At 34.2% G+C, this 144,179-nt stretch overlaps 7 protein-coding genes, 1 long non-coding RNA gene and 1 pseudogene across 9 annotated transcripts; 5 read left to right on the top strand and 4 right to left on the bottom strand.

Moving 5' to 3' along the window:
- Window positions 1–42,558: 42,558 nt before the first annotated feature.
- On the top strand, window positions 42,559–45,852 carry LOC145034380 (uncharacterized). The gene is made up of 7 exons (XM_078982774.1): window positions 42,559–42,698; window positions 43,728–44,087; window positions 44,666–44,798; window positions 44,910–45,046; window positions 45,213–45,275; window positions 45,372–45,440; window positions 45,528–45,852. The coding sequence occupies exons 2-7, from the start codon at window positions 43,896–43,898 to the stop codon at window positions 45,612–45,614; spliced, it is 681 nt and encodes a 226-aa protein (XP_078838900.1). The 5' UTR covers window positions 42,559–42,698; window positions 43,728–43,895; the 3' UTR covers window positions 45,615–45,852.
- Window positions 45,853–54,531: 8,679 nt separating this feature from the next.
- Window positions 54,532–58,210, bottom strand: ETR1 (Signal transduction histidine kinase, hybrid-type, ethylene sensor). Its single transcript, XM_078982775.1, has 7 exons — window positions 57,886–58,210; window positions 56,552–57,510; window positions 56,045–56,413; window positions 55,714–55,980; window positions 55,512–55,639; window positions 55,238–55,432; window positions 54,532–55,155 (listed from the first exon to the last, which is right to left on the bottom strand). The coding sequence occupies exons 2-7, from the start codon at window positions 57,455–57,457 to the stop codon at window positions 54,804–54,806; spliced, it is 2,217 nt and encodes a 738-aa protein (XP_078838901.1). The 5' UTR covers window positions 57,458–57,510; window positions 57,886–58,210; the 3' UTR covers window positions 54,532–54,803.
- Window positions 58,211–60,176: 1,966 nt separating this feature from the next.
- On the bottom strand, window positions 60,177–64,695 carry LOC145034382 (beta-adaptin-like protein C). The gene is made up of 14 exons (XM_078982776.1): window positions 64,501–64,695; window positions 63,798–63,995; window positions 63,591–63,704; window positions 63,227–63,477; window positions 63,009–63,144; window positions 62,751–62,930; window positions 62,562–62,654; window positions 62,272–62,483; window positions 62,134–62,197; window positions 61,863–62,042; window positions 61,685–61,777; window positions 61,148–61,542; window positions 60,688–61,081; window positions 60,177–60,622 (listed from the first exon to the last, which is right to left on the bottom strand). The coding sequence occupies exons 1-14, from the start codon at window positions 64,585–64,587 to the stop codon at window positions 60,323–60,325; spliced, it is 2,697 nt and encodes an 898-aa protein (XP_078838902.1). The 5' UTR covers window positions 64,588–64,695; the 3' UTR covers window positions 60,177–60,322.
- Window positions 60,798–62,121, top strand: LOC145034383 (uncharacterized). The gene is made up of 3 exons (XR_013678060.1): window positions 60,798–60,922; window positions 61,056–61,292; window positions 61,416–62,121. It is a non-coding gene; the product is annotated as an uncharacterized LOC145034383 (long non-coding RNA).
- A 10,870-nt stretch (window positions 64,696–75,565) lies between the features above and the next one.
- On the top strand, window positions 75,566–80,746 carry LOC145034384 (general transcription and DNA repair factor IIH helicase/translocase subunit XPB1). The gene is made up of 20 exons (XM_078982777.1): window positions 75,566–76,049; window positions 76,191–76,237; window positions 76,555–76,630; window positions 76,720–76,888; window positions 76,979–77,201; window positions 77,285–77,341; window positions 77,434–77,568; window positions 77,687–77,767; window positions 78,122–78,209; window positions 78,309–78,646; window positions 78,721–78,796; window positions 78,871–79,064; window positions 79,161–79,324; window positions 79,406–79,478; window positions 79,563–79,676; window positions 79,763–79,843; window positions 79,921–79,980; window positions 80,086–80,169; window positions 80,259–80,407; window positions 80,485–80,746. The coding sequence occupies exons 1-20, from the start codon at window positions 76,040–76,042 to the stop codon at window positions 80,567–80,569; spliced, it is 2,304 nt and encodes a 767-aa protein (XP_078838903.1). The 5' UTR covers window positions 75,566–76,039; the 3' UTR covers window positions 80,570–80,746.
- Window positions 80,747–81,322: 576 nt separating this feature from the next.
- On the bottom strand, window positions 81,323–83,755 carry LOC145034385 (Actin-like ATPase superfamily protein). Of its 2 annotated transcripts, none has more exons than XM_078982778.1 (5): window positions 83,588–83,755; window positions 82,364–82,785; window positions 82,162–82,296; window positions 81,926–82,081; window positions 81,323–81,857 (listed from the first exon to the last, which is right to left on the bottom strand). In XM_078982778.1, exons 2-5 carry the CDS (start codon window positions 82,781–82,783, stop codon window positions 81,516–81,518), a joined length of 1,053 nt encoding a protein of 350 aa, XP_078838904.1. In that variant the 5' UTR covers window positions 82,784–82,785; window positions 83,588–83,755; the 3' UTR covers window positions 81,323–81,515. The 2 variants fall into 2 exon arrangements, with proteins under 2 accessions (XP_078838904.1, XP_078838905.1); XM_078982779.1 differs by having other exon boundaries at window positions 82,364–82,795.
- Window positions 83,756–85,343: 1,588 nt separating this feature from the next.
- Window positions 85,344–88,069, top strand: LOC145033391 (uncharacterized). Its single transcript, XM_078982025.1, has 8 exons — window positions 85,344–85,622; window positions 85,734–85,755; window positions 86,646–86,702; window positions 86,800–86,881; window positions 86,997–87,092; window positions 87,208–87,332; window positions 87,423–87,441; window positions 87,516–88,069. Exons 1-8 carry the CDS (start codon window positions 85,520–85,522, stop codon window positions 87,888–87,890), a joined length of 879 nt encoding a protein of 292 aa, XP_078838151.1. The 5' UTR covers window positions 85,344–85,519; the 3' UTR covers window positions 87,891–88,069.
- A 22,634-nt stretch (window positions 88,070–110,703) lies between these two features.
- LOC145034386 (brassinosteroid-responsive RING protein 1 pseudogene) lies at window positions 110,704–111,647 on the bottom strand (annotated as a pseudogene).
- A 9,512-nt stretch (window positions 111,648–121,159) lies between these two features.
- LOC145035170 (uncharacterized) lies at window positions 121,160–121,747 on the top strand. Its single transcript, XM_078983760.1, has one exon. The coding sequence runs from the start codon at window positions 121,160–121,162 to the stop codon at window positions 121,745–121,747; it is 588 nt and encodes a 195-aa protein (XP_078839886.1).
- Window positions 121,748–144,179: the final 22,432 nt, after the last annotated feature.

Raw genomic sequence — 144,179 nt, forward strand, 5'->3', positions numbered from 1 at the left:
AATTGATGTGTTTATAGTGTGAAATGTGTAAAAATGGTTTATTTTATAGTTAAGGTGGTATGGTTTAAATTTAAAAAATAAATAAATTTTGTTAATATAAAAATGTATATTGAGCAACGGACATTTTTTTGACCGTTCGGAGGAAAGTCAATCACATGCCTCATAATCATATGTGAATCTATCAACTCCACAACACATTTACACCCTTATGGTGTGGGGTTCACACACGTGAACTCCTATGCCACATCAGCTCTTACGTATAGAAAAGTTCATCATAACGTCTAATCTAAGTTATTATGTTAAAAACCTAGGAGTCATAGTCCTAGCTCCTAAAGTGATTCTAAAGATACGGGTCCTTAAAAAATGTTCGAACTAAGCAAAACTCTCATCTATGCAAGATTTTCATGAACTACGTACAAAAGAAAAAGAAGAAATAATCAAATTTGAACTTTCCATTGAGGATTACTATGTGAGTCATAGAAAACATCAAAAGTGAAGTAATGGACTAATGGTATTCAAAAATCAAGTATAATTTCTAAGATCCTACATCGTTCAAACCTAGCCGCATGTGATCAATCTTTGTTGAATTTCTAATTGGAAATCTAATCGATGGGAATGAAGGAGGGTTTTGTGTAAAATCAACTATGGTGCTAAGCATATTCATAATGGTTTTGGTGATAACATGCCTAATCATTACAAGATGAATTGGGTAGGTTGACTTCACAACTCCTCTTAGCTATTACTTCTTTGTAATTCGTATTTTACTAGGTTATTACTAGTTGCTTAATATATTTATGACGTTCCAAAAAAAAAAAAAAAAAAAAAAACTGTATGAAAAATTTAAGTTCAATGGTGTTAAAAAAACAACAAATTTAAGTTTAATTGTGTTTTATTGAATGGTTACACCTACAAAAAAACCAGTTAAAGTAATATATTTTTAAAAGCAGATATAATTAAATGGTAATTTTGTATAAAAGATAACTAAATACGAACAAAAATGACAATTTATCGACTTATAAAGCCATTTCCCTTGTTTTTAATAACTACTATTCCACATGGGTGATGAAATATGCGTTTATCTCTTTTTTTTTATTTTTATTTATTTATTTTAATTTTTAATTTCCAAATAGCTCCTCCTACTTTGTGATTGCATTCTGGAGTTTGGCGCTATCGGATTTTGCCATTAATATTCATGCGCTTGACTATCTATGTGATCAAAAGATTAAAGATCTATGTGATAAGTGATTCCAATTGTTCAAACTGGAACAAAAACAGGGATTGTTTGACATCATAAACTTATCAAAATCTTGTTATATCAATTTTTAATATTAATTGCCTAAAGTACGTATTTTAAGTTTTTAACATAACTTAAATAATTATCCATTAAAGTTTATGTAGCAATTTTTAGATTATTCTTAACCTAGAATTGGCGCCAAAAGTATACATATTTGGAGGGAAAAGAAGAAAAAAAAAAAAAAAAAGAATAAAAATGGGACCAAGTCTTTTAATAGCAAGAGGAGTGAGAAATAGCAAAAGCAAGTGCCGAGTTCGGGAACGGGCCCCCAAAAAACCTCGAAAACAGGCCTTTTCTTTTCTTTTCTGTCTCTTCTAATGCCTCAACTTCCTTTAACTTGCTAATTTCAACTCTAACTTTCTAATTCATGCTTAATTAATCATTGCATTTCTACTTGTTCTTCTCCAAAAAAATATACTAGCTTTTCGTAGGAAAATCTGAAAGAATCATATCGTAAAAGATGGAATTGTAAGTGATTTTTATCGATACGTTATTTAGTTCATTAATGTAGATTTGAACTATGATAATTAGACTATTTAAAAAAAAATGATAATTACATTATATTAATAAAGCAGCAACTGACTGTGTAAGATGAAAATATATATTCTGAATGTTTTTCATCATATTTTAAATGCATTACATTGTTTACATAAGAAAATCGTTGAAATTTGCCCAAGCTTATATGTTCCATCGTTTGTTTGTGCTTGAACCTAGCATAATATATGGTTAATGGTTAGACCAAAGAGTTAAAGTAAACTAACCTAAGATGAGTCAACCAACAGACAAGTTTTAGATATAAACTCAACAAAAAATAATGAAAGGAAGAAAACTTAAGGGGTTAGAATTGACAAACAAGAAAAAAGAGGGCTAAAAGGAGAGTATGAGTAATAGTTTAGGGTATGTTGAGGCATACTATAAGACTGTGCGGTCCAGCTGCAGCGGATTCCAAATCAAATTTCAAAATTACGGAATTAAGTAAACAATATATCTGCCCCCACAGTACAAACAGTTCTTATAGAGAGAGAAACACAGAAGATGTATACGTCTAGAGAGAGAAAGTGACGGGTTATGTAAATTGCCCGGATAAGATCCGACAGCTGTGTCAATCACTACTATAACCGACACCTGTCCGTCGACTATGCTCACCCCCTTTTCCACGCTTTAAACCGGCTGCACTTGCTTGGCTCCGCTTGGCTTCGAATATATCGCTCCCACCAATTTTTATTGTGTACAATCAAAAAATTGTCCAAAATTTTTCAATGTGTTTGAAGTTATTAGTTTAGGGTTTTATTATGGGAAAATCATTTGTAAAGGTAATTATATTTTCGTTTTGTTAATATTTACGAAACTTTTTTTTTTATACATCTAATTATTTAACTTGTTAAATATGTTACAACTTATTATTATCATATGTTATAGCAGGTGACAATAATAATATCTGAACATATTTAAAAACTTAAAGGACCAAATATGTAAATACAATTTTATATATATATATATATATATATATATATATATATATATATATATATATATATATATATATATATATATATATATATATATATATATATGGGTAAAGTGAATATACCTAACAATCTTATATAAGCTTAGGTACCTAACTCCATAATACTACATTGGTTTGTATTATATTTACATTGTAATGACCTAAGATTTTTAAACTTCAACCCCATAACTTTATTACTTCCAAAATCTTTCGACTTTCACCAATATCTTTCTTTTACATCACGTCTTTCTATTGAATACCGTCTGATGGGCTTCATATCCTACTACTACAAATGAAATAATGTAGGAGAAATCTAATGGTGAATTTCCAAATTTTTTTGAAGTAAATCAAGTTTAGGGATGAAGTTTAAGAACCTTGGATGATTGCAATGAAAATTTAATGCAAAATGATGTAGTTTAATGAGGTTAGGTACATAAGCTTATATAAGGTTGTTAGGTATATTCACTTTACCCATATTATATATATATATATATATATATATATATATATATATATATATATATATATATATATATATATATATATATATCTTAAAATTTTTTATAATTTCTTACAACATTTTTATGATATTTTTTCCTATCGGTTTTCCTAATACAATGTTTTAAATTTATGTTTATAATTTTTTTTTAAACTTTTTTTTGTTCTATCATATAATTTTAATACAAGTGCTTTTAAACCAAATATTTTATAAATGTTTTAAAATTTTCTTACTAGTATTTAACATGTTTTTTTTTCATACAATTTTTTTATAACTTTCATACATTTATTTCTAAAATTTCTTTTACAATATTTTTAAAGTGTTTCAAATATTTTGTATGATAGTTTAATATTTTCTTATAACATTTTAAAATACTTTCATTAAATACTAGTTTAAAATGTTGTATTAAAAAAATTAAAAGTTTATAAACTTCTAACTAAAAAAGTATTAAAAAGTTGGAATAATTTTAAAATATTTATATTATATAGATTTTATTTGTTTTTTTATTTGCTAATTAATATTTTCTTTTTATTTTTTTAAAAGACCATCCATACTTGTTGTTACATATTTAATTTTGTTGTTGGATACTATTTACTTTAAACATATTGTATATGCTTAAAAACAAAAGAAAAAATTATAACATAATGTAACATCCATAAAACTCATGCCAAATTTAAACTTTTTAAAATAGTTCAAAAACCAATAATTATTATGAACATGTTTTCAAAATGGTTTAATGTTAGAGTTTCCCATAATCAAATCGTAAAAACATAAGGAGGTGCACAATCACGTCTTCGCCTTCACGCGATCATCAAAAGTATCTGAAACAATAATTAATAAATGTAAGCTCAAAGGCTTAGTGGGTTACCCCCAAAATACCAACGTCATACATATATAATCATTTCATCTAAACCAATACAACATGCATAATGAGCCATTAGTATGACTGGACCACCTCACAGCCCATCAATCTATCTAGACCACTCTCTGAGCCTTCGACACGTCTTACCCGCCTCTCATGGCCTTCAGCCTTTCCCGGATGGTAAAGGATCTCGCAATTGTAATCATTTACCACATCAAGCCACCGATGTTGCCTCATATTCATATTTGGCTGGTCCATGAGATACCTCAGGCTCTTGTGTCCGTGTAAATTGTACAACGAACCCCATAGAGGTAATGACACCAAATCTTAAGCGCGAACACAACAACCCCCAGCTCCAAATCATGTGTCGGGTAATTCGCCTCGTGAGGCTTCAACTGCCTTGAAGCGTAAGCAATGACATGCCCTCTCTACATCAATACTGTGCCCAAACCCGAGATGGATGCATCACAATACACGATGAAATCCTCCATGCCATCTGGCAGGGCTAAGATTGGCGCCTCGCACAATCTCTACCTCAATGTCTCAAATGCAGCCTGCTGATCAGGCCTCCAATGAAAGACTACGGCCTTCCTCGTTAGCCTGGTTAGGGGTACGACTATCTTGGAGAAATCCTGGATGAATCTCCGATAGTAGCCGACTAACCCTAGGAAACTCTGAATCTCAGATGGAGACCTCGGAACCTCCCATCTCATCACGACCTCCACTTTGGCCGGATCTACCGAAATCCCATTTGGGTTGACACGGTGCCCAAGAAACTGCACCTCGCGCAACCAGAACTCACACTTGGAGAACTTAGCATACAAGTTCTCCCTTCTCAAAGTCTCCAGAACCTCTTGCAGATGGTCCTTATGCTCCTCCTGCATCTTGGAATAGACCAATATGTCATCGATGAAAACTATTATAGACCGATCCAACATCGGTCTGCACACACGGTTCATGAGATCCATGAACGCGACGGGAGTATTGGTGATCCCGAAAGGCATCACCATGAATTCATAGTGGCCATAGCGTGTCCGGAACACCGTCTTCTGTACATCCTCTTCTCTGACCCTCATCTGATGATATCCTGAGCGCATATCAATCTTGGAGAACCAAGATGCTCCCTGTAACTGGTGAAAGAGGTCATCAATCCTCGGGATTGGGTAACAGCTATTCACCGTTACCTTATTCAGCTCCCGATAATCTATACACATCCGATGCGACCCGTCCTTCTTCTTCACAAACACAATCGGGGCTCCCCAGGGTCAACTGCTCGGTCTAATGAATCCCAAGTCTAATAGCTCATGCAACTGTGTAGACAACTCCTGCATCTCAGGAAGAGCCAACCGATACGGTGTCTTGGCTATCGGAGCCGCACTAGGGACCAGGTCGATTATAAATTCCACCTGCCTCTCTGGAGGTACCTCGGGAAACTCCTCGGCGAATACGTCCTCAAACTTCTGTACTACGGGCACATCGCCCACCGTTACCCTACCCGCCTCCTGGGTGTCCATAACACAGGCGACATAACCTACGCAACCCTGCTGAAGGTAGCGCCTAGCCCTTGTTGCTGAACATAAAGTTGGTCCTCGATGTGGCCTTTCGCCCTGAACCACCAGCTCTCCCCCACTAGGGGTCCTAATCCGTACTGACTGTTGTGCACAGTCGATCACTTCCCTATTGGGGCTCAGCCAGTCCATACCAATAATGCCCTTTTCCACCGCAAAGGTATGGGAACCAAGTCCACCAGATAACGTTCCTCAAACAGCCTCAAAACACAATCCCGGTAGACCTCCGACGCTCGTACCGACTGGTCGTCCGCAATCTCGACCTCTAGAGGTCAATCCAACATGCCTGAAGACTTCGGAAACTTCTTGCTAACTTACGTTTTAGTATGTTTGCTAAAATTACCGTCTATCAAGAGTTAGTTAAAATACTCTCTCAATCAATCAAATCAAAATACTTATATATGAACTGTGATGACTTGATGTATAATCAGGGTTAGTTATAATTAAAATATTATAGACTTAAAGTGAATAAATCCGTCTTAATTCCTGTTCCATGTCTAGTAGTGCGGTTAGGGTAGAGCCACTCACTCGACGGTTTTATCAGCACCAAATTACATACGACTTGCATATACTGATCGATCATAGAGAGATCTATTGGAGATCATGATATAAAGTATCATTACTAGCTATCAGAACACACTTACTACCAGTACTAGCTGTTGTGGTATGAATCATTTGCAGTAACAATAACATCGATCAAAATGGAACACACTAACAAGAAACACAGGATGCAATCACTCTAACGAATATATCATACAAATACAACTTAATACATGTGTCATCGAGAAAATCCGATGTCTTCATTCGATGTGGATTGGTTTGGGTCATCACCTTATCAATTACACATGTTACGAGAAGGCCCTCCACCCAACCAGCTGGATATCGAAACCCTCGTCTCTCATAACCCTAAATCTGACTCTGACCCTCAGTTCATCCTTCATTGGAAACCCCAAAGCACTTTCTGGAAGTGTGTTATACCTTCTGAAACCTTTTCAAAGTATTCCTAGTAGACCCTTTGAGAATATCACTCGTATAGCATATAAAGATCAAGCCTGGAGACGTGGGACGAATGCGGATAACCTATCACTACTATGTGTATATGTGAAGAGTTGTATATAATTAAGATTCCACAAACATTGGATGAATGTTCCCGCCTTATTTCTTGTTCCTTGTCTGGTTGTGGACTCGGGGCAGGGACACCCATCCAACTGTCTTACAAATCTTAATTCCATACGACCTGTATGCACGAGGAAATGACATATGGACCAAGTATGAGTCCTACCATGAACTATGAGACAAAGCTACCCAAGACTACAAACGAACATTCTACCATTCGAAAGAACCTAGTCATGCAAACCGAACTCATACACTCCCTATCGATCTAAGCACCAGATACAACGGTGAAAACCCGCTGGAGCGACAATCAGGGATATAATTCATTTAAAAGGAGAAACAAGGAACCGCGTTCCGAAAAAATAACACAGACCTTGTGTAAAGCTCCTATTTTATCCCTACCATATGAAACCGAAGACTTTGTGTCCTGCAGCGACGTATCAAACCAGGGCTTGGGATACGTGTTAATACAACGAGTAAAGGTCATCGTCTACGCCACGGGACAGTTAAGAACGTACGGGGTCAACTACGTCACTCATAACCTCGAATTAAGAGCAATAGTAGTCATCCTAGAGACCTGTATTGCACTATCTCTATGACACGAAATGTACAATCTTCACCGATCATAAGGACCTAGAAAGCAAGAAGGGCAGGGTCTGTTATCTTATGAACCAGATCTAGACGCCAAAGTTGGTAGACTCGGAGACACCATCACAAACGAAGGACACAAGAACTCGCTACTCCGTTCATCCAAGCTAAACAAGAGTGCGGTCTACCACCTACAAACCAACGGACAGAGGGAAATAGATGTTCAAACCTTGGAGACGTGCCAAGAACTTGTGTGATTGACTTCGGTAAAAGAGTGGGATACCTACTTACCATTCATTGAATTTTCATACAATGACAACTATCACCCTAACATTTAGGATGCTCCATTTGAAGCTCCTTACAGCCGTAAGTACAGATCCCCTCTATGTTGGGTCGAAGTAGGTGTCACGCTGTTAGCTAAGGGACAAGTCCCTAACAGCACACCCTACTAGTCCATGAATCATAAAGAAACTACATAGAAGATTGACCACATCCGAGAGCAACTGAAGGCTTCGAGAGACAGGCAAAGGAGTGATGCGGACAACCGACGAAAACCTTTGAAATCACAGGTCGGAGATCGAGTACTATTAGAAGTCTCACCCTGGAAAGGCTTGATACGTTTTAGTAAATGTAGGAAATTGAATCCAAGGTATATCGGGTCGTTCAGTATCCTCGATAGGGTAGGCCTGGTAGCATAACAAACTTCGAATACATCAGGAACTCAGAAATATACACCCTACATTCCATGTGTCAAACGAAAGAAGTAATTGTTCGACGAAAGTTTCCACTTTGTGGAAAAACTGATAGAAAATGAAAGTTGCATCCCTGTTGTGAAGGTCCACTAGAACGTAAAACGAGGGCCCAAGTTCGCCTTGGAATGCGAAGACCAAATGAAACAAAAATACCCGCATCTTTCCCCAACTCTAGACGTCCCGGTCAAAGTGCTAATTTCGGGACGAAATTCATTCTAACGGGGGGATGATGTGACAACCGTCAATTTCTTGTCAAGTCAAATTCAAATAAAGTCAACAAGTCAAATTGGTCAACTCAATTAACCCTTGTATATTAGGGTTTACATCGTGTTTACTAGTGTACAACACACTATCTTTATGCAAAGTATCACTTTGAGTCTTCACACGTTCAGAAAATCTAAACCCTAATCAGGGTAAGTGATGAAACTACTCGATAAAACGTTATTTTATACCCCTCGGGGGCGTATAACATTCATAATGAGGCTTAATGGGGTTTACAAACCTTGCGTTGCGGAGCTAAACATCTAAAAAGGTCACAAACGAAGTCTCTCTCAATCTCTCTTTATCAATCTCTCTCTCCCAAATCTCTCTCGTAGCCTCCCTTAAAGTCTTTATAATCATTTGGGACATCCCAACCCTTAACGGAGCCAAAATCCTCGCAAAACGGGAAGTTTATTGGTAAAACAGCTCTATAGAAGCGAAACCCTCTTAGAGGCGAGACCTTAAGAAGCAAAACCCTAAGAAGCCTCCTGGACCGAAACCTCTCTTGGACCAAAACCTCTTTTAGACCGAAAACTCTCATAGACCGAAACCTCTCAATGACCAAAACTGCTTGGACCAAAACAAATTGGACCGAACCTGCCCTAAGAACCAAACCTCCGGCATACCGAAGCTGGTCCGAGACCAAACCTGAAAGCCTTCGCTTCTCGCTACCTTCGCTTTCGGTTCCCTCTAACGTTTCGCCTGCGAGATTCCTCGGCCGAACTACCACTCGATTCTCATCAACAACCGAAAATCCCTACGGTTCTAAGCATCCAAGGACCGAACTTCGGTCCTCAACTCCGAATTTTCGCAGGTTTCGCATCTTTTCCCGGTTTTCGATCATTTTCGTGTTTTAAGCCCGTTTTTCATGATTTTAACGTGAGATTTTCACCCAAACTCATATTTTGGCATATAAGACCCTAAATATTCATAATTTAAACTCATTTTGAGGGAAATCTCTGACTAAGAATAATATCTATTCGGTAATATATTGAGGTGGAGTGTTGACTTTACCATAAAGTTATGATACAAGCTACCTCTCATACCCACTCCATGACATTCTTATGTCACTATTCACATCTTCTTTGTTTACTCATTGTACCCTTATTCTTCTTCAACAAACTTCCTTCACCCTCACCCACTCAAGGAGTCAATACATCTCACATCTCCTAGATCTCTTTCACTCCCACCATAAACTAACACACTTTTCTCTCTCCTTCATTCTCCAATAACTCGAAAATATCCAGGAAGTTTTTGAACTTCTCATCCACTATTGGTAAGTAACTTCATCATAAACTTGATTAGCTACACTTCTTCACTCAAGTCAGGGATTTCTCACACAGATATCGTCATATTTGTTACTAGATCTTCAAATCGTCAAGTATCTCCCAAGTGTTATTGACTTGGAAACTTCTTCTCTTCAACATCTATCCTAAGAAATCACTCAAGGTGAGTTCATACCCCCACATTTTCATGTTTTCTTCACTTTTTTTTTTTTTTTTTGGGGGGGGGGGGGGGGGGAATACAAGTTAAATTACCAAAAACTTAACAAAACTCAAACATAAACTTTCCACGGAAAAGTTGAGTTCCACTCACGGACTGTTTTGACCGACTTCAACTTAAAATCTTTTAAAACTGTTTAATATGAAATATTTCAGGTTTATATTTTTAAAATGACTACTTACACATATTCACACGATTTTTCTACAATTTATGGTGTTTTTTACAAAACTGTGTGTCATTGTAGTTACGAATTCGGACCCGTTTGTGAATATGAACATTTTCACACCATTTATATACTTCTAAAAACCATAATAAAATTTATGAACAAACTATAAACATTTTCTAAACTCTCAGAGTTTGCGGATTCAGTTTTCGACTTCGTGTGATTTTTTTGTGATTTTTCTAAAACAGTGCATAAAGGGTAAAAACAAATTTAACAATTTACAACTTTCATGACACTTTGTAACATGTTGAGCAAAGTGTTAATCGTTGATGGCTTCATATTTTGAATGTGTTTTCTGTTGTGACATAATTATATAACAGAGAGTGTTCACTGGATTGGAAGAGTCCTTTATTATTACGATTAATACAAGATGAGGCATAATAAACATAGTTATGTTCTTGCTATACATTCTACTTACACAGAAAAAGGTTTACTATACGTTACAAACATTTTGTTAAACTATAATAGGTATAGTTTATGTTTCATTTACATTTCGAACTTATTACAAAAGGTTTTTAGTTCATATAAACGGGGTGCGAATACAAGGTAACGGGTTTATACAAAAAGGGGTTTTCAGTTCAGTTCACGTAAATCTGTTAATGAATAAATTTGTGAGACATTCGCTTCATGTTACTTCTAAAGTAGCACATTAAAAGTCCTTGTAAGTGTAACTAGAGTCTCTTGTAGGGAGAGTGTGATAGTTGTGTATAGATCTATATTGGGTCTGACAAACCCGCACTCTAGCTGCTTGCAACAGCTCGGCTGGTAGATGAGGGATGACAAGTGTCATTTAACTTTGTGACGCCTGAAGAACGCCGTATACGAGGCCGACTAGGTCATAACATGGTTATAATAACTCACATGGGTTATTAACAAAACATAAGATTTACGGGTTTACTTTCAATTAAATGAGTTAATGTCGATTTAAACTTGAATAAATTACTTTAACTATGGAAAATACTTGTACATTTCAGTTTTGACTTTTAAGACTACAATACATTTTAAAAGGGAAATATTGGATTTTTATGGAACAAACATTACTTTTACAAGGAAAGAATTTCAAACACCGTATACATAAACTTATGAACTCACCAACTTAATTGTTGACACTTTTTCGAAACTACTTGTATTCTCAGGAAATCAGTGAACCAGATAAACAACAACTTTTGAGGATGGGATGCTCAGACGTCAAACATTTCATTTTGGCATCATAATGTAAACTGTATATATTTCAAAATTTAACATTCACAATGTGAAAAAGCTCCGATTAGTTCAAATTCACACTGTGAATCTGACTTATTATTATGCACACTGTGAATCTGAGGAGGTTCACAATGTGAATTTGTACAGGTTCACAATATGAATCCGAATAGGTTTACAATGTGAATCTGAACTGAAATATCGTTTTTTTTAACATGATTATGAATCTATGTTTAAAAAGTACAAAAAATATGAATTTTTATATATTTATTATATTTTTTTTTCTATAAAAAAATAGACCTTAATTTTTTCATCAAATAAAATGAAGTGGGTTTTTTTTCAAAAAAAAAGTTCGTTTTTTTATATGTCATCATGTATCTCTTTGAAAATATGATGAAAAAGTGTGAACAACAGTATATTTGTTTTTTTTTCCGATAAAAAACATGGCCTAAAAAAAATTTAAACGAAAAAAAGTGGTGGGTTTTTTTTTTGTAAAGGGTGTATTTTTTGGTATAATCCGGTGTGTGTGCGTCAAATGTAAAAGTGTACATCTGTTTCCTTGGCCGTTGATCATTATGATTTCCGACGCTCACGATTGATTCATTGGTTAGTTATGGTTATCTATTTAACATCACCCTCTCTCTCTCTCTCTCTATATATATATATATATATATATATATATATATATATATATATATATATATATATATCAATATAACTAGCGTGTTGTTTTGCATACCCCTGTTGATATGACATAAATCAAAATCTTCTTAAACCTTAGAATGCTTGTATCAAATATTCTTGAGGTGAACGTGTGTGTGTGTGTGTATATATATATATATATACACACACACACGTTCACCTCAAGAATATTTGATACAAGCATTCTAAGGTTTAAGAAGATTTTGATTTATGTCATATCAATAGGGGTATACACACACACACGTTCACCTCAAGAATATTTGATACAAGCATTCTAAGGTTTAAGAAGATTTTGATTTATGTCATATCAACAGGGGTATGCAAAACAACACGCTAGTTATATTGAGGGAATAAGACTAATTAAGGTAATTAACTTTTCTGTTTGTTCACATGTAGGTAACAATTTTTTTGGAACTCTTCACATATTTCCATTATGACCTGCTGTAGCAGGTTACATCCGGCTATAGTAGGTTATAATGGTTACACGTGAACACTTTCAACAAGTTCGTTACCTAGATGTGTACAAAAAAGTAGTTACCCAAATATGAACAAAACCAAAAGTAGGAGTAATTACACGAATGGTCCCTGTGGTTTGGAGGAAATTTGTACTTTTGGTTCCTAACTTATTATTTTTTTTTATTCGGATGGTCTCTACTATTTATTTTTGTTGCGTTTTGTCCCTGTCTTACCTAAAAAAAACTATTGTGCCCTTATTAATTTAATTTTTTTAATTATTTTTTTTAGTTATGTATTTTTTTATATGCTTAAAAAAACTAATAGACCTCATATATCTGTATCTCCTCATCATCCCATCTCTCATCATCCTCAACTTTTATTTCTTTTCCACCTTTAATGACATCGACGTCTTCACCATTCATTCTTTTTCGGTGTTTGTTCGCCAGAGTTGAAAGACCAAAAAAATGATGGTGAAGACTTCCATATCACTAAAGATGGAAATATAATAAAAGTTGAAGATAATGAGAGATGGGATGGTGACCGGTGCGATGCAAATTAAATTTCTTAAATGTGGTTTTAGGTTTACGGTGAGGAGTTACAGATATGTAGGGTCTATTAATTTTTGTAAACATATAAAAACAAATACATAAATAAGAAAATTAACTAAAAAAATAAATTAATAATGCCACGCTAGTCTTTTTAGGTAAGACAGAGACTAAGTGCGCAACAAAAATAAACAGTAGAAACCATCCGAATTAAAAGAATAAGTTAGGGACCAAACACACAAATTCTCCCAAACCATAGGGACCACTCGTGTACTTTACTTTTACTTTTGGTTTTGTTCATATTTGGGTAATTATTTTTTTTTTGTACACATCTAGGTAACGAATTTGTTGAAAGTGTTCACATATAACCATTATGATCTGTTGTAGCTGGATATAACCTGGTACAGCAGGTCATAATGATCATATGTGAACAATTTCAAAAAGTTTGTTACCTAGATGTGCATAAAATAAAAGATAGTTACCTATATGTGAACAACCCGAAAAATTAATTATCTTAATAAGTCATATTCCCTTATATTGAGATAACCTTATATTCCCTTATATTGAGATAACCTTTGAAAAATTTCAAAGTTTAAACTATATTTGTCTTTTTAGCAAACTAGCCTTTTATTTATAAGATGGTTTATAAAAAAAATGTATTATTTATAATTTTTTTAAAGTGATTTTAATAGTATCACCAAATACTATATTATAATAAATTTAAAAAATAAAATAGTTTATATACATTAAACATAGTCTACGTAAATAGTTAAACACACTCTACGTAAATAACATAATATCATTAAAGTTATCTTTTAAGCTACTAATTAAAGTATTTTATTTTTATTAGAAAATCCCAACAATATAAATAACATCACAAAGATACTTAAGCATGTCAAAATTTTGGTATTCGGCTTTTTCTCTAAGCGCTTGATTAGCAAAAGAATGTAGCATTTAAATTAGTTTGACTTATTTATAAAAGATGATGACATGCGGTTGAAAACTTGAAACTAGGACTAGTGGGTACCCCCCTCCCTTTAGACTATAGTTTGTAAACACACAACATCCATTTACACAATACCAAACTACTTTGCCTTTTTTGCACAAGTTTTATAATTTTTATTTAAAAGGTCAAATCCTTGGATCTCTTTTGGATTTTGTGAATAAGTTCCAAATGAAGATTAGATTTCTTTAATTATTACACGTCAAAATTAGTTTAAAGGAAACAAATTGTGCTAAATAACAACGAAATTTATATGTTTGTTTATTAAACTAATAATATATTTTTAGCTTCATCTGGTGTGTTATGGTTTATATATATATATATATATATATATATATATATATATATATATATATATATATATATATATATATATATATATATATATATATATATATATATATATATATATATATATATATATATATATATATATATATGGTGATGTTCAATCAAGGTTCTAAAAAACTCGCCATGGTTCCGCCATGACGTGCCACGACTCCGCATGGCGCGCCACGACTCCAATGCTTGCACTTGCCGTCAAGCTTTGCTAAAACGCCGCGTTAACTCATATATATATGTATAAAAATGAATAATAGTTGAAAATACATATAAAAATATTAATTATATAGAATATTGTCGCCTTAAGTCACGTCTTACAAACGCCATTATTCGCCAAGGCTCGGAAAAGCTTGAGGCTTGATATTGCCGCCAAGTCACGCCTTACGTTATTTAGAACCTTGGGTTCAATAGAGAAATACAATTAACCAAGAAACCAATCTTTTTTTCAACTTTTAAAACTTATTTTTTATCAAAAAAAAAAAAAAACTACAAATACAGAAATTCATAACTTTTTATCATTTTTCCAATGATATAAAATTCGATTTTTTTACGTCAAATTAACAATGTGAATCTTTGAAAATTCACAACGTGAATCCGAAAAATATTTTTCACATTCACAATGTTAATATATGAATTTAGATATTTTTAGATTTTTTTTCGATAAATAATAAGCTTTAGAAATTGAAATGAAGATTTGGTTCCTTGAATAACCAATAATTATGGTTCTCTATTGAATTTTTCCTTATATATATATATATATATATATATATATATATATATATATATATATATATATATATATATATATATATATATATATATATATATTGAGAGAGAGAAAAAAAAATTCAATTAAGAACAATTATTTATCAAGGAAACAATCCAAAACATCGAAATTTAAAGCGATCAACGACAAAATGAATGGTTGTAAACTTTTACAATTGACGTACATATAACAGATTATAATAAAACACATTTCTTTTTTTTTTTTTCGTTTAAAATTTTTTTAGGCCATGTTTTTTATCGAAAAAAACCTAATATACCGTTGTTCATGATTTTTCGTCATCTTTCCACAGAGATCAATGATGATATATAAAAAACAATTTTTTTTTGAAAAAAAGACACTTCATTTTCTTTGTTGAAAAGTTAAGATCTATTTTTATAGAAATAATGATAATAAAATATCAAGATTCATATTTTTTGGTACTTTTTAAACATAAGTTCATATTCATGTGAAAAAAAACAACGATCAGTTTAGATTCACATTGTGAACCTGTTTAGATTCATATTGTGAACCTGTTCAGATTCACGTTGGGAACATTCTTAGATTCACAATGTGCATAGTATTAAGTCGGATTCACAATGTGAATCTGAATTGATCGAACTTTTTTCACATTGCGAATGTTAAAATTTTAAATATTTACAGTTTAGATTCACAGTGTGAATCTACACTGATCGAGAGTTTTTTTTTAGTTGGTGTTGATGTTTATTAATAGACTACAAAAAATTAATATTTTTGGTATACTTAGTTTTTTTTATATAAAAATAAACTTAAATATTGAAAAAACTAACAAAATGAAGTAGGTTTTTTTTCGAAAAAAAAAAAGTTCGTTTTTTATATATCAACATTGATTTCTATGGAAAGAGGATGAAATATAGAAAACAATGGTATATTCGGTTTTTTTTTTCGATAAAAAATGTGGTCTAAAAAAAATTTTAACGAAAAAAATAGGTGAATTTTTTTGGTAAGGAGGTCGATTTTGTGGTATAATCCGGTGTGTGTGTCCAATGTACAAGTATACATCTATTTCCTTGACCATTGATCATTATGATTTTCGACGCTCACGATTGGTTCATTGATTTGTTGTTAATTATGATTATGTATTAAACCTCACCATATATATATATATATATATATATATATATATATATATATATATATATATATATATATATATATATATATATATAACCGTCTTAAGTCACGTTTCAACAAAGATCATGACTCGCCACGGTCCATAAAGCTTGAGCTTTAACATTGTTGTCTTCTAACACCTTACGTTATTTAGAACATTGGTTACGCTATTAAATGTTTCAAGAAATAACCTATTTATATAATATATAATCTAAAAAATTGACAATAAGGGTCTGTTTGATGGTTGTTGTATGGAAAAGTGTTGTCTATAAAAGTTTACTGACAGGGAAAGAAACCAATAACTGTGCTAAATGATGAAAAATGATCATATTACACTACTGTTCTATATTGTGATGGATGAAGTTGTTGGATAATTATAAAAACATACAAATTGTCATAGAGAATAAAATTACACAATAATCATTTAAAAATCCAAATACAAATTATCATACAAAATCAAAATTACACAATACTAATTAATTCCAAATTAATTCTTGACCAATACTAATTAAACAATATGATTTCTCAATTAATATATTATACTTATAATATATTAATAAATCATCAATAACCTTGTTCTCAAAAGTCCATCCTATAAAATTGCACTGGTGAAGGCAACTCAAAAGAACCATGCTACAATAGGGTCAAGTACATACGAAATATAGTTATGGGCTTAGATACCAAATCTATTAGTCTCCCACTTGGATAAGTCTAATAACTATAACTACCAATGTAACTTCAAGATTTGATTAGCAATCGTAGCTTCCAAAAGCCGCTGTCGAACTCTGACGCAGTCAGTGACTGTCCTTAGACAAGGGATCATATATTCCTCTATTCTTCAAGATATCAACAAACAAATACATGGAACATAGTCATACTTATTGTTCTACAATTAGTTTCTCGATTTCCGATGTGTTTGACATAGAACAAAATTGAACACGTCAATTTAGTTCTGATTGGGTCCGGCACACAAGTCTTAACAAATCATCGAGGGGCCCATATATCGCTTTTAATCCTTTTAGGATAAAAGGAACAGATAAACTTCAACATTATATGCTTGTACTAACTACTCGTCAAATTAGGCACAACAATACGTTTTATAACATCAAGTTACTGATGCGTTTTTGTACCATCAATGCACAACCAACTTATAGTCAACAACTCATATATCTTGGTTTGAATGCTATATGATATTATCATCTCACAATCACTCGTGATAAATTCCATGAAGTGATTCAGGTGAGTGCAGGTTGATCCAATACTCAAATCTTATTTCAGAAGTACTCATGAATGGTGTAGCAAACTTGTTGCTATGTCTAAATCCTTAGACAAATCTACAAGTCAACTCATGATAGTTTTCTTTCATACCTACTCCCAAAGTATGATCAATCGTGGCTAGTTTGAATAATCTTATTATTCTAGAAGCCAAAACATGCAAAGTGAAACGATAGTAAATAATTGACACAAGACAGTAACTTTACTTATAAATAAAAAAACACATTTTATTCAATCATCAAATGTCAATTACAATTTTGCTATTACAAGTTTCTAATTTATCTAATCACTAAAACTAGTATCGTCCTTTAGCCCAATGCCTCTTGCATTTTGCAAGTGCTTAACCCTAATCAGTACCTTTGTAAGGTGATCTGTTAGGTTATCCTGTGATGATATCCTTTTCACCATGAGGTGTCATTCTTCTACCCGATGTCTTATGAAGTGGTACTTTCTGTCGATATGCCTGGATCTCCCATGATCTCTCGGTTCTTTGGTTAAGGCAACTGCCCTTTCATTATCGAAGAAAACTTCTATAGGCTCCTTTATGGATTGCATAACACCAAGGTCTCCGATGAAGTTATTCAACCATATCGTCTCTTTCGATGCTTCGCTCGCTACAATGTACTCTGATTTACATGTTGAATCAGCCACTGTCTTCTGCTTGGAACTTTTACAAGTTATTGCTCCTCCATTAAGGGTAAAACCCCAGCCCGATTGAGAACGCATATTATCTTTGTTGGTATGAAACCTGGCTTCACAATACCCTGTCACTCTTAAATCATCACTCCCGCCGAGGGTAAGGATCCAATCCTTAGTCCTCCGCAGGTACTTAAGAATGTTCTTAACTGCATTCCAGTGAGATCTACCAGGATTCCTTTGATATCTACTAACCATGCTTAAAGCAAAAGCCACATCAGGGTGAGTACAAGTCATAACATACATGATTAAGCCAACTATAGAAGCATATGGTACTCGACTCATTTCTGCTATCTCAGCCTCTGTACTCAGACTCTGAGTCTTACTCTGTTTGGTATTGCTTTGGATAGGTAAGTCACCTTTCTTGGAGTTTTCCACGCTGAAACGCTTCAGCACCTTATCCAATTAGGTACTCTGACTAAGTCTTATTAGTCTCTTACTCGTGTCTCTTAATATCATTATCCCTAGGATATAGTCAGCTTATCCAAGATCCTTCACAGCAAAGCACTTCCCAAGCCAGGACTTAACCTCCTGCAAGGTTGGGATGTCATTTCCTATGAGTAGTATGTCATGCACATACAACACAAGAAAGCTAACCACACTCCCACTAGCCTTGACATAAAAACAGGACTCATCCTCGCTTCTCGAAAATCCAAACTCTGACTTTCTCATCGAAACAAAGATTCCAACTACGAGATGCTTGTTTCAATCCATAAATGGATCTCTCAAGCTTACACACTCGATTAGGGTACTTTGCATTAAAAAACCCTCTGGCTGACTCATGTAAACATCTTCAACCAACTTTCCGTTATAGAAAGCAGTTTTCACATCCATCTGCTATATTTCACAGTTATGAAATGCAGCTATGGCTAACATAACCCTTATAGATTTAATGTTCGCTACTGGTGAGAAGGTCTCATCATAGTCAACTCCTTGAGTTTGAGTAAAACCCTTCGCAACCAGTCGCGCCTTATATGTGTGTACTTTCCCATCCATGTTGGTCTTCTTCTTGAAGATCCATTTGCACCCGACTGTCTTTCGACCCGGAATGTTGTCAACCAAGTTCCAAAGATGATTGTCATACATGGACTGAATCTCACTATCCATAGCCTCTTTCCAGTTTGCAGACTTGGGGCCTACCAAGGCTTCCTTGTAGTTTTTAGGTTCATCCAGATTTATCAATGTACTATCACTAATAAATGTATCACCTTCAGCTGTTATATGAAAACCATATAACATAGGTGGAACACTAACTCTACCGGAACGTCTCAGAGGTATGGTCTCGTCAATTGGTTCCACATGAGTTTCCTCCTCAGGTTGATTGCTAGTGTTTGAGGTTCCTTCACCGCTTGAGTCTTAAAGCTCTTCAAGATCAATTTGCCACCTACTGTCGCATTAGCATATGAGTTCTCTCTCGCAAAAGACTCCTCTTCTCGCAACGAAGACAACATTGTCACTCAGTCTATAGAAGAGATATCCAAAGGACTTCTGTGGGTAGCCAATGAAAATACATCGCTCACTCCGAGGTTCGAGCTTGTCGTGAGTCTCGCATCTCACGAAAGCCTCACAACCCCAAACTTTGATGTGATCCAACGAGGGAACCTTCCCTGTCCACATCTCATGAGGTGTTTTGACAACCTTCTTAGTCGGGACTAGATTAAGGGCATGGGCGGTAGTCTCTAAGGCATACCCCCAAAATGAGATAGGTAACGAAGCGCGACTCATCATAGAATGAACCATGTCAAACAAGGTTCGATTACACCTTTCAGCCACACCATTCAGCTGTGGTGTCCTAGGAGGCGTCAATTGTGAAACAATTCCATATTCCTTAAGATAGTCGTGGAACTCAATACTAAGATACTCTCCTCCTCGATCGGATCACAATATCTTTATCTTCCTGCCCAATTGATTCTCCACTTCCACCTTAAACTATTTGAACTTTTCAAAGGTTTCTAACTTATGCTTGATTAAGTAGATATAGCCATACCTACTGTAATCATTAGTAAAAGTCACAAAGACGCGGTTAGCATTCCTTGTGGTAGATTTGAAGGGTCCACACACATCAATGTGTATGAGATCCAACAAACCCTCACCCCTCTCACACGTACCATTGAAGGGTGATTTGGTCATCTTTCCAAGTAAACAATATTCCCAAGTGTCATCCGATTTCAGGTCGAATGACTCCAAGACTCCAGTCTTCTGAAGTTGGCCTATGCGCTTCTTGTTGACATGTCCAAGACGACAATGCCACAAGAATGCCTTATCCAAATCATTGGATGAATCAATATGTAATACATTTTTTCCTAAGTTATCTACAACCATCACAGTTTCATATATACCATTGCAAGGTATTGCTTCAAAATATAAAACACTATTATAATAAGCATAAATACCACCATTCTCATTATTAAAAGAAAAGGTAAAACCTTGTTTATACAAATTGTGAAAGGAAATAATATTTCTCGCCATTTCAAACGAGTAACAATATTGATTCAATTCTAGTTCCAACCCACTACTAAGCAATAAAGAATAAACTCCAATCTTGGTCACAGACGACACTTTCCTATTTCCCATGATTAAGTTTATCGTCCCGTGCTCCACATCCCTACTTCTTTTTAGTCCCTTCAAATAAGAACAAATGTGAAATCCACAACCTGTATCAAGAATCCACGAATTAACATGTGATGAGTTATTAGATTGAATAGTATAAATACGTGCAAAGGAGGGCTTGATCTTCCGATCCTTTATGTCCTAAAAGTACTTGGGGCAGCTTCGCTTCCAGTGCCCCTTTTCATGGAAATGGAAGCACTCTACTTCATTTGGATTGGTAGAGGGTATAGTAGAACCAACTTTGGTTCCTCTAGAAGAAGATCCATCCCTAGAATTTCCCTTTGGAGGAGCCTTCCTTTACCCTTACCATGTCCAATTCCAGGACAGGGGCAGTAGCAGTTGGAGTATGGGTGGTAACAACAGATTTACCTTTTAAATTGATTTCAGCAGTTCCGAGGAGGCCTTGAAGCTTGCTAAGAGTGACATCTTCCTTATTCATATGATAAGTCATACGGAATTGATCATAACAAGGAGTAGAGAATGAATAATAATATCAAAGGCCAACTCTTCATCAAAGTTGACATTCAACTTTAGCAAGCGGTCCACATATCTCTGCATTTTCTGCAAGTGGCCCATGATGGGCTCTCCATCCTTCATTTAGTGGTAATCAGGGAGGCGATGATCTCATACCTCTCCTGTCGATAACTTTGATGGTATCTTTCCATCAAATGTTGGTGCATTTCATAGGGCCAGAAGTTCTCATAGGACTTTTGTAGCTCAGGAATCATGGTAGCTATCATAATATACGACACCTTTGTTGTGTCCCTTTCATGAACCCTGTACTCCTCAATTTCCTCGGGAATAGCAGTTTGTTCATCAATTTCTTTCAACTATTTATCTAGGACATATTATTTGTCCTCATATCGAAGGGCCATGTGATTGTTTCTGATCCAATCATTGAAATTGGATCCATTGAAGATGGTTCTCCCTACCAAGTTCATTAGGGAGAAAGAGCCTGAAGGGTTTGAGCCTGAAGCATTATTTGGGATAAAAATATGTAAAAGAAAAGGAACAAGGTTTAGATAAGATGAGAATCCTTAATATAACACCCAAAATGAATTATTAAGGCTAGGACCAAACACAATATTCTACAATTGCGACTAGGGATGTCGTAATCCAATTGTAAAATATTTAAAGGTAGGTAAATGATGATTTACCAATTTCCACCATGAAAAACGAAATTTCTTATTAGGTTTTAATTTGATTTGAAATTCCTAGATCCGTTGAGATTCATTGAACTTTTCAATGACATGTTTAAATCTCGATTGTGCCTATCAAGTTTGTAACCGGGATGCCGAGGATCACAAACAAGGTGTGAATAATCATGCAAATATACTTGGTAATCTTAATGTTACAAATCACTTAATCAATATGACGGTTAACCACACATGCTCCATTGATCTATGATTAACATTAAGCTACCCTTTTCCATTCTTATTAGTCCCAAATTAGCGTGTCGGTTTACCACACACGATCCACTAACGACTTAATAAAGTGCAAAGTGTAATTTCATGGATTAGCACATTTTTCACATTTTTCCTATAGTGACTAAGATTGAGAATTTAATAAAATGTTTAGTTACTTTATATTTCATTATACTTTTAACGAGAATTAATGTCCTATCCTACCCGTTCGGCTAACGACCCTCCACCAGTTAAGGAAGCGATGGCTGAGAATGGATACCCATTAAAATGGCATTTTGTAGGTAGTAACCTTATACCCCCTTTATAGACTGGCTTCTTGAATGAGACCTACTAACGGTAAGACTGACTTTTCTTATGCATACATACATACATATACATACATACATATATATATATATATATATATATATATATATATATATATATATATATATATATATAAGTATTAACATTTAATATTATAATAATATAAGGGTAGAATTTTAATCTTTTAAAACTCTAGGGTTTTGGAATTAAATGTCTCATTAGTGCGACTTTACAAATTCCAAAACTTGAGGGTAAGTTTTGAAACTTTTCAAGACTTCTCATATCCATAACTTATGGATATTTATGAGTTTTAAAGTTCATGAATGAGACCTTTCATATAACTCGAGGACGAGTTACAAAACTCATATCAAGACCACTCTTAGATCAATTATGATTAATAATAATTATCACACAATTTCCTATTGATGTAAACTAACTCATAGCAAGACAATTCATATCGAATACTACAAATAATTAATTTATTATCTAAACATTTGACAATTTCATTTAAATGGATGAAAACTATCATTATCAATTCAAAAAATACACTTTTTATGATTACAAAACAGTTTGTGGTAATGACTTTATCCATTTCTTTCCAAAAACTTGAAATTCTGCACATAAGGGCACCAACTAGTTGAGTGCATGAACTGGACTCGCTGAGTTGATGCTTTACTGAGTGGACTCGGCGAGTTCATCTGTCAGAGTGCAGAAAAATCAATTTTCCAGATTTGAAAACAAGTGAGCATCACATATAATAGAAAACAATCCTAGGCTCTGATACCACTGTTGGGTTTTAAGCACTATAATACTTTTGTGGTGCACATGCAACCCTAGATGCTTTGGAACTATGTTTTCTTTAATTGGACATGCATTTTTCAAATTTCCAAAGCATACCACTTAACTAGCATACTATTGAACATAACAACTAGTCAGATGTCTTACCTCTTATGTAGTTCTTGGCCTTGGAAGCTTTAGCACCTCAAATGTAATGCCTCTAATATGTTACAAACACCAAATGCAAAGGAGGCTTTTAGAGAATAGGTTTACTAAGCTTAAAATCGGCTCACACTCTTAGTATGATAGGGTTAACCGAATTTTGGCTCAAGGGGCTTCTTTATATAGTATTTCAAACTCTAGGGTGTCATCCATGTAACCCTAATGCACCATGACCTTCCATATCCCTTAGGATCCATAGGTTAAATCTCCATGGACTATCTATGGACTATTTAGCCCATCCTAATGGGTCATTGGTCCACACTATAAGAATGATTGATTTACACAATCAACCCTATATATTTAATTAGTTTCTTTTGACCACTAAATTAATTCCAAATTAATTCTTGATCAATACTAATTAAATAATATGATTTCTCAATTAATACATTATACTTATAATATATTAATAAATCATTAATAACCATATTCTCAAAAGTCCATCCTATCAAATTGCATTGGTGAAGGCAACCCAAAAGGACCATGCTACAATTGGATCAAGTACATACCAAATATAGTTATGTGCTTAGACACCAAATCCAACACCACCATCATACATTACAAATATCAACATACATTGTTTATTGAATTGTATTTGTTCACTTCTTTACACAAAAGTGACACTAAATATGATGTTCTAAAAATGTTTGAAGTATCCAAAATTCCACAGCCCGAGTACCTGCTCACTGAGACCTAGAGAATACAAGATGTTTTGAAAAGCTTCAACATAGAATGTTGGTGAATTCATAAGCATATTTGAGAGAAAACTTTGTAATATCTTTGTTCGTAGTAATTTGTAAAACTCTAGAAAATCCAATATTTTCTATAAAAGTAATTTGTGAGTGTTGTTCCAAATCGTGTATAAATTGCATGCATGTTCTTTATTTTTCCAAGTGTGTATTTGTATAGGGAGTGTCCCCAGCAAATCCTATATTTTCTGTTATACGAAAAGTTATAGTCTTAAAACCCTAAGACTGGAGTTAGTGTACCAAAGAGATGTAGCGTAGTTTGGAATTTTATGAAACATGTAGAGTGTGTATTCTTCATAAATTCAAAATAATATTGTTATTCCCTATGTGAGTTGTTATAACCATATTTGATGTGACCAAATGTTTGTCATGACGTTCTTCAGGTGTCAACCCCTACAGATCTATACACAATTACCCCATTCTCCCTCCAGGAGACTCTTGTTATAACTACAAGACTTACGGTTTACGCTAGGTAGGTACGTTGAAGGAGTGTCTCACAAGAGCCTTAACAAAATTTACGCGAATTTATCAAATATTGCATATGATGTTCTTAGTGTAAATTTATGACTGCAACTTCATGACATGCGTTTCCCAGCTTTATGACATGCGTTTCCCAGCTTTATGACATACAACTTAACACATGTATTATTAGTTTTATGATGGACAGGTTTTGACACGCGGACATTTCTGTCATATATTTCTGTTTTTGCACACCGTTTTCATTAAGTTATTTATAACGATATTTATATATAATTACTAATGGCTTGCTAATTTACAATATGTATTGTAAAAGTAACAAAATACTCTAGGTTTTAAAAGCTTTGAAATAGTACAACATTTTACGATTATTTTACTAATAAAAACTATATTTTAGTAAAATATTCACATATTATTGTGGTTTTTTTTTCACAAAATATTCTATTTTTGGTTGTGTCTAGAAAGTCACAATCTCCGTATGATCACATAAAGTCATTGAAATTCGTAATATTTCAATGTTTACAAAAATCATAGAATTATATATATATATATATATATATATATATATATATATATATATATATATATATATATATATATATATATATATCTAAGTCTAAAAATCTAACCACTTGGTGTGTAACTTTCAGGTTTCACCTTTTTTAGTGTAACTTCCATATTTTCACAAATTTTCAAACTTTTATAACCAAAAATGCTTTAACATTTTCTTTGACCTTACTTTTCATTTTTAACACACATTAAAAGAAACCATTTTCACTTAGCATCTTGTTTCATTTTCAACATGACACCAAAATATATGAAACTACATAAATATAACTTTGTTCCAACAACTTGAGACTTTGTAAAAATCTCGAGTTTAAGGAGTATTGGTACGAGGTTACAACATTTCAACACACATAAACAAGACTTGACTTGTATTCCCCCTAATAAGGATGAACACTTGAAAATAGTGGGGTATGAAGCTCACCTTGGGGATTTTCGAAATGTAGAAGAAAACAAAGAAGAATTTTCGAGCCTAACTTGTTCTTTTGGTGAGATTCTCAAAAGATGGGTGCTCTAGGGTTCATATTCACGAAAATGAGAGTTTAAGAGGGAAGATCTTAGTATAATTTGAAACAAAACAATGGAGTTTAACCGAGAACTTACCAAGTTTATGACCCCTTTGAAGAAGACTTATTTGAAGCTAACATATGCACACCCACAAATTTTTTGGAAAGAAGATGAGAGAAATGTTGGATGCTAATGAGTTTAGAGTGAAGTTTTAATGAAAGTGGTAGGAGGGGGGGGGGGTCGGCCGAGAGGTAGAAAGGGAGGGGGGAGAGAAAGGTTGACCTCCCTTAAAGGTGATGGGATACTTGCATGTTCATTTGGTGGACAAAACCTTGTTACATGTGGGTTAATATTGAGGTGGCATGCCCTTTATCCACCTTTAATCCCTTTAATCTTTTTTTTTATAAATAACCCAACCGACCCAAGAGGGGTCTCGGCTCAAGGTTGGCCCAAAAAAAAATTGTGGCCTTTGATTTAGCGTGGACCAATGAAGATTTTTTTTGGCCCATTGATTCTTAATATGGGTTTTTGGTTCAAGGAGCCCAAAAATGAGGGTTCTCAGCCCCATTAAGGCCCAAGTATGGGTTTTCGGCCCAAAGAAAAGGCCAACTAGAAGCTTTCAGCCCAAAAGGCCCATTAGAGGAGTTTTCGGCCCAATATAATATCCAATAGAAGTTTTCGACCCATTTTGGCCCAAAGAGGGGTTTTCAGACCAACAAGACCAAAAGGAGAAGTTATCGGCCCAAATATGGAAGCCTTGGTCAAATAAGGGTTTTGGGTCGAGAATTCTTGTGCTAAGGCCCAAAATTGATTGGATTTGGTTTATTGGATCGAGTTTTTGGCTTATACGAGGTTGTTTCGACTTGAATAACAATGTATGAAAGTATGAACTTAATAGCATCGTAGTTTGAATTTCACTAAATGGGTTATTATAAGCTTACATGGAGGAATTGTCTTGTAAAAGGATCAAAATCTAACCCTAATTTGCTAGTTGTGACATAAAGCCTCTCCCTCCTCAAAACTCCTAACAGCTCTCGAAGGTCCCCCTCATGCTATTCCTTGGTCTTGGAATAGACCAGGTTATCACCAATGTAAAAAATAACTAATCGATCGAGTATCGGTTTGTACACTCGATTCATCAGATCCATAAATGTCATAGGTGCATTGGTGAGCCCAACAACATCTCCACAAACTCGTAATGACCATAAAAAGTTTGAAACATTGTATTCTCCACATCCTCCTCTCTAACCCTCATCTGATGATACCTTAACTTCAAATCAATCTTGGAGAACCAAGATGCACCCTGAAACTGATCAAAGAGGTCAATAATCCATGGAAGTAGGTAACAGTTCTTCACCGTTAACTTGTTCAACTCCCGATAATCAATAAACATGTGGTGAGATCCACCCTTCTTCTTCACAAACAAGATCGGTGCTCCCCAAGATGAACCGATCGACCTGATAAACTGCTTGCCCAATAGCTCTTGAAGCTGAGAGGAAAACTGATGCATATCAGGTGGTGCTAATCGATATGACGCCTTCGAAATCGGGGCCGCACAGGGGCCTAATCAATCTTGAACTCAACCTGCTTCTCAGGAGGCACATCGGGTAATTCCTCTAAAAACACATATGAGAACTCTTTGACTACGGACACATATAAAAATTAAACCACCTTCTCGATCTGAGTATCAAACACATACGCGAGGTAACCCATATACCCATGTTGCAAATACTATCGAGCCCTGGAAGCAGAACAAAAGGCCGATCCAACCCTGGTACCCTTTCCATATATAATCAGCTCTCCCCCACTTGGTGTTCGAACTAGCATCCACTGACCCTCACAGTTATTGATCGCACCAAACTTGCTCAACCAGTCCATCTCTACTATCATGCACACATCCCCCATAGGGATAGGGATCAAATCAATCAGGTAAGACACTCTAAAAATCTCTAAGGTCCAATCCCAAAAAACGATTGATGTAGAAACCCTGTGTTCGTTGGTGATGGAAACCTGCAACAGACACTCTAGCTCTCCAAGAGTCATACCAAAACTCCTACTGAAGGATTGAGAAAAAAAAAAGGATCGACTCGCACACGAGTCAAAAAGCATAAGGGTAGGCAAGGAATTCACCAAGAAGGTGCATAGCAGAATCATAAACATAAGCATACCATAAAATAATTTTGATAGAATTATAAATGAAAACATACCGGTAACGACGTTCGGCACTGCCCTGGTCTCCTCTACTGTGAGCTGGAAAGCATGACCTCGAGCCTTAGGGGCTCCGCCCTACCATGATGTCAATATGTGATCCTCAAAGTAGCTAGGGACAAACACTGCATCGGCCTCAAGGGTTACGCCCTACCATGATGTCCATCTGGCCACTAACTACAGAACCAAATCCTCTAATGAACACCATATTGAAAATGAATCGAACATATATAAAAATACCAGAATTATGCTATTACAACTAACATAGAGAGGCTAAACCTCATAGTTTGTGACTTCCTTGCTACGCGTACGTGTCCTGTGCTTCCAGTAGTATGGGCCCATACTACCTTCCACACATACCCATATTTGTGTCAACGGATCATCATAAACTACCTTAAAACAAACCCATAAATAGGATACATATTAATTCTATACTCACTCTATCAAGAGTAGCTAATCTTTCTTCAAATGGCTTGTTGCACCCATACTCACTCATGAAACTTCCGCTAACCCTACAACCGCTCGTTCATGTTGATCATACATAACATTGGATTCTATAGACAGTCGAATAATTGATTCTACCTTAAGCCCACAACCAGACAAGGAACAGGAAATAAGGATAAACCAAAATTTCTTAGGCTATAAAATCTTAGTTATGTACAGTTATGATGCATATACCAAGCAACTACAATAATGATGTCAATTTCATATATCATACAAGAAGTTCCAACTGATCGTACACATCTCATCATTCCTTGGTTACTTTTGAAAACCATTTTAAAAACTATTATAGATCCTCAGTTTGAGTCGATATTCATATGAATGCTTATTTAATTCTCTCAAATCAGTGCCCTGATACCAACTTTCAACATCTCAAAAATCAAGGTAAATTTTTAATTTTTCAAAATCAAACCACAAACCATAAATGTTTACAAAACTTAGTTTCCAAAATTAAAAATCACAAATCAGAATATCCCAAAATCAAATCTCATAAAATTGAAGGGCATGCATGATCAAGCCTTCATCTTGTCCCGATCATCTGAAGTACCTGAAACATAAAACTTAAATTGTAAGCCAAAGCATTGTGAGTTCCCCCAAAGAACAACACACAACATAACATATAACAACATGCAAATATGAGCCTTCAGCTTGATAGGACCGCCTCATAGGGCCTACAACCTATTTGGACTGCCCTTTGGGCCTTCAGCTTGACTGGACCACCTCTAGGGACTTTAGCCTATCCGGACCACCCTGGGTATCCTGACCTTCAGCACAAAGCAGGCTCACCTCAACCCAATAACGATAACATGTCTACATATAAATTAATAATCAATAATCAGCAAGTACAAGTAATCATACATATCTACCAATCTAACACATACTCAGTGAAAACAATTAATCATTGATACATAGTTTATGTACTAAGTAATAAAACAACTAATCTAGACTAACTAGTTTATGGTTGGCCTTCACCACGTCATGGTCTACAAGTTTTAATACTTCTTTGACTTCAATCCAATTTCCCACTTCCATCTCTGTAATAATTTACTTTTAAGCCCGAGCATGTCTTCACTACTACAAAACATATTTTAAACAAATTAAGTACCTTTTGTTCTATAATGAGCATAAATGTATCAAAAACCATTAAAATAATGCATGAAATATATAACTAAATATGCACATATCAATATACCCCACACTTGATTTTTGCTTGTCTCAAGCAAAACTGATTTTATTACATCAAAACCCTAGCCACCAAAATCGCATTGAATAATCCATTTTGAGCCCATCCATTACATAAAAAAAATGCAATGCATGTATTTGTGTCAACTTACCTAATCCTAAATACTCACAATCCTCATGAACTTCCCCACTTCTTTTGTATAACATTCATTCTATGCATCCCTCTGAATATATCCTCATAAATCTTTTTAACCTTAAGGTAATTTTTGGTTAAGCCCCAAGCATACATATGGAAAAATAACCTAGAAAGAAAAATTACAATGAAATAACTTGGCAAATTGCCTTATTCTTGAGTCTTCAATTTTCAGTCTTCGATAATTTAGAACCTTTCTTCATGATATTTTTTTGATCTTCCTAACTTTGTAGACTCTTATTCTCTCAAAATTTTGCAACACCTATTTTTTCACTCAAAACTAAAATTCGTAGAAAAACATATGGTTAAGCAATGGAACTTAACTTCTACCCTTATTGGTTAGAGGTATTAGTCTAAGGTGCAATGACTACGTAAGCTCTCATGGATATATTTATGGTACACGATGCTAAACGTATTATGTCCCTCAAACTAAGCAAGGTCGTGTTTTTTTTCCGTGATTTCACTAGGACAGGGAAGCCACAAATATACTAGAGCATATGTTAGCTCAAATAAATAACAAGGCTCACATCGGATCGTACCATACAACACTAGCAAACTAGGTTTCAACACAACGTTACAACGATTTTTAACTAGATTTAGTTTTAGACCAGTGTTTCAAGTCTCTCTAATTTTTTTAATCCTAGTCATTTTTTCAATTTTTATTAGTAAACTTACATTCCTAAATTTGACCCCTACCCCACACGCAGTTCATGCAATGTCCCCATTGCATGATTAAGCAATTAAAAGACCATAAAATTAAAGAGGGGAAATTAGAACAAACTGCCCTATGGTAGTAGTAGTGAGGTTGAACTAGAATATTGTGTGGTTGACATCTCTTATGATAGATGGAAAATGGTACTTTGGACTGCTAATGGAATGGACTTGAATACACCAAGATATACAGACTTCAAATAGTGCGAAACAAGTAATAAAAAATGGTGAAGCTGAGTATCACCCCGACGTGGTAAAATAGGAACACTTCGTCATCTTTGAAAATCTGGACTATCATCATAAATTTCTTCAACACCATGACGTGGTAATTTATGACCACACCGTGGTTGCGTTGTTCCCAAACTTATATATCTTCTGTCCAACTCGATTTTTGGCTAAGAAAAGGTAATACCAAGGTGGTATACCCCTACATTCCACTGTAATTCTTCGTTTTCAACTAGTATAATTACCTAAACGTCATCTTCACTCAAAATCTTTTTCTTTCAAGTCGCGAGTTTCACCCCTGACTTATGCTTTTGTCTCGTTCTCTCAGAAATCATTCATCAAATCCTCTCATAAACTCACTATGCTTCTATGAAATCCAAAAACAAAACAAGTAATAAAAGGAAAACAATTAGAAAAACTAAAATTGCTCAAATCGTAACTTACTTAAAATCATAAATTACTTTAAATCCTACACAACCAAACATAAAAATAAATAAATTGTCTTCAAGCCACACCAAAACAGAAAATAAATTAAAAATGGGATAATCAATCCCCATTTCCAGCTCCACCTCCAGTGTCACCGACATCTCCTCGGCGTTCTGCCCACAACTCATCCTAAATTGGTATGTATGTGTATGAAGTGGGGTACCCGACCAGTCGATCAATAGCCATATGTTTCATCATTAGATCCATGTGTATCCCCATGTAGTTCACACCCAACCCAAATTATCATGATACCTCCTTATCGCAATATTGTAGGAATACATGGGCATCTTGTCCGCTTTGGGAATAACTGGTAGCTCTTCTTCCATAACAATGAAACTAAAGAACTACGTGGAAACAATAAATAATAAGTACTTCCATTGGATTACAAATCCCTCAAGATTCTATGTTTGATTTATTAGAAGTGCAATGTATTAATTAATTGATTACTGAATTGTAATACGAAAAGTTATCTTGAACGGATTTCCTAGTACTAATAATTAATGAACAACTAACAAAATGATCATGCAATTAGTGAACACATAAATAATTAAATATATTCGAACTATGAACAATATGATCTAGAGATTTCTTGTCAATGATCGTGACAATCAATATAATCATAACATGGATATCTAATGCTCTCTAACACAACCAAAGTCACTAATTAATATTATCTAACCATAGGCTTATGATCAAAGTACTATTCATACAAACCTAATGGTCATAAATTCATATGATTCAAGTTCATCAAGATAGAATGATCATCTAATCCTAATAATAATCAACAATAAACAATAATAATCATCACTTTAACATGAAAGGTAAAGTAATCAATCAAACACAAGTAAAAATCAAACTCAATCAATCCTACTAACAAAATCTAAGGATATCAACAAGGGTTCATCAATATCTAGTGAAAGCAAAGGTTTTTACACCATATTTAGTAAACTAAAACAGAACAACATCACCAAAAGAATGCAATACGCAATCATCAAGCAAAACCAAAGTGAAATCTTGATACAATAGCACTAGAATTTTCAATTGCTTCGATTGAATATCTAGCTTCAAAATCGACCCATGGAGCATTTTTCCTCGTGAATAATCATAGCTCTAAGGCCTCTACCTTCTTGAAATGACCTAATGTCTGAAATATACATACTTTCCAAATCTAGCTACCACAATGTGGTTAAGAGGCACTACATCATGGTTTTCATGGATATTCTGCATTCTCCAAGTCAGCTCAATGATCGCGAAGTTTCCATTTACCACATCGTGGTGGGGATCACCATAATGTGGGAGTTAGATTTCACATTTTCTCACAAACACGAAAGTCTTCTGAAATTTTGTCTAATTTTCAGATCATTTTGAATCGCCTTAATCGAAGTTACAAGTTATGAGATATGGCCAAAATACCGACAAGGGGTCATGCTGCCCAACAACATCGTTTATGTGTCCTTTTCAGCCCCATTCTCCTTTTTTGCATCACAACTCAAATTTTAATTGCAATTGAACATTTTCAAGCATATTAAGTATCATATATCTAAAAGTATACATTTTAATCAAATGTATTAAGATAACGACCTAAAATACATAGTTAAATAAGGCCATACCAAAATACCCCACACTTATCTTTTGCTTGTCCTCAAGCAAACTAGATTGTTATAATGCTATATCAAAACTTTGAGCACCAACATCACATTGAATAAACCAATTTGAATTCACAAATTATGTCTCGTCTAAATGCATATATTTGTGCCTAGACCCTAATTACTTCCCATGTCCTAAATACTCACAATTCTCATAAACGTTCTCCACTTATTTTAAACAACATTCATTTCTGCATCCCTATGAATACATCATCAGAAAACTTTCTCAACCTCAAGTTAATTTTTGTTTAGTTCCTAAGCATACATATGATAAAATAACTTAGAAATAAAAATTACAAATCAAATAATCCCTTGGGAATTTGTTTTATTCTTCATTTCTTCAAGGTCTACATACTTTGCAAACTTTTATTCAATCAACGACTTTTGACAAATTTTTTAGTTTTTAAATTTATTTTTTAAACTTTTTTCACTTTTTTTTCATATCTATTTTTTTCTCTTAAACTAAAACCTAAAAGAAAAACATATGCTTACACAATGGAAGTTAACCTCAACCATTATTGGTTAAAGGTATTTGTCTAAAGTGCAATAAATACATAAGCTTTCTTGGATACATTTCAAGTACATGATGCAAAACATATTATGTCCCTTAAACTACACAAGTCTGCGTTTTTGTCTCATGATTTCACTAAAACTGTGAAGCCATAAATATATACTATAACATATTGGCTCAACTAAACCTGTAATTAACATCAAATTATCCCACAAAATACTAGTGAACTTAGTTCTAACACAAGCAACAACTTTAAATTTACTATATTTTTCTAATTTAGACAATTTTTTCAAGTATATGTTTTGTCAGTTTTTTTAAATCTAGCATATATATATATATATATATATATATATATATATATATATATATATATATATATTTCAATGTAGCATGCTATTTTCATTTTTCAATTCCTACCCCAAACTCAAATTATACAATGCCCTCATTGTATAAAAACAATTAAAAACTTATAAATTCAAATATGGAGACAAGGAACAAACTGTAACGCCCGTAAATCCGGACTAGTCAATTTAGAGATAATAGGGGTCGAAAACAACTTTTATACAAAAGATTACTTAGAATAAATAATCTTAACCAAGTTTTATAATATGTCTCAAGGGTTCCGTACATATAAAGAACGCCGAAATCCGAGTTATAACGAAGAAGTTATGGCCCGTCGAAATTTTACGGCAAAACCTACACGGCACCGGGAGACGTAAACAGTGAATTTTTGATAAATGAATTTTTAGCCCTATCAATCCAAATAAAAATTATAGTATATTTTCAACCGAGAACATACAAAAAAAGAACGCCTAAATCTGACTTCGTATGAGGAAGTTATGAATTTTCTAAGATTTGGCATAGTAGTGCACGACCCGAAACTCGAATTTTAGTTCGAGCGGTTTTTTTTGCCTACGTGACCTAAATGAGAATTTAATATCTCATTAATAGGAACTCAACAGTAAAAAGACAGACGAAAACAGAGTCCGTATGTAGAAGTTATGAATTTTACGCGGACATTTAACAGTATAATCTCCTCGTACTGTTAAATTTAAGATCGGTCAAGAATTAGCCGACGGAGTAAAAATGAAAGTTGTAGATCTTATTTTTACCTACACGTAGATATAAATAACGTCAAAAACGGAGTTCGTATATGAAAGTTACGAATTTTAGAAGTCGGAGGTGTGTTGTGCGAAAATGGGTAATGTGACACAATCTTGGCCATTGCTTTCTCCCCAAGTCTTTCTACTAGATGGTGACATGTGGCACCAAGTTCAGCCATTTTCACCCTATATATAGAACCTCCCCCACCCACATTTTCTTCACACCTTTCTCATTCTTTCTTCTCTTTACTCTCTCTCTAGAACCTCTCTCTAGCCCCGAAACCCCCCGAAAAGCCTAGGGAACCTCCCTAGCACGAGGCGGAAGCCCCGGAGTGTTCGACAGCTCCGAGAAGAAGAGATTTTTGGCTTGGGAACGCTGCTCCAAGCAAAGCTTGGTTTTCTATAAAATCTATTGTAAGTGAGCTACATCTACGCTATTTTTAATATAGTTTTTATTTAATTATAGTAACGTTATTAGGAACTTATAATAAGTACTTGGGCTATTATTATGGGTTATATAAGTATTGTTTAACACTTATATAATAGTAATAATAGCTAGACTATTAATTAGTCTCGAAAAATAATAGACTAAACTCTAGTGGTAATAATATTAGGTTTCATCGAAGGAAATTATTTTTAAGATGCGAAGCGCTATCTGAGTTCGAAATCACCACCTTTTCAAGTGAGTGCATAGTCCCTTTCATGAACATGATTTTAATACAAGTATTAATTAAAGTATTAAATATACATTAAAGAGTTTATGTGTGAGCGCATAGTCCTTTCATGAACATGATTTTAATACAAATATCGATTGAAATATTAAATATATGTTTATGTGCGAATTATTTGATGTTGCCTGAGATACTTGTTAAAGAACATACCTGATTATATATGCTGATTTAGGATAAAGAGTAAACCTAAATTAATTACGAGGAATATTTGGTAGTGTTTTCTTACGAGAACGAGTGAATTATACTCAGAGAATAAAACCTTAGTATATGTCATTGATCCGAGAGCATAGATTAGACATAATCATTGCCCCTAGTCCGAGAGTATGGATTAGGCATAATCATTCATCATTAATCCGAGAGTATGGAGTAGTCATTCGTCCCTAGTCCGAGAGTATGGATTAGGTAAAGTCATTCATTTCTGATCCGGGAGTATGGATTAGGTAAAACGGCTAATCTTAGGTCCAAGAGTATGGATAATCTCGTTGTGAGGATCGACGGGATGGGACAAGAGTTGTTTATATATATATGGTGAAATTATATATTTTGTGAGTTTTAAACTATATATATGGTATAACATTGTGGGATTGAAATCCCTGTGTACTCACCAGGTTTCCCAACGTGACCCACTCAGTTTATTTCTATCACAGGTGTTGATATGAAGTCACATTACACCGAGAGATTAAGGAGATATAAATCACTAGTGATAATGAATGTAAGTTCTGTTTATGCTTATCTTTCTGTATTGACGATGACATCCTAAATGTTTTAAAATGTATAAAAATACTTTTCTTCGGAAGTGCTTTGATAACGTATTTATCATGTTTTACTGGGAACAAATTCCACAACATTTTTATTAAAAGAGGTACTCTGATTTTTATAAAGCAAAAACAAAATTGGTCTTTTCTGGCCGTGAAAATGGGGATGTCACACACACTCTCCCTGGGTATGTAGTCGCGAGATTGGATTGACTGTTGTGGGTTACTTGTTGATACTAGCTTGACTTTGTTTGCTGGAAAACTTTTGGAATTAAACTGACTTTTTGAGTTTTGTGGACTCGTGCCAACAAAATAAGAACCAGACAATTAAAGTTCACAACTCGAAAATCTAACTGGGGTGTTGCCACGTTGTGCCAAGTTGTTGGCCACAACATGGACCCTGTAGAAACTGGAACTCAATTGCGAGAAAATCATTGTTACAAACGCATAGTGAGAATTGGCACATCGCAGTCTTTGAATGTCAAGAAAGTAGTCTCGATGTAATAAAAAGTCGTGTCTCGAGAGAGCTAGGACTGCACCGCATCTTCATGAAAACTCTAAATTCTTAATCGTTGAATGGATTGACCAATCAGGAAGTAGCTATTTTCTCGACCGATCCCTCGTATAGGGTTTTTCCCATATGTAGCACTGAAATCTCAATAGACTCCTTGGTTTGCTCCATGTCAAATGTATACCCCACACGTATTTGTGTGTCACGCTTCTTGCATTCTTCTCGTAATACTCCATCCCACACTTGCATTTTTACCTATCATCAATTTATTAGCTAGAAATTTCTTGAAAAAAAAGTAAGAATCATCAAAATCACTTTTATTCAAAAATAAAATTAAAAAAAAATTAAAATGAAAAGAAAATGCAAACTAATTTAAAGTTGGGTTGTTGGCCGCTAAACGCTTCTTTTCGTGCGAGTCTTGAGCTAGACTCACAACTTAATAAAATTCTAATACAATTGTTGCAAATCCGTCCGTTGCATTTAATATTATTTTTGGACTGATTTGTAAGATTTGACTTTTTTGTTTTGAAAATCGACCAATTGAGCGAGCATCTATCGAATTCCAAAAAATTGACAATGGTGGGGACCGGTTGGACACTTGTCAGAAAAGGATTTTAAATTAGAACATTCTTCAAATATGGAATCGTCACCCCATGCTTTGAAACACAAACCGGAAAAAAACAGTGGTCCACGGCATGGTGATGATCATACCACAACGTGGTTCCTGCTTTCCAACTTGTTCATGTTCTTCGTCTGAGTCTTCAACTAACAACCTCTCCAGCTCATCCACATCTTTTTTTAGACCAAATAGATCATCAAGTGCCTGCAACTCATGCTCAAAAATAGCATCAAACATATTCATTTAAATAAATAAATAAACTAAACTATAAACAAAATTTAATCAGCAAATAAAAAATATGAACTAAACATGACCGTTCCCTAACAACGACGCCAAAAACTTGATAAATATTTTATGTACCAAGTAATAAACCAACTAATCTAGACTAAATAATACGTGATAGGCAGTGTACCTGATCGAATAGCATGATAATTCAGCTAAGCAGGGTATAAAACACATAGAATGTAAATAACAGTTAAAATACTACTAGATGTTACCTAATTTAAACAATTAAGTAAAGAGGGTTTTTTTTTTTCTAATTTTGCAAGTCTAGAAACTTAAAAACAATTATCACCAAAAACTATTAAACTAACAAGGAGAAAATCAACTAAGGATTAAAATAAGATATTAAAGATACTTCCGTTTCAATACGATTCACACTACTCTTATGACTGATTTATTGGAAAAGTGCAATGGATTGAGTTGTTTGTTGCTTACCGATTTTTTGATTAGACTCTATGATCAAATGAATAATCTTTTAGTAAAACTAATTCACTCATACACTGATCATGTGGATAAAAAGCTTAGAATACTAGTATTAAGTTCGAGTTATGCTAAACTTGAACTAATGATTGGCATTAATGGATAATAACATCAATTAAATACATGAATGATCATCACATATTAGCTTCCACATTAATTTACCTACTATTTTATTTAACCCTAGGTTTATGATCAAAACAATAGTCTTACAGCTTTGATGGTCACAAAATCATAAGATTCAAGTTTATCAAATAAGAATGATCATCTAATTCAGAAAAACTCAGAAATATACAAAAGAAGTAGTTGTCATTAACACAAAAGGGTCTTTAACAAGGTATCATAACAAATAAGCAACTATTAACAATCCAAGATCCAATAAATCAACACATAGTCATAGTGATCCTCTACTCTAAACAGAAGCTAGGGTTTTTAACCCATGAATACTGGAAACAAACTCATAAAAATGGAATCTACTTTGCTAAAAATGATCAAGATAAAGTAATTAAGTGATTAAAAATGATGTTGCCTTTAGATCTCTTCAAAACCAAGCCTTAGATCAATCTCTATGTTCCAGAACCTCCAAGGAATGTTTTTGGCCTCCAAAAGTCGATGATAGCTTCCAGCCTCTCTCCGGGATGAGAGAGGAATCGTTCTATTTATAGAACACGAATTTGGCCTACCATGTTGGGATCCACCGTCACCATGTCGTGGTCTTCATTAAAATGGTGTATCCACCAAGTCACTATTTAATCGGGAATTCTACATTCACCACAGTGTGGTTGGCGATCACCATGTCGTGGTCTTCAAGTTTCAAGACTTCTTTGACTTAAATCTAAATTCCCGCTTCCAGCTCCACAATAGCTTCCTTTTAATCCTGAGCATGTCTTCACTGCTACAAAACGGATTTTAAATAAATTAAGTACCTTTTGTTCTATGATGAGCATAAATGTAGCAAAATGTATTAAAATAATGCATGAACTATATAACTAAATATGCACATATTAATTATACAGATCTAACACTCTAATACATAACCGACATAATATCAATTCAATATACCATGATACATAATCCAGTGGGTCGGCATTGATGTCTTCGACTCATAAGTACAGTGAGTAAAACTCACCTTACAGTCTGAAAAGATAGGAGAAAAGAGCGTTGCTTCAAATGCCAACTCTATAGGTCACCTATACAACAACCAGTGACCTAAACCCAAACTACAACTCAAATACCCCAAAATGCCCCTAGGTCAAACTTGGTTAAATCACCGTCAAAGTCAAAAATTCAATCTATATTGAGTACGCCTTGCATACTCCCCTCTGTGTCTAGTGTACTCCCCTCTGTGCCTCTCAAATCCACGGGTTCGAAACCTGGTATGGGCAACGTACCTCTAAGTATGCCCAATGTACCAAGCAAAATCTCTAATTTTCCATTAAGTTCTTATTTCATTAAGCACAAAACCAAACTTCATATCTAGGTAAAAAGGGATATCTTAATGGATAAAGTATATGACTTTATCCATTTGCATGCATACTAGACGGTAAAAACTCAAACCCTTGGTCCAAAAGTTATCCAAAGTCCCAAAACACTTACATGGCTTAATGAGGATGTCAAAGCTCTTATTTTTATGAAATTATGAGCTTACAACTACATATAACTACATTTCAAGGACCTGGAGTAGCTCATACTCTACTAGACCAAACTATAGGACTAAAAGTGTACTCAAACTCCATACTAGAAAGATCTAAGCAAATAACTCATGAAGATCTGAACTTTATACCTCCAAAGGATGCTTGAGGGTGAGATACTAATGGATCTAAGTGGTCTTGAGCTTCCAAGATGATTTCCCCTCCTTCTTCTTACTTCAAGCACACAAAAAAGGCACTCTCTAGCTCAAAATGCTCACACAATGGATTAGGGTTTGTAAAGGGACTATTTGGGGGATGGAAGTTGATGAGGGAAAAGGTCTTGAGGATATAATGATGCTTAAATAGGGTACAAACTAGAAAAATTAGGCTTTGAACCTCAAACATGTACACCCTACGTATGTTGAGTACTTAACACAAACACGCGATTTCGTTAAGTGGATAATGGGACCAATTTTGCAACAAATTTCATACTAATGGTAGAAATGGAAAATACATGGATTAATGAGTTTTACAAATGGTTGTTAAACCCATCCGATAGACTAACACATATTCACCATTTAATTGATATTTTGGTAATCAAATATTAATTTGGATTTTTCCATGTCAAAACTATTGTTACCTATTGGAAACAATGTGGCACCTTGGGGATGAGGGGAGGTGCTTTCACGTTTTTTAATATATTATTTAAGTTTATAAATCAAGGTACCAAAGCTGCACTTGGATGATGCCAATGTGATGGTATATAGATGATAATAAAGTCAAGAATAATCCAAGAAGATCGTGCAATCCAAAAAAACACCTGCAAGAAAGGCATTGGAATAAGAAGTTATAAATGTAAGTTAGTAATGGATGTACCACACGATCACTTGGAGTCTACTTTATGAAAAAAAATCCGACGAGTCGGTTTAGATGTTTAATCCACCTAATAACTTGAACTTACATTTTAAAGAAAGCACGCCAAGTACATGGTTTATGTTACCAAATTGTTTATTTGAGGGTTTCATGTTTCAGAGGTTTTTATTGTAATTCTTGAGTCCCGATTATGCTTTTCCATACTTTTATTTGTGGTTTTATATTCCATAGGAAAGTAGAAGGATGGAGCAAAACATGAAGCCATTAATCGTATTTGCTAAAAACAAAAAAATTGTTGAAATGTAGTGAGGGTGTGGAGCGCCTCTTCAATGGCCCAGAGCGCCTCCAACCCAATGGGTTGAACATGTTTTTAGAGTTTTGGAGCTATTTTAGGTGCATTAACTCAAAGACACTTGTCATTTCTTAGCCTCCAGATACCCTATAATGTTCCTTGAGTGAAACCTTAGCATCCTTTGAGTATTGTAAGCTTATCCTCTCTCTTTGAACCATTTTTTGTGTTTATTTGGGTATTTTAGTGAAGTTTGAAGATCAAGAAGGTTTCTTTGGTTGCATAGATGGTGGTTTCAAGTGTAGATCCAACAATCTTACTTCATTTTTAGACATTTGTGAGTATAAAGCTTCAAACTTGCTCTTTGGTTTGGTAGATCTTACTAGTTGTATTTTTCAATTTTTGGTCCATTTTGTTTGTAATATTGGAGTCGAAGGAACTCTAGCACCTTTTGAGAACTTTGGAATGTCCCTTGGACCTTTTGGACTAAGAAAGTTGGGATCTCTTGTTTTCCCATTAAGTTATGCAAGTGATATGGTCCTTTAGGTCACTTTAAGTGTTAAAGTTTAGATCTTGCATGTTGGGGATGTCTTGATGGATAAAGTTGGAAACTTTATCCTTTAATACATCACTGGGAACCAGATCTGGAAAATTGAGTCGCGACTTAATGGATTAAATCTATTTACCCTTATGAAAAAGGTCGGTGCGCGGCATGTTGGGCTTGGGCGTGGTATGTTTTTGGGGTTTTTCTATATGCACTTTTGATTGTCTGAAAGCACGACTATTTTGTCTTCTTATTGGTACAGAGCACTTGTTGACTAGATAGTTGACTTTTCGACTTTGACTGTTGACTTTTGGGTTAAAGTTGAAGGTTTTGAGCTATAGACTGAGGTTTAGCTTACGTTTGGTTTAGACAATTCATATAATTGATTCTTTGGACTTCGAGTAGTTGGATCCAGTTCAATCTTTTCACTATATTGTAGGATATTAGGTGTCGTTATATGCTTTTGTCTTTGTTACTTTTGCATGAATGTTACATGAGCGAGATCCGTTTATTATTTAAGAGCATAATATGCTGTTATTTTGGAAAAACCCTGTAAATATTATAAAAGGTCAAAGTAATAAAAAAGGTTAAATCTTCTTATTCTAAGCTATGATTTTTTTTTTTTTGAATTTTTGAAAAAACCGTTATAAACAAGTGATGTTGCTGCAAATGCCTTGTTAGATAAATTGATAAAAAAAAAAAAAAAATTGTGTATACAAAGAAAAAAGGAAATGAAGGTCGGGTAAAGAAATATGAGTATGCTCCGTAGTCCATACTTATGCATTTCAAATTTCAAACAGAAGAAGACAAATAGTGGACCGAGACCGAGCCAAGCCGCGATTTAAAGATTAAACCGGACGCTAGAAAAACCGATAATAGCAGGTTAAACCGGTGACCCAAAAGCAAGATTGTGTGTGATTGACCGTACACAGTGTGCGTGTGTCTTATTCATTTGCAGGTCGTTTCCAATGGCAGTTGGTAAGCATTTAGTGTGTGTATACTCTCTCTCTCTCTCTCTCTCTCTCTCTCTCTCTCTCTCTCCTTGTGTTCTGTATATTCCAACAAGAGAGAATCTTGATTGATCAACAATTTTCCCCGCAAAATCTCTCTCGAACTTTGATACATTTCTCCTCTAGAGAGCCCCCAGGAAGAATTCCCAATTTTTATCACTCAAATCGGACCCCAAATTTGAATTATATATCCCGTCAAACCCTTGTGACCTCTGTTTCACACTCCCCACTTCTCGCCTTTTATGGCTCTGCTGAACTTCAGTGTTGTATGAGGTAATGACTACGATTAATCTTTGTATTCTCGTTTCATTGCATTTTAAATTAGTTCAGGCTTCATCGGTATCTAATAATCTAGTGTATAAAATTGAAAGATTTAATTGATACTAGCCTGTTTGTTCAAAAGGATTCTGTGTAGTGTCATGTTAATTGAAGATTCGATGTTTAATTCATAGAATTATTTCCGTGCATTTTACATCGCCCGTCAAGCTTAATCATCGGCCTTTTGAATAAATTTGGGATTCTAATCACAATATCGCATTTATAAATACGGGTGTTGTTGATTTTAGAGATATTCAGTTGAAATTCATATGATTGCATACATGGTTCGGAGTTTCATGCTTTATAATATCTGAACTGAGTGAAATTGATCGGGGATTTAATTCAGTTTGTTAACAATGAGTTGAAATGTTCGAAAATAGTATTAATAAATTGTTTTATGAATGGTGATTTTTTTTATTATTATTTTTTTTTATATTAATTTTTTTTTTTAAAACTCAAGTTGATGTTCTTGAAGACCCCAGTGGTAAAATTGAGTTTACAAATGCTATCGATGAATAAATTTATATATTATATGTGCATTCGTTCGATTCATTTATTGTTTTCAAACCGAATCCGTGAACGATAGGGAGATCCAATGACCTTGTGGGTCATTTTGCATTCAACATTCTCTTAAAAGTTTCGTGTCAGAATTTAAAGATTCAATCTTTTAAGCTCAAGCAGATAAGAACACACACTCTCTCTCTCTCTCTCTCTCTCTCTCTCTCTCTCTCTCTCTCATCATTTCAAAATTTTGATTAATTTAAAAAAAAATGGTTTAAATTCTTTCACCATTGGAGCTAAGTTGCTGTTTAATTCCGTTTTTCAATCAGATTATTCGCTATCGTTAACAAATTTCTATCGTTTTACACTTAGTTCACTCATGGTAAGAAGTGTAAAATTTAATAAAAAAGTAAGGAACTTGAGGTCGCAGTAATGGTCTTTTAGGGTTTCTAATCACAATTTCTGTTTTTTTGGTTCTTTCAGGAATTCGGAGTTGCTGGTGTTTATCTATCCAATTGTTCAAATCTATGCTGAATGTCAGAAAGACGAAGTGCATGCATGATAGCAAACCCCTGAATTTACTTTAGATCATTGTGTTGGGAGTTTTGAATAGGAAATATAAAAAAAAATTGTTAGAAAAAATTAATAGGAATGTTGGAACCAGAGCTGTTTTCTTCTCGAGTGTTCTCTCCTTTTCGTGAGGAAAGTGGGGATGAAGAGCTTTCTGTTCTTCCTAGGCATACAAAAGTAATCGTAACAGGAAACAACCGAACAAAATCTGTTTTGGTGGGTCTTCAAGGCGTTGTCAAGAAGGCTGTTGGCCTCGGTGGTTGGCATTGGCTGGTATTATTCCGTTTATTATTATTATTATTATTTTTTTTCTCTTGCTTTTAATTCAATTTCATGCACCCTTTGTTACTTTGAATCTTTTGGTCACACTAATTAAGGAGAAAAAAAAGGGGGGAAATAGCATGCCAAAATGATTGAAATTGTACATGAGATGGGACCATCAAAATTCGATTTTGTTCAAATAATGTTGTTAGTAGTAGTGGTGACATTAGATATAATCAAATGTGGTATCATGAAAGTAAAGTGTTTTTTTTTTTTTTTTTTTTGAGATCTTGGATTTTTTTTTATGTGTCTAACTTTTATGTGATAGATAGGGTGATCATGATAACTGCAACTTTCCCTTTTTTTTTGTTGCAAGCTAAAACAAATTTACCGATTGTCACCTATAAAATCAATTTTGGTCAACAAGATTCTTTTATTATGTCATCATTAAGAGCCTATAATTGAACAGGGAGTCATGAAAGTGAACGCTTTTTCTTGAACCCATTTTTTATATTCGTTATCTTTTATGGGTTTCATAAAAATTCCTTAACCCCTTTTTTTTTTTTAACCAAATTTTCGACTTTTACCAGGTTCTGAAAAATGGAGTTGAAGTGAAGCTGCAAAGGAATGCTTTGAGTGTTCTTGAACCCCCAACTGGTCATGAAGAAGATGATGAGTATGAATTTGATATTTCAAGCAGTGGTTCTGATGTCAATGAGTTTCGTAAGTTGTTGATACTTTTTTCAATATAATAAATCAATTCATGTGGGAGTGGGACCCATTATCAAATCAACATTAAGTTTTGTTTTTGTGTTGTTGAATTTTGATTGGCAGCAACCGCAACAGAGTTCAGCAAACTGAACAAACCTAGAGTTCGTTACACAAGACCGTGGGGTCCATCTCCATCAGTGAAGTCTGCTAATCGCAATGGTTGCAAAGAAACTCAATCCAATATGCACGCATGTTATCCTGTAAGTTGGAATCAAATTTAAATTTTTGTGGTCAAAGTATGCGTATTTCTTTCGCAACTGAAAATCTAATGTAACGAATTAAACTATTATGAATTTCTTTGTAAGGGTAAAATAGTCATTTTGTTTCTCGTTAAGACGGTTTTTATGCTTTTGTGTGAATGAGCAGAAAGTGAACTTCTCGAAGCTCGGAACCAACACACTATGGCGATATTACAGCACCTTCAACCTTGTAAGATTCATAAGCAACACAAATTCATTTCTTGTTTGTTAAATGTCATACATTATTTCAACATGTGATTTTTTTTTGTTTTGTTTAATATATTAGGGTAACATGCACTCTAATCCAACAAAGGAACAGCTGGTTAATGCGGTTCACAAACACTTTGCTTCCCAGGTCCTCAATTCTTGTGATCATTTAAGCTGTTTTAAACTTTGTGCACTTGTTAGCAAACTGCTGACCATTGTGTTTTCAATGATGTAGAAAGTAAGTGAAATGGAAGCAATAATGGAGTTCATCAATGCAGCCAAGAGGCGAAAATCTGGAAGAAGCCAAAAGGATCAAAATTGATAGAGAAAGAAAGAGAGGAGGATGTTGATGTTGTGTGTGCGCGTGCGTGTTGTTTGTGTATACATACTATTATCCTAACCGATTAGCGCCAACTCTTAATTGTAGACGACTTAACTGGAGATAGAAAAGCTTGTTTCTTGGCTTTATGATGATCTCTCCTTCATCTTTAATTAACCATGTAATATTGAGCCACCTTCTAGGCTTCGTTTATATCTAAATCGTATCTCATTGCAATCAATGCATAATTTTAGCATGTTTTTATGACTTTTCCGCAAGTATTCAATCTAAATATGATTTTCTTTTTCTTGTAAATACTCATCATCATCATTGATGGTGAAAAGTGTTCGGCTTTAGTTACCCGATCGACCAGTCGTACTTACCAACCTTGTAAAACTATCAACATGAGTTTTAAGACGGTTTTTTTGATACACCTTTTAGAAGATACACATCTTCAACACGATACAAACTGAATATTGTACGCAAGTTTTTTAATTACAAACTTCACATATATAATATTGAAAAGTTAATATTAAGTGAAATTTGTTAAATACATGTATATATAGATTAGTGTTATTTGTTACTTCTAAACTATAGTTTAAGGTCCTTTGGGTATCTTTTGTATTTATTTCTAGGAGTGAAAATGTAATACAAACACCTTAAGGTTTTCCACAATATCAAATATAGTATCAAACCTAGTCTGTATTGGTTTCTCACCACCACTGCCAACGATCATCTTCTTCCGCTGCCCATTTTTCCGGCCGACCTCTGTCTCCCTATCATTGTCAAACACCAACAAAGACTCTCCGGTCGCTTTCATCTTCTTGGTTATCATCTACATCAACCCTCATTTACCAAGACTTATTCCATTGTCTTATTACCAATATCCCCCCTCCCCTTCCGATAATTATCTTCCTATCCTTTGTTTTTACATGCTTTTGGACCTCTACCCTCTACGATGACAGAATCATCCTCAAACTCCAAAAACTCCACTATCAGACATATTTAGTTTCAAACTATTTGTCAATGGTTTAAATTGCATGTTACGACACCGTATTTTTCTTAAAGTTTCCCCTTTATTTTTTTGTAGGTTGTCATGTTCAGGTTGATCGGGTGGTGGCTTCTTTTGATGTGAAGAATCTTCAAATATGTTATTATTAGTTACATTTATGATGCACGTTTAGATTCTTATTACACATCTATATTCATCTATTCTTCACCGCTGCAAAAGTTTGATAAATTTATCATGAAGGATGTTGAGACTTCTTTGGATTTTGAAGATATGAAAGCGTACATGAAACATGCTATTCTAAGATGGAAACATAAAATACTTTAACATAAAGAGGAGTAAGTAAGGAAATCAATTTTAAAGCAAAAAACTCATAAAATAAGCATAGTATTGTCTATTACAATACTTTTAATTAGTTTTCCTATTAAGACATCATACTTTGAAGAAACTACACAATCTTTTGTTTTGCACGAGTAGCTTCGGGAGACGTGTTCGTGTGTGATTAGATTGTTTCAATATTTTTTTAATGAAAAACGAACAAATTCTAATCTCAAGCTACGACTCATGTACCATTTCAACTGATTCAAGAAGATTAGGTTCATTTAGATTGATTTTTTTATGCAAAAAGATAAGGGTAAATGTCACAAAAAACACTTTTTTACACAGAAATTCGATTTTGACATCGTGTTTTTTTTTTTTGTATCAATTTTGACACTGTGTTTTCCAATTTGTTACAATTCTGACCACTTGACCGGTTAACCAGGTTACATGCTGACGTGGCATGATGATGTATCAGTTTTTGATGACGTGGCATGCTGACATGATATGCTGACGTATCAAAATTGATTTTTTTTTCCATAAAAAACACTAAGTTTTCACTTTTTTTCGATTTTGACACTAAGTTTAACTTTTTATTTCAATTTTGACACTGTGTTTTTTTTGTTCCAATCGAACATCTTTTATCAAATTTTGTTCAATTTTATCTATTTTCTATTTGAAACCGTATAAATATATATTTTTATTACATTTTAAACCGTATAAACATATATTTTTCGTTTAAAAACCACATTTTCATTTAAATACAATGTGTTTTTTTTTCATACATTCAAAGCATTAGTTATATCATGAGAATCACACTAACCATAAGCTTCTAATAAGATATAAAAATTTGATGGGTTGCAAACTTGATATCTGAGTTTTGATTGACTACACGCCTCCAAACCTTCAAACACATTTGAAAGTTGCATATTTAATATAAAATACAATTTTTATATAACTAATACATATTTATATATAAAATTATGGTTTGAGTGTAAAAAAATGTATTTATACAAAACTATGGTTTTTAAATGAAAAAAAACATATTTATACGGTTTTAATGTTTTAAAATAATATTTATACGGTTTCAAATAGAAAATTATCAACATTGAACAAAACTGAGAAAAATGATGTTCGATTTGGAACAAAAAAACATAGTATCAAAGTTGAAAGAAAAAATTAAACTTAGTGTTAAAATCGAAAAAAAAAATTAAAAACTTAGTGTTTTTTGTTAGAAAAAAAATTCAATTTTGACACGTCAGCATATAATATCAGCATGCCACGTCATCAAAACTGACACGTCATCATGCCACGTCAGCATGTAACCTGGTTAACCGGTCAAGTGGTTAGAATTGTAACAAATTAGAAAACACAGTGTCAAAATTGACACAAAAAAAACACAGTGTCAAAATCGAATTTCTGTGTTAAAAGAGTGTTTTTTGTGTTATTTACCATTTTGTGTGATTTACCCAAAAGATAAAAATGCCAAAAAAAAAAAAACATTTTGGAATTTTTATAAATTCAAACTAAGAAATAGTTGAAAACAAATTTTTTGATGAAATGCATGTGGAATCTAAATCTTTTTTTTAATGTTTTTGATGAAATGTATGTGGAACTAGAACCTAATGTACAATGACCCCTTCCCAAGCTTAAGATTAAGAATCGTCCTCGATATTCGGGGAGGGTAGGGCAACCTACTGACCGCGGGGGGTCCAATGCTGCAAGAACTGCATAATCTTAGAATGGTTACTTTGTACCGTTTGTGTCAAATGTTGAACAAATGTGTTGGTTGCAGACAAATCAGCACGAATGTCGACAACAACTTGACTAAGGAGATCAAAACGCCTTATATATGTGTCATGGTGCTGAGTTGCCCGTTGGGTGTAGAAGTAATGTACGGTCTTTACCGGGGCAACATAAGTAGACCCCCATGTAGTGGGAGGAGTGGAGTGAGCGGGAGGAATAAGGAGATTAGCATGAGTGTCGTCTTCGTGGTTGACGACCAACTGCTCAGGAGCTCTCGGGTTGGACTCAGGGGCGTGTGGAATGGAATATGCAGAAAATATTTTTTCGTGGACACCATCGAGTTTGAGTGATGTCTTGTTGGAGCTGGAGGGAGCTGAAGTTCCCAGCAGGAACTTAGAAATGGTGTTCACCCTGCACCAACCATGTAAAACTACCATCGCTTTCTCTGCGGAAGAAATATGAGGCTACAAGGGCATTGGATGTGATGGTACAGGAGCCTTGTGTGATTTTCTTGAGATTTGGGTGCTTGCTATCAAAAAGCTCGACACAAGTAAGGCGGGTGGCAAGATAAGTGATAATCCTGCCATAGTGAATAGGGTTGGAATTGCTAGTGGAGACCTTGAGAAGTTTGGAAGCAAGAAATGCGTCAAAATGCGGTCTCTTCAAGCTGGTGACCATGCACCAAAGAATTTCTAGCAATAATTCAGAGAACCACCCTTAAGACCGGATGAATGATTTGAGATGCTTTGGTGGATTGAACCTCATACACATCAAGTCTCGTGATTTCCTTCCAATAGGCTTTGTCTTGGGTTTTGAAAGGGATATTTTTCTCTCGCATGTATCCTAATTTGGGACCATAAGTATTGTATGTAGAAATCCCAACAAACCCACTAAGATCCTTTAGATTCGGAAAAAATTACAACTGCATGAGACGGAATGAGAGACTTTTGGCTTTGTCATTGAATTCCAAAGATTGTAATAATCCATGAACATTTGAAAATAATTACATACCTGGAATCGGGCGTTACACTTAGGACCATTTTGATGTGTACTTTCCAAATATACTGACCATTATAAAAGTGGTATAACTTTTTGGTCACTCATTTTTTACTCTATTATTATTATTATTATTATTTAACTGATCATATTTTTCCTAAAATATGAAAAGTTCTATTATCATCATTTGTTGATGCTAATCTCTAATTTCGGTCGATGATGGAAATTTCCTAATTGTCATAGTTTTTATTCTTCCCAATTCCATATATTGGTCCATAAACAAAAGGGTAAATGACAAAAAAAAAACACTCTTTTAACACAGAAATTCGATTTTGACACTGTGTTTTTTTGTATCAATTTTGACACTGTGTTTTCTAATTTGTTATAATTCTGACCACTTGATCGGTTAACCAGGTTATATGCTGACGTGGCATGATGACGTGTCAGTTTTGATGACGTGGCATGCTGACATTATATGCTGATGTGTCAAAATTGAATTTTTTTTTTCTCACAAAAAACACTAAGTTTTTAATTTTTTTCGAATTTTAAGTTTAATTTTTTCTTTCAACTTTGACACTATGTTTTTTTGTTCCAAATCGAACATCATTTTTTCCAATTTTGTTCAATGTTGACAATTTTCTATTTGAAACCGTATAAATATTATTTTAATACATTAAAACCGTATAAATATGTTTTTTTCATTTAAAAACCATAGTTTTGTATAAATACATTTTTTTACACTCAAACCATAATTTTATATATAAATATGTATTAGTTATATAAAAATTGTATTTTATATTAAATATGCAGCTTTCAAATGTGTTTGGAGGTTTGGAGGCGTGTAGTCGATCAAAAAACTCAGATATCAAGTTTGCAACCCATCAAATTTTTATATCTTATTAGAAGCTTATGGTTAGTGTGATTCTCATGATATAACTAATGCTTTAAATGTATGAAAAAAACACATTGTATTTAAATAAAAATGTGGTTTTTAAACGAAAAATATATGTTTATACGGTTTAAAATGTAATAAAAAAATATATTTATACGGTTTCAAATAGAAAATAGATAAAATTGAACAAAATTTGATAAAAGATGTTCGATTGGAACAAAAAAACATAATCTCAAAATTGAAATAAAAAGTTAAATTTAATGTCAAAATCGAAAAAAAGTGAAAACTTAGTGTTTTTCATGGAAAAAAAATCAATTTTGATACGTCAGCATATCATGTGAGCATGCCACTTCATCAAAAACTGACACGTCATCATACCATGTCAGCATGTAACCTGGTTAACCGGTCAAGTGGTCAAAATTGTAACAAATTGGAAAACACAGTGTCAAAATTGATACAAAAAAAACACGGTGTCAAAATCGAATTTCTGTGTAAAAAGAGTGTTTTTTGTGACATTTACCCTAAACAAAAACAATTACCTTTGTATCACCGTAAAGCCATATAAAAAGAACCACGCCGACATCAAGACTCTAAGAAACTCTTTTATTTTACAAAGAATGATATAACCTTATTCACATAATTAGTTTCTGCTTTAAAACAAAAAGAAAATCCTAAAAAATCTAGAATAAGAAATACATTGATATAATTCACAAGGTTATCAATCCTGAGAAGATACAATATGAATCATTATTTTGGAAAATGAAACTAAATTACAGAACTGAAGTAGTAATAAGATAGGGTCGAATAAGTACCTTGAGCCAAGCTAGCGGAGCCATGAGCATGGTGGAGTATTCCTCAAGTACAAGACACAATTTTCATTGATTAACACTAACTTAAATCTGCACCTGGAAAATCAAGAATTAGTGAACATTGATAGAGATCCATATTCATGAGAAACCCGATGTATCAGATAGAAAGGGATACAAATGGCAGAGTATTGTAAGGCAATCATCTGAGTCCATAATTCCAATCTCAAGCCGAATAAGATAAATTAAAAAAATGCAATCTAGATTCAACCCTTCAGCCCACTTAGCCAATGTTTCAAGAATCAAGAAACCAACAAAAATACACAAAAACTACTTACCAGTTGTGAGATAATGAAGAGAAAAAAATCAGCATCTAGGTTTTTTTTGGTTTTAGAGAGAAGGAAGAAGATACGGTGTGATGTGTAACACCTTGTCTTGGGTCGTTTCATAATTTAGGGCCATAACCCGAGGATCAAGTATCATAAGGTTTCGGGATTTGGGAATGAGGGGTTTAGTCCCATTTAGAGGTGGATAATGTAGGTTGTGGGTACTGAGTGCTCAGTTTCTGTTTGGAGCCCAAAGGTATAATGTAAAGTGATGGTGTGGGAATTTCTTGAATTTTGTATCTAAGTTCGGAACGTTTCATGGTGAAGGAGAGTTGACAGGATTGTAGAGCTTCTCATTACCTTTTTGTGGATATAAAGAATGTCGAAATCGGAGTTGGAATGAAGAAGTTATGACCGTTTGAAGTTTCGAGGATTTTAGGCTAAGCCATGTACGCTGGGCGTACAGGGGGTAGGATAGGCGTACAAGGCTCAAGTGTGATCGCAAAAGGTAACCACGTACGTTGGGCATACGTTCCATATGATGAGCGTACGGACATCTAGGAAAAGCCTTAATTTTTTGGGTTAGGACCCTATTTAAACACTTTATCTTTCTCTTGGACCTTCTTATCATGCCACGCGTCATGCCTAACAACAATGTTATGAGGCTTTTTGTAACGGCGAAGTCGAGCCTCATGCCATGGCACGCCTTGGTGAGCGCTATGGCGTGCCTTTTAGAACACTAGTTTGGGACATATTTTGACTATTAGGGTTTTGGGCTTTGTTGGGCCGCTATCCCTTCTGAATTTGGGCCATTATGAGGCTTTGGGCCTATATTGGATTTTAGGTGTCCTTTAGGAATTGGGCCACAATTGGGCTTTTAGTATCATGGAGTTGGGCTTCAGTTATTGGGCCAAGTGAGGGAATGGTAAGATGGTCTTTTACCCTGGGTGTTGGACAAATGAACTAGATTCCCGGTTATGGTTTATGGCTTGATTACTAATTAGGGTTTTATTTGATTGGTTAGCGTGGGGACTCTCCGGTTCAACAACCCGAGCATCTGTCTGTCTGATAATAGACTAAGGTGAGTTTGCTCACTATAATGTAGGACACTAGGATATGTTATGTGTTTGTAGTCTTTGTGACTCCTGTTGTATGTGTTATATGCATGTGTGACCGTTTGCTATATGTATATGGGATGAAATAGACATGGGGGTGAAATAGACGCAGTACAGCCTAGTGCTGACATATGAGTTGAAATAGACTTGGGGTGAAATAGGCACGGGGGTGAAATATACCCGATACGGCTTTGTGCCGACACATGAGTTGAAATAGACTCGGGGTGAAATAGACCCGACATAGCCTTGAGCTGCCAGATATGTATGGTATGCGGTATTTTGGGGAACTCTCAGCTTCGTGTGCTTATGTTTTATGTTTTAAATGTTTTTGAGGTACTCCTAGTCCACGAATGAAGGGCCCAGCTTGATCGCAACGCATCCACCCATGTTTCCATACTTTATGATTTTGTGAATTGTACTATGATAACTATTTTACTTTCATGTACTTTTGAATGCTTAAAATGATCAAAGAATGTTTATGGTTAATTTAAAAACCAAAATTTTACCTTATAATTTTTGGGATGTTTCAAGTTGGATAGATGATGTTGAACCTATACACAAATCGATGGAAACATGGAGCAAAAACGATGGGAAATAGAGAGTGAGAAAAATGGAGTTAGAACTAGGGTTATGAAGAGAGGTAGGGTAGAGATATGGAACAAAAATCATGTCTTAGGTTTCTCATTCGCTATGTTACAGTGTATCTCTTGTCGTTGTAAATGGAGTTATACTAAAAAGGGTAGATTAGATTACGATGAAATCGGATATTGAGATAGGGTATTGGTTTGATTGACTGGATTATGTAATACTTTCTAATATTAAATGTTGATTTTCGGGATGTATCTTCATGAAGGAATGAGTGGGAATAAGATTATATGTGAAAATGAAATATTCATATAGGATCTATTTGGTACAAGGAATGAAATCACAAAGAAATTTGATGAACACTAATAAAATGAGCGAGATAAGAGAATGTATTATTACAATCCACTATCATCTCTGGTTGGCTTGAAGAAACAAAATATATCATTTAAACATATTATAATGGTAACTAAATAAATCCAAAAATATATAATTTTATATAAATAAAATTTAATTAAATAAAGAATATCGTTAAATAAATTGTATGTATACTTCATTTCGTAGTAATATTTGTTAAATGCATTTTCAAATAATTATATGTTTTCGAAAAATATTTACAATTTTTAAAAAAAAGTGCCATGAAATCTCAAAATAAAAATGTAATTAAAATAAATTTATTATGTTTAGAAGAAAACAAGAATAAATAAGTCAAATGAAGTTTTAATTTTTAATTTTTTTGAAAAATTAGTTTTATTAAAGATTATATAAACAAAATTAATTTAGAATCATACTTACCATTTCATTCCCTATTCCCTGAACCGAAGGAATGAAAATTGAAAATCAATCGAGAAGAAGGAATCGATAAAAACAAACATGATTTTATTTTAGTATTCCGTTCTATCTTTGATTACCGCATTCAAAACACGATTATCAACAGTATTACAACTTTTAACTCAGGACACCCCTCCATATTTGATTTAGTTTGTGTAAAATGTTATTTTTTTTATTCAAAAAATTTAAAACACTCCAAAACGAGAAGTGGAATATCAGAAGAATGTACAATTTATTGATAGTGGTTATGACTTATGATGAATCAACAACTCAACAAGTAGTAGTTGATACTATCTATAAGAAGTTAACATATAATGATATAAATAAATAATAATTACAAACGTTCAAGTTTTTTCCAAGAGTTTTACATATTGTAAAGAAAGGCAAGTTAAGAAAAAGCAAAGTCGAGTGTTTCTTATAGCAATTATATGCAACAAATCTTGTGTAGCATATGTTAAACCTCTCACTTGAAACAACAGTACTATGACATCATTAACACACACATAATATAATATAATGTACCAAAAAAGTAGCAATATGTACAAGTAGTACAAACCTCCTCCATCTCCATTCATGTATTATTATGCTCCAAAAGCTCAGACAATGCAAGTCTCATCTTCTCAACGGAAACAGGTTTAAGCACAACTCCATCCATTCCAGCTCTCAACAAACTTTCCTTCATCGCCTTATCTGTGTTTCCAGTGAGCCCCACTATAAGCGGGGGAGGCTTTTCATGGCGTTTTGGTAATTTCTCAACTACAAGCCTTGCAACATTGTAAGTCTCAGAAGACAAAGACACATCTATGAAAACAACCTGATAGTTGTCTTTGGTTACGGCTTGTAAGCACTCTTCACCTGAACTAACCGTGGTTACATCACAACCAAGGTGCACCAGTAGCCCCTTCGTTGCTGTTCTGCTAACCCTACAATTATTAAATTTCATTTTTTTTTTCCTTAAATTCAAAAATTCATACTTATTCATATAACAAGATAAGCATCACCAACCCGTTATCATCCACAACTACAACTTTTAGTCCCGGAAACTTTGTCTGCCCGAGTTTTGCGGGCACTCGCATGTGAGGGAGGCGGGACCCGTTTAAGCGACCGGGGAACCCGAGTTTGACAAAAAAGATTGCAGTGGACCCCTTGCCAAGGCCTTCACTTTCTATCCATATATTACCTTCCATAAGATTTACAAATCTGCATGGATTGAAAATATCAGAATCAGACATATATTACTTAGGGACCAAAAATGCTAATAAAGTCTTCATTTCATTACCTTTTACAAATGGCAAGGCCGAGACCACTGCCACCTGGATTTCTAGTTGCGGGGGATTGGCTTTCTGCAAATTTGGTGAACAGCTTTGGCATGTCTTGTTGGCTGATTCCCATTCCTGTGTCTTTCACCTACACTAGAGGAATGCAATTAAGAATTGGATTCCAAGAAGCGGGAAATGAAGAGAAGAATGCAAAAAACGAACCTGAACACGTAAAAAGAAATTATTGTCGCTAAGAAGGGGAAAAAAGTCGGGAGCTCGTGGATCCCTTAAAGAATCTGGTTTTGCCATGATGGCGGAGATTGAAATGCTGCCTTCTTTTGAGAATTTCACAGCATTTCCAATTATATTTAGAATTATTTGCATAAGTCTCTTTTCATCACCAACAGCATACTCTGGTAAATCTGATGAAAGGCTCAGTGTCACAAACAACCTTTTGACTGATGCTACAGGCCTGATCAGATTTAAAACCTGAGAATAAGAAGTCAGTAATGGAATGAGGAATAAGGAAGAAGGAATGGAATGGAATGAGTACCTCCTTGAAGAGAGCATGAAGGTTGAAAGTTGTGGTATCAAGTTCAAGACTACCATCTTCCAGCCTTGAAAGATCTAATACATCATTTATGAGTGTGGCAAGTAAATTACTGCTTTTTAAAATGGTTTCAACCATGAGGCGTTGTTCAGGTGTCAAATCGGTTTCTTGAAGTAATGAAGAAAGTGCAATAATTGCATGCATTGGAGTTCTCATTTCATGATTCATAACTGCAAGAAAATCATTACGTGCACGAACAGCTGTTTCAGCTTCTCTTCTTGCAAGATCAAGTGCTACATTTTGCTCCATAAGCAAGTCTCTAGCCCTCATTGACTCTTCCAAGATTGCAGCATGTGAAAGAGCAACAGCAACCTACAAAAATATTAATTAAAACTAAACTAAAAGAATATATATATATATATATATATATATATATATATATATATATATATATATATATATATATATATATATATATATATATAATCTAGATTAGGAGAAAGTGCAAACCTGATCAGCAACCACTTCAACAAGTTCAAGTTCATGAACATGCCATTGTCTAGCACTATCAGAAGGAAGCATCAAAACCATTAAAGCATAACGTTTTGTTGAAAGTTCTGGCCAATCATAGATTTGGAAATTGTTAAGATGTAGAAGTGGGACCCGCACAGCAACAACCTCCCCGAGCATATATTTACCAGAAGCAGGGCGTAATCGAGCAACAGGACTAGTTGGAGATATTTTAACAGCACGATTAGTACTAAAAACTTGATTAATTGCAGGAGATTGAATTGGAACTGTAAACCCTACAGGGTTTTGATGGCGAAGGGTATAAGAAAGTTGAAGCTCTAAACCACTGCGTGTTGGCATCCAGAGAGCACATTCTTCCAACCCCAATGTTCTTCCTAATTCCACAAGTGTAGTTTTTAATATTGTATGTCTGTTAAGAGTGCTTCTGATTTCATGAGTCAGCATTCTAACATGTCTGCCTGTTTCTTCTTGTGTTCGAATGATACCCATTTCACGATCCAGCTGTGCAGCTTTATTTTTGAGAAATAATTCTCGGGTTTTGACACTGAGTAGATCGGGGATTATGTGGACTAACATGAGTGCAGTTGCACATGAGACTGCAGCTGTTAAGACCTTTGCAGTGGTCATAACAATGGCGACTGTTCTTGTATGTGCATTAAAGGTCCATAAGTTAATAAGATGTGTGGCTCCACATAGAACAATGAAAGCACCGAATTGAACAAGTACCCATCTATAGGGAAAAACTGCTGATTTTTTAACGAAATATATCAACTCCAATGGGATTGAGAAATAAGCAAGTGCGATGAAGAAATCTGATATGTACTGATATTTCATCAGCAGTTCATCGGCTGGCCATTGTGGCTCAATGCAATTGCAAGAGTCCATCGTTGATGAACCTAACACCTCTAGACTCTCCAGGCGTACACTAATTACAGCATCTGCAAGCAATTAAACAACAGGAGTTCGCTATTAGTAAAAACCATGAGAATTGCCCTTCAGAAATCTCTTCAGATAAGATCGATCCCTTTTGGTAGTTCGATCAAAATCAACATACCTACTCCTCTCTTATACTAATAAAAACACAATTGACATTAAAACCATCTCGCCATACCTCTGATGAAATGAAACAATAACATATAGTTCAAAATTAGAATAGATCAATACTATGATCTATAAGGTACAAGTCAATGCAAATTATAACAATAACCTGGAAATCGCATACAATCAACGATTATCACAAACCTCCTCCATATAAGGGTTTTAAGAACTCAAACAAAACCCTAGAAAACCAACAAAGCAAGGAAACCTCTTACCTTATGGAGTAAGGCTCGTCAATCGATCATTAAAATATTAGCTGAAGTTAAAGTAATCAGCTACCATAAAATCTCGGTTATGTATATGTACGAATGTGAAATCGATCAAAGAACAATTGGTTGTAGCAATCAGCGGGATACAGTTGAGTGAAGACGACTTTAGGGAAGCGGTGGTATAAAGCGGATTTTAGAGAGAGAGGGAGACTCTCTCTTGGGGGAGAAGAGAGAGAAAACTGTTGGACTGATTATGACGATGACGATGATGATGGGCTTTCATTCAACTAATCATATCTTCATACTGTTTTCCGGAGCCCAAATTCTCGCACTTTCGGACAACAAAATCTGACGTCTCTCTCTCTCTCTCTCTCTCTCTCTCTCTCTCTCTCTCTCTCTCTCTCTCCGTATATATAAAGGAGCAAGTATGCATTTTTTAAATGATTATTATGATGGAAAGAATCTCAATCAAAATTAGATAATTTGGTTCATTGAATTTAAACATGTAGCTGAGTTTAGTTGGTTTATTATAATATTCTACTTCTAGTTTTATTCTCTTGTTTTAACCGTAAATAACCAACAAGTTATAATCACCATTAAATTGGACCCATACACTCAAAAGTCAAAATAGATGATTTCAATTTCAGATTACACTAATTTAAATGTATACAAACACCCTCTTGACAGATCATCTATACAATAATCAATATTTTAATAACAAATTATATAAAATATCATAATCCTTCAAATTTGACATATATTTACATCGATCAGCATCATAATAAATTTGATATAGTATTGAGATTCTTTAGTTTCAAATGATAAATATTATTTACATCATAATAAAATTTCCTTCAGTTAACAGCTAAAATCTAACGGAGTTAACGAAAATGATCATTTGTTAAAAGTTTTGAAACCACTTGAACTATCTGTGAGGTTTTTTGAACTTAGGAACTAAACTTGATATTTTCGAAAACCACATGGACCATTTTTGAAGTTTTGTCTAGTTTTTATTTTTAAGTTTTAACTCAGACCGTTTGTTATATCGTTAAAGCTACAAACTCCGTTCCTGCAAGACAACAAATAATTGTATTACCATTTAGGATTCTTTTTCATTTGTTTATAATTTATCTATTAGTTCTCTCTCTCTCTCTCTCTCTCTCTCTCTCTCTCTTTCTCTCTCTCTCTCTCTCTCTTCGGGAACCACATATGACATTCACCATCCTCTACCTTTGACAACCATCTACTCAACACCAAACCAAATATAAAAAGAAACTTGATATTGGTTCCAGCCACCTCTAACCATCGGCCAAACCAAATCAAAATAAAAAATGCAATTGGTTCAGCCACCATCGACAAACACCACCTTTCACCTCCAAAATAAAATAAAATAAACTAACTGAAAGGAAAAAAATAAAAATAAAAAATCTCAAAAATCTCTTCCTCGTTCACATACTCCTTCATCCCTTTTCTTCACAACCATTTCATTTCATCGGTACTACCATTTCTTCATTGAAAACCCACAAAACCCTATTGGATAATGTAAATAGACTAGACTCCAAACCATTAGTTATCCCAAATCAAATTCTAAATTGTTTCAATGAAAGAGGAGCAACCGGTGTTTTGGTGATGCTAGAGCTCCGACGGTGGTAATGAAAAGAGATAAAAGGGTTTTGATGGTGTAGCATATCAAGACACAAGAGCAACAAAGTAAATACAGTTTCCCACCGGCCAGTTCTCAGAAATCGATTTGAAGTACTGTAGGTTTGGTGGTTGTTGTTGGAGAAACATCGATGATGGATGATTGTTTGTCGGCGGCTTCAGACCTTCCTTTATATGTGTATAAAGATTTTTAGCGAACATGATAGGAGTAGACCGGAGAGGGTGATGGACGCAAAGAGGGGGTTTGCTAGTGGCAGTAGTCATCAACGGTGGATTAAGGAGGTTTGGATTAGGGTTTCTTTGATTAGTTTAGAAAAGATGTTGAAATAGAGATATCAATAAATGAAGGCTAAGGTGGGTTGGAAGTGAGATTGGATATGACGTGGGGTCATATTTCTTTGTTTTTTAAAAAGAAAATAATAATCATAATAATATCATTAAATTATTTGGACATTATTGTCATTCAAATCTGACAAACTAAAATCGCATCAAACCTATTTATTGAAGACGAAACATGCAAGTTTTAAACGTACGAGGGTGGCCCAATTTAATTTTAAATAAAAACTAAATGCATAATTTGATATTTGAAAAAAAAAAAAAAAAACAAGTAATTTTCTTGTGAGAAAATATACCATTTATTATTATTACTTTTGTGTTACTTAACAAGGATTTATTTTGTGTGGTACATGTAAGTTGTAGCTCACTAAACTTCAAAATCCGAATTATAAAATGGACTACAAAATTTAAAATTTTCATTCGTTTCCAAAAGTCGCTCAAACCTTCAAGCCTGTAATAAAGTTTCGAGGGCTTCAAAGAATAACGGAGCCATTTCAGGGCTGGGAGTTTTAAGGGCACATTTAACGCCGGGAGACCCCAAAACTGCTGTGAGTTCGATCAATAAAGGGATTCCTCTTGGGAGTTTAGCAGATAAATACAAAACCTCCTGGTTTTTCTTCTTACGCTTTGCAATGAAAAACATATTTGAGGAAGCCAACTCCTCTATTGTTGCATCAGCGTTGTTAATCAAAATTCCACGAATCTCCTTCGAGACCTCATTCGAATCCGGCAATGACCTCCATGTCTGCAATCATAATTTTCATGGAATCTGAGATTTACAAGACAAGGTAAAAAAAATAAAGTACCTACCTCAAGGAAGATGTCGCGTTCCATTTTTCCATCTTCCGTGAACAATACAAACAACGAGATTCGATCATTAAAGTACCATACAGGTTGTTGATTGTTCTTCACTGCAACCTGTAAAAGTGAGTTCGGAGAACCAGGCGCCATATTCTGGAACAGAACCATCGGAAGAAGGGCTTTTCTGGTCGTTCCCGGTAGCAGTTCCGGTACCTGAAGCGGTCCACCGGCAGCAAGACCGAAGGTATTTTTATTGAATTGGATCATAAATCCATCGAGTGAATTCTGTGTGTTGTTCTCCAAAATTAAGCTATAAAAAACCTTGCCATCTCTCCTTACTAGTTGTGCACTAATCTGTAAACCTTGACCGTTTGCAGCCGGTAACAAAATCGGCAACGGTGGCCTGCAAAACCAGAAAGCTTCTATGATCTGTGCAAACAAATCCCGATATGTAAACCCTAATATTTACCCTGTTGGTGTTGAAGGCGAATCAACAGGCACCATGGCATTACTGTTACCAACATCAACATCAACATCAAGACCTAGATCGAGTAAATCTGGAATGGAAGCAGGTGGAAGAGATGTTTGCTTTGTTAAAGCATAAGGAGAAACAGGTATAGTAGTAGGTGATGGTGCACCATTAAGAATATGTGCACGTGGTGTATTGGAAAATCCCTCTGGTAACTCTTCTTCTTCTGTTTTTGGAATGGTTCTCACACGAGTTACAAATGTTTCAGGCGTTTTGTGATAAACAGATGACAATGTAGCAATGTTAGCCAGAAGTTCAGAGAGGATAGATGATTCGAATTGATTTGAATCATCACTAATCACTGGTTTCTCAGCTAAAACAACATCTTTTGCAGCCTGAGAATTAAAATGCTAGTCGTTATGTTGTACTGAATTCTACAGTGATTGATTGTGTATGATAACAAAATGTAACTAGATACTAAATTACAGTTTTTAGGCCCACACAAACCTCAATAAATACTAAATGCTAAATACAAACCTCAGGATCTGTTGAAAGAAGACGCCAATATATGTAGGCCCGATCTCGTAGATCTGGATTGTCGGTCTCCAAAGTTGCATTATTTAAAACAACCTAAAAAGAAAATATCATAACTTTAAAGTTAGTTATTTGTTTAATATATATAGAAACACAACAATATAATCAATCTATGATATACCTGAATCATCTGTTGGGGTCCTTCAGTTGGCTTCTTAAGAAAGAGTTTGACCGTTGCTGTTAATAATTGCAACTGGACTTGTGCAGGTTCTTCAGGGAAACTCTCCAGGAAGCTTTCAAGAAGTTCATCAGCGTTATCAATTCTCTCAGCATATTCACCAATTATCCAAATCATTGATGCCTATGTAAAAATTAAAAATAAACAAACATCTGGTTAAATTTCAACCAAAAGAAAATGGATTTTGGAGATTTTATTTAAACCTGCCTAGTACCTTTGCCTCTGGCTCATCTAAAGTGTCCAAACTCTCACAAAGTGTAGCAATGATAGATTCATAACTGATAAAAATAATAAATTAGAGGTTAATTATTTTCATATGAAGTGATTTATTAGATGAGCATCAGAAACTTACGTGTTGGGATATCTTCTAAAAATATCTTTAATGACTATAATGGCTTCTTGAACTACATAATTTACTTTAATTTTGATGAGTTCTAGAAGAACACTAATGCAACGTTCAGCAGCTCTCTCTAACTTGATAGCACATCGTCCAATGGCACGAACACCCTTTCTAACAAAATCTACATCTACTTCAGTAGCATACTCTTTAAACTCCAACAAAACCTGAGGGGCAAAAATGTAATTACGACATAGAACAAAGTCCATCAAATTGCAGTAAAATGGTAAAAACAAGATCATTACCTGGTCAATATTTCTTTCTGAAGCAAGCTTAATCATGATCTCTAACTTTTCCATTTTCACATATATCGGGTCATTGTACTTGCAAAAAAACACCTAGAAAGTAGGTTGTCTTTTGATATTACATGATTTTATCTCCATGATACTAATAAAGATTTATATTTAAAAAAAAAAAAGGTGAAACGTTTTTACCTTGATTTCATGAGCAAGAATTGTGGGCCTTCTTTGTACAATAAGGTTAATGTTTCTCAAAGCAACATATTGAATCTCAGGTTCTGCAGAAAGTAATGTTACAAGAGGAGGAGCCATTTTCTTGCATAGATTCCGAGTCAAATCAGGACTAGTGATCACTTCCATTTGTTGAAGAATCATCTATGATCACAATAAATAAAATCTTGACTAAAAGGAAATATGTTAACAAGGGAGAAATAAAATAAAAAGTAACGTCACCTTAACAGCTGAAAGAACCACAGCACAATTTGCATGTTGTAGCCTTGGAGTAACTCTTTCCACAATATTTTCAGCTTCACGTGCATCCGCTGATTTGTACTTTGAAAGAGCATCTAATATGAAAACTTGACCCCACCTGAATAATGAAATGTTTAAAATTAACTTTGTAGAAAAAAAAAAATATTACGTTCAAGAAAAAAAAAAATTATAATACTCACTCAGTGCATTCATTAAGAGCTGCAAGGAGCTTTGCAAGTATAGGTCTAGTAACCTGAAACACGATCTTACTACTGGTATCTTGGATTTCAGCAAGAGCTGCAACAGCATTTGCTACCACCATTGGGTTATTGTCTGATATCAAATTCGTGAGGCTTTCCAAAAAACCCCTTTCTTCAACCAACTCAGCATTAATGTCATAAAGTTTAGCAACACAAATAGCTGCTGTTTTTCGAACATAAGGGTCACCATCCTGAATGATATACAAAAAAAAAAAAAAAATGGTCTCAAAGATTCCCAACAAGATGAATATATTATAGCTAAATAACCTTGAATATTACAACAAAAGAGAAAGATGATAACAACCTTAAGACATCTCTGGAGGGGATCACAAAGATATTCTGTAATTTTTTCAACTCGAATGCATCCCATTGTGCGAACTGCTAATGCACGGATTAAAGGATTTGGATCCTGTGTATCCTGTAACATGAAGTTTACTGATAAAGTAGTAATGTGATGATCATAATGTATTGTATGAAAACGTACAAGAGCTTTTTATTGGTTAATTATTACCTTCACGAAAGTGTTCACTGCAAGTATGGCTAAGTCAGGTTGGCTTTTAGCATAGTTGATGAGATACAAGTAAACAAGTTTTTTTAGCTCTAAATTTTCTGTTTGCATACAATTTACAACATCTGCAAAAAGTGATGAAACATCCTTCCCAACAGTCATGGCAGCAATCACCTTTTTAACAGCGTCTTTTCTCTTATCCTGAATGGAACAACACATGTTTGTTAATTTACATCAATTTAATAAACCAAAAATTACCATAAAAGGCTATAGTATATTATTAGCTCAACACTTCAAATTATGCCTGAATTTCCGTCTGTTTCAAAAAAGTTCAGTGTGTATTCAAATCCCACAAAAGATGCAATGTAATTTTAAGTTACGAAGGTAAAAACAGTGGACTCCATCACCAAATACGTCTCCATTCAAAAGAATCTTACGAAGGGAGACAATGTGATTTTAGTTTCTCAAATGGAACAGAGGCTCATATATACCAAATATATAAATAAATTTTCCGCCAAATTCCATGCATGCGGATCACGAATTCACGATAAACAATTTTAAAACAACTAGCTCGGTTGATCATACCAGTAAAGGATCAGACAATATAACTGGCACAAATGCACAATGAAAAATGATTAAGAGGATCATCAAAAATAGACTTATGAAATTGAATAATTTAAGATTACGAAATCATAGGATTTGGAACCTTGTACTGAGAATTCAACTCCTCTTTGAGCTCCGGGATTTCTCCTTTTTTAGTTGTGGAGAAGTATTTTGAATCGTGGCCGCTCATTGCTGTTTATGAACTCCGACGACACAACTTGACGGAGAAGATGACGGTTGTTTGAGAGAGGGCGTGAAAATGGAGCGTTGATGAGGGTTGTCTGAAAATTCCGGTAAGAAACCAAACCGAATTGAGTGATTCGGCTCTTAGTTCGGGATTACCAATTATTTATGTCATTTTACTGTTTATCGGTGAAATTAGACCCGGTAAAATACGTACGCATTGACAGGCGTCCATTGATGCACCTAAATACATGCATATTCTTTTTCTTTTTAATATACACGAATGGTCCCTCAGGTTTAAGATAACTGTATCGTTGGTACTTAAGTTTTTTTATTTGTTATTTTTTTTTTTTTTTTTTTTTTTTAATTTGAATGGACTTATAATTCGTTTTTGTTTCATCTTTGGTCCGTTCATATATGAAATAACTATATTATCCTTATTTTTTATTTAATGTTTACAATGTAAAATAAAAAAAATAAGGTCGGTATACCCTATGCACTCCCTCAATCAGCCTCACCCTGACCCTCAAGGTTCGTCATTCCTGTTCCTCATTTCTTGCCGAACTAAGTTGCATATATGGCTAAAGAAACTTAGTTGCCCCTTGTTCCTCATTTTCCTTCTCCTTTTCCTCGTCTCCGCCGACCCTATTGTTCCGATCCTTATCTCCTCCAAAACCAAAATAAACATAACTCAAAACCAGTGTTAAACAAATAGATTAAAAGAGGAAAATTCAAGATCGAACCAATCAAATTAACAGGTTAAACATATCTTGATAAATAACATGTTCACTCGTGGAGATAATATGTAACCAGTCTATAATTTAGGTTAGACAGGTAAAGAGCATGTTCACTTATGAAGTTTGCTTCTTGGAAATGTTGGTCAACTGCCTATGTCCCATAAACCTTCATTTCACACCTTTAACTTATAGAGGGAAACCACAATCTTTAGATTTGATTTCAGATGCCCCAAGAACATTAGTAAAAACGAAAACCATCTTCTTGTGTTTTGCGTTTGTTTATTTGTAGGCATAGGGCAATCAATGATGAAATGTGACGAAAAGGTTTTTAAAAGGTTAGGGGTAGAGTTGAGGATGGTCACTGTCAAACTTCCTCATCTTACCTACTCCTCCTTCTTTCCTACATCATTGGAAACCTCAATCTGTAACCGTTTTTTGTATCGTTGTCACTGATTCCATGCCCATTGAAGTTGAAGATGACGTCGTGATTTTTGAATGAGACTGAAGATGATGGGTAAAGACAAAGGTGAAAGATGAGACCCACCTTATTTGCTAAACAAACTTTAATAAAAAAAATAAGAAAAAGGAAAAACATGCTTTTGGAAGGTGAAGTCGTGATGTTTTGTGTATGTCATACTCATTAAATGTCTCTTAACTTCTCTAAACCCCATGACAAAGGATCTTTTGGAAGTATGTCTTTTGATTTTAGTGTAGAAAAGGGAAAACCATACCCCCTTCTTTTCTACATCGTTGGAAACCTCAATTTGTAACCCTATTTTTATATCATTGTCACGGGTTCCATGCCCATTGAAGTTGAAGTTGATGTCGTGATGTTTTAAATGACTGAAGATGATAGGTAAATGTGAAGGTAAAAGGTGAGACCCACCTTATTTATTAAGCACATTTTAATAAAAAAAAAAGAAATAAACAATAAACAAATTAACAGACAAATAAACAAATAAGGGCAATATAGTCTTTTTAGGTAAAAAATAGAGTCTAGTCTGCAGATTAACTCAAACCATAAGGACCATTCATGTAATTCTTATGTATACAAAAAATTACCAAATCTTGTAAAAAAATTTAAATAAGCCATTAACTATGTTAAATGTGACTTGGCGTGACCAAGTTATCAGATTATTTTATGTAGTCATACTCCTTAAATCCCCTTTACTTCTCTAAACCCCAATACAAAGGATCTTTTGGAAGTATGTCTTTTGATTTTAGTATAAGAAAGGAAAAACATGTCGAAGGTTTGGAAGTCTTACCACTTAGGGTTTTCAATTTTTATATCAAAATTGAAGTCTTGCCATTTGGAGCCTAGGGTTCGGAGTACAAGGTCAACAATGATTGGTTAGAGCATGGTCGTACATGTATTGCTGATGGCATCATCATGACATCCAATATCGCATAATTTGTTCATTTATCTCTAATATTGATGTCTTGTTGACAAAACATCGCTTATGACATTCAATAGTATTGGAATTTCTATACATCAAATACACTCTAAACTAGGTAGCGAAAAAATCGACACTACGATATATCTAAATTTACATGCAACCTATGGATCTATGGTTTCATACTAATTACATCTAACCATGGTTGCAGAAATCGCTAATCGGCCGCTAATCAGTGGACTAACGATCAGGGATTAATCAGCTAGGCGGGGATTAATCGAAAGATTAATCGGAGACCATTAATTATTAAGAAAATTATTCAAAAATTTATAAATCTAATTTTAATCCTACAAAAAAGCAATTAATTGGCACTTAGGACCGATTAGGCCCGACTTTACCTTCATTGACCAAACCCAATTAGGTCCGATTAATTCCGACTTTGACATGTATTGTCCAAACCCGATTATAGTGACCGATTAGCAATAAATCTCATCGGTGGAGGTCTGATTAGCGATTAACCGCCGATTAGGCCGAGTTTCTGCAACACTGCATCAAACCTATGAAAACGAAAATACAAACAAGAATCGTATAACTCTCTTGCAGCCAAAGACCTTATTGTTTGAGTTCTCGTATATGCCACCTTGTTTGGATGTAAAGGACCCAAACAAGAATCCTTCCCTTGGTTCACACCTAATAAACTCAAAATAGGATGGGACAAACTATACAGAGAGTTTGTCCACAAAGAGGAAGTAAGAAGTGGGGAAAATTCAAGCCAAGAATGAGCAAGGAAGAATAAATTCCTAAAGCCTTATTTATAGCCTTGGATACCTTTTAGAGTTTTATCCTCAATCACATGTGGGATGGATAACCCTAAGAACGAGATTTCCTTTATCATAAGGGAATTTTCATCCACCACCTTTCTTTCATGGGTTCTAGAATATTCCTGATTAATCAAATATTGACTAATTGATTTCAACAATTCTATTAATTAAACTGTTATTTAATTCCCAAATTGTGAGCCTATTCATGGTAAGATCGTTAATGTCTACATTTAAAACACGCAAGGACGCATGTTGTAACTTTTTTATACATATAGTTAGGGATGAGCAGCGTAACTGGGTACCTACTTTCGGAACTGGAACCGCCTTGGGCGGCTCTGGTTCCAGTTCTTATTTTTACAGAACCGCTACCCGTTGGGTATCCGCCGAAACTGGTGTGTGTGTGTGTGCGTATATATATATATATATATATATATATATATATATATATATATATATATATATATCACAATCACATACTATATACGTCACGGATAACATCATATAAAATTTTAGAATTTTGAGAAATTTATTTTGAACCTTTAAAGGTTTTAAGAAACATGCACACATTTTTTCGTCATGTTTTCAAGATATTAATATTTTCTAATCATTATTTTTAATACATAGCGAATTATATATTGATGTTGTCGATAACTTTCAAGTAAGATTACAATAGATATATTTTTATAAGTGTTAAAAATTCAACAAATTTAATGAATCAGACACCTGGTATTAGAACCGTTACACGTTGGTTTTGATTCCGATTCCAACATTTTAGGAACCATCGGTTTTGGTTTTGGTTCCGGTTCCAAAAAATTAAGATGGGTACCCGCCTACGCTCATCCCTACATATGGTAGATACAATTCTAATATATATAAGGTCTAAATTTAAAACTTTTTAAATTTAGTTGTCTATCATTAATTCTAATTAATTTGGAAAGACGCAATGTAATAATTAATAAATTAAGAGGGTTAATATTGAAATTTATAAATCTCAATTATAAATAATATTAAATATTTAAATTCACTATTTAAATAATAAATAAATATGCAAATTCAAATAATCATATTCAAATAATATTTATTATTTTCCAGCTTTAAAACAATTTAAATTGGGTAATTATTCATACTTAAAAGATCTTCAAATTTGAAAAATGAAAAAAAGGGGAAATCCTAATCCAGGCTGCTCACATCGTGAGCATAAGGCCCTCACATTGTAAACTGTGATAAAGGGTTTTTTAGTTTCAAAATTTTGAATTTTTTTCGTTTATTCAATTTCAAACAAGCATTTACAGAAAATATGGATTAAGGGTGCTACTAATTATGAACAAATGCGACAACCCGAAATTTTTAACTTGTGCATTCTTCAATTTTTATTAAAGATAGCCTCATTTTGCTATTTTATAATAAAGTTTTGGGTCTATTCGGGTGCTTGAGGCTTAGTGTAACCTATATATAAGTCTTAGGAAGGGTGAGAATGTGTGTAGCATCACAATATCGGGCCAAACACGCCCAACGAGGTGTGTGCGGCCAACCAGCCGCACACAGCCAACTGCACACCCCCCTAGCCTCACACTCCATCCTATATAAAGGACCTAAGTCAACCTTACACCCTTTTTCACACTCCTTCAAGTTGGAACATTCTCTCTCAAGATATCTTCAAGAGTTCTTCAAGTTTTCCTCTCCAATCATCAAAACAAGTAAGTAAACACCCTTAGATCTTTACTAAAACACGTTGGAAAGCCTTTGCCTCGAGTTTGATCCATGGAATCATCATTTTAGATGATCTTCATGTGTGTACGGCCACACATACATAATGTGTGACCGCACACGCATCTTTTGGCCCTAAAATGGTCTTATACACTCACCCAAGCTTATCATCGACCAAAACACTTTCTTAGAATCATCACAAAGCCTTGGAAAATCGATTTGGACAAGTTTGTAGGAGTGTGTATGGCCGCACACACTTGGCCGCACACTCTGGCCGTACTCACTACAGGTGAGTTCATACCCCTTAATCAACCTTTTAAATGTTTTTAAATTCTTTCATTGGGAAAACTTTTACTTTTTCAAAGGATCAAACATACAGATAACCGGGTCTTGGTAGAAGACTACTTTTACTGTCAAATATAGGATTTTCTAGGGATTATACTATTTTCAAACATTGATGACAATTATTATAATACATGATTGTAAACACTTTTATACAAGCAATGACACTAAATACTTATGAACTCGCCAGCTTTATGTTGATACTCGTTTTCAAAATAACTTGTATTCTCAGGTCATCAGTAGACATGTACAGATGCAGCTATTGAGAAGATGAAGCACATACAAGACTCATATCTTATTTTGATTATACTTTTGGTGTCTAACAAACTGTACAGAACACGCTTGTATTACAAATTATTATATTAATGCAATGGATGTTGTTGCTTGTCCTTACTATTATGCATTGTTATGATACTGTACATAACGTCCGCCACCCCAGAACGTATTCCGCCGTTCTCGGTTTTGGGGTGTGATAACAAATGACTTTGATACCACTGTTGGGCTTTCTACACATCAAATACACTCTAAACTTGGTACGTATTATTTTATTCATATTTTTGCATTTTGACCTTGGACTCGGCGAGTTGAAGGACCAACCCGCCGAGTAGAAGCGTGATGATGTATGGGGTTTAAGCTGTGGACTCGACGAGTCGGGTCCCAAACTCGGCGAGTAGGCCCTGTCTGGACAAAAACCCTAACTCGAGGGTTTGCACCATATTTAAACACCTTAACTCAGCCTCCTTCGTCCTATTTGCTCCAGAAGACCCACATAGCAAACCCTAGCCGTTCTTGAAGCAATCTAAGGCATTTGGAGTGATTTTGGTGCTTTTGTAACCCAAGGAAGGAAGGAAAAGCTTGAAGGATCAAGAGGAGGCTAGAAGGATCCGATTTTAAGCATCATTTGCAGTCTTCAGAAGGTATAAAGTCTATACCTTGTTAGTTCTTTTGATAGATCCCATTTTGTGGAGTTTTAGGTCTTTTCTAAGCCATTTTGGTCACCAACCATGATTGCAGGTATGGTTTGGGGTTGATGTTTCGGATCTATGTCCTTAGAGGGGTTACAAGGCAGAAAGGAGTGGCTCTTGCACTCAAAGAAGGCCCCATGCATTGAAAGAGATTGTTTAACGACCTTTTGAGCTCAAAGTTCCATGCAAGCATGTAAAGGTTGTAACTTTACGTGCTATATCGATTGTAGAAGCATAGATCTATCTTTTGATCAAGGGTTGTACATCAGAAATTAAAGATTTAGTGAGAGGAGGTGACCAACTCGATGAGTCCATTCTTGGACTCGGCGAGTCCAAGGTTTCTGTCCCATATCAGTTGAGGGCCATAAGGACCCAGTTTAGTGTGGAAAGGTTTTAAGGGGGGCCCGGGGAGTGACCCAACGTTTTGGACTAAGCTGTTGTTCTGGAAGTTCATGGGACTCGACGAGTGCATGAGCAGACTCGGCGAGTCCAAGGCAAACTTCTTATGGATGAAGATGAACTCGACGAGTTGTTCATACAACTCGATGAGTCAAGGATAGGACCTGTGTATCAGTTGAAGATGAACTCGACGAGTTATTCATACAACTTGATGAGTCGGATGAGGATTCAGTCGATGTCCATTTAGAAGGAAAACTCGTCGAGTCATCGCCTAACTTGACGAGTAGAGATGAGTATAAGGACAAATGGAAGGATAGGGACTCGGCGAGTTGGCTCGCCAACTCGGCGAGTCGGGTCACTAGAAGTTGACTTTGACTTTGATTTGGTCATGGGTAAAATGGTCATTTTACCTTAAGAACAGTTAGCAGTGTATGACTAAGTGTTTGTGGGAATTATATTCGGAGGATTTCCGGAGCAGCAACGGCAGCAGTCAGAGGATTCCTGCACAGATCAGCAGCTACTACGAGGTGAGTTACCTTTCAGTAGCGGTGGGTCTACGACCACAATGCCGGCCCACCAGTAGGAGTCGTATGTTAGATGATTGTCTTTGTGATATCATCTAGGTTTGCTACTACCTGATATGTTATATGTTGGCATGATATGTTATATGTGATAGTAGTAGAGTTCGGTTGTTAGGACCGAAGGGTAGGTCAGACACCCCATATATGTCTGATAATATGTGCTGATATGTTTATATGTTGGTATGATATGTTATATGTGATAGCGGGGGAATAGTCCCCAAGTTCGGTTGTTAGGACCGAAGGGTAGTTCGGACACCCTAGATATGTCTGATAATATGTTTATGTTATGATATATGTGATAGTAGCAGTAAGGGGTGGAATAGTCCCTGAGGGTCGGTTGTTAGGATCGACGGATCGGTCAGCACCCCATAATGGCTTGACATGGGTAGGACGGCACCCCAGAATGGCCGCATGGGTAGGACGGCACCCCAGAATGGCCGCATGGGTAGGACGGCACCCCAGAATGGCCGCATGGGTAGGTCGGCACCCCAGAATGGTCGTACCGTGTAGGTTGGGCACCCCATAATTGCCCCGCAATATGTATGCTATGTGTTTGTATGGGTTGTGGTACGATGGGGGAATGCACTAAGCTTCGTGCTTACAATTTACAGTTTTGGTTTCAGGTACCTCTTCAATGAAGGGGAAGGAGCAGGTGCAGTAGTGGCACATCGTACACACACTCTTTGTTTTCCGCATTATGAGTTATTATGGGTTTTGTACACTGACATTATTATGTTTTTACGATTCGATTTTCAGATACGAGACATGTTTTTATTAAATGATATGATCGGATGATATTTTGTTACAAATGTTTTGCCAACCGCTTAATCAAAAATTAAATTTTTGGACATGAAAATTGGGTCGTTACAATAAAAAACAACTAGGAGGAGACAAACTATAAGGAGAGTTTGTCTACAAAGAGGGAGAAAGAAGTGACAAAAATTTAAACCAATAATGAGCAAGGAAGAATGAATTCCTAAAGCCCTATTTATAGTCTTGGATACCTTATATAATTTTATCATCAAACCCATGTAGGATGGATTACCTTGTGAAAAAAACTATGAGAATTGTCATCCACCATATTTTTCAAGAGTTTTGAAATATTATTGATTAATCAACTATTAACTAATTGATAGTCAACTATTTTATTAATTAAACTATTAATTAATTTCCAAATTGTTTTTTTAAGACAAAATTGCAATAATGGTTCCTATGGTATGCATTTTTTTGGGGTTTTAGTCCAAACCCCGACCTTTTCGGGTTGGTGGTTATTTTGAGCTACTTTGCTTGCAGTTTTGGTCCTTGTCCAAACTAAAAAGACTATTATACCCTTAATGAATTTATTTTCCATTTTTCTTTCACTTTTTAATATTATTATAATTATTAAATATAAAAGTAGGCTCTCTCTCTCTCTCTCTCTCTCTCTCTCTCTCCTACAAATCATCTGCAGAACCCATCTTCATCTTCCTCACACTTCTCCATCCAAAACTCCTCTTGTCAAAAATAAAATCGGAATACCTGTAACTAGAAATTCAGATGAAGAAAAAAACCCACATAAATAAATTTTGGGTTTTCTTTCTTGCTCTACACTATACTAGACGACCATCTTCTTCATGTTGGAGCTTGAAACCCACTGGAACTCACCTCCAACTCCTTTTATATTTGCTAAAATTCACATTCTCCTCATATTATCTCTGCTAAAATCATAAATTTTGACAACTACACTTACCGTATCTTTGGTTTGATGTCCCACAAAATAGAGAACATAAATACTGGGTTGATTCATAGATATATGCAATCAGATTCCCCCAATGAAAGACTTTAACCCATATGAATAAGGTCTTATAAATCCACTTTGTTGGCCACCGAGGTGGTCTCTGTTTCATTCATTGAGATGGGTAGTGGTGGTAGTCTTCGCATCAAACTCTTTTCCTGGGTTATCTTTGCATCAAACTCAATCACACATATATACTTGAATCACAGGTTTTAGGTGTAACTAGCCAAAATCAAAATCAAATACCACCCTCCTGGGTTGTCTTTTAGGAATAATTTCATTTCCATGGTTGGATTGTATGTGTGGGTCTGGTGGTGTGAGGAGGTTGTGAATACGATGAATGGGTAAGTGAAGTAGAGGGTTCGATGGTGTGGGTGGCTTTAAATCCACAATGTTCAATCTCGGACAAGGTAAAATGCTTCTCCGGTCAACCAATTTTTAGTTCTCCTGTCACATAGAGAGAAGCACTAGAAGACTAAGCTCGTCTTTGTTCATTACCTGTTAACTCATCTTATTGAAGAAGAACTTATGAAGGTATGGGTTTAACTGGGTTTAAGAAAGGTGTATAGGATAGGATAGGAGAGAGAGAGAAAGAGAGAGAGAGAGAGAGACCCATATTTTTAATTAATAAAACATTAAATTAAATAGAAAAAACAAATAAAAATATATTAGAAGGGCGTTACATTCATTTCACTCTTCAGAGAGACTAAAAACGCAACGAAAGTAACTCAAAATGACTATCAATCCAAAAAAATCGTGGTTTGAACTAAAATTCCTAAAAAATGCATACCACAGGGACCATTTTTGCAATTTTGTCTTTTTTAATTAGTTTCTAATTAATTATTAAAACATAACAATTAATAAATTAATTTCTACTTTATTTATTACACTTAATTTGAATATTAAAGGCAACCTAAGAACACCATTTTATTATTAAAAATATCACAAATAATTAATGACATGTTAACATACTTTTTAATAAATAGAACATAATTATCCGGTTGGAATTAATTATAATGGTGTAACGAAAAAAAAAATATTGGTCTATTATCGAGCATAAATAAAAAAATGAATGATAAAAAAGAAAAGGGTAAATGACACAAAAACACTCTTTTTATACAGAAATTCGATTTTGACACCGTGTTTTTTTGTCTCGATTTTGACACTGTGTTTTCCAATTTGTTACAATTCTGACCACTTGACCGGTTAACCAGGTTGCATGCTGACGTGACAAAAGTGAATTTTTTTTCTCACAAAAAACACTAAGTTTTCATTTTTTTTTCGATTTTGACACTAAGTTTAATTTTTTCTTTCAACTTTGACACTATGTTTTTTTGTTCCAAATCGAACATCATTTTTTCCAATTTTGTTCAATGTTGACAATTTTCTATTTGAAACCGTATAAATATTTTTTTAAATACATTTAAACCACATAAATATGTTTTTTTTTTCATTTAAAAAACCATAGTTTTGTATAAATACATTTTTTTTACACTCAAACCATATTTTTATGTATAAATATGTATTAGTTATATAAAAAACTGTATTTTATATTAAATATGCAACTTTAAAATGTATTTGGAGGTTTGAAAGCGTGTAGTCGATCAAAACTCGGATATCAAGTTTGTAACCCATCAAATTTTTACATCTTATTAGAAGCTTATGGTTAGTTTGATTCTTATGATATAACTAATGTTTTAAATGTAAGGAAAAAAAAAACACATTGTATTTAAATAAAAATGTGTTTTTAAACGAAAAAACATGTTTATACGGTTTAAAATGTAATAAAAAAATATATTTATACGGGTTCAAATGGAAAATAGACAAAATTGAATAAAATTTGATAAATGATGTTCGATAGGAACAAAAAAACATAGTGTCAAAATTGAAATAAAAAATTAAACTTAGTGTCAAAATCGAAAAAAAGTGAAAACTTAGTATTTTTTGTGGAAAAAAATCAATTTTGACACGTCAGCATATCATGTCAGCATGTCACGTCATCAAAAACTGACATACCATCATACCACGTCAGCATGTAACCTGGTTAATCGGTCAAGTGGTCAGAATTGTAACAAATTGGAAAACACAGTTTCAAAATTAACACAAAAAACACGATGTCAAAATCGAATTTTTGTGTAAAAAAAATATTTTTTGTGTGATTAACCAAAAGAAAAAGAAAGAAAAACCAGATAGTAGTGAGTGTCATTTTATAACCCTACAAATAAATCAAAGCTAACGAAATGAATGTTTTTATAATGCGTAGTCTCTCTTACATTAATTTTGGTGAAAAGTAAGGCTTACATACGTAATGTTAATCGCTGTTCTCTTGATTTTGAGCATATAAGCGAGCATCTTTTCGCAAAATTCGGAGTGCAGATCTTATATTTCATTCTTAGTTTGCTAAATCAAAAGTTCCGATTAACCGTTTTCTGAATTAATCGTAAAACTGAAATCAGGGAGCTTATTAGGGTTTTTTCCCATTCTAATCTATTCAAATTTGTTATCTTTGTTGTATAAATATCATCGTTGCATTTGTAACTCGCTACTGGATACGGATGTCCGCATCACCGACTCACTGAGTCCCTATCGACGAACAAAACCCGGGATATAAGTATATAAACTGCAGCTGTCAGCGATTACCTCACTACAATACTACCTGAAAAGATCTACATCTTCTTCATCTTCTCCCAGTCCGCACACACAAATTGTTGATTCGATTGACAAATCTAAGAACCGATCATGGGGCACGGTATATTCGGATTTACTTTAGAAAAAAAAAACCCCCTAATTTACGATCAACATATAAGGATATCAATCAAAACACAAAAGCTTTTGTGCACGAATGGCGATAATTAATCTTTTTAATCTAACTCTTTGTGTTTGCTCACAGGTGATAAAAGCGGGAGACCTAGCAAGAAGCACAAATCATCAACAAAGGTTGTTCGCAAAAAGACTTTGTAATTTGTTATTATCACCATTTGAGTTTATTATTTTGGGTAGGAGAATTGTTTCATTGTGGTTGATGAACTGTCAGTTGAACCTAGGCTGCACATATGAAAGAAAATCTGAAATATTTGCTCTTTCTCAATGTTTGATGAATTGATAACTAAACTAGGGTATCTCATTATCAACGAACGTTCAGATTATACTTCAAGTTTCACGGGAAAAACAGAGATGTACTCTAAAGTCAATAAAACCTTTCCTGCAAAGATTGGGTAATTCTAATGGGCTAATCTATGTGTGTTATAACATAGGAGGACTATAAAGCTGCAGCTTTTGAAGAGGAGGATGCATATTATGTTGAAGAATTTGGTGACGATGATCGTGATGGTATTTTTATCTAATTAGTAGTAATACGGATTCTATATCCTCCATAGCCTTGAGGCAATCTAAATGAATGTTTTCTTGGTTTGTTTAAGGTGATGGAGAAGGAAAAAAGAGAGATTTTACTAAATTGGAACTTAAAGCAGATCATGTCAATCGACCATTATGGGCATGTGCAGATGGCCGGATCTTTCTTGAAACCTTCTCTCCATTGTATAAACAAGCTTATGATTTTCTAATTGCAATTGCAGAGCCTGTCTGTAGGTAATATACTTCTGCATCTCAACTAATAGTTCATAATGTTTTGTGCATAAAATCTGAGACCTTTCATGTTTGGGGTGTTTGTGCTTATAGGCCAGAGTCGATGCATGAGTACAACTTGACTCCCCACTCACTCTATGCAGCTGTCTCAGTGGGTCTAGAAACTGAAACCATCATATCTGTTTTGAACAAGCTTTCAAAGACCAAGCTTCCTAAAGAGATGATCGATTTTATTCATGCTTCAACATCCAATTATGGAAAAGTAAAGCTTGTGCTGAAAAAAAATCGTTACCTGGTTGAATCTCCTTTCCCAGAGGCAAGGCTTCTCATCTTTTTCTTAATGTTGAAACAACAGGTTGTGGATATTTAATTAGCTAGCTATTTGATTGGTGTTTGCAGGTATTGAAGAGATTGTTAAGTGATGAAGTCATATCTCGAGCGAGGATTTCAAACGAGGTTATAGATTTTCTTTGTAGCTATTGTTATTCCTCTTTTTATGGTGTTTTATATGAGGGATTGATCTTGATTCTGTATATTCTCACATTCAGGGAGACGATGGCTTTGCTGTTAGTAGATCAGTAGGTGAAATTGATGGTAGACATGAGGAACTGCTAACAGAAGCACAGTTGGCAGCTGCAGCTGAAGAAAAAGAAGCTCATTCATTTGAAATTGACCCCTCTCAGGTATATGATACCTAGTCTCAGTTTCTGATGAAGTTCATCTTATTTTATATCACTTAAAATGATCCAAGAGTGGTTTTTAGAATTACTGCATCATTATTTTAACAAAATTACTTGACAGGTTGAAAATGTAAAGCAGAGGTGCTTGCCAAATGCTTTAAACTATCCCATGTTGGAGGAGTATGATTTTCGCAATGATACTGTGAGTTATCTCTCATACTTCTATCACATATTTCTTGGTTGATTTAGCAATGAGATTTGTAGAGGCTGTTTCTTCTTTTTCACATTAAGTCATGTATGGGCAATGATCTCAGTCTGGATAAACCGTCTGAATGAGGCTAAATGATCATTTTGCCCTTACATCCCAAAAAAACAATATTCACAATCTACTTCATTTTTACAATAATGGGTTAGTCTCTTAATACATTAAGCCAACAAGAAACAGTCATGTATAGCTGTTCAGATTAAGAGCTTAACCCATAAAGCTCATTAAATCAAAAGGAAACAACCCCATAGTCTTTTCTACAATTGATAATTACTCATAAGCAAATTGCAGATAAATCCAGATCTTGAGATGGAATTAAAGCCTCAAGCACAACCACGACCTTATCAAGAGAAGAGTCTCAGTAAGATGTTTGGAAATGGTAAGACACCTCACAACCCCTTAAAATCACTGATTGTAAAAACTTGTTAACATTTGTTGAGTGAGAGTTTTTTTTAATCTCCTGATGTTGATGTTGCAGGAAGAGCAAGGTCTGGGATCATTGTGTTACCTTGTGGTGCTGGAAAGTCTTTAGTTGGTGTTTCTGCAGCCTGCAGGATTAAGAAGAGTTGCCTTTGTTTAGCAACAAATGCTGTTTCTGTTGACCAATGGGCTTTTCAATTCAAGCTGTGGTCAAACATTCGTGATGATCATATATGTAGGTTTACATCTGATAGTAAAGAAAGGTTTCGTGGAAATGCTGGAGTTGTTGTCACCACATATAACATGGTTGCTTTTGGTGGTAAAAGATCCGAAGAGTCTGAAAAAATCATTGAAGAAATAAGAAATAGAGAATGGGGTTTGCTACTCATGGACGAGGTACATAGTACATACACATACACTTTTGAATAAACAAAGACTAAATGACCATTTTACCCTTATGTAAATTTCAGGTGCACGTGGTGCCTGCACATATGTTTCGTAAAGTCATTAGCATCACTAAATCTCACTGCAAGCTTGGGCTTACTGGTATAATGCTTCTGAAATACTAAGGATTTAATGTTCTTTTGTTCTGAGGTGGGAGTTTTTTTATTGTTTTTTAGCTACACTTGTTAGAGAGGATGAAAGGATTACGGATTTGAATTTTCTTATTGGTCCGAAACTATACGAGGCAAATTGGTTGGATTTGGTTAAAGGAGGATTCATTGCAAACGTGCAATGTGCTGAAGTGTGGTGTCCAATGACAAAAGAGTTTTTTGCTGAATATCTGAAGAAGGAAAATTCCAAGAAGAAACAGGTATGTATGTATGAATGATGTTTATTAGAATAAATAATAATAATAAGAATAGTAGTTGAGAATTGTGTATGATATGGTTTGATTTGCACTTTGCAGGCATTATATGTGATGAACCCTAACAAGTTTAGGGCTTGTGAGTTTCTTATTCGGTTCCATGAAGAGCAACGTGGGGATAAGATTATTGTTTTTGCTGATAATCTTTTTGCACTCACTGAATATGCAATGAAGCTCCATAAACCAATGATTTATGGTGCCACAAGGTCCATATATTTTTGACTTTAAATGAAAAAGACAACAAAAAAAAAAGCAACCTTTGAAAAAGTTAATATTTTGGTGTGCAGCCATATTGAAAGGACAAAGATACTGGAGGCTTTCAAAACCAGCAAGACTGTCAACACTGTATTCCTGTCAAAGGTAATCAATGAATGTTTATTTGTTTATTTCACGTGTTGTGTTTTAAATTCTTTTAAATGTTTGTGTTTTGTTTGTTTGTTGTAGGTGGGAGATAATTCAATAGATATTCCGGAAGCAAATGTAATAATTCAAATTTCATCACATGCTGGTTCTAGACGTCAAGAAGCCCAACGTCTTGGGCGTATTCTCAGGGCTAAGGTTTTTATTTGTTAAATTTATTAATTAGTTTCTTTTCTATAAATATTAATTTATTATAAATTATATTCCGTGGATGTGGAGTGTAGGGTCGTCTGCAGGATAGAATGGCAGGTGGAAAAGAGGAATATAATGCCTTCTTCTACTCCCTAGTATCTACAGATACACAGGTAGGTGATTAATAATATATCATATTATTGAAAAACATATTATGCTAATTTGACAAACACATGCATGGATGATGTAGGAAATGTACTACTCAACTAAGAGACAGCAGTTTTTGATCGATCAAGGTTATAGTTTTAAGGTAATTCATTAGTTAGTGTTTAATTAAAAAAAAGAAAAAGAAAAAGAAAAAGAAAAGGGAGAGACATTAATATATATATATATTTTGTGGTTTTGATGTGAACAGGTGATAACAAGTCTGCCTCCACCAGACACTGGGGCAGAGTTGAGCTATCATCGTCTGGAAGACCAACTTTCTCTTCTTTCAAATGTGTGTTGGCTTCTTATCTTTTGTTATTTATACTGAAATTCTGTTGTTGTTAAATACATCTGATATGATAAGATATATGCATATTATAGGTGTTAAATGCTGGGGATGATAAGTTGGGGTTGGAAATACTTGAAGATGATACAGATGACATTGCACTACAGAAGGCTCGTGCACGCCGTATGATGGGGTCCATGAGTGCCATGTCAGGAGCTAAAGGAATGCTCTATCACGAGTTCAGGTTGGTTTGGTGGCCTTTTATTTTATTATTTTTTTTTGTTTGTTTGTGTGATATATAATAACTGGTGGGGTTTGCAGGAGTGGACAAAAGGGAGGTTTTGGAAAGAGCAAGCCTAAGGATCCAGCAAAGAGACATACACTATTTAAGAAACGTTTTGTATAACTCTGCAGGCAGGCTTGTTTTGACTTTTGGGTGCAAAAAGCCCTACCAAATGATATTTGCCATGGTGAGATAAATTGTAATCCCCCAAACCAAACAAAAAACTTGTTCTTTTTCTGTAAAGAAATATGAACGCATGGAAAGAACTTTACACACATTATATTTATTATATATTGGTTTTGTTTGTGGTGGCAATGGCATATTGGCATGGTTCACTGCCAATCCATTTGAGTACTTACTGTATTTTATAAAACTCTACAAAGATTTTGTGTTGTATGGACTACTTAATTGGTTTCAAGTTAAAGCCAAGTCTAAAAGATGGTAGGAAGTTACTATTTTAACCCAACTTACCTTGTGATCGATCTAGTAGACTGACTAGTACTGAATGAAATCACAAAGGTTACTATGAAACAAAGTAACACTAAGCTGTATAATTTTGTCACGACATCATTGGCAACTTGATATGTATTTAAGAAAATCCGAGCTTAGGCATGGCAGGAGCTTTAGAAATTTTACTGCATTGTATAATTAGCATTGTAAGCTCTTGTCAAGTGCATGTGCAACTCAACATGAGTTTTTAAAACGCTTATACGGTATAGAAGCCACTTTAACTACCAATTCATCTATTTCTATTTGCTTAAGTTAATTCTTAACCGATTCCAGACTGAACTTTTCAGGTCTCGAGTGTTATTCTGATTATCAACAAGCTCAAAATTTGGCCTATAAATATTGCATATTGACTAGCTGGATCAAAAATTCCCAAAAAAAAAGATGTGTTGAAAGTGTATGAAAACCGCCTTAAACAATAACAATACTATTCTTCAGCCACTCTTTCATGTTGAAGAATTTTCAGCCTACTGATGATACAACATCTAGTTCAAAAGAAATTGACTAGAAACAATCATACAAACAAGGGAAAAAAAAGAAAAAAATCCAACCCACCAATAGCTTAGGATCCCTGTGTCTTGTGTTCAACGGTGTCCTTGTTATCTCTCCAAACAGCCAACACCTCATCAGTTCTAAACCTCTGAGTAAAAGTGGATTCCTCAAGCGGAGTCGTACTTCCATGAGCAAAAGCAAGAAGACCCGTATAAGCAATCATAGCCCCATTATCAACACAATACCTATCATCAGTTGCAAACAAGTTCCCCCCTCTTTCACCACACATCACTCGCATCATCTCCTGCAACCTTTCATTACACCCAACACCTCCAACAATCAAAACATCTTTCTTGTCACAGTGTGCCATTGCCCTTTCTGTAATCTCCACAAGCATCGCAAATAACGTCTCCTACAACATTTCCATCATGTCAAAAAAACCACACATCTGTCTGTCCCCATTAAGTCAAAAACAAATACCTGCAACGAATAGCATAAATCTGCTGGGGTACAATCATTGTTTTTAAGCTTTTCTTCCGCTGTGGCTTCAATGTAGCTCAATATTCCACTAAAAGACACATCCATTCCTTTCACAACATAAGGAAGGTCTATGAACTTTTCTCCCTTCTTTGCAAGCTGAATCAATAACAATAAGTGGACCCAATCATTGTAAAGTCAAAGTTAATTGATTTTAATAAGCATATTCATGATAATACCTGCTCAATGTTGTACCCTGGACTTGGATCATTCGATAGCATTAAAACCCTAGCAAACCTGTCCAAGCAGTTACCTATAGCTATATCGATTGTCTCCCCAAATATTCTGTATCTTCCTTCACTATATGCAATCACCTATTTATAAGCAAAAAAGTCAAAATCAGTTTTGATAATCATATGGGTCAAATACTCATGGAGTTACCTGTGTGTTTCCACCACTAACATAGAGGACAACTGGATCATCAGCTCCAGTGACAATTCTTCCCATCTCAATATGAGCAACACAGTGATTGACACCTACAATTGGGATCTTCCATAGCTGAGAAAGAACGCGTACAACAATGGCGGAAACCTGCAAGGGTGCACCCATTCCTGGACCTTTTGTGTAACAAAGACAGTCGATGTCCTTTAATGTAATTTGAGCTGTTTCAAGGGCTTCTTTGATTAGGGGAAGGATATGTTGAAAATGGTGTTGGGCAGTTTCACGAGGGAGGAATCCTTGACCTGGTGGGGTGATGTAGGTGTGTCTTGGGTTTGATAAGATTGTGCCATCTAGAGTCACTACACCAACACCAATCTTGTTGGCTGATCCTTCAAATCCCAATGCTATCATTCTTTTCATCTCTGAAAAACACTGATCAATTCACAATTATGATTTGAACCAACAGTCTTATCTGTCAATTATGAAGAACAGGAAAGAACCAAAAACAGAACAATGAAGTTTGGTGATGTAAATTGAGTGATATTTGATAGGTACAAACATATGTTACTCTAATTGCTAGTTGGGGAATTTTATCAAACAGTTGGTGTTCATCAAAAAATATGATCATTATCAGATTATCTCAAGTCTAAACATCACTTCATCTTCCAAACCAGCCAAGGTTCATCAGAAGCATAAGGAGCAAATATTTATCAACATAAAAGAGGGGCGACAGAAAATGTGAAAATTACTAGGTTAGGTCAGACTATAGTTTTAATGGCTAATAGCCGTAAATAGCCACAAGCTACCTATATGCTAATGAAATATTTAGGGATATGCATAAAAAATAAAAGATATTTCAACTATTATAGGAATTATAATCAAGAAAATAATCAAACAAAACATAATACCGGCTAAATAGAGACTTCACAGTTCATAAGAAAGTAACAGGAAGGAACTTAGGAAGTATAATGATTAAAAAAAAAAAAAAAAAAAACCAGAACTCAAGAAGTATAAATGTATAATAGACATTGATCAGAACAGGAAGTATAAACATCAAAAGAAACTGCCAACAGGAAGGTCAAATTCATGCCAAGTTGCCAACACTAACAGGGAGGCAATATACAGTATAATAGACATTAGATACATGCCAATCGGACCTGAAAGAAAGTGAAAAGACAGCAAAAAGAAAAAAAAAAACTATTAGGAATAAACTTCCAATCGGACCTGAGGTGGATGCGTGGTTGCTGGAAGTGAAGCTCTGAATGCCGGAGATGTCGCCGGAGATAACGCCGTGGACGCCGGTGGGTTGACCGGAGGTGGAGGCGTGGAGCAGAAGAAGGGCTTGGAGGTCGCAGGTGTTGAGGCGGGAGGTGGAAGCGTACTGATTTCTTATAACGTTAGCCCTAATTCTTTTATTCCCCTTTTTTTCCTTTAAAAAAATATAGATAAATTAATAATACTGTCGCTATTTGGGTCGTTTTCTGTCACTAACACTAAATAACACCATAGTATTAATCTGTTATTATTCCGTTGCTAATACTAATATATGTAAAAAATTTATCTCCCCTCCCTCCGTTGCTAATACTAATATATGTAAAAGAATTATCTCCCCTCTCCCCCCCCCCCCAAAAACACCAAAGACCTTAGGTAGTTGCTTATCATGCATGCCTGTAGATGATAACTACACACTTTGAATTTTCAATGTTAGGAGCACTATTTGTTGGGGTGTAAAAACTTGATCAAAGGTGTTTGAGCATCGGAGGCATATGGAGCATGAGGAATCTTAATAGAGCATTTAGAGGCATATGGACCATCAAGAATCCTAATTGAGCACTTGGAGGAACATGGAGCATTAGGAATTCTATAAAAGAACAATGGTGAGGGTGAGAGAAGTGGTGAGGTGTTTGTTCATTGGTGACAAAGCGAGGAATGAGAGGTGTGTTTTCATAGGTGGCCGACAACGTTGGAAGAGGTGGCGACATCTAGTGATGAAGATGACTTTTTTTAGTGGTGGAGAACGATGGCGAGGGTGGGAGAAGTGGTGAGGTGTTCTGTCGTTGCTGACAGAGCAAAAGGGGAGAGAGAGATGTGCGTTTTCATCTGTGGCCAACAACTGTGGGGGGAGGTGGTTGCAACGATGAATTTTTACGATGGTTGAGGATGAAAATGGGTTTCTTGAGAGGGAGAGAGAAAAGAGTGAAAGAGAGAGAGGAGTGAGAATTTTTAATCTTAATTAATAAAAACATTAACATAAATAAAAAAAATAAATATCAAGGGTATAATTATCTTTTTAAGTACATAGGGATTAAAATTAGTAAAAAATCCAAAATTAAATTACTGATACGTCACTAAACTTTTTTATTGGACAAAATCCACACAAGTCACCATTGGATGGATTTTCAACAAAATAGAATTATAAGGAATTATATGTGTTATTTCAATGTGACATTTAATATGATATAATTTGTTCATTTATGTCTAATGGATGTTGGCATGACATCATCTATGATATCTAGTATAATGTAACTACCAAATTGAATTTATTCAAAAAAAAAAAAAAAAAAAAAAGACATGTCGAGTACAAATTAAAGATAAAAGCAAAATGCATACTATTATTTTGTATTTTATGACCCTGCAAATAAGTAAATATAGAAATTAAAACTAAACAAATGAATGATTTATAAAATATAATTATACAAATTTGGTTTATAAAATATAACTTTACAAATTATTATTTTACCAATTACATTAATTTGGTGAAAAGTAAGGCTTACAATGTTCATCGTTATCCTCTTAATATCGATTTTTATAATATCTTTGAGCATATATAATTTGATTTGGAGGGTACCGTGCTTAAACTTACAATTCTAGAAGGACTAAACTAAAAGATGTAAATAAGAAGCGGGTGTCTTTTGCAAAATTCGAAGTGCAGGATCTTAAATTTCATTCTCTCGTTTGCTAGATCAAAAGTTCCGATTAACCGTTTTCCTGAATCAATCGTAAAGCTGAAATCAGGAGAGCTTAGGGCTTTTTCCCCATTCTATTCAGATTTATTTTATTTTGTTCCTTACTACATCGACTGTGAAAAAGTCGCCAATTGGATTTGGTATCTCATCGTTGCATTTGTAACTCGATCGGCTTTGAAAGGAATCGACAATGCCGTCCGGTGAAGAGCAGGTGCATTTGATGAAGCAGCGTCAGAGCTTCCGGAACCTATGGCACACAGATCTCATGAGCACCATGGCTGCCGATACTCCGTGTAATTTAGTCTATTTGACCTTCAATTTCCTTATAATTTCATCATATCTGCTTAATTTTGTAAATTCGTTCTAATTCGTCTGACCTTTGTGTGTGTTTTGTGTTGTTCTAGATTGCTGCTTTGCTTTGTTCTGGTAAGATTCTTGCTCCGATCTTTGTTATTTAGATCTTTGATCTATTTTATTCTATTATCATTTTGCCAAATGTGATTGTTCTGAAAATTATAGTCCGTGTGGTTAATTTGTAAATGCAATTCCGTGGAATACAAGAAGATACAAAAAGAGAGATTCTGTCTGATGATTAAGAAGGAAGACGAATCTCTCTTGTGTATGAAAAACGTTACGGAAAAGAAAACTAACCTAACGTCCATACACTCTGTTCCTACCAAATATAACTGATATTCAAACTAATAGTTACAGTTTAGTCCCTATACTATCTTAGTATGTCAAATCTTTTGAAAAGATTATCCTCCAATCCTTCCTGTACTTGATATAACACAACACTAGGACACGAAAATCGATTCATAAGTTCATAATGAGACCTCAATTAGTGTTATATCGTAACATAAGTACATAACATCTATGATCCATGTATAAAATACACATACGCTTCACAGAGGGCTAGATATTAGATACCTTATTTATTTTTTAGAGCTTTCATAAGTTGTTTTCATCCCATAAAACTAACCTCTCTAGAAATATATCCTCTAGTTTAGACTTTAGATTGTATTAATTGACAGTAACATTGTTTTGCATATACATCTTCTCAGAGGTCTCAGTAAGTTCACAAGATGGGTTTTGGTGTCACTTGATGCAGTTATCCTGCTTAATTTGTTTTTACAGCTTTTTAAAGTTTGTTAACTATTGAAATTATTATATGCTGATAGGGGTTTATGACTGAGCTTGTTGTTGAATTCTAGTCTACTTCCCTCTATGAATCTTTTCTATAAATCTTTTGTTAAGGATACGTTAATTTCCCTTCTTATAATTTCATGTATTATATAATAAAACACTGAAAATGACAGCGGACCATGTGCATCATACTTGCTTCGTAAGCGAGCTCTCTATGGTGACATGTCAAGGTAAATAAATACTTAATTTCTCCATCACCCATGCAACCTCAAAACTAAATATATTTAATATACATATATAATTATTTCCTGCATTTGCATGTTCCAGATATCGATGCTGTGGTGGATATATGCCCTGCAGTGGTAAGTGTGGAGAACGTAAATGTCCAGAATTTTGCCTTTGCGCAGAGGTATTCATCATATTCTTTTTCTTAAAATCCTACTCATGGATTATATAATTACAAATACACAATAAAAACACTTGTAGTTTTAACATGTTTTGTTCTTGTAAATTATCTTGATCAGGTCTTCTTCTGCTTTGGGAACTCGGTAGCATCCACTCGCTTTATGCTGCAAGACGAGTTTCACATTCAAACAACCAAATGCGATAACTGTATCATTGTACGTATACTAATTAATCTCTTTAATTAATATCTCCAAACCTTTTTATGATCTGTTTATATAATAATAACCCTCCCTAATTATTAATTCGCTTTTATCTCGCTTCATTAATTAGGGTTGCATGGTTTGCCTCCAACAAATTGCTTGTATATTTTCCATCATCGCTTGCCTTCTTGGAAGCGAGGAACTCAGTGACGCGTCTCAGTTGCTCAATTGCTTAGCCGATCTCGTTTTTTGCACGTACGTAATTAATTTCTTCCCTCCTCTTTAATTTCAACTATTCCAATTTTTTTTCCTCTATAAACTCTAAATGGTATCTTGCTTTTGTAGGGTTTGCACATGCATGCAGGTAATATTCTATCTTTAATTATTAATCTATGGTTTGAAAGGAAGAAATTGATATATAAATTATTTATTTTACAGACACAACACAAGGTTGAATTAGACAAACGAGATGGGACATTTGGGATCCGTCCAATGGATGTTCCTCCGATCCAGGAAATGTCAAGGATCGATCAGCCATATCCGCCCCATGTCCACCAGTACGGACCACCGTCCTATGGTTACCCTCACCAACATCAACACCATCAACCTGGCCATGGCTACCCACATATGTATCCTCCGCCATCTGGCTACCCACCTGCCGGTTATCCACCACCACAAGGCTACCCTCCTTATCCACCTCCACAAGGCTACCCACCTTATGCTTCTCCACCTCCACCTCATCATCAAGGCAACCAACCACAGCCCCCAAATCCACCTACCAACCAACCTCCAGGACCAGGTCAATATAAGTAAATCATTCAGTGCATGCCTTCACCTTTTGAAACGTACCGTTTTTGACTTGATAAGATCATTCTTGAATCTTGATGAGACTAAATTCTTTCATTTAATTTCTATATATCGATAGTAAACTTTGGTTTACTTCAAATTTCTCAACATAGATTCATTACGGCTCTACATTTTGTTACATTGTATTTTGAATAATTTTCATTTTGAGATGTACGTACTACGTTCATGTTCTTTACTATGGCATAACTTTCAAAAGACACTGTTTATTGTGATTGTTGTCAAATATGTCTGTGCATTTAATACTGATTTAAGTGATTTCCATGTCAAACAAACTAATAGAGGGTTTAGGTTGAAATCCATAGTCCGTGATTGAGGGTATAACACTGTACAACTGTACAACAAGAGTTTATACAGGACCTTCATGGACAAAAAAAAAAAAAAAAAAAAAAAAGTTCTAGTGCACATCAAATGTTGGTTAGTTTATTATAGCTTTATCACATTTGGCCATTAAATTGTTATAGTCATTAACCATTTTACTAATTTTATTTATTTATTTTGAGGAGAGCATGCCACTTAATTGCCTTCTGATTCATTTGACCATTAAACGGTACTTAGCAAAACGAGAGTGTTTATATCACGTTTGATCATTAAAATGTTGCTAAATTACCTTTTTGACCATTAGAGTTTTTGAAAGAACAAACAAGTCACTTCATATTTTGATTTCACAACCATTCTTATATATTTTTTCAAAATTAAACTATTATTATTGTAGAAAGTTCTCAATGCATTATGCTTCCATGTTAAAAATCATTATATTATTTTTATGTCTATTAAAACTGTTATATTTTTTAATTTTAGTTAAATTAATCTTTTGCAACTAAATAACCCAAAAGCCAAGTTGCATAGTGTACATGTGTTGATTTAAATTATAAAAATTATGTGTAATAACAATTATGATTCAACAAATTAACTGTATTTCTCAAAGAAAATGATTTTTTTTTTTTTTGAATAACAACTAATTAATGTTTTTGAAAATTTTTAATGTTATGAAAATTTTCAACTCCCAAACAGGCATTTTGTGAAACATTAAAAGTTAACAAAAATCTGTTTATCTCTTATAAAAAGGGAAAATGTCAGCACATAAAACTTTTTTCATTTGGTTCATTTGGTCCTTAAAGTTTTTTTTTGTTACATTAGACTAGTAAACTCGTAATTGACCTATTAATTACACCATTATCTAAAAAATTAGAAGGTTCATCGGTTACAATGCTTATGTGGCACGCTGATGTGTCCAATAAGCTTACGTGGGATGCTTATGTGTCGAAGAAATCCACTCGTCGATATAGACCTGTTAATTGAAACCCTATTTCGGAACTCCATCAAAGTGTTAGTTACCCTTCTCTGAAAAGTCAAAGACTTCACCCCGACTATTTCCGTCCCGAAGAACAATGTCTTCGAGCTCATGCACCTCAAGGAATCAGCTACAAGTGACTCATGTTCCGTCGCGAGAAGGGGTAAAGCTTTGTGATTGTGGCGTTCCAGCTAAAGAACGAACATGTTGGAAGATAACAAACCCTGGGAGGCAATTGTCAAAACAATATGGTAGGTCCCGATACTCCTGATCTTGATAACTTACTATTTTAGGGTTTGATGTGTTGTTTCTTCCTGTAAAGACGATCATGGTGGATTTGTATTTTGTTTGCTTAAAAAAAACCCTAATTTTATTTGCTTCTTGATGATGATTTGTGATTGTGAATCAAACCCTAATTTTATTGGCTTTTTATAGACTAGGTTGAAGAAATGTAGCTTCTCTGAATGGAAAGATGAAGAACACGCAAAAGAGTACTACAAAAACCTGCTATATTCTCTGAAGCAGAAAGTGGATGCTAAAGAGGATATGTCTGAGATGAACAATTTGAGGAGAAGGATTGCCGAAGTGGAGTTTCTGTTGTCACGGGAGCAATATAAGGTGACAAAGAGCGAGAAAGAAGTTTATGATGCAAGGAAGGCAATAGGCAGGCACAGGATGATAATTGTCTTGCTGTTTGCTTGCTTGGTCATTTGTGTTTTGATGTTAGGGGTGATTGTACTTAGTTAGGTTGGTTAGTGTAAGGTTTTGTTTTTTGGGATACCTTGTATTTTTTGTAAAGGCAGACTAGAAAGTCAATAATGATGGGCATTATGTATGTATTGAAGCTGCTTTTAGTTACAAGTTGGGGCTATCAACCTTGATGTGTTGATGTTGTAAGGTGTTAAGTCCCTAATGAAAGGGCATATGATAACTAACGTAAAAAATATTCAAAATCCCAATTATAGGGCATTTTGTATAATCAGATGTTGATGTTAATGAAACATATGCATGGCTTGTATTCCCAACAAATATATTTAATTAGATTGGTTGTTGTGCATGTTTTCATTTTGGGAACAAAAGAGAAAGTGGTCCATGTGGAAGTACACTATGTGTATGAGGACCATTTTGTAGTTATATGTCAGTGGGTGTTTTAATAATGGAAAATGGGACCTTTGAACCCATTATAGAACCATATCCGGGACCATATAAAACATTTACATGCATACACATCATTCCAAAATATTCCGTGCAGAAATATTCAAAGCCAAATGTCATGATTTTACTTAAAAAGACAACATACTTTATAAATGAGTAAAATATCATGTGAATAGTTTCAGTAAAAAGGCAACATATATCTATTACTGACCCAAATATCCTTTTATGTCATGACCAAAATACTCTTTTTTGTCATCCATACATAAATGACGAAAATACCCTTTTATGTCAAGAGTGACTAAAATACCATTTTCTCTCAAGACCAAAATACCCTTTTCTATCATCAATACATAAATGACAAAAATACCCTTTTATGTTAAGAGTGACCAAAATATCCATAAAATATTGTGTTGGGTCCTAACCTTAATATTTCATATTGGGTGTTATATTAAGGATTTTAAATCAACTAACTTGATTATCTCCCATTATAGATGTCTGGTTTGACAACTATGATCTTCCCAAATCTCTTGGAACAAGCTTTCTTCTTAAAGACGATGTCCCTCAACATCATGCTTCTCTTCCTTCACCTCCTCTATTTATTCTCCTTAACCCACAAGTTTAAGGTCACTCAAGCCCTATTGGCAAGCATAGTCTATGTGTGTTCACATCTTGGAGATAAAGTCACATATTGACAAGCCGGGAGAGTTGGGTGTCAAAGTCTTGTGAAAGTTGGATGTTCAATCACTTTCTTGGTAACATAGTGAGTCCCTTTGGGACTACTATGAGATAGACTATGACATGAGCCTTAGTGATCTTATCTATTTGCTTGGTGCGGCGGAATCAGCAATGATTTGGAACACTGGTAAAGCAAATTTTGTTAGAATATCAACTTTCTAAACCTTAAATGGACATTGACAATGGTAGCATTGGATATCTAGAAAAGGATTTCTCTTCCCAATGGAAAGGGATCGGTCATAGTCAACTCGGTTGACCAAATGGTAAAGAGAAAGGATAAGTCTGAGATAGTCTCATGTGCCATTACCAAAGGGTCCATATGTTTTATTGCCAAAGGGAGGGACACTGATTGCGAAGCTGCCATATTTACCTAAAAGATCATAAGATTGATCAAGTCAAGAAGTTTGACTCTACTTCAGTTAAAGTCCACTGTCTAACTCTATTAAGTTCCTATTTGGAGATTCTTATCACATAATGTGAATGGGTCACATGTTGATGTTATTATGAATCAAAGAAAAGATAGGAATCTTAAAGGAAGTATATTTTGATTCTGATTGCGAAGATGGGTTTCGATCGCATGGTTCGGTAATCAGAATTTTGAGTTGTTGCTTAATAGTTATGATATATTACTTAGGAATAGATAACAACAAGGTTTTCATATGGATTGTAAGGATAAGTTTTTCCGCAAAGTTTTAAAATAAAAAAAGGGGTTTTTAATTTTATTTATTTTAAAAATATCCTTACAATGGCGTTTGTGAAAAATTGTTGCTTATATGTTTACAGTAATAGCAATATTGGAAAATGGATTTGATTCTTTCGTTTGTGGTAATGTCAAAATTTACCAAATGAGGAAAGGTTCTCATCACCCAAGTTTCAATTGGACCGAAACTTGGAATCATACAAGCTGTATTGTATGATGGATGAGAATTTTCATCTTTGGAAAATTAAGACTAATTCCTTATGTGATCAAGGATAGGACTAAAGGGATCGGGTACACTAGGTGTGTGCTGGTCAAGGTCCACCACAAAGATCGATTCGTCATGATTTACTAAATATTAGTAAATATGGTTATACTTACAAGTTTAAGTATAATTCTGAAGCATTAAAAAGTTTTTAATGTGTGGCAGAACGAATGGAAAAAAATCAAATTAGGCAGAATGATAAAAGTTTCTCAAATCTGAAAAGATGGGAGAGTACTATAGTATCGTGTTTTATGATCATCTTAATGATTATAAAACAATATCACAAATTCATACTCTAAGGACATCTTAGTGCATTATTATGACTAAGAAGAGGGGTCATGAATTATTGGAATGGTTAAAATCAAGAAGATGAATCATACTTCGTTCCAAAACAACTCTTAGAGTCGTACTCCAAGATTGTAACATTGAGTGACATAAAGTAAGGTTTAAAACACTTATCAAATGTAGTGTAAATTTTTTTCTACTCTTGTACATTTGAAATTGGTAAGTTGTGATGTCTTGGATAAGATAAAGACCAACTAAGACCAATTGTGTGAAGTGTTTATCTTGATAAGAATCCGCACTACCCCTTGAATATTTGTTTTGTCAGGGAATGGTTCTTGACTAGGGAAACTTATATGTCAAGAGGATAGTAGGAGCCTTAAAGATCCTGAAAGAGTTTCAAGATTTAATCAAGAGTAAAACCTGTGTTTTATCACTAGCACATGACTTGAGGTTTGTAACCTATCATGTTGACATAATTCTTGTGCCAATTAAATTGACTATGCATATGTTTTCTGTTAGTTCTAAACTGCGTGCATAACAGCTTGGAAGCATTGGTGGGCCTTGTGCTACTAAGTGACAAGAAATTAAGATTCAAAAGGTTCAATCCATGTGAGGATGATTTTGTCACTAACCTTGTCTTGTGATTATGGTTTTGACAAATTCACATGGATAGGAACTCATACACCATAAAATCTAAGTGTCATAAGGTTTCTCTCCGATTCATGAGAATGATGGTGAGGAAACGCTTTCACTAAGTAGATTTAAGTAGATAGCAATTGTGTTATTTGCATTTTCAAAAGTCGTTAGTGGTTAACCGGCACACTAACATGGACTTGTGATAAATGGCAAAGGTCTAAACAATTGAGACTATGATTACGACATCCCTTTTCATAGTTCTTGAAATTGCTTAGACATACATTTGAGCTATCTACGGAAAGGTGTATGAATCTAAATTTTAGAAGTCCAACCGATTTCTGAATACATGTCAAAGCTAGTGGGAGCATAAGTGTTATGCTAATAATCATCATGTTAGTGGGAGCATGATAATTATGATTATTATTATTGCAAGCTAGCAATGTTAATTATAGAAAAACAAAAGTTTCAATTCGTGAAGTTGTAGGGGTTGAAAAAAAATTGTTTTGCTATAATTAAAGGGGAGGAAAGTATACTTCAATTCAATTCTAAAAGATTAGATTGAGATTTTAATCATCTTTAGTCAAGGATATATATATATATATATATATATATATATATATATATATATATGTATGTATTTTATGTTGGAATGGTTCAACTTAAAGAAATTCTATATATATGTTGCGTTATCAAAATTCGATTATGACTACGATATCCCTCTTCATAGTTAAATTTTGAGAACATGGCAAATAAAATTTTTTGTAGCAAAAGACTGTTCTAGTATCATGTCTTTATGTGAAACATCATGAATCGTGTCCCATATGCTTCGGATATAGGATGGATTGCATGTGCTATAATATTCATCCTTTCTAAATTTTCCAAATACTTAGGGCATTCAGAAGGAAAAAGTCTAGAACGAGATATGACTAAAGTGATTAAGAAATTATCGAGGACAGTCTAAGATTCGCCAAAGATTGGTTGCTCAGGACAGTTGGAAGTATATTCCGAAAAGAGGTAACTCTTGTTCGGAAGTGATAGTCAAAATGGGACTATGGAAATGTCTCCATAGGTGGAAGTTGTTCAATCTGTGTAAGATTAGAAAACCTTAGTGTAAGAAGGATGTTCAAAGCAATGTACTTTGGATATAAGACTTTGTTTCCATAGAGTTGATCTCCTTTGGAATACTCTGTAATGACTGTTGACAAGTTTTGTGACTTTGCGCATAATCATTACAAGAGGAACATTGCATAAAAGTTTAAAATCTAATAGATTTTTGGTAAATGGTAGGAATTAGGAATTCTTACATTTACAATAAGGATTTGGAATTGTGAAATGAGCATCATTGGAATCATGTTCAATTGATCTATTTCAAAAAAGTAAAGATCATAGACAAACATAGTGTGCATACATAGAGTATAGCATAACTATTGTTTAGAAAACAAAGTGTGCATGCTAGGAGCATGGGACAACTGTGGTTTTATTCAAGTATTAAGTTGATTATTTGAAACATTATATAATGAGTAATGTGTAATCAATATGGTGATAAATAAAAGGTGGTTCTATTTATATTCAAAAGGGTTTTGAGACCATATTGGATTCGATTATTATTGTGTTTCACTTTACATGTTTTGACTGCCAAAATAACTAGGTTATTCCTTCCGAATGACTAAGTTATTTAAACACTCTATAGTCGTTCATATGTTGGAAGTAGGTATGAATTAAGACTGTCATGAATCGAGGTTGTAAATGGCTAAATGTGTTTAGACATAGCAATGGTTGGTACAACCTTCATGAGTGCTCATAAGTTATGAGTATTGGAATAAACCCACACTCACTTGTATCACTTCATGAAATTTATCTCTAGTGATCGTGAGACGATAATATCATATAAGTCTTCAAACCTAGAGATATGAGTTGTTACCTATGAGTTGGTTGTGCATTGATTGCACGTAAACGCATCAGTAACTTGATGTTATAAACCATGCATTTGTGTACAATTCAACAAGTAGTAGAACAAGCATATGAGTCGAAGTTTATCTGTTCCTTCTATAAATAGAAGCGATATCTGGGCCCCTCGATGATTTTGTGTTGAGTTAAGTTCTTTGTCAAACAAATCGGAAATCGAGAAACAACTGCCAGACAATAAGTAAGACATTGTTCCATGTATTTGTCCGGCTGATATCATGAGAACAGAGGATTATATGATCACTTATCTAAAATGGCGCTTCATAGTTCAACAGAGTTTTCGAGAGCTACGATTGCTGGTTGGTTCCTGAAGTAATATATGCAAATACAGTTATTAGACTTATCCAAGTGGGAGACTGTTGGATAAGGTGTCTAAGTCCATAACTTATTTGGTATATACTTGACCCGACCCGACATGGTCCATTTGGGTTGCACTTCACCTGAACAATTTATATGGATAATCTTATGAGAATAGTATGTTTATGATTTATTAATATATTATAAGTTATAATATATTAATATGAATTCATGTTATTTAATTAGTTTTAGTCTTAAATTAATTATGAATTAATTTAGTGATTAAAAGGAAGACTAATTAAACATGGGCTATTGCATTTTATATAATGTGGGCTTAAACTCATTAGGAATGGGCTAAGCATGCATGGGGGTCCATGGATGATCCATGAAGCTTATAACCCATGGATCATCGGAAAGGAAAAGACATGGGTTATTAGGGTTTACCCTAATCCTCCACACTATATAAAGATGCACATATTGCAAGAAATGGCAACTAGTTGTGTGAGACTTTGTGGTGGCCGATTTCTACATAGCATATTATTCTCTCAAGGTTTTTCCAAGTTTGTGGTGATTTGTGATTCCACTTGAGGCATTCACATTATTGGTGCTAGGCTCTCAAACTCCAAGCGATCAATCACTATCAAAAGGTATGTTATTCTTCTAGTATTTTATGATTCTAGTTCTTCACGCTATGCTAGTTAGGATGTAAACCTTGGAAATTATTATTTGCATGTATTTTTAGAGAAAACATAGATCCAAGGTTATTAAGGTTTCATGCACACCTTATGAGTGTTAGAATGCTCAAAACCCAACAATACTAACTTAGATACCAAACTTGGCCATTACCTTTACCCTAATGTAGCACCTTGTTCCTGATATGTATTTTAATCTAAGTATTTTTGCATTTTTAGTTGGAAATCGGCGAATTGCAGGCCCAACTCGCCGAGTAGAGGCGAGATATCGAGCACGTTTGAGTTGGCGACTCGACGAGTCCATATCATGGACTCGGCGAGTCCGCCGGTCTGGATGAAACCCTAACTTCAAGGGTTTGCACCTTATTTAAACCCCCTTATGCGCCCCAAGCTCGCCCCCTTCACTCTCAGAGCACCCTTTAACAAACCCTAACCCTCCCCTTTGTGATTTGAGTGTTTGTGTGCTTTTCCTTGAAGTTTGAAGAAGAGAAGGAAGGAAGGACCAAGGAGAAGGAGAAGAGCAAGGATCTATAACTCAATCCAAAGTCCATTGAGGTATATTTCAAATCTTTTCTGTTTCCGTGATGATTTTCTTTTAGTAAACCCCAATTAAGTCATCTTTATCCATTTCCTAGCTTGATTGTAATATAGAGATCATATTGTGTGGAATGACCTTTAAATCTAGCTAGGTTTGAGCTTCAAGAGCCCAGATCTACTGCCTTTATGGAGCCATATTGCATGAAAGCCCTAGATCTACTCTTTTAGTCTGTTTTGAGCCTTAAATTCATCATTGGTGTTTATCTACATGTAAAGTTGGAAACTTTACGTGTTAATCGATCCCTAAAAACCCAGATCTATGATTGGAATGCATTGGGTTAACGCATAATCGAGTATATAGTGATTGCATGCATGCGACTCGGTGAGTCGTTCTTCGGACTCGGCGAGTCGAGTCGTGAGTCCCTGATTTTTCCCCTTTTGAGTTATGTCAAGTGGGATCAGTGAGCTATAAGCGGACTCAGTGAGTCGGAAGCCAGACTCAGTAATGGAGGGACTCGGCGAGTCAATGCCCTGACTCGACGAGTCCAAGGCAATCTTCTTGCCTCAAGAACAGACTCGACGAGTTGTTCATACAACTCGGCGAGTCACAGACCAGAGTGTTCATCGGATGAAGATGAACTCGACGAGTTATTCATACAACTTGGTGAGTCGAATGAAGGACTATTGGATATCTGTATGGAAGGAGAACTCATCGAGTCAATGCCTAACTCGACGAGTTAGCGAGCGAATTCGGTGAGTCAGGTCAACTAGAAGTTGACTTTGACTTTGACTTTTGACTTGGTTAGGGGTAAAATGGTCAGTTTACCCTAAGGACAGTTAACAATGGTTGATTGAGTGTTTCGTGGGAATTGCAGCCGGAGGATTTTCGGAACAGCAGCAGCAGACAGACAGTTCCCGTACAGATCAACAGCCACTTCGAGGTGAGTTACCTTCTAATAGCGGTGAGTCTACAGCCACAATGATGACCCACTAGTAGGAGTTGTGTGTTAGATGATTGTCTTTGTGATATCATCTAGTTTTGCTACTACCTGATATGTTATATGCTAGCTTGATGTGTTATAGTAGTAGCGTTCAGTTGTTAGGACCGAAGGGTAGTCAGACACCCCAGATACGTCTAACAGTATGTGATGTCATGATTATATGCTAACATGTTCTGAAATATGTGTTAGGGGTAGTAGGAGGGGAATAGTCCCCGAGTTCAGTTGTTAGGACCGAAGGGTAGTCAAACACCCCATATATGTCTGATAGTATGTTATGTTATGATATGTGATATTGGCAGTGGTAGGGGTGAAATAGTCCTCGAGGTTCGGTTGTTAGGACCGAAGGGTGGTCGGCACCCCAGAATGACCACACGGGTAGGTCGGCACACCGGAATGGCCGTACCGGGTAGGTCGGGCACCCCAGAAATGTCTGATAAGTATGGTATGTTATATGATTGTACTATATGTTCATGATTGTATGGTATGTGGTGTGTTGGGGGAACTCACTAAGCTTTGTGCTTACAGTTTTCAGTTTGGTTTCAGGTACCTCTTCTTCAAAGGGGAAGGAGCTGGCGCGGTAGCGATACATCATACACATACACTATTTTCCGCCTTATGAGATTGTTTTGGGATTTGTACTCTGATATTCAGTTGATTTCGTATTTTGGTTTTTCAAACATGATATATGATTGTGGAATATTTTGATCAGAAAATGTTTATTTACAAATGCTTTTCAAAGTATTGATTTTTAAAATGGAAATTTTTGGATGTAAAAATTGGGCTATTACACCTAAGGTTCCTTACACTTATTTTCTGACTTTGTACAATCTCTTTGGTATAGTGACTCCCAATTCATGCATATGTCACCAATGATCCAAACTTGAAGTTCCTAGCACAATTATGATCATCTTTTTAGTGACTTGATCTGGAAACTCTCTTCATCACTCATCCAAGAAGCCCATAATGTAAATGTGCAAGCACCCTTGCTACACCTCACTAAAAATTTTTTCCTATCATTTTTTCAAAACACAATTGATATCAATTAGCTACAACATAGTTTCACAACATTGATTTTACTTGCCCTGGACCCTTAAATTTCATCCCTAGAATTGATTTTTGTTTTTTTTTCCAGTGTAATAGCTCATTAAATATGGAATGAGTTTGAATGTTAAGTTCAATTTCTCTCCCATTATCATCATCTACAATGTTGTTATCCTCCTCATCATCAACACATAACTTACTCAAGAAAGGATCATTTGATGTCCTATTCATATGCACTACATCCTCATTAATTTCAAAGGCAACATTCCTAAGTTCATCTATGTTATCTTCATTTTCACCATCAATACAAGACTCATGTTCATTATCTTCATCATCAAGCCACCCATCAACACCAACCCTAATATGATCCATATAAACTGAAATTACACCATCTGTTCCATAAGCATCAAAAATAAAAGCAGAATATTCCACATCATCTGAAATGGGATTAAGCCCTTCCATCAGGGAAATGCCTGGTTCATAGTAGTAAATCTTTTTAAGGTAATACAAATTGTATTCAACCACAACCACAACCTTACTCTTCAAAATCAATTTTAGTATTAGCCATCGACACTGACTTCAACCACAACCTTACTCTTCGAAATCGAAATCCAAACACATATAATTCCAAAGCAATTTTAAGGTAATATAAAATTGTATTCAACTCTATCAATTGATTTTGATCCTCAACCCATTTGGAATCAACTCAATTTGTTATCAGAAGTAAAAGCACGAAATCACTCAAACTAATTTTGACTCCAAGAAGTCAACGACAAAGTGATTTCGTCAAAGCGTTTGATTCATCAACCATTCGATTCGAATCCAATATCATCTAAGATTTGATTTCGACTCAAATCAACGATCAACAAAAATTTCGATATTCAATTACAAACAACCACAATCGTTTTCAAATTAATCGAACCCAAGAAGTAATCAACAACATAATCAAAATCAATTCTTGATCTCAAGATGTTTTATGTTCAATTCCAAGGAAGGAATTTTCGTTTTCATCACTCAAAATCAACAACAGTGAGAATCAAGACTCAATTCAACTTACGATTCAACATTAACCCATACAATATTAATTTTTCAAAATCGAAATCGGCTTTATTCAAAATTAAGCCAACTTGAAAATGTTAATCAAACATGAGTGACTCAAATCAAACAACTGAGATGAAAGAAAAAAATACGGATCTACTACCGAACAAAGTATGAAGCTGAGAATGATTTAGAAATGAGAACTCATGAATCAATTTTGACGAAAGAACATAACGAAGTAGATACAAATTTCTTGATTTTGGGCTCACAATTTTTTTATTAAATGGATAGTAATCGATCATCTTTTTGGGCTCAAACGTTCAGACCAATGAATAGTAATCAGATTGAGATTTGGGCTAAATATTGAATACTTGAATCAAATGAATAGAAATTGATTATCAAATGATTTAAATCGGATTTTGATCTTAAAAAGAATTTTAACAATGGATTGATTATGAATAGTAAGGAGACTCAAGATTTTACTTTGTTTGAGCTAGATCAATGAATGAAATATATTGGATCATAACAAGTGGGTTTTTAAAAAAAAATGATCCAATGAGTCAAAAACGATCAAAAAATCAAGAGCACAACGCACGAATCAAAGAGATTTAGAGAAATCATAGAGAGACTCACCATGATTATTCCAATTGTGTTGAATGTAGCCAAACTGAGAACCATTTCTTTAAAAAATCGCTTTGATCTTCACAGACCTTCTCTGATACCAATTGATGTGAATTATGAGCATTGGTTTGGCATGCGGAATTAAAGAATACACAAAGGACACGATGATTTTAGTGTTTAAGAAATGAATTCGATTATGAAAGGTGTTTATAAAAAAGGATCTAGATCTAAATATACATCATTAACACAGACTAACACTCTCAATGTTACATCTCTCACGCACACCTCTACATGTGGAATGAACCCACCTTATATAGAGGTGTTTACATGTCTCTCTCTCTCATGTCATAAGGCTACTTTACCACATGCAAGTGGGTCTACAAAATTCAAACCATTTACAAAGTCATACATGGATAACTTTGTACCCAACAATATGAAAACCTAATAACTATGGGTTAGTTTATTAGTTTATGGATTTATAAAAGTTGGTGTGGAGATTGTGTTTGATTAACTTACCTAGCATGTTAAAGTGTTTCTCTTTGTTTCTTTAATTCAAGTTAAGTGTAGTTTAGTGACCGTTAAATTACATGAACTTGTTTACCTAATGATTTAGTGAGCATTTGTCACACCCCAAAATCGGAACGACGGAAACGTCCGGGGTGGAGGATGTCATGTTTAGTATCACAAGGCATGCATCATAGTAAGCAAAGTAATGAACAACCATTTCATTAGAAAGAAAGTGTTTACAATGTGTGTGTTCACAAAACATAGAATACATAATCAAATAACAAAACAAGACTTGAAGCTACTAAGCTCCATCTTCTGAATTCCCAGCGCGAGTACCTGTCTACTAGTTTTCTGAGAATACAAGTTATTTGAAAGAGTTTATCAGCAATTAAGCTGGTAAGTTCATAAGATTTTAGTGATGTAAGTAAGTTGTAGAAAGTTGTTGTAAAACGTAGTAAGTGGTAAGTTCTATTTAGAAAAGTTCGCTTGTTCCTCTAGAAAATCCTATATTTCCTACTTTAATAAAAGATAAGTAAAAATGACTCTACAATCCTTTCTATGGGTACTAAATGGGTACAAGTTATATAAGACTCAGAGTAAACAAACAATAGATTATGCGCATCTGCCCTAAAGCGGATAACACACATCCCATTGTTTGTTTGATCATCGTGGTATATAACCCTGGTGTATTCACTTGTTATTTATGGAGTTAATTGTAATAGTTCTTTTATATTTAATGAAAAGATTCGTTAAGAAAGCCCTTATTTCTTATAATAAAATGTGTGTTCTCTTATGTTATCGTGTATTGTATCTAGTATAAACCGACTCCCTAAACTATACCCTTTATAGTTTACTAGTGTTTTACTTGAACTATTATTGAAAAGACTCGCTTTACTACTAAGTTATGCTTGTACTTTATAAATGGAGTTTTGTTTAACTAAGAAGTAACATAACTTTAAAAGAGTTTTTGAAATGTTTTGATCACTCATATAAGACATAAGTAACCTTTGAAAGATGTTTTAACAAACAATTACACAATGATCAATTGCGTTCAACTTGTATTCCCCCCCTTAAAAGCATATAAAGTAGTATAAAAGATTGATTACGGGGTATGAACTCACCTGATGTGGGTGAATCAAACGAATACGCACGTAAGGATGAGAAGCTCCATGATTGAAGTCCCAAGACTTAACAGGTCCTAATTGACATATATTGACATAAATATAGGGTTTATAGGTAACCAAAGGCAAGGAAACACCTCATGGGACTAGGAAAAACTTGGAATGAAGGGTTGAATCACATGTGATCGGACTAAGAAGTCTGGAATGGCACTATCATGAGTTTACGACCATGGGTTCACGGCCAAGGGAGTTTACAGCCGTAAACTCATGGTCAAACATGCATAATAGGGTGTTTGAAGGTTAGGGAAGCTTGAGGGACCATTACTCTACACAAGGATGATAAAGACCATCATAAGGAAGGCTTTTGATGAGTTTACGGCCAAGCAAGGAGCTTATGGCCGTAAACTCATGGACATTATGAAATGAGTGTGGTTTAAGGTCCTATACTCATCAATGAATGGTTCTTGGTCACAAGCTTTGCATTTAGGAAGGTTTAAGGTGCATACAAGCTATAACATTGAGTTTGCGGCCAAGGGAGATCTTGGGCCGTAAACTCAAGATGTTCTTGGGAAAATGTATGTTTCAAGGGTGTGATTCAAGGCTTCCCAGTAGATACGAAGTATAATGAAGGAATACTTACGATATGGAGGCTTGAAAGGGTTAATTTTGGCCAAGAACACTAGTGTGTGTTCTTGGTGAAACTTGAAGATCTAAGAAAAGATGATTTCAATGGATGAAATCATGAGATGATACTAGATTAAGAGATGTATAAACAAATAAAGGAAGAACAATTACAACTTTTGAAGATCTAGGATGAAAATCGGGATGATACTTGAGAGAAAACTCAAGTGTTCTTGAGGTGGAAGTGAGAAATGAAAGAAAATTGAAGGGTTTGAGTCTCATAGGGGGAGTTTTCAGCTAGGGTTGAGTTTACGGCCGTAAACTCCATGTTTACGACCATAAACTCCACATGTTGGAGTTTAGGGCTTGAATCTTGTACTGTGGCTTTAGCAGATAAATCCTAACACTTATTCCTTAGGTGTACTAGACTCAGAACACTCAAACAGACTCTAAATTGTGCTAAATGATAGCAAGAGTGAGTCTGACACTGAGTTGATTTAACTGACTGAGCTTTCAAAGCAAAATTTTTTTAGGTTGTCACAATTAAATTGCTAGAGCTAGGATTGACCACATCTTAGTTAATTGATAAAAGTAACAATTTAACTGTGTTAGAGAACATATTTGTGACCATAATTGTGTTTAACAAATCTTACATAGCCCAATTATAATTAATAACTAATTTTGTGTTTGCTTGTGTAGGACCTTACAAAGTAGTACATGAACTGATGAAAATATTAGTAGATTTGACCAAATTTCTAATTGCATATAAATTGGTAACCAACTTTATTAATCCATAAATAAGAGCTAACCATAGGAAAAAGGTGGATTCGAAACTAAACGAAGGTTTTTTTAATATATTGATTACAACTGTTTTTGTGGAGTGTTTAAGTTTGTCTGATCTTGAAAAATCAAATAAAAACCCTTTTAATTATTATTTGATTTTAGATTAATTTAGAGTAATTATTTTATTTAATTAAATTCAATCCCTGTGTTTGACCCCAACTTACTTTACTATATTACAATCCGACTAGGTACACTGCTTAGGTACATTTTAGCTAGTTAAGTTCGTTAGGTTATAAATTTAAAACTGGATAGGTATATTTTTGCACACGTCAGGACACAACCAAGGAAAACCCTTGAAGCACTCAAGGAAAACCCTTGAACATATTGATGGTTTTCTCTTCGTCTTTTTTCGTAGATCTGAAACCATTACTGCTGCTTTTTTTTTTTGTCTATATCGTTCCAGTTCTAAGGTGGTTTACATTTTGAAAACTCTACATCCCAAACGTCTCTATAGATCTTCGTCTTTCCATTCTCATTAACTTTTCTGAAGCCGTCGAACGACCACTATAATAGATCTGAACAGATCGTGAAATATATGTCGTCCTTCATCTCCATCGTAAAAAAATTGAAAAGAACTCTTTCATTATCTGACATCGCCGAAGAAGGAAACTAGAGTAGAGAAGGACAAACTTGAGTCACAGTTCGTCGGAAACTCGAGCCATAGTTTGTCGGTGATGATGCAAGGGGCATCCAGATCTATAAACGTGTGCATACCATCTGGAAACCATCATAGCCGTATGCTAAAAATCGAGCCGGAGAAGGATGACCTAAGAAAGAGGGTGACGGTTCCGGTGACGAACATATGTGAACAGATCTGGAAACATCCAACAATGGTTTTCAGATCGAAGGCGTTCCCACGAAGAGGTCCATGTTGTCAGTCAGATCTTCAAATGATGACGATGGGGGTTTTTGGCAAAAATGGTGGCAGTTTCCGGCTGTGACAGTGGTTTTTGACAGTAGGGTTGGTTTACAGCAAAGTATGAGAGAGAGAGAGAGAGAGAGAGAGAGAGAGATGTGGGTGGGGTGGGGTTTACGTGGATTATTAGGTGGTAGATTTATTTTTATTTTTATTTTTTGCTTCTTTTTTTTAATCCGAAAAAAATCATATTAAGATGAGCAAATTCATCATTTTGAAAAAAATCAAAAAAGACAAGACCAAAAATTCCACAAAATGGAAGTTTTGGATCACTGATGTAGTCAAAATCTTTTTGGACCAAAATGATAATTTTCAATATACACAAAGATTATTCTTGCAGTTTTGTTCTAAATTTATGTGGTTCTATAAGTTACCTATAAAATGCAATCGATAAATTAAATACGTAATTATGAGAGAAACTTATGATGAGAATATCAATTGATTCATCTCCTCTAAATACAAATTATTTCTCTTTTATCTATCTATGAGATTGTTCAATTGATTCATCTCTTCTGAATATAAATTATTTCTTTTTATATAAACACGGTAATGACATTTGTGTTATCTATCTATGAGATTGTTCAATTAGACACCATTACAAAAGTGAAAAAAAAATCATGAAATCTATCTAGATCAAGGGATGTCATGTTTTTCAAGTATTTTTAATTAGGTTTAAGGTTTATCAACTTTATGTTGAATTGATCCAATAATTAAACCAATAAATCCAATAATAAAAGTTGGTAAAATGTTATAATTGATATACTGATATACATTGATACAATAGAAAAATAATATATTTCCTTAAAACATTATTAACCTTCATAACAATAACAATAATAGTTTTACATTAAAACAATAGGATTAGATAATATAAAAATGTCAAGTTATAGAATAAACTTGTCACTTTAAATTAAGTTATTAAAGAAATTTGTCACTTTATAAACCTGCAATAAATTACTTTAAAAAAGGTAAGTTATTGAATAAACTTGTTATTTTATAAACCTGAAGGTCAAAATTCAAAAAGATAGATATATAATCGGTTCAGGAGCAAAAAATCATGATTTGTATATTTTTTAGGGATCGCATTTATATATAAAAAATTACAATAAATTTATGTTTGAAGGAAAAATTAAAGAGTAGCTTGAGAGATTCCGAACACGATAGCAGGTGCGCTACCGAATGAATCGGTCACATGTGACATAAATTTCATCTTTTATCTATTATTATATGTTATAAGGACCAACTAATATTAAAATGTCAAGTTGAATGGCATACTCGTTTTAAAATAAACTTCATTATTAACGAGTAAGTGACAAACAATTTAATGTTATAAATATGATATGTAGTCTTTATTTAGTATGCTAATCTTATTTGGACATCAATTTGGTTCAAAGAAAGGATGCTAGATATAGTAATTAAAAGGTCAAGCGTTGGAGGCGGCTTCTTCATTAAAAAAAGACATGAGAATCAAATGGAAAGTAAACAAGGTTTTATTTTTTATACAATACAATACACGTGGATTAATTAATAAAATATTCACCCAAGCTTTCTAAAAATGAAATGGTCTTTGGCCATTTAATGAAGAAATTGTCCCGGGAAACATATTTTCAAAATAGACAGACTTTAGTATTGTAGGACATATAATATAAGTCAAAAATTGGTCCTGACAAAATCCATCCAGATTCAGACAGGGTTATCATGTATCTTAATGGACCCAAATATACTAAGTATGTCGAAAACATCTTTCTAATAACATTTAACAAGATGTTATTTTAGTAATTAATTTATTTATTTTTCAGTTTGTACATCTTTATCTTTAATTTTATTATTTGTTATTATTTGTCATAAATCCGTTTTAATTTTGAACAAACGATATGTGAAAATATGAAGGATGTATAGGTATACATTTTAGCTAGGGCTACATAGTAATTACTCGTATATAGAACAATGTGAATTTAAATCAAGTTTTTATAAACTCAATCTGACTGACTAGACTAAGTTCGAACTCAGTTTTTTGAGAAAATTTGAGACTAGTTTTAAAATGTAATGTCAATGTTAAGAAACAAAAGTATAAAAAGTAAAAAAAATAAAAAACAAAAGAAGAGAGAAAAAAAAAAAAAAAAAAAAAAAAGGTCAAGTCAAATAGAGACTAATACGCGTAAATGAGATGATTGCAATGGGCTTTCCAGATTGTACCACACCCAAGTCCCGACCACCCAAACGAACCTTCTTGCTTCTTACATGTTAGTTGTTTACCTGAATCTTTTTTTATTGATTTTCATATATATTCCATTTACAAAAATTTAAAGAAAAATGCATATTTTTTAAACAATGTTATTTTAACCACAGTTTTTAATTAAAAAAATGCCAAACAGTTGCATATTATAAGTACTTGTGTAACAGATAAGACATTTTAAACTTGTTTTGGTTGAGCTTAAAATACCTTCGTTAATTTGTAGCAAATGATAGATTAATTTTTAATGATGTGTGTTGTTATTCTTGTATACAGTATCATTAAGGATTTTTTTTTTCTTCATGTCTTTTATGTTTGGAGATTATTATCAATGTTTTACTTCTTTTATGTTAGCATTCATCATAAATACCAAACAGTTACACATTACAAGAAATTTGTATCATATAAGACACTTTTAACTTATTTTGGTTGAGCTTAAAATACCTTCATTAATTTGTAGCAAATGATAGATTAATAATGCTGTGTGTTGGTATTCTTGTATATCAGTATCACTAAGGATTTTTTTTTTCTTTATGTCTATTATGTTTTGAGATCATTATAAATGTTTGATTTCTTTTATGTTAGCATTCGTCATAATTAAGGCATAATCATGCCCAAAATATTATTTTTGTTTCACAATTAAGCTTCCACGCGAGTCTTTACAATAGGCTTATAGTGGTTAAAGCTTGAAATTCCAAAAAAAAAAAAAAAAAAAAAAAAAAAAAAAGTATAACGATCCCATCAAGCCGAAAAGGCGACAATATTACAAGTAATGATCATTTCGTTAAAATGCAAAAATATATATATTTATACATTAAATATTAAAAATAAGATAAGTTTCATGAATGAAAGATTGATAAAATACTAGAAGACAAAAATATTGGTTTTTTGTTATGTTTAACTTTGAAAAATGGTGAAATTAAACAATTTTAAGATGTTTATTGTTAATTACTATTGATTTTACGCTTTTAAAATATTAATTGTTTGTGATTTAAGTTAATTGTATTATATTTTATAGGTTTTTTTTTATCATTACAAGTAACATGTTTGAACTTTTAAAACCGTTTGAGTTCTAAACTCTGGTTAAAAACCACACAAAATAACCGCACCAAATCAATGCGGTTAATAACCGCACCAAATCCATGCGGTTAATAACCGCAACACAAAAAAAAAAAAAAAAACAAAACCGCACCGCTAAAATAACCGCCTAAACGCACCGCTAAAATAACCGCACCAAACAGTTTTGAAAATGCATGGATTAACCGTATTTGCGGTTAGTGGTGAGGTTTTGACTAATAACTGTACCACGCTCACCCCTAACTATTATGACGTTATGTAACCTGTTGCAGTCAATCATAATGATTATATGTAAATACTTCCAGTAAATTTGTTACCTAAATATATATAAAAATAAAACAGTTACATAGATAGTTACATAGATATGAACAAATCAAAAAAATAATTAACCTAATAAGTCAATTTCTCCAAACTTTTTGGAAAACTTTGTTTTGAAATCATTTTTTTTATAGCTTTTTCAGTTATCAATAGACTTATATTTGGGTGGTTCATTTTTAAAAAAAATTGAAAATTTATTGAAAATAGAAGAAAAAAATGAATTGATATTCCGTATAAGAGAAATTAAATTCATTCCTACTTTTTATGCCTACAAATATTCCTACCCAATAAAATTATGACAAGTGTCATCTTTCCATATTTTTTAAACTAAATCATTAAGACTATATTAGGAATATATTAAATACAATTAAATTGAATGGTGATTTATCATAATTTTAGTGGGTAGGAATAATTGTAGGAATAAAAGGTAGGAAGCAATTTAATTTCTCTCCGTATAAAATGCGAAGATACATTTTATAAAGTGGACCAGAATTATTATTTGGTTTATAAGTAATTAAGTATCGATTAGGTAAATCACAATACACATTGAACAAAAAAAATCGTGATTATATTCAAAGACATTTTATTCCATAGATTTTTTATTTTGTAAATTTTTATCTTAGACAAACATATAAAAACTGATTAAAAACATGATATCCAACTATGCTAGAAATGGCATATTTCTCCCAAATATTTTAAAATTATAATATATTTTTTACCCAATAAACGAGTAACTATAACCAATGTTCTAAATAACGTAAAACGATATTTATCGGCAATGTCAAGCCTCAAGTTTTTTCAAGCTTTGACGAGTCATATCGTTTGTAAGACATGACTTAAAACAACAATTTTATATATAATTAATATTTTTATATGTATTTTCAAATATATATATATATATATATATAAAAGTTAAGGGCACTTTGGTAAATCTTAACGGCAGATATAAGTTTTGTAACCATGACGTGCCATAACGAACTTTTTAAAACCTTAAATATAAGGCATAATACATCAATGATTAAAAACCGTATATAGATATCGAAACTAATTTTTTCAGTTAGAGCTTACAACTTGTTTATAATAAAAGATCACCACTTCATATCACTTCTTAATTATGGTTATTTAAGTGAAATATCTCTAAGTATTTTTATCCCCGACTCAATTTAACCTGCGTTAGCTTTTTATCTGAAATCGGCACCTGTGTTAACGAAAGGTACACGTCAACATCGCATGCTAAAAAAGAATCCGATTACAATAATTTCAAACACTTTCTCGAGTGGGAACTGACTACTCAAATTGAATATTTGCCAACCAATAACTTACCAAATTTGGTCTACGTGTGAAAATATAGTACGCTCTAACCATTTACTTGATACATTAAATTAAAATTTTAAACTACTAAAATTTATCATATTATTCTTCCCTTTTTTATATTAATATTCCCCCTTTAAGATTTTCCGAAAAGGATGTACTTAATGTGAAAATTTTACGTAATTCATTGTTGAATCGGATCTCCAAAAACTGTGTTGGCAATTTATTCGCACGTCTAAACAAAAAATGCAAATGAACCGTGTATTGAAATAGGAGGTGATATTTCGGTTTTGATGGTATAAAAAAATATAAACACTCATGTTTTGGTGTATGCATCTAGGGGTGCAAACGAGCCGAGCCGAGCCCGAGCCTGGTCAGGCTCGGCTCGGGCTCGTTTAAGTTATATAAGGCTCGAGCTCGAGCTCGGCTCGATTCGAGCTTCCTTGTACCGAGCTCGGCTCGAGCTCGTAAAGAATAATACAAGCTCGGCTCGGGCTCGGGCTCGACTCATTTTTTATTTGACATGTCTAAATAAGCTTAAGCTCGGCTCGAGCTAGTTAAGAAGCTCGTTTACTAATACCCTAAATCCATAATTCCCCTAATATATTTTTATTTTAATATATATAAATAATATTAAATTATATTATATAAAGGCTCGTTTAGGCTCGCGAGCCTAATCAAGCTTAATGACATAGGCTTGAGCTCGAGCTTGTTTAATAAACGAGCTTAATATTAAGCTCGAGCTCGGCTCGGGCTCGTTTAGAATCGATTTCGAATCGAGCTTTTAACGATCCGATCTCGAGTAGCTCGCGAGTAGCTTGGCTCGTTTGCACCCCTATATGCATCCGTCAACCAAAAATTAAAGGTAAACAAAATGGATAATGTAGGAAACATGTATAGAATGAGAAAAAGTATAAAATATCTTTGACTAAAATAACCATTAATTTCGCAATGGATCAAATTGTAAATTGCAAAAATTGTTGTTGACCACAAAAAAAAACGAACAAAAACAACCTAAATAGTTTTTAGAGAAATTGGAATATATCCCTATATTTTGTATTCGTAAAAACAATTTCAAAATTATAAAATAATTTTGAGAGAAATCATTTTTTAAAAAAAATAAATTTTCTCTTAAAAAAACCATTTCATATCTTTAATTTGATTCCTCGTAAATTTTTTATCTTTAAAATTTAAATACAATCTTCTTGTTGAAGAGCATCCCAAAGCAAAGACAAAATATGAGCATTGAAACGCGAATTGTCTTGTAACACTTGAGATGGTTGAATCTTTGGTGATACTTGATTGTTTTAGACAATAATATCTTTCAATGTTAAATTATAATATAATATTGACGTTTGTTTCATTAATATAGAAATGAGAATCTTAAATGAATTTACACTTATGAGAATATCATCACTTATATAAAATAATATATTTTTTTAATTAAATTATGAATTCATAGATCAGTCACATTATATCTTGTCTGGTCGGATTTTCTACAAAATTTATAAAAGAATATTGATTAGAAAATAACTCAAATTTTCATCAAACTTCAATTTTCCAAAAACAATGTGACAGTTCGTGTTGCTAAATGCTAATTATATGTACACAGACATGCATATTACGTACATTCTATCATCGGCCATTCTCTAATAACGTTATAAAATGAAAAAAAAAAAAAAAAAAAAAAGAAAAGAAAAAAAAAGTTTAATCCACTGTTCAGGTCATCAGCGTCCACTAATTACTGACCACCGACAGGTCGCCGTAGTACTCGGCGATACCGGAAGCTTCCCACAACCTCTCATTAAACGAATCTTGCAAATCGTCGGGGATTAACGGAGTCCGGCAAAGCGGGCAAGTCTTCTGATCATGGTCCATCCACCGGTCCAGACAGCACCGGTGGAATACATGCCGGCAGTTCGATAACTGCCGGATCTCGTCACCGGCGTCAAATTCATACAGGCATACAGCGCAGCTCTCCGGTGGATCTACAAGCTCAGAAAATTTCACCACCGGAAGAATCTCACGGATGAGTACAGCGGACACTGACCGGAACTGATTAAACGAATCCATCCGGGTCGGGTCGATGGAAAACTCGGGTTCTAAGAAATCGCCGAGACCCATGGCCTGAAAAATGGCGGAAATGAGCTTACGAATTAAGCCCATAAATGTTAGGACGTGGATTAGAAGTTTGGGGAGGAAGAGCTCTGTGTACCCAACTGGGAACCCCATGATTACTAGCTTGGAGGCTGGAGCTTTTCTCAATTACCCAGATCAAATTGTTGGGGATTTTGATGAATTCACAGATAGGTATATATATACGAGTTTATAGAAACTTTTAATCTCTGCAAATCGATATTTGAGGAGTAGTAGGTGGAAACACGGTGACGTAGAGATAAGGTTGAAGGTGAAAGAAAGTTGTGTTGATGGTGACGATGGATGGAAAGAGAGTAGAAGAGACGGTTATGTTATGGCAGCGTGCCGTGAGATGTGTGCTGGTTATACTTTATATATACACGGGAAGGGAAGGGAAGGGAAACGAATGGGTGATAAGTGTAATAAAGATAAAGTTAAAGGGGTTCAAATAAATGACAAGGAAGTCCAGTACCATGATTGGATCGATGCCACGTTGGTTGAAACGATTGATTGCAATTTACACGTTAAGTCACTCCTATTTTTTATTTGATATAATCAACAAATAATCAAATATGTCTAAAAGAGTAAAAAGTATAATCATTATTTAACTATTATCAATTTTGTAATTTATTGCAATGCCAAACACAAAATTGATTTTAGATACTTATAAATAAGGTTAACTTTGAAAATTAAAATTATGCCATAAGTTATTGTATTTGAGTTTATTTGATTATTACATTTAATTAAAATTTTAAACGAGATTATTGAATTTATTTTTTAATTGGTTTGGTTCTTATGACCTATATATATATATATATATATATATATATATATATATATATATATATATATATATATATATATATATATATATATATATATATATAACAGATTGTTTTTATAACTTTTGTTTTTAATTTTGTTTCTATATTTTTTATAATTTGTTTTTACCATTTCATTTTTATTTTTTTACATGTTTTTTCATAATTTTTTTATAAATTTTATCATTTTTATTTTACATGTCTTTTAACAATCCGTTTTTACAGTTTTATATTTTACATGTTTTTTCATAATTCATTTTTATAATTAATTATAACTAAACGGCTCAAGTAGAGGTGTTGCTACGAACTATGCAAAACATGTTAATTTTTTTTTAAATATAAGTTATACAAATCATTGCTAAAACATGTAAAAACAAAATAAAAATAAAGTTGTAAAAACAAATTCTAAAAAACATATAAAATTAAATTGTGAAAAAACATGTAAATTAAAATGAATTCTAAAATACCAATTAAAAATAAAATTGTAAAAATAAACTGTAAAATTAAAACAAACTAAAAATTGAAGTTGTTAGCGACTTTATATGGTAAAAAAGTCAATTAAACTTAATAATCCAAAAAATTAGTTTATTAACATTATATAGCAAAATAAAAACATCAAATGTTGTCACAATATTGTTTGACTAAATTGATTAAAAAGACTAGTCGAGTAACTTTTTGTATCCAAAGTTTAGTAATTAAATGAATACCGATAGTTTATTGTTTAATTTCAATTTTAAAAATATATATTTTGCAATACATAAATACATTCTTAAGTATATATGAATATGTATTTTACAATATGTTTTATGTATTTCTCAATGCTATGATTGTTTACTTGTTTATGGAAGTTTTAGTGACGAGTATTATTCCAGAGCGATTTTGTAATTCTAGAATTTGATGGTATCGGTAGGCATTGATTTCTTACTCAGTAAGGAAACTCACATCAAGCTGCTGAGTCACTTAAATAAATCTTTGTCTGCTGCTCCGATAAAAATCTTCGCGCTGTAATCATAAAATAACATCCAATTAATAATTGAATTCTGATCTATAAATAAGAGTTTAAACTAGGGTAAAAGACCATTTTACCCTTTGCCTAACTTGGCCCAAGGCTACGACCCAAACCAACTACTCAAAAGGCCCAATTCCAAAATGGTCACCCAAATCTCAATCTTCCAAATTGGACCCAAATCCCTTCGTGGTCCTTCATCCAAAAGAACCCAATATAATAGCATCAGCCCAAAAATAGAAATTTGATGGCCCAAGAAGACCCTAATCTCTTAAGGTCCAAACATGGGCCCAAAACCGAGAAGCCCAAATCTGAAGCCCACCTGCTGAGTACGTGGGGTGTACTCAACTCGTACGCTTAACATACACCCTCTAGGCTAGTACGCGCAGTGTACCAACTTGGTACGCCCAACATACACCCCAGTTGGCCACTCCACTCCATTAAGCACTTAATCTATCGAGAGTTCAAGCCAAACTTTCAGATCTGATTCTATAAGACCACTTATCATGTAAAGTTGACAACTTTACACACATGTATGGCCTGATGGGGCTCAATAGCTCAAAAAGTGCTTAACAAAGGTCTTAACACATACATGGTTCAAGATATACCATAAATCATTCATTTTTATGAACAAGGGGACCAAAAGAAGCCTAGATCTAACACCAATACTCCTGGAGTGAGTCAAGAAGCTCATTAATCACTCTAAGGACTTAAAAAGCATAAAATAACAACATAACTAGATCTAGCATCATTGATCATCAAGATGTGAGCTTTTTACCTCAAAAGCTTGCAAATGATGAGCTAACCCCAAATCTTCAAGCTTAAGACACTTCTCCAAATGGTCATATTCTTTTTCTCATTCACAAACCACCAACAAACACTCTTTAAGGTACATGGACGGGATCCGCGATCATGATATCAGGCTAGTACGCTAAGCGTACCACCAAATACGCCCCTCGTACTAGCTTAAGGACCAAAATGCAAAGTTTTTTTAATTAACAAGGGTTAACTGTGAAACTTATGAAACTCGAGTGTTATAGAGAGTACAGTCTCCTTTTCTTTTCCACAGGAATGAAATCGTCATTTGGTATGACAACCCGTGGTCCAAATGGTGTTCTTTTCTTATTTTTAATTAAATTAGGAATGGAAGTTATATGTTCAGTACAACGTGAATTAGTGATCCAATCATCTATGTTGTTCCTTTTACCTGCCATATTGGCTTTACGTAATGTCCCTTCAATGTTGTTTTTGGAAGTGAAGTGTTTTACAAACATCTGGTAATGTTCTTGAGAGAGTTTCGGCATCGCACTAGCCTCAAATTATGTGCAAGTCGTTGTTGTTTTGTTCTTGTCACCTTTCTTCCCAGGCCACTACTCTAGGTATCACATGAGTTTGAAACAGCCTTCTCGCTTATGCCCATTCTTCTCACAAAAGGTGTACTGCTCATTTTCTTTCTTTTCTTTATTTTCTTTGACCAATTTCTGGAGGCTCTTATCCTTTAGAGGATTGAAGCTTCCATTTCTCCCTTGAAAGGTCTTGAAGGATGCCGGTTCTGAAGGTGTTTGTTAGGTGCATTTTGTGCACCTTTTTGCACAGATTTTAGTCCCCTCTTATGCATCTATTTAGCATAATTGTTCTTCATTTGTCTTGCATTTCATCATATTTCATGTTAGTCTCTAGAACAACCTTATTTGCAAACTTTCATGTCCTTTTCAGGTAAACCAGAGGTTGGAACGCGCTTTGGGAGGTGCCGGGAAGCATTGGTGAGGATTTCAGGATGATCGGGCGAAGAACGGAAAAGTTGAAAAAAATCAAGTATGGAATTGGAGTCAGAGGGGTACATGGGCCATGTTGGATTCACACTACGAAAGGAACATGGTTGTGTTGACCAGAAAAGAAGAAGTTGTTGACCATGCTGAACACGGGCCGTATCAATTTAGTACAAATCAACATGGGTCGTGTTCGACCTAAAAACCAACTTTTGGCATTTTTTTTTCCTATCTTTCATATTACGGGTTGAGGGTCATTTTTAGAGATACACAACATATCAGAGCACATTTTGTGAGGGGATTTTGAAGTTTTTTGCAAGGGCTTGATCAGTAATCATTTGGAAACATTATTTCTAGTATTTATAAGTTGTAATTGCACATTGTTTCCATCTTTTATTCTTGTGATCTTGTTCTAGCCATATGTGGCTAGAACCCTAGTTTCTCCGATTTCAAGTTTTGACTTCTTGGTAGTGATTTTAATCATATGACATGATGTTTGTTTTCAATTTCTATCTATTGAATTTGATTTTGCTTTAATCGAATGTTTAATTCTAATTGTGATTCTTATTGGCCATTTGAATTAGGGTTTGGTCATTCAAGTTATCTATTTTGCAAAATCCGTAATTGTTTTGTGAAATTGAACAAGTAACAAGCACTAAATTGAATTCTTTTGAATAAATCTAGTGTAAACCTTATTCATACACTCTTACACTCCCGAGCTTGTGAGGAGCATTGAGTGTTGTTGGGAAAATTCACATAAAGCTTCATGCAATCTTTTAATCTAATTCTAAGAGCTTGTTTAGATTAGGTTAGTAAGGTTAGGGTTAATCAAAAAGCTTGTTTTGGTTAATTAATGTGGTGAATGGGAAGTGTTAGAGCTTGTTAACATTTTCAAGTACCAACTTAGATAGAACTGAATAAATATTGTGTCATCTTTGAATCACATTGCTAAGTTGTCATACATGAAGTTGGAGGCCTTACAAATTCTGAATTTAATTCACTCATTTAGACGATTACTTGTGTTTTTAATTTTGTTTGTTTAATAATTGCATTCACCCCCCCCCCTCAATCTTTAATCTTTTGTGAACAAGTACCTTGCGCAAAGAGGTATTAGACCGATTGTACCGTGTCTCTGTGGATCGACCTTACTTGCCTTGTACTACCTTTTAGTGCAATATAATAGTGTTCTTAGGAGTATATCCTACCCCTATTATTTGTTGGGTTTGACACGCCTAACAAATTGGCGCCATTATTGGGGACACGGTGTTACTAATCGTTTTTTCCTAGATCTTTTCATACATGTACACCATTGCTAATTGATCCGGAGATAGAGAAAACTGCAAAGAAGTTATGGAAGCTAGCCAAGCTTCGTAAGAAGCAACCGGGCTCCGGGACTTCTTCATCATCTAACCCTACAGTCATCAACATTTGGGAGGAGACACCCCTCTCAAGCGTATTTGCATCTGAAAGAGAAAGTCTCTCACTCTCACAACAACCATCCTCACCCAAAAATACCACTCCACCATCTTCACTTACTTATAATATCCCAAACACTACACCCACAGAAAATTCAACCACTACTCACACCATGGGAAACAATCATGGAGGGAATCCACCTCCAAAGCCACCACCCGAACAAACTCTCCATCAATGGTCTAGGAAAGAGGTTACTCAACAATCTCTGTGCATCACATATCCGGCAGCCACCAACCTAGAATTGAAATCCGGACTCATCCACCTACTCCCTACCTTTAGAGGCTTGGAAAATGAAGATCCCCACAAGTTTATGACAAAATTTCATGTGGTGTGTGTGGGCATGAAGCCACATAATGTCACGGAGGATCAAATCAAGCTTAGGGCATTCCCCTTCGCGGTGCAAGACGCAACAAAATTCTGGCTCTATGACCTCCCACCGGGGACGGTTACCATTTGGGTAGATGTTGCACGACTCTTTTTGGAGAAATACTTCCTGGAGATGAAAGCGTCAGCCCTACGGAGGGAAATCATTGGAATCAAGCAACACAAAAGAGAAGCTTTTCATGCATATTAGGAGAGATTCAAGAAAATGTGTGCCCGTTGTCCTAAACATGGAATTATCGAGTATCGGCTTCTCTAATACTTCATTGAAGGAATGAATCCAATGGAGAGAAGGCTTCTTAATGTCTCCAATGGTGGATCTTTACCCGACAAGACTCCAACCGAAATCCACAACCTAATCAAGAATATGGCCGAAGATTCTAAACGTTCAAGCCATGATGAAGAATGGTACACAGATGCACGCCGGGGTGTAAAAGAGGTCCAAACTCCTCAAATTGAAGCTTAATTATCTAAGCTTACGAAAGTGGTTATGATGCTAGCCAAAGACAAAGGTGTGCAGCCCACACCCCGCCCATGTAGTATTTGCACTCAAGTGGGGCATCCAACCGATATGTGCCCATAACTTCAAGATGAAGATTATGCGGAAGCAAATGCTTTCAGAGGATATTTCGGGCCAAATCAAATGGGATTTGAGCAGTCACGGGTTGACCAAAGATGGAATAAAAATCAAGGATAGGGTAGGAATCAACAAGGAAATTATCAACCAAATCAACAGCATCAATACCAACAAAGACCACCATTTCCTCCAAATCAACAAAGACCACCTTTTCAGTCTCAAAATTTCCAGCCCAGGCATCCACCATAACCACCTCCACAAGCGGGTTCATCAAGCATGTCACTAGAAGATATTGTCAAAAGCCTTGCCACTAGCACTCAAAGCTTCCAACAAGAAACCAAGGCAAACATAAAAATCTTGGAGCAACAAGTGTCGCAATTGGCTTAATCTGTGAGTAAGACGGAATCACAAAGCAAGCTACCATCTAAAAATGAGAAGAACCTGAAACACAATGCATGTGCCATTACCTTAAGAGGTGGGAAAAGCTATGAATGTCCAAGGATGTTAGATGAAGAAGATGGAGAGAAAGAGATTGAGGTAGAAGAAGTTTTCAAAGAAGAGGAAAGGAAAAATACTTCAAAGTCAAAGCAGTCAACAGAGACCGAAGTGAAAGTCACACCAACTCCATTTCCTTCAAGGCTAACAAGTGCAAAGAGAGAACATGAAGATGACGAAATCATGGCAATGTTCCGAAAGGTTGAAATTAATATCCTTCTTTTAGATGCCATTACACATATTTCTAGATATGTTAAATTTCTTAAGGAACTTTTCACATCTAAGAAAAAGCTTAAAGGAAATCAAACTATGAAAGTTAGGGAAAATGTTTCAGCAGTGTTACAAAAATGGCTAGCAAAAAAATGCAAGGATTCGGGTGTATTCACGGTTCCTTGTAAAATGGGTAACCTTTTTGTGTCACGTGCCATGCCAGATCTTGGAGCATCAATAAATGTCTTACCCTATTCAAGTTATAAAACAATGGGAATTGGACGTTTATAAAAAACCGAAGTTATCATTCAACTTGCCGACCGGTCTTTGGTACACCCAAAAGGTGTATTGGAGGACGTGTTAGTGCAAGTTAATGAACTTGTATTTCATGCTGATTTTTATGTTTTGGATATGAGTGATGACAACACCCCACAATTGAGCTCCATACTTTTGGAGAGACCCTTCATGAGTACCGCAAAAACAAAAATAGACGTAGCAAATGGTACATTGTCTATGGAGTTCGATGATGAGGTGATAAACTTTAATATCGTTGAAGCTATACGTTATCCTAGTGATATTCATTCTTTGAACTTCATAGATGTTATTGATTCATGTAATAATGATTGTTTTGAGTTGTCAAGCCAAGATGTGCTAACCACCATCTTGAGCAAGCATGTTGATGAGACAGGGATCCAGAATCTGGTCGATAAGTACAATTTGGAGGATGAGTTGATTGAAGCAATCAACTTCTTGGAAAAAGCACAACCTATGAGAGTTGAACCACCCTGCATGAAGCTAAAAAATTCTGATCTAAAACTCCTTCCATCCATAGTACAACCACCGAGTCTTGACTTGAAGACTCTTCCCGATCATCTCAAGTATGTCTATATTGGAGAGGAAGAGACATTACCAGTGATAATTTCAACCAATCTAGCAAAAGAAGAAGAAAAAGAGTTGGTTGGAATTTTGAAAAAGTACAAGGAGGTTATTGGTTGGACCATTGCGGACATAAAGGGGTTGAGTCCATCATTATGCATGCATAGAATATTGATGGAAGATGACTTTAAGCTGACCCGCAAAGCCCAGAGGAGATTGAATCCACCTATGATGGAGGTAGTGAAAAAGGAGATCATGAAGCTCTTGAATGTAGATGTAATCTATTCCATCTCTGATAGTAACTGGGTGAGTCACGTGCAAGTTGTCTCGAAAAAATCAGTAGTAACCGTTGTCAAAAACTCCGAAGGCATTTCGTACCTACTCGTGTGCAAAACGGGTGGAGGGTTTGTATCGATTATAGGAAGTTGAATGCTTCCACCTGCAAAGACTACTTCCATTTTCCATTCATCGATCAAATGTTAGAAAGATTGGTCGGGAAATCTCACTATTGTTGCCTTGATGGTTTTTCTGGTTTCCACCAAATTCCGGTTCCCCCGGAAGACCAAGAGAAAACCACATTCACATGTCCTTTTGGCACCTTCGCGTATAGATGCATACCCTTCGGCCTATGCAATGCACACACGACTTTCTAAAGATGTATGGTGAGTATATTTTCAGAATACATCGAAAATATCATAGAGGTTTTCATGGACAATTTTACTGTTTATGGAAATTCTTTTGATGAATGTTTGCAAAATCTCACCAAAATCTTACAAAGGTGTATTGACACGAACGTAGTCCTTAATTACGAAAAATGTCACTTTATGGTTGACAAGGGATTGATACTTGGACATGTTGTGTCACAAAAAGGTTTAGAAGTTGACAATGCCAAAATTGATGGTATTAAGAGCTTACCGTACCAAACAAATGTTCGGGAAGTGCGCTCTTTTCTTGGTCATGCAGGTTTCTATCGGTGGTTTATCAAGGATTTTTCCAAAATCATGGTACCGATGTATCAACTTTTACAAAAGGAAGTCGATTTGGATTTTGGTGATGCATGCAAAAGTGCATTTGATCATTTGAAGGATTTATTAACATCCGCTCCATCATTCAACCGCCAAATTGGGATCTTCGTTTTGAAATCATGATCGATGCTAGCAATACCGCGATTGGGGTGTTTTTGGGGCAAAAGGTGGACCGAGGTCATCATGTCATTTAATATGCTTCTAAGACCTTGGATAATGCACAAGCCAATTACATGACAACTGAAAAGGAGTTGCTAGCCATTGTCTTCGCATTAGAGAAGTTTCGACTGTTCCTCCTTGGGACCAAAGTGATTATCTATTCTGACCATGCAACCTTGAAGCACTTACTACTCAAGAAAGAGTCAAAGACAAGGTTAATACGGTGAATGTTGCTGCTGCAAGAGTTGGATACATAAATCAAAGATAAAAGTGGGAAAGAAAACTTGGTCGCAGATCATCTCAGCCGTATTGTGCCACCCGAAGACACTACACCAATCCGTGACACATTCCCATATGAGCATTTATTCGTAGCCAAAGAAGCACCATGGTATGCATATATCGCCAACTACTTGATCAAGAATCAAATTCCCCCGGATTCCACACGTTGACAAAAGGGTAAAATCAAGAAGGAAGTCAAGCGATACGTATGGGATGAGCCTTACCTTTGGAAGTATTGTGCAGATCAAATGATCCGAAGGTGTGTCGAGAAAAAAGAGGTACAATCCATCCTTAACTTTTGTCATTCCTATGCTTGTGGAGGTCACCTTGGACTCCAAAGGACAACTAGAAAAGTCTTAGATAGCGGATTCTTTTGGCCTACCATTTTTCACGATTCTTATGTGTTATGTGCACATTGTGATAAGTGCCAAAATTATGGGTCCTCAAGCTCTAGGAATCAAATGCCCCTTACCCCAATTTTAGTATGTGAGTTGTTTGATGTATGGGGTATTGACTTTATGGGACCATTTCCGCCCTTTTTTGGTTGCTCGTATATCTTGTTAGTTGTGGACTATGTGTTCAAATGGGACCCTTACTAATGATTCCAAAAGTTGTGGTGGATTTTCTCAAGGCACATATTTTTTCCGGGTTTGGCACTCCAAAGGCTCTCATAAGTGACCGTGGGGCTCACTTTTGCAATCGGATGCTTGAAGTCATTTTGAAAAAGTATGGGGTGACTCATAAAGTCTCAACATCCTATCACCCCTAAACCAATGGGCAAGCAGAGGTCTCAGACAGGAAAATGAAAAGCATTTTGGAGAAAATAGTCAATCCAAACCACACAAACTGGAGCATAAGGTTGGATGATGCCTTATGGGCATACCGTACCTCTTTCAAAACTCCCATTGGTATATCCCCATATAGGCTAGCGTTTGGAAAAGCATGTCACCTCCTGGTTGAGCTCGAACACAAAGACTTTTGGGCCATAAAGAAATTCAACTTGAATGAAGCTGAGGCAGGAAACAAAAGGAAGCTAGACATCCAAGAGTTAGAGGAGAACCAAAATGATGTGTATGAAAGCGACATGATTTACAAAGAGAAGACAAAGGCATATCATGACAAAATGATCTCTCGAAAGACTTTTGAACAAGGACAAAAAGTGCTTCTTTATCACTCGAGGTTCAAGTTTATTTCAGGGAAATTAAGATCAAGATGGGTTGGTACTTTCGTGGTCACAAAGGTATTCAACCACGGTGCGTTGGAAATCACAAGTTACCAAACTGGAAAAACATTCAAAGTCAATGGTCATAGATTGAAGCCATTTTATGAAGGATTCGAGGTGAAGAATGATGAGATAGAAGTTGTAGGAAACCTCACCTATCAACACTGACACATATTCGGGGGCCACATCAAGCCAATGACTAAAAACAAGGGCGGATAACCGGGAGGCAACCTGGTGTATTTTTGTCTTTTTGTTTAAAAACATTTCCATTTGTTTGAAGTTTTTGGTTTTTAATTCTCCAAATGCATTTAAACATGTTTTCAAATTGTCAAACAGACCTTGGGATGCAAAACCATTTTGTTTGAATGAGAGGAGATTTTTGGGTTCAAAAAGTGGGAAGTGGAAAATAGAGCCCTACACGGCCCGTATTCATTTTTGCCTTATAATGAACACGGGTCGTGTTCAAGCAAGGCAAACACTTCGGCAGTCAGAGGGGTACACGGCCCGTGTCATTTTTCCTTTATGCCCAACACGATCCGTGTTCAACCAATCTCATTAGTTTTAAACCCAACACGGGCCGTGTCATTTTATATTGAAATAACACGGGTCGTGTTCGCGCTGCAAAACAAACATGTTTAATGTCTAAAAATCGGGTTTTTGCCTCATTCTTCCATAAACTCATTTCAAAACAGCCCCTCTCTCCCAAGAAAACCCTAAGGTATGATTTTCTTCAAAAATCCTTGATTCCTCCATGATTTTGGCTTTAATCTTCAAAGAGGTTTGATCTTCATCTTCTACACTTCATCACCTACAACTAATACACCATATTCTTGCACTTTCATGGTGGATTTGAGGGTTTTGATAAACCCTAGGTCCGAAAATTTCTTAGAGTTTTGGTGTTTTTGTGCTTAATTCTTCATGTAGGCAAGCTTCGGGAGGTTGAAGAATGTCTTTCTCACCAACAACAACACATTTCCACTAATGATTCGGTACAATCTTTCTTATTCTTCACTTGTGGAATTTGTGTTCTTAAGGTCAAATTACATGTATCTGTGGTCATTTTGGACTTGACAATAAATTGGAAATCATTCAAAACTGAATTACCACGAATTTTTGGTGTCCAAACTTCAGTTGAGGGGACCTATCAACAATTGACTTTTTATCCCGTCGACCTGTTAACTTTACATATTTGCCCCACATTTTGCATATGGAAGGTGAATGTTCTAAATGAACGAGGAATACTAAGGCGTTGACCCGTCGTCGTAGAAACCCATCACCGCCGCCTAGGTCCCCATCACCCCACCTCAATCTCCACCAAATTCGGCACATGGTGGTGTGGTTTATCTTAGCCCTATTCAAGTTGCCAAACTTGAGGCCTTTCTCCAGCGCGCGCATACTAGACAACAATTTGCGCATGTGACATCTTTCCGTGAGTTGCACATCTATAACCAAGTCCACGCCTTGTTCCGGAACATTACATGGCAGGGGTTGTTAAAGGTCCACGAGCTCAGCTATAAAGTTCCAACAGTCGAGCTCTTGTCTTCAGTCTATTTGGACCATGGTGTCCTAAATTTCCGACTAATAAACCAATATCATGCCCTATCCTTAGACCAAATCAATGTCGTTGTTGGGGCCCCAACAGAAAACACTTTTGGCCCCAAAGAATCGATTCCAGGATATAGTGATCTTACGTGGGGGACCGACCTTACTCATCTACACCCGTATGTCTCAAGTTCTGATAAGGCCTCATCTATCATCCATCCTATGATGAAAGTGGCCCATCAAATTCTTGATTCGCTCATCGCCCCTAGAGAAGAGCGAAGCACCATTAGCGCTCTTGAGCTCAAAATACTCTATGCTATGACCCAACCGAACAATAATTTCATTCCTCACTATGGCTCATTCCTTTGTAACAAATTCACCCGCCTCAGCACATCCTGGTCCGACAAAATATCTAGTGGTGGCATTGTCAGTTTATTTGCCAACAGAGCTTCAGTCAGGGCCCCATATCCCAAAATTCACCAACCTTTTCCTGGTGAGACCTACCTTACCACGGGAGTTCTTAAGTCTATGAGAATGCTTCGGGCAGAGGATGGGAACCATAATTGGACCATGGGTCAAAACCACGATCCAAGGCTCATCATCACCCCTGAGAACTGGGACATCCTTTCCCTCAGGCGTCCTAACTACTTCACCGATTGGAAAATCACGCCATATCTCTTCCCCGACTCCTTCTTCGAAGAGGAAGATGGAGAAAGTGATGAGAGTGGCGGGGCGGCACCACAAAATTCTCCTCCAATGGGTGGTGCCAACTCATCCCATCATGTTGGACACCCATCATATCACCAATAATATATGGATCAATTCCAATCGATCCATACCCGCCTCGACACTTACAATCAAGATCTCGTGAGCCTGACTCAAATTTTCTCTTCTTTCACCACTCAATACGCTCTGGATCAAGAGCGCCAGCGTAAACATGAAGAGGACTTTTAGGCTTGGACTCGAAACTCCGAGTATTACCCTCCCCCTCCTCATCCTCCGCAATAGGTTATTCCGCCCTCTCCAACCATCGAGAATGGTGCTTATCTTTAAGCTTGGGGAGGGATAGAGTTGTAAATTAGGTGCATTTTCATATTTCATATTCATGCATGTATTTTAAAAAAAATATATATTTATATATATATTTTTATTTCAAGTTTTTGCATTCCATCATTTTCATGCATCATCATCATCATCATTAAAAAAAAGGTATGAGATGATGACATTCTTTACATACAATAGCTCCATGAAGTGGGAAATCGAGAACTCAAATGATAAATATTGAGGCGACCGGATAGTTACCAGAAGTGTAGGATCATCTATCATAACTAGGGGACCCAAACAACGTAACTCGAGACCTTAACTTAGATATTAAAAAAATGGCATACTCAAACATTTTGTGTGCGGTAATAACAACTTTAGGATGATTTGCTTCTGAATGTTTAAAAAGAATTTTTATCGACAACTCTGGACCCACAAAACACAAACCTATTTGTTAACACGTGTTACCATCGCGGTAACAGAGAGCTTAAATATCAGATCCACACAGTCAAGAAAGAAGAAAGGGTACAAATATCATATCCAGTATTTAAAACCAGAATTTCAAGTGCCAAACGAAGAAATTATCAGAAATTCAAAAGTTGATTGAAGAATTCAAGCTCAAAAGGAAGATGCAAATCCAAGTTCAATCAAAAATCAAAAGCCACCTCAAAGTGAAATCTGGAGAATGAAGAACTGTGTGATATGATACTTGTGTCTCTCAAAAAAGTGAAAGCATAGGAGCTGGGCCCCTTCGGGTGGGCTCGATGTTTCAGCGAAAGCTGATTCGCTGTGACGGGTTCTTAAGGATGCGTCGATTCTGATTCTTGGCCATCTAGTCTTAAGGACATGAGATCCGGACTCTGTTATTTTCTCCCATAAAGGTGATTAAGGTATGAAGTTTAAATAAAACTAGGGTTGGATTATTGGGTTACACCGTTTCCGGTCTGTGGAAGGAAGCATGATGGTTGCCTAGGTATTAACGATTGGATCCACATTGATGTAAAGCCTGATCATACTTATATATATGACTTACTTGTGTTTTAAATTTCTTTTTTGTACATTCTGTTTCTTTAGTGCTTTTGTACATATGTATATTTTTTTTCTTTTTCATGGTTTTCATTGCATGCATTCATTCCTAGCCTTTAGGATCATCCTGTCCCTTTTTTGCTTTATGTTTCTTTTTGCCATCTAGAAATCATCCCGTTTCATCTGATTCTTGTTCTTTCTTGAGGATAAGAAAGGTCTAAGCTCAGGGAGATTTGTTATGTGCATTTTGTGCACCTTTTTGCACATATTTTAGTCCCCTCTTATGCATCTATTTAGCATAATTGTTCTTCATTTGTCTTGCATTTCATCATATTTCATGTTAGTCTCTAGAACAAACTTATTTGCACACTTTCATGTCTTGTTAAGGTAAACCAGAGGTTGGAACGCGCTTTGGGAGGTGCCAGGAAGCATTGGTGAGGATTTCGGGATGATCGGGCGAAGAACGGAAAAGTTGAAAAAAATCAAGTATGGAATTGGAGTCAGAGGGGTTCATGGGCCATGTTGGATTCACACTACGGAAGAAACATGGGTTGTGTTGACCAGAAAAGAAGAAGTTGTTGACCATGCTGAGCACGGGCCGTATGATATTACAAATGGGATAACATGTACCATATAATCACAAAAAATTTAGCAAAACAGTATTCTGGACAATTAACTACATTTATAAAAGGACATTTTCGGATTTTTAGGGATAATTAACTCTTTTAATTTTTAAATTTTGAATTTTTTTATTAATTCGATTTTAATTCTAACTTAATTTGTTAACATAACCGATTTTATTCTATCATAATATTTTTTTTTTGCAAGAATGATGCTCTTTCAAAAATTTATTCTATTAGAATATTATTAAAAAATAACAAAATTCTTGAATCTGAGGTTGAAAAATTTGGGCTGTTTATGGGCTAATTGGGTTTGGACCTTTGGTGGACTTTATGGATAAGATGTTTTGGGCCAAATTTTGATAATGGATCTTAGGATTAGGCCCAATAAGAGAGTTGGGCCCAATTTGGTAAATTGGGCCAATAATGGGCTTTGCATAAGGACTTTCAAGATTTTGGATTTGGCATTGGTCTTTGGCCCAATAGAGAAACAAGACATGATGGATTGTGTGGACTGTAGTCAAAGATTATTATTTTGATTTGACTTAGTATCTATTGTGTTATAGTTTGGGATTTCCTATGAGATAACAATCAGAGATTTTCAGTACTTTGACCCTACTTGCGAGGTGAGTTATCCTCACTATACTTAAGGGTCTAAGGCACCAAGGCCGGCCCTTTTGGATTGCTATCTTGATATGGTGTATGCTCGAGTATTGTATGATCTATTAGATCAGTATCCTGGTAGATGGGATGTTATATGTTGTTATGATCCGTTAGATCAGTATCCTGGTAGATAGAATGTTATATGTTGATATGATCCGTTAGATCAGTATCCTGGTAGATAGGATACGCTATGCTATTATGATCTGTTAGATCGGTTTGTCTATCTATAGACTGTTATATGATTATTTTTTATATGTGCACATGTTGTTTGGCGGTGAGGCTTATTTGCTTTGTGTGAAAGCCAATAGACCTGGGCATTCCAACTTTTTGGTTGTGGGTCCATCCCGAGGATGATTGGACTCATAGTGTGTAGGTATTCCAACCTGTTGGTTGTGGGCCCGAGGTATTCCATCCCGAGGATGATTGAACCCAGAGTATGCTGGCATTCCAACCGGATGGTTGAGGGCCTAGGGTATTCCAACCTGATGGTTGACTAGACCCATAGTATGTTGTTTATGATTATATGTGTATTATTGTGTGTATGGGTATTTTGGGGGAACTCACTAAGTTCTCAGGCTTACAGTTTCTGTTTATTGTTTCAGGTACATCAGGGGGCCACCACAAGGCAAATGTGTGATCGTACTGCTCCTCACTGTTTATGACTTTGTTTCTGGGAGACTCTGATATAGACTATTTTGAAAACAAATTTGTAATGACTGTTGGCTTTTTAAATGTTTTAAAAAGTTTAAATTTGGCATGATTTTTATGAGTGTTACAACTTGTTTTCCTCTTCTCAGATTCCGTCTACACAAGCCATGAAAAAGAACCCCATTTGCACTAATAATCGTATCCTGAACTTTGCATATCTTGTCTCTTTCAATTTTGTATACTTCCAGGAATTCATTTTTAAGAATCACATCACCGCATCATTTATCTTTCCAAAAATGTATATGCTTATCATCCCTAACTTCCTGCGAAAAAAATCATCAAGAGAAATATTCTTGAATATTCTTATATCTTTCCAAAAATGTGTATAAATTTACACAATTAGTGACAAGTAATTTCATATATATAAATATTCTTGAATCTTTTAATAACGAGAAAATATATACATATTTTCAATAAATGAATGATAAAGCCGTTGTATTAGTGAATGAATATACATATAATTATTTATAGATAATTAACATAGGGATAATGACCTAAAAGGGTAATATATTTTTCGATTTGTATATATTTGGTCCCTGAGTTTTTTTTTCGTCCACATTTACCCATTCAACTTGTTAAACTGTACACACTCATTCCTTATGACCGGTTACTCCAGGTTAGCCGGTAAAAATGTCTTAAAAATGTAATATATTTTTCACTTTGTACAAATTTAATCCTTAATATTTTTGTACACATTTAATCATTAATATATATTTTTTGCAAAATAAGTCATTTTTGTTTTTATACTCATTTAGTACTATGAATGATTTCTTAAGGTTTTTTCACGATATCTTAAATGGGACAATCACTAATGAGGTGTTTGGGGCTTTTGATGATTATATCCATTGTGATCTTGACTACTTGGTTGCTTAGGTATGCGTTATGAATGTCATAACTTGTTTATACGATCTCAGATTTTAACGATCATTATATCCGTGCATTCTTATTTTAGATTGCTACAACTTTCATTTAGATTACTGCCGTTAAAAAGTAATATATTTTTACTTACGACGTTCAAAACACAAGACCTAAACAACCAAACAATCTAAATCGCGATGGACATAAGCATTAATAGGCTCAAACACCTCATCAATAATTATCTCACATAAGATATCGTCAGAAAAACCTAAAAAAATCATTAATAAGTACTGAATGGGTAAAAAAACAAAACTGACTTATTTTGAAACAAAAAAATATTAAGAATTAAATGTGTACAAATATAATAAGGACTAAATGTGTACAAAATGAGAAATATATTACCTTATTAAGTTATTTTTCCCGGCTAATCTAGAGTAACCGGTCGTAAGGACTGAATGTATAGAGGTTAACAAATTGAAGGGACAAATGTGGATGAAAAAAAAATCAGTAACAAAATGTATAAAAATCGAAAAATATATTACTCTTTTAAGTCATTATCCCATTAACATACTTATGAATTCTAATCTAATTTCACAAACTAAAAAAAATCTTCTAAAAAAGAAACTTAGTGATAATTTATCAATATGATCATTTCATTTATTTATCACTTTATTTATTATTTAATTAAGTTAGTGTTATAGTGTTTTCTAAATGGTTTAAATAAAAATGTAAAATTTATATATCTTTAAAAGTATAGATAGAAATTATAAATTAAAAAAAATAGTAGTCAAAATCATAATTAAAGATAGCACATGGATACATTGTACCTTGAGAATATAGTACAGTGAAAAATGATTTTTGTGAAGTCCAAAACTGGATTTGACTCCACAATATAACTTTGACTGTTTGTACCACATGCGATTAATAATATCCATCGATACTTCCCTACATGCAATTATTTAACGATTGGTGTTTTTTGATATATAACGTTTGCAGGGTAATAATAATTTCCTTGTATATACGATCGTTCACAACGCTGCGTTTATAAATTGTTTATAACTGCAATCATTACTTATTTCCTTATAACAAGAAACTGTTTACGATCATCCTACCATATAATGGCACATTGCCTTTAGTGCTAACCAGTGTGGTCACAAGGGTGATGCCGTGAAGATGACCCATTATCACCATTTCGTAAAGAAAGAAAAGAGGAAATTTGGTTGGGTTAATGTCATAAATACCCTCAAGTTTTCAGGGTTTTGTCAGTTTTGCCCAAAGCTGAATTTTATGTTCGTTTTTACCCTAACATTTTCCAAAAAATGTTCGGTTTTACCCTTTTACCGGTGATAGCAGGTTACCATTATATTAGCTTCGCAAAAAAAACCCTTAAGTTTATAGTTTTTTACGTTTTTACCCTTAAGTTTATATATTTTTTTTTACACTTTTACCCTTTGTATTTTTTTTTCATATTATATATATTCATGCAGAAAAATTACATTTATATACGAATTTTTTTTTAATTATGTATTGTATTTTTCATTTTTTTAATGTTATTTCTTCATATATATATATATATATATATATATATATATATATATATATATATATATATATATATATATATATATATATATATATATATATATATATATATATATATAAAGATCAAATAAGAAGAAAATTTTTGGTAGGAAGTTAAGAAGTTTTTTTTCTATATATTTTTTTCGCGAACAAACAAAATAAATCATTAGATGATTCATTTGTAAGATGATTCACAAGAAAAAATTCTCAAAAAAACATCTCGATGATTCATTTATATAATGATTTTGTTGTTATTCACTAAAATTGTCATAAAAGTGAATTTTTTGTTAATTTACTTAAAAATGAATCATATAGATGTTTTTTTGAAAATTTTTTCTTGTGAATCATCTTACAAATGAATCATCTAGTGATTCATTTTTTTTGTTCGTCAAAAAAATATGTAGAAAAAAAAACTACTTACCTTCCTACCAAAAAAAATTTCTTACCGGATCTATATTATATATATATATATATGTGTGTGTGTGTGTGTGTGTGTGTGTGAGTGAGTGTGTGAGTTTTTTCTTGGATAAACCATTTAAGATGTAAAAAAACGCAAATTAATATGTTTTTAGAACTACAAATACATATTTTTATGCATTTAAAAATATACATATCAATAAAAAAAACTTGTTGAATCATAAACATGTTTATATAAGTATACAAATATATTCTTAGAAGTGTAAATATGTATTTTGAGATATGTTTTTTTAAGTATAAATATATTTTTAGAAGTATAGATACATATTTATATATAGTAATGTAGAAATATGTATTTATACTTCTAAAACTATATCTATAAAACACGTATTCATAATTCTAAAAATATTATTTATATTTTTAAATGGTATAACCTTGCAAACATACTCACACACAAACATATATATATATATATATATATATATATATATATATATATATATATTTATATATATATAACATTAAAAAAATATAAATACATTATTTAATTAAACATTTTTTCGTATATAAATACGATTTTTCTACATGAATACGTATATTATGAAAAAAATACTTGGGATAAAAGTGTAAAAAATTTATAAATGTAAGGGTAAAAACACAAAAAATGGTAAACTTAAGGGTTTTTTTGCGAATTTAATATAATGGTAACCTGGAAAACCTGTTATTACCGGTAAAAGGGTAAAACCGAACATTTTTTCGAAAATGTTAGGGTAAAAACGGACATAAAATTCAACTTTGGGTAAACCGACAAAACCCTGAAAACTTGAGGTTTTTTATGACATTAACCCAATTGGGTTTCACTTCGTATCAGCTCCACAGCAAGAGGAGTGGACCACTCCTGTGAAACTCCACATAAGCATTATGTGTATACCATGTAAACCGTACCGAGTATCCATAATAGTATTATTTTTAGGTTAATGGGAGTGATAACATGCTTAACACCACCTCAGATTTTTTATCATATTTTTTAAGCCACATAGATTTGGAAGAATGGTAGCATCCAAAATGTACAAATATAGGGAGTGTATTTTAGTACTTTAATGAGTTTTATTTTAGAAAAGAAATTAAGAAAAAGGTAAAACTTGAATCAACCAAAAAGAACACACTATCTATGTTTCTCTTTCCTTTCTCTTCTCGTTAAACTCATCGCAAACCATTTTAGCGAGGCTTATAGCATTTTGATGTGGGTGATCTTTAGCACCTCTAGGCTCTAGCACTTCCATGGCGAGCCTCATAGCATGTCCACTCCCATCTGCCTTATAAGAGGATCTGCAATATATATATATATATATATATATATATATATATATATATATATATATATATATATATATATATATGTTCAGGTTCATTTGAGATCATTTTAATTTTGTGAGACTATGAGACCAAATCTAAAAATAATTTTAAAATGCAAAATAAATAGAAAAATCCAAAAATTCTTTTTTTAAATGTTATTTTCGGAACTTGAATTAACTAAAAAAATAAAAAAATAATAAAAAAATTTTTTTAAAAAAATCCGTTTTTTTTTTTGTTGAAAAATAAGTGAAATATTCTAATTGGAATATTACACTAACATATTCTAAAAAAATAATTTTAAAATGCAGAATAAATGGAAAAATCTAAATTTTTTTTAAAATATTATTTTCGGAACTTGAATTAACTAAAAAAATAAAAATAAATTCTATTTTTTTTGAAAAACACGTGAAATATTCTAGTAAAATAAAAAATAAATTCTTTTTGTTTTTCAAGCACACACAGCCGGCCCACAGAATTCATTTCTTGGCAACAACGTTAAATTTGTTTTGCTTACTTTTATATCAAATAGTAATATATGAAGAACTTAATAAAAAGAGAAACGTTGACATCAGAGGATTCGAACCTTGGACATCTTGAAGGTAGTGTAAAACATGCACATTTTTACCAGCTGAACTAAAGATAGGTTTTAAAATATTTTACGTAATATATTATATATTAGTAAACTAAAAATATAATTTAGCTAAATTTTGGGCCTTATTTTTTTCGGCGCCCTATGCGGTTGCACATGTTGCACACCTCTAGGGTCGGGCTTGAGCACATACAATATTTTAAACAATCAAAAATTTTAAAATACATATTCCGTTATATTGTTCGAAAAATTAATATATCATTAATTATAAAATAAAGGTTGAAAATATTCTATAATTGTTAGATATTTATATTTTATAAAAAATGTAATTAAATATTTAACAAAAAAACTATTTAAAACTAAAATATAATTAATGGGTAAATTTTAATATGATTAAAATATAATAGGTTAAATATACAAACATTAAACTATTGACTACTCAATATATATTGATTGGTCAATAAAAAAAAATTATATGCTCTAATCTTAATAAGTGGTCAATAACAAAAATGTAATATTAATAAGGTATAAAAAAATTTCTTCATTTAAGCCCCTAAAAATTGGACCCACAACGAACAAGCGACGTTAGGTTGTGCTTAAATAACCATATCCACTGATGAATGTCAAGGGAACAACTAAACTACCACCAGTTTGTGGGTATGCATTATGGGTATCTATCAGAATTACGATGGACTTACTGAAATATGGTACATTTTGCAAATGAGGATTACAAATTGAACGGTATCTTGATAAATAAAAGTCGAAGAAACAATTTGGATATTTATAATACGACTCTTCAACAATATCAACAAGAATGTAGAGGGAAAGCTTTTATCCACAACAAAGCATATATGTTTTCTAAGGAACCACCGGAGTTGTTACTTGTATTGCAGACGATTCCGCAAACGACGGGATCAAAATGATCAAAAACAACGAAATCGGATGAGTACAAGACAACTTCAGATGTCTGAAACGCAATTGGTCTTGACGACAATATCGAAGAACAACTTCAACACCCAATTGGCATAGATAAAAGGGAAATGACTTATTAAGGTAACTAACTATTTCAGTTGTCCATATATAGGTAATGTTCTTTTTTTTGTACACATTAAAGTAACTAACTTGTTCTGTTTGTTCACATTTAAGTAATATGACCAGCTATTACCTGTTTTTGCTTATGTGGAATCCACCTGGCATATGACTTGAATACGTTGCACCTACGTGGCATGGTGCATATATGGGAAAATGACTTATTAAGGTAAGTAACTATTTAAGTTGTCCATATATAGGTAATGTTCTTTTTTTGTACACATTAAGATAACTAACTTGTTCTGCTTGTTTACATTTAGGTAATATGACCGGCTATCACCTGTTTTTGCTTATGTGGCATCCACCTGGCGTATGACTTGAATACATTGCACCTACGTGGCATCCACTTGGCATATGACTTGTTTTTTTTCTTCTTCCTCATCTTATTCTTCAAAACACCAAGATGAATTTCAAGCTGATCATCCATGTGATTGTGGCTTAGCATCTCGTGTGAAGATTTCAAGAACTTTTAACAACCATGGAAGAAAATTTAGAGTTTTTCAAAACTCAATGGTAAATCAATATTGTTGAATATGTTGTAGGAGCTCTTGAAATCTTCACACGAGATGGTAAACCTCAATTACATAGATGATCAGCTTGAAATTCATCTTGTCATTTTGAAGAAGAAGATGAGGAAGAAGAAGCCATCGTCGATCGATCTAGGGTTTATAATTAGGGGTGGAATCATATGATACAATTATAGTATAATCGAATGAAGACAATATATGCACCATGCCACGTAGGTGCAACGTATTCAAGTCATATGCCAGGTGGAAGCCACATAAGCAAAAACATGTGATAACCGGTCATATTACCTAAATGTGAACAAACAAAACAAGTTATTTACCTTAATGTGTACAAAAAAAAGAACATTACCTATATATGGACAACTAAAATAGTTAGTTACCTTAATAAGTCATTTTCCCATATATGCACCATGCCACGTAGGTACAATGTATTCAACACATATGCCAGGTGGATGCCACTTAAGCAAAAACAGGTGATAGCCGGTCATATTACCTAAATGTGAACAAACAAAACAAATTAGTTACCTTAATGTGTACAAAAAAAAACATTACCTATATATGGACAACTGAAATAGTTAGTTACCTTAATAAGTCATTTTTCCTAGATAAAAGGAAGTAAGTTATGTGAGCTTCAATGAAAAGGAGACCACATCTAACAAGTTACTATATTTAAGGCAACTTTTTGAGGAACATTTTGCACTACAAATAGAACATTTTATTTTTAGACGTGCACAATAGGTGTTAATGACACAAGTTTCAAAAATGTCAGCCCATAGTCTGGAAGGTGAAGACCTCAAGATGATACTTTTCTTAAAATAGATGATCTAAGAAAACAAAAAAAATAATAGTTAGTTTTTTAATTTCTTATTTATGTAATATATTTTATTTTTATTTATTAATGCATTTTATTTTTATTTTTACTATATCTTTTGTTTTTAGTTTCAATGATATATATATATATATATATATATATATATATATATATATATATATATATATATATATGGTTATGTTATTTTGTTTGTAATAACTATTGTTTGTCAGAATGCACAGATCTGGACAATCAGATTGAATATAATCAAAGGTCATGATCTGAGGGTCTATGATAGTACAATAGGGTAACATGTATCATATAATCACAAAAATACAATATAAGGGCATTGTAGTCAATTTAGACAAATTTAAAAAAAATGAAAAATTGAGATTTATGGGATAACTAATGATTTTGATCTAAAAACTCTTATTTTTTTTTTCAAATTAATTCAATTTCAAACAGAATTTGTAAACATAAAACGATTTTATTCTATCAGAATGTTATTTTATTAGAATAATATTCTGTAATTCTGTCATAATGGTATACAACTATGAACATCCCTATACTAAGAAAAGAGTAGTTATTTTGTCATGTGTCACTATATTAGACCTCTTAATTAATATGATGCCACTTGTCAATCTATTAGTTCTCCATTTTAAATTTATTATACCTATTAATTAATGTGATGTTATTTGTTAATGTATTTATTCTCCATTTTAAATTTTAAATTTTATATTATTGTTTTCATTAATTCACAAATAAAAAATGTCTAATATATATATATATATATATATATATATATATATATATATATATATATATATATATATATATATTAAAAATTAATTTTATATATTTATTTGAATCAACGATTATAATTTCACATAACTAATAAAAATATATCGTAATTAATAATTTATTTAAAATAATTAATAATTTTGAGGTTTTACTATAAAAGTTTACTTAATTTTATAATCGTGGTTTCCACGGGTTATAAACTAATAATATTATAAAAACATATTATCAAGACTAATAATTTTTTAAGAATACTAATTTTATATAAGACAAAGTTTAATAGTTTAGAATAAAGTAATTACATTCATTCTTAAAGAATACATCTATGAACATAAACTACATTCATTCTTGAAATCTCTTGCAAAAAAATATCAGCTTTCTTAATGAAAGAATCCTCATTCACTTTCTTGTTTCATTACTAGATGTCTTGTGTATGTTTGACCTCTAAGCCACTTTAAAATATGCTAGCATTCTATTAGATTAGCATTCTGTCAGAATTGTATTGCATGAGAATAATTTTATACAAGGAGCCTTTCTTATCAGGTCTTCAAGCCATTTCTATCACAAACTCATTGTGAAATATTTTGTAGTGATACATTTGTAACAACTGGATATTAAACATATAACTAATTAGCTATAATTCTATCAGAATACACCAATAATATTCTTACAGAATAAACTATTCTTGCGGAATGGTTTTGAATATTCTTAAAGAATTTGTATTATCAAGAATATACCCAACGAACAAAACATTGAGTCCTCTAGTGATCTTGAATGGATACTAACTATTGTCAGCGTGAACCATGTCATCACTGAATCTCCTACCAATAAAACACTTATCATCTAAAAAATAAACACGACACAAGCAACCACATTATGATAAAAAGGGATACGGGGTTAGAATAAAAAGAATGGTGTATATTCTAACTTCATAGATAATCACAACTATGAACATAAAAGTATAGTTCCATTTTAGATCTATGATGGAAATTCACCAAGTACACTGGAGTTTATGAGAAATACTACGAATAGAATAAGGTTACTCTAAATTTCACAATTGAAATGTTAAAGACCTATTTTTGACTAAATGTGTTAAGATGCAACTTCATTTTCGAAGTGAGAAGAGTGATAGTTTATGGAAACTAAGCCATATTAAGATAATATGAGCCGTTTCAGTATACAATTGTAAACACAAACTTGATGTGTTGGAAAAAACATTCAAGTATAGATTATAATAAATCCTAGAAGCTAAGTAAAAAAAATCTTAAGTACAAATTTTTTGAATAACTTGAGTTACTCTAAAGAAGAAGAAGAAACAGACCAAATTGATTAATAGATGAATTTGGTTGATTAACAATTAGTTCTTTCAAAATAACATGAAACTGTTAGTTCTTCATCTACGAAATAAAATTTGATTTATTCCTATTCCAAAATCATCATTCCGGATTTCAAAACCGCCATTCTTACACGCTAGGAAGAATCAGTAAATATTAAATATAAGGAGTGATGAATTTACTTACATAAGGAGAACAATGGCAGATTAACTTCAGGAATTCCATATATAGCGACTTCGTTTTGAATATTCTTAAAGACATGGTGTTGACGATTTGGGTTTCAGACCTGTTGGCGAGTCTTGATCGAAATGATTTTTTGGAGTGAAAAGGATTTGAGGATTTTTGAGGTTTCTGAGTACTCGGTTGCAATCTACTGATGGAAGAAGATATGAATTGAGTGAGCGAGTGTCTGGAATTGTTAAGAATTGAAGAAATTAAAAGATGAAGGTCGGTGAAGAGAAGAAGTGGGCAACGGTGATGGTGATGGTGTTGATGTCGATGATGAACGTGTTCGGCCACACACATGACTAGGTCAAATATATTTACTTTATTTCCTTAATTGCAAGATTTCAATTAAATGATTTCCTTAATTAAAAGTACAAAAGGTCCAAAATACCCTTTAATGATTTATTTAATTATTTATTATTTCTTGAATTCTCATTGGTGCATTTAGGCACACAATAGATGCTAGAAACATTTGAACCTAGCTCTCTTTCTCTCTCTCTCTCTCTCTCTCTCTATATATATATATATATATATATATATATATATATATATATATATATATATATATATAATTCTCATGGCCTTAGGAAACAATTATCTTTCGAGACTTTAGACTTTGACCACCACAATTTCCAAAATTTTCAATTTTAGTCCCTCTTAACTTTAAAGTTGCACATATTTGGTCCTTCTAAATATAATCTATTTCATTTAGAGTTGGGATACCACATGTTTTCTTCGACCACCCCCATTTAATTCATTGTCTTCCTCTCACCTACCCATTTGGAAGACACTTACTTTTCTCTCGTTTCATTTTTCTTCTTTCTGTTTCACCTACGACCCATTAAATATTGCTTTCTGTGCTATGCTGCTTCACCATTTATGGTTGCATCGGTTATGTTGGATTGTAAGTACCAATCACCTTCTCACCAGCACCAACCTCGATCATCGTTAGAGAAGGACTGATTTCAAGATCGAAGGTCCGGATCGACTACACGATTGAAGGTTTGGTTCTAGAAGTTTCTTCTATGTTTCTTGCAATTAATTTTGTAGTGTTTTCTTTTCTCTCTTTTCCTTCATTCAAAGCTTCGGTAAATCGACACAGTTGAACGGAGGGGTTGTGAAATCTATAATTAATCGACTAACTTTATTTGTTGTTTTGTGGTAATTATATCAGGACGCTTGGCATGTCTATTATCCCGATTTCAATCGTCGTTTCTCTTCCTTAGAAGATGCTTGTGAGAGGTTTTTTTTATTACAACTAATTGCCCATTTTTCATAAGTGCACCTCCTTATAATCTATAATTTTATCGATTCTGAATGCAAATATTCTGCTCAAAATGCGATTTAATTTTTTGAAATTTAGTTTCCTTTGATTTGAGCTCTCTAGGGACGAACAATGAAGTTAGCTAGATCATATTAAAACCATCATATTTTTAGTTTGTTCATCTTATTCATGAGAATTTGATCCACAAGACTTGGATTTACACATTGTTTTTCAATTATATCTTATTAATGTTTCTCACCGATTTCTCTCCAGACTTCTACCTTATCATGTGGTTGCGGACTATGAAGTTGAGGAAGATAACAGAATCATGAAGGGCCTATCCTATCTAGTTTTTTTCCTTTCTCTAACAAAATACATATGGATATCACTTATGATAATGGAAATTACCTTTATAAAACTTTCTCTACATTTTGTTTAGTCTTTATGTGCTTATTTTTCTCTCACAAATCTGGCAAGTCATTTATTCCATAATCATGGGCTAACTAGGTGCAATGGCATCAAGGTATTATATTCTACTTATGAGTGTGATAGTTTCATTTTATTTTCTTCTTTTTAGAGTTTATTTTAGCATTTTCCTTCATAATTTACTTAATATTCATGTGTATTTTCCTTTTTGTTATTTTATGACTATTTCGGGTACTTTCTAGTTTCGTGAACATAATTGCAGATTTTAAGGAGACTAGCAGAGTGGAACCTTTAGGAGTTAATTGGACTTGGAGGACAAAAAGGATTCTTAGATTGATAACTAGTGGAGATGGTGCATAGAGTAGGCTAGTGATGGATGGATCATTGAATACGATGGGCTTGTGCTTAAATAAAAATGGTGAAAAATTTGTGCATTCAGGATTAAAATGATCGGGTTATTACATGAGCTTTGGATGATTTGGATAAGCCAAATTGGGCTTAATTTAAAGAAAACTTGAAGAAAAATGGGCTATGAGTTGAGTGGACTTGATTTGGGCTAGTGGGCTAAGCTTTGTAAGCCTAAAACTCAAATTAACCCACATCAGGAGGCACCTGTGCATGTATAATTTTGGAATTTCATTTTTAGTGCTATCTGAGGAAGTTTTTGTGCATCTTTTGCATACTATTATACATACACATTTTAGTCAATTTTTTGGAGATTTGGGAGGTCTTGGAGCTCTTTAAGAACATCAAAAACATCATCTTTTGCTCTTGATTCTTACTACATGTTGGGTACTCTAAACTTTTACCCATGCTAGGCTAAACTAATATTGGTTGACATTGGTGAAATCAGTTGAATATTGAAGAACTCCATGAAGTTGTTCATGAATCTCTATGATAATGTTTTATGTTTTAACATCTTCTTGCTACTTTTATGTTTTTATTCATGAGTTTAAATGTATTTGTGGTGATTAGTTAGCTAATTTATTAAGTAGTGGATCCTCAAATTAGCAAGCAACAAGTGGTTCTTGTGTTAGTTTTCAGTTCACAGAATCACAAAAACATTTTCTCCAACATGGTAGTGAAAGCATTTGACTCCTCTTGGATTTGGTGGATTTTTTATTCTTAATGCTAGTTAATTTTCACTAATTACATGCTTAATGGAAATTGTTACTTTAACTAAGGAAATATATTATGAGCTTCTCTAACTATTTTAATAACTAAGAAAAGTCTAGGTAAACTCAAGCTTCCTGGATTAATATAACCAAATTAGAGATTTAAAACAAGTATGCACCCTGGATTCTAATGATATGTTCATCAAAATGCATACAATTCAAGTTGGAAATTAAATCCCAATATGAGCTACAATGTAAGACAATTGCCTCAAAATGCAATGGTTAGGCCTTCCTACCCACCACAACAACCCCATTACCAACATCCATAATCTCATTATCAATCTAAACCAGACCTTTCACATCACCTCCAACAACCTCATCAATCCCAACCTAGTAGCTATGGAATGTCTCTTGAAGACATTTTCAAATCTCTTGCCACTAGCACCCCAACAATTCCAAAAAGAAACAAGCACTAGAATCTCCAATCTCAAAGCTCAAATAGAAGATATATTCACTTCCTTAAGAAAGTTGGAAACCCATGGTAAAATCCCTTCTCAAACTGAAAGGAACCCAAATGTCAATATGGTTACACTGAGAAATGGAAGAGAAACCGGAGGAAGTAGCACAAAGGAGGCTTCTAAAGAAGATGAGAGTGAGTTCGTTCCGAGTTAATAGATGATTGTAAAGTTCAAGGAGAAGCTCTAAGGATGGTAACACCCATATTCATTCCACCACCATTCCCTCCCAAATTTTTGCCTCAAAGAATAAAGAGAAAGAAAGAGGAATTTTAGACACCCTTTAAAAGGTTAAGGTAAACATTCTGTTGTTAGATGCAATCAAGCAAATCTCGAGGTATGCTAAATTTTTTAAAGAATTTGCACTAACAAAAGAAAACTTCAAGGACATGAAAAGATTTCAATGAGTAAAAATGTTTCTGCTATTTTACAAAGAACTCTCACTAAAATGTAAGACCCTCGGATGTTTACGATTCCTTACAAGACAGTGGATATTACTATTAGTAGTGGCATGCTTGATCTTGGTGCTTCTATTAATGCCATGCCCTATTAGGTATATGGATCGCTAAATATCGAACCTTTAAATAAAATGGGTGTTACTATTCAACTTGTGGACAAATTGAGTGTTATCCCTAGAGGCGTCTTAGAGGATTTTTTTAGTTCAAGTAAACTAATTGGTCTTTCAGGTGGATTTTTATGAGATTGATTTATAGGAACAAATTTCCTCTAAATCGGCTCTAATCTTACTTGGAAGGCTATTTTTGAAAATGGCTAGAACAAAAATTAATGTGTATGCGGGTAGTCTCACAATGGAATTTGACAGTGAGGTAATTAAATTCAATATTAATGAATTAATGAGATGCCCTAGAGATATATCTTCTTTGTATTTGGTTGATGTTGTTGAGCCTTTAACTCAAATTTTCTATGAATCTACTAACCATGAATTGTTAGAGATGAGTTTGAGTAACGGTCATAACCAAAGAAGAATAAAAGGGGAGACGAAACAACATCCTTCAAAGGCGGAAATTGATGAAGTAGTTGACAAGTTGGACATGTGACAACTAAGGATACATAGGAGGTTGCAAATCCAAGAGCTTGAGGAGTCGAGAAACAAAGCATATGAAAATTTCAAAGTTTACAAGAAGGAAGTGAAAACTTTTCACAACAATTCCATCACCTGAAAACATTTCAAGCCGGAAAAAAAGTTCGTCTTTCACGTTCTTGACTAAAAACTTTCCCAAGAAAACGGAGATCTGGATGGAATGGTCCTTTTATTGTAGTGAAAGTTTTCGAGAATGGAGTAGTTAGAATTCAAAATGTCAACACGAGGAAAATTTGCAAGGTTAACGGACATCGATTAAAGTCGTTCTATAAAGGTTTTGATTCATATTTCCAATGTGTCATCCATTTGGATGCCCTGAAGTGTTAAAGCGAAGTTTGGAGAACGTCTCGCCAAAGACGTTAAAGAAGAGCATTTTTGGAAAGCATTGTGCTTTTGTGTTTCTAGATTCAAATAAAGAAGTTTAAAGATGTTGAAGAGATCCTTAAGGAGTTGTCTTTGAAGGAATTAAGTGTTTCCATATGTTCGGGGCCTTTCACTACAAGAAAATTCGAAGAAACAGAAGACAATGAAGCAAAACAAGAATTCCCGGAAAAGCCCCTGCAGAGCTGTACATGACTTGCGTGCTGTTGCGCGGGTGGTCTGCATGGATGGGCCTGATCAAAAGGAGATGCTCGAGCAAATATCAACAAATTGTAACTACATGGTCTGCGCGACCCGCACACCAAGCTGGACATGTTTGACGATGTTTTTACCATCTTTGACCAAATCTTTAAGTGGGTTGACTTATTGACTTTCGTTGACCATATGACTTATGAATGTAACCTCCTTCTTTATTTCTCCCTTGCGTTCATCAACTTCTTCCCTCAAGCTCCATTTTCTATGAAGAACATAAGCTCCCAAACACCTACCTCATTGGTAAAATCAAGATTGTCGGAGTTCTACTGGTCGGAATTTCACGTTACCACTGTCACAGACATTTACCTCCTTCTGATCCTCCAAACTAGGTCATTTCTGCCCTTACCTTAAGCATTGAGTACAATGCGTATCCTTAAGCTTGGGGTGGGTTATTCCCTTTTACTTTCACTTTTGCATGCATTTTTAGTCAGAATTGCATAGCATATTAGTATTTAGGTAATTTACATTCATTTTTTATTTTATTATTAAAAAAATTCCAAAAAAAAATTATTTTCTTCTTTTCAGCTTTTTATATTTTGCATAACATTTAACTTTGGACATTAGCATGCATGCATTTTTGTTGTATCGTTATTCTCAGCCCCTTGGATGTCATGGAACAGGTTCATAGTTATTATATCATTATTGGTCCAGGATCTTGTTGTTATCTCACACATCGAACCGGGACCATTAGGCCATAGTTTTGGGCTTCATACTTGGGATCAACTGATGTAGCCTAAAGGGGCAAGTGATCATGGTCAGATAGTTTTCATGAAGAATTACGCATGCAACACTAACAACTGTAGGATATACTATAGCAATGGATGTTTTTACCCTGCGGTCCATGCCTCTAAGAGGATCACACTTGACCATGTTTGAATTGTTAGGAATATGCATTGGTGCTTGTCCTCGAGTAGAATCCATATATAGTCTTGACATCACCATTTTTTTTGCGATTTTCTTAGGTTTTTAAAGAGTCTTTTAATCTACATTTAGACATTTTGATTACATTTTGAAAATCACAAGTTTAAAACAGAGCCTACAATTGTAAGCTCCACACATTGGTCATTTTCACAACTAATACCATTCAGATTAGTATCTTTCAGTTCCATTTACATACTTTTTGGGAACCAAATATCAAGTCAAAAGTTTTCTTGGTAAAATTTTGATATGTTACAATGTTGCCTTCAAGCATGAATAAAAAAAACTTTCAAATCAGAAAAAATAAACTAAAACAAGCAATTCTAAGTTGAGATTATTTTAAAAGGGTGACCGATTCAATTATTAAACAAGTTTTCTTACATATTGGTCACCCGACGATTGATATTCATTTAGATAGCTATGATTTATTGTATATACATCGAGTTGTTTTTCGCAAATTGGTGATGTTAGGGAGTCTTTCGAGTCAAATACTACAAGAGGTTTGGGACAACACTAAGTGAACTGATTCCTACAAAGGTGCCAAAGCGATGAAACCTAACCACACATGAGAGCAACCGTCAGACATGAGATCACACAACTTTTGTGATAAGACTGTACACTTAATGAAGAGCTCCACTCGAGCCCATCCATCTTCTTTCTCCCTACGGTAGAGGTTCTTTATTGTATACATGTTCTATTAGGGCTGCAGCTGACCATCCCTCCTTACTCACCAAGAGGAGTTGTTATGATTCCAATGTCATCGGGTGAAAAAAATCTTTGGATACTAGCAAGATCAAATCTGACCATGTTGACTAACTGTGATCAGGTTCCATGGTTCCATGTATTTTTTTTTAGGATAGTTCATCCCAAGTCATTTTAGTCTTGTCTTACTTGAGGAAATGTAAGGTTAAAGCTTGGGATAATTATATAGTTTCATTTTATTTACTTATTTTTATTATTTATTTTAGCATTTTTCGTTCATAATTTAGTTAAACTTCATGTATAATTTTCTTTTTGTTATATTATGACTATTTCGGGTACTTTCTAGTTTTGTGAGTGTAATTGCAGATTTTAAGGAGACTAGGGAATGAGACCTTTGGGATTCAATTAGACTTGGAGGGAAACAAGGATTACGGGATTGATAACTAGTGGAGATGGTGAATAAAGTACGCTAGTGATAGATGGATCATTGAGTAATAAGATATGTGTTAGATGCCATTTTATTCATCTTTTAGGGTAGTTTCAGTATCATTTAGCATCATATTTTGCACATTTGCATGTCATTTATTTAAATAATCTTCAGATCATGTACTTTGTTAGAACTCTCATATTGGTCATGTTTTTATGTCAATTTCAGATAGTTCAAGTGGAGCAGTGCTTTGGGAGCAGTTGGATGCGCGTTTAGAGCTTAAAATAGAGCTTGGAACTTATGAAGGATT

Source organism: Lactuca saligna, chromosome 3, assembly GCF_052625555.1.
Source record: "Lactuca saligna cultivar CGN05327 chromosome 3, ASM5262555v1, whole genome shotgun sequence".
NCBI lineage: Eukaryota > Viridiplantae > Streptophyta > Magnoliopsida > Asterales > Asteraceae > Lactuca > Lactuca saligna.

What these genes read in the sequence shown, in the direction of transcription:
- ETR1 (XM_078982775.1), bottom strand. Translation starts at nt 57,457, where the DNA reads ATGGACTCTTGCAATTGCATTGAGCCACAATGGCCAGCCGATGAACTG. An exon ending in TTGAAGTGGTTGCTGATCAG is followed by an intron (nt 56,414 to 56,551) that starts GTTTGCACTTTC and finishes ATATTTTTGTAG; the next exon opens with GTTGCTGTTGCTCTTTCACA. An exon ending in GGCCTTGCCATTTGTAAAAG is followed by an intron (nt 55,433 to 55,511) that starts GTAATGAAATGA and finishes CAATCCATGCAG; the next exon opens with ATTTGTAAATCTTATGGAAG.
- LOC145034384 (XM_078982777.1), top strand. An exon ending in TAGTATCTACAGATACACAG is followed by an intron (nt 79,844 to 79,920) that starts GTAGGTGATTAA and finishes TGGATGATGTAG; the next exon opens with GAAATGTACTACTCAACTAA. An exon ending in ATCAAGGTTATAGTTTTAAG is followed by an intron (nt 79,981 to 80,085) that starts GTAATTCATTAG and finishes TGATGTGAACAG; the next exon opens with GTGATAACAAGTCTGCCTCC.
- LOC145034382 (XM_078982776.1), bottom strand. Translation starts at nt 64,587, where the DNA reads ATGAGCGGCCACGATTCAAAATACTTCTCCACAACTAAAAAAGGAGAA. An exon ending in TGGTTCTTTCAGCTGTTAAG is followed by an intron (nt 62,931 to 63,008) that starts GTGACGTTACTT and finishes TTGTGATCATAG; the next exon opens with ATGATTCTTCAACAAATGGA. An exon ending in CAGAAAGAAATATTGACCAG is followed by an intron (nt 62,484 to 62,561) that starts GTAATGATCTTG and finishes TTTGCCCCTCAG; the next exon opens with GTTTTGTTGGAGTTTAAAGA.
- LOC145034380 (XM_078982774.1), top strand. Translation starts at nt 43,896, where the DNA reads ATGTTGGAACCAGAGCTGTTTTCTTCTCGAGTGTTCTCTCCTTTTCGT. An exon ending in TTCTGATGTCAATGAGTTTC is followed by an intron (nt 44,799 to 44,909) that starts GTAAGTTGTTGA and finishes TTTGATTGGCAG; the next exon opens with CAACCGCAACAGAGTTCAGC. An exon ending in ACAAACACTTTGCTTCCCAG is followed by an intron (nt 45,441 to 45,527) that starts GTCCTCAATTCT and finishes TCAATGATGTAG; the next exon opens with AAAGTAAGTGAAATGGAAGC.
- LOC145033391 (XM_078982025.1), top strand. Translation starts at nt 85,520, where the DNA reads ATGCCGTCCGGTGAAGAGCAGGTGCATTTGATGAAGCAGCGTCAGAGC. An exon ending in CATGGCTGCCGATACTCCGT is followed by an intron (nt 85,623 to 85,733) that starts GTAATTTAGTCT and finishes GTGTTGTTCTAG; the next exon opens with ATTGCTGCTTTGCTTTGTTC. An exon ending in AATTTTGCCTTTGCGCAGAG is followed by an intron (nt 86,882 to 86,996) that starts GTATTCATCATA and finishes TATCTTGATCAG; the next exon opens with GTCTTCTTCTGCTTTGGGAA.
- LOC145034385 (XM_078982778.1), bottom strand. Translation starts at nt 82,783, where the DNA reads ATGAAAAGAATGATAGCATTGGGATTTGAAGGATCAGCCAACAAGATT. An exon ending in TTAGTGGTGGAAACACACAG is followed by an intron (nt 82,297 to 82,363) that starts GTAACTCCATGA and finishes GCTTATAAATAG; the next exon opens with GTGATTGCATATAGTGAAGG. An exon ending in ATTTATGCTATTCGTTGCAG is followed by an intron (nt 81,858 to 81,925) that starts GTATTTGTTTTT and finishes GAAATGTTGTAG; the next exon opens with GAGACGTTATTTGCGATGCT.
- LOC145035170 (XM_078983760.1), top strand. Translation starts at nt 121,160, where the DNA reads ATGAAAAGCATTTTGGAGAAAATAGTCAATCCAAACCACACAAACTGG.